Source organism: Molothrus ater, chromosome 9, assembly GCF_012460135.2.
Source record: "Molothrus ater isolate BHLD 08-10-18 breed brown headed cowbird chromosome 9, BPBGC_Mater_1.1, whole genome shotgun sequence".
NCBI lineage: Eukaryota > Metazoa > Chordata > Aves > Passeriformes > Icteridae > Molothrus > Molothrus ater.
The window spans coordinates 15428596-15556125 of NC_050486.2; the positions used below are offsets into that span (position 1 = coordinate 15428596).

At 42.4% G+C, this 127530-nt stretch overlaps 2 protein-coding genes across 3 annotated transcripts; both read right to left on the reverse strand.

The window, feature by feature from the left end:
* Nucleotides 1-7964: 7964 nt before the first annotated feature.
* ZNF326 (zinc finger protein 326) lies at nt 7965-31065 on the reverse strand. Its single transcript, XM_036387576.1, is given in 14 exon segments — nt 7965-8779; nt 10243-10338; nt 11230-11360; nt 12556-12655; nt 12976-13123; nt 14145-14259; nt 16508-16595; nt 17470-17504; nt 19207-19389; nt 19392-19404; nt 22028-22433; nt 24468-24594; nt 30388-30462; nt 30960-31065. Coding segments are annotated over 14 exon segments (1695 nt in total). The 5' UTR covers nt 30976-31065; the 3' UTR covers nt 7965-8617.
* A 16763-nt stretch (nt 31066-47828) lies between these two features.
* Nucleotides 47829-99175, reverse strand: LRRC8D (leucine rich repeat containing 8 VRAC subunit D). Of its 2 annotated transcripts, XM_036387888.2 has the most exons (3): nt 98959-99175; nt 87486-87625; nt 47829-53520 (listed from the first exon to the last, which is right to left on the reverse strand). In XM_036387888.2, the coding sequence occupies exon 3, from the start codon at nt 53516-53518 to the stop codon at nt 50957-50959; it is 2562 nt and encodes an 853-aa protein (XP_036243781.1). In that variant the 5' UTR covers nt 53519-53520; nt 87486-87625; nt 98959-99175; the 3' UTR covers nt 47829-50956. The 2 variants fall into 2 exon arrangements, with proteins under 2 accessions (XP_036243781.1, XP_036243782.1); XM_036387889.2 differs by lacking the exon at nt 87486-87625.
* Between the last annotated feature and the right edge of the window lie 28355 nt (nt 99176-127530).

Genomic DNA, 127530 nt, shown 5'->3' on the forward strand with positions numbered 1-127530 from the left:
TAAATCAGTCTTGATTTACACTAATGACATCAACCTAAGAAATGAGATTTGACAAAGCTAATATGTAGAAAGAACAATTAGCACAACAATTATGGCACCCTCCACAGGCTTGAGGCATGAAAGGTTCTGAATGGAGCAAAAAAAAAGAGAGCAAAAGAGTAAATGTAGATTATATCCTAACAAACATGTGGAATTTAGCTCCCTCTGATTTTGACATGTTCTCGCAGTTTACTTCTATGGAAATTAAATAAGTATTTATGATATGGATCACAAGAAGTAAAGGCTACAGCATCTAGAAAAACAGGCAAAATTCACATTCTGACCCACAACTTCTGTAAGGCAGGAAGCTGGGTGCTTTTTGCTTGAAGTAATGCCTTTTTGTAAAAATAAAACTTTCACTAAAAAGTCCCACTGCATTTAAAATGTCCCATGCTGTTATCTTTCATACCTTAAACATTCTGAAATACTTTATCAAAAAACAGTCATAATGAAAAAAGTTTCAAACACTGTTAAAGAAGTTTGATAAAGTCTGTGAGCATTTTTGGTAAGAAACAAAATGATAATGTGATTGTTTGAAAACTCTGTGAAATGGAAGCAAGCTAGTTCTCTTCAATGAAGGTCTTTCCTTATTTTGGCCATATTTAATGTCCAAAAAATCATAATGTCATGAATCTCCAGATAAAACAAACCTCCTGAAAGCAGCAAGGATAAAACAAATTAATGTTGATGTGATGTTCATTTTAGCTAACCAAGACTATGTTAATTACATCATACATTACACAAATACTGTAACCATAATATCCATCTCCACAACAAGCACAGTGCTTAGCTCTTATGCAAAAGGAATTAGGAAACCACCGTGCTCTGGCATGGAACTTTGAGTGCTCTGAACAGTGTTTTATGTAAATGTTCTTACATTCACAAGGACTTTGTCCCAACTAAATTTTGTTGCAATTAACTAAGACTAAAGATACTGATTATTTTACATTTACTTTCAGAGCTTGAGATATCCTTTGTTTAGATCATCTGAAAACAAACACCTCCCTAATTCAAAAAGGTTACTGCAGTTTAATAATCTTTAACTCAGTCCAAATCCAAGTTTATAAGGAATAAATATCAAACTGTATGAAGTCAACTTGGGAAACTGAATCCTTTGTTTGAAACAACACTTTAATAGGAATTTTTTTCTCAGTCTTCCTGAATTCCCACCTGACAAAGGACAGGATAAAGACCATAAATGTAAAGCTATCTTTACAAAGGGGACTTTTGTCAGATATGACTTGCATGGTTTGTCCTCTGTAAGTAAGCTATTCTTACACCTTCTAGCAGACCAGTAGTGCATTACCTTTCTGGAGGAATTCCAGAGAAGACTACTTAAAAATACGTGCAAGAAACTAATGCAAAGTTACAGATGAAAACAATAAAAGAGTCCATCTCTTCTTTAGAGATTAGCTTTCACAGAACATGTATGGAATTGTACTTCTGTGGTATCAACAGAACCATCAGTTTTGCAGGATTAGTGCTGATGAGCACTCAGCCTTACTAAAGCAGGCTGGGAGCTGCCCTGCCTGTGCTGCTGCCTTTGGCCTCGATGCAGGGGGGGCCTTGGCACAGAGCACACTACTTCTATCAAAATGTGACTGCTTTCCATATGCTGAATATATTTTTCTGGCAAATAGAAAATCACTAAACTGAAGCAGTTTTCTGTCCTTTAAAGATGTTGCAGAAAATAAAAATAGTATGACAATTTTGTCAGCATTAAAGATGCTTGGATAAACCAAGTGCAATCAAAGACTGATAGCATGTACATAACTCCTCACACTTAAAAATAGCCTTTTACACTTCATTAATCTCAATGTTTAAGCAGATGATGGGGGTTAAGGAGTAAATGAGTGCTAGCTTTCAAGTAGATTTGTTCTAAATAATTTATAGTTAAAATACATGTCAATGCTGCTACACAGACATGAAAGTTGCAAAAATCATACAGCTGAAGTGAATACAGCTAGAGATTACAAGGAGATGGCAACAGCTATAGGGCAGGGATCATCTCCTGTCTGTACTATGAAATGCCTGCCAGGCTTTTAGGTGGTGTGAAAACAGAGTATAAAGTAACATTTTCATGAGGCTTGTGTAGCATAAAGGTCAATCAATCACATTTTTCAAACTATGTCTCTTTGTTACAACATAAATGTTGCTATTTCACAAGAGTATTTAAAAACGGATGTTATTTTAAAAGGCCAGTGTTGTATTCTCATTAAAGCAATAAAAAGCCAGGAAATCCCTGGAATTAGAAAACCTATACAGCTGTCCTCCTTACCTCTTATCCGTGTGACATAGAAATGCAGATTGTGACTGCATTGTGCAGATCTTAGCAGTGAATGCAGCTTTACAAGGTGCTTAGATTGAGTCTATTTCTTCTCACTTAAAGTTACATTATGCTAGACTTAAGGCATGCTTTATTTACATGCATTCAATCTCTAGTGGGAGTTTATATACTGTGCACTGGATAATTCTCTAAGTGAACAACAGTCCAGCATCAAGAAGAGTTTCATGCAGAATACAAATAGAAAGCATTAGACAACTACCTCCCAGGGACAGTGAGTTCCCTGGGCTTACGTTGGGGATGAGGATTGGTCGATCTGTTCACCCTCCGGGGCTGTCTGGAATTATAGATCAGGGACCTTATTGTCATACCCCAGCTGCTGCACAAAGCCACTAGAAGAAAGGAGATTTACGAGTATTTCAGCAGCACTGAACAAGGGATACAGCAGCTATACAACTGGGAGTACAGTGGCTCTAAATCTGTAGGCATTATGCAAAAAGAAAATGCAGAGTTCAGCATCAAGGGAGCTCTCACAGAGCAATAGGACATCTTTGTAAATTCTCTAAAGAATAAATTTAACAGTTATTAAAGAACAACACCCTGTTATTGCAGTCACTGAACTTTACAACACAAGGAAAGATGCAAGGGATTTTCAGAAAGACATCTGTCATTTAACAGTGACAGTGACCTCAGCACAGACAAGAAATTCAAATCCCCAGTGATGGAAACAAATTAACCCCTTGGTACACAGTGGGTTGAGAACTCCAGCATTAGGACTGCTGTGCACTCTAACAGTAGTAACAGGCTACACTAAGTTTTACCTTCAGCCAAACAATAGATGGAAGGAGGGATATTCTTTAAATTATAATTGCTGTACACAAAATGTTATGACATTATTTAACATATGCTACTGACAGTCAAAGAAACATAAAATCATTTAGGTTGGCAAAGGCCTTTCAGATCATTGTGTTCAACCACTAGCCTAACAGTGCCAAATGCACCACTAAACCATGACCCTAAGTGCCACATCTACATGTCTTTTAAATAGCTCCAGGGATGGTGATGCAGCCACCTCCCTGGGCAGCCTGTTCCAAAGGTTGATAAACCTCTCAGTGACAAAATTTTCCCTAAAATCAAATCTAAACTTACCCTAATGCAATTGAGGCCCTTTCCTCTTGCTTGTCCTACTGCCTGTGACCTGGGAAAAGACTGACCCTCCCTCACTAGAACCCTCATTCAGGAGGTTGTTGATAGTGACACAGTTCCCCTCAAGCCTCCTTTACCCCAGACATCCCCAGCTCCCTCTGCAGCTCGTAGGACTTGTGCTCCAGACCCTTCCCCAGCTCTGCTGCCCTTCTCTGGACATGCTGCAGCATCTCAATGTCCTTTTCGTAGTGAGGGGCCCAGACCTGGACACAGTATTCAAGGTGCAGCTTCACCAGTGCTAAGTACAGGAAGGCACCAACTGCCCTGCTCCTGCTGGCCACAACATTGCTGACACAGGCCAGGGTGCCACTGGCCTTCTTGGGCACCTGGGCACAGGCTGGCTCATGTTCAGCCACTGTCAACCAGCACCCAGCTCCTTTTCCTGTGGGCACCTTCCCCAAACCTATGGTAGGGCATGAGGTCATTGTGACCTGAGGGCAGAATCTAGCACTTTGTGTTCTTGAACCTCATATCACTGGCCTCAGCACACCAGCCTGCTGAGATTCCTCTGCAGAGCCTTCCTACCCTCCAGGATAAAGACCCCTGCTCAATTTGGGCAGAAAGCCTGCAAAATGAGGGTATACTTAATCCCCCCATCCAGATTATTGAAAATGATATTAAACAGAACTGGTCCCAGTACACCCTGGCCTCCAAAACTGGGGAATACCACTTGTGACCAGATACCAACTGGATTTAACTCCATTCACCACTACTTTCTGGGCCCAGCCCTCCAGCCAGTTTTTACCCAGCAAGGAGTAAACCTGTCCAAGTCATGAGCAGCCACGGAAAATGGCTGTTTTCTCAAGGAAAATGTTGTGGGAGACAGCACCAAAGGCCTTACTGAAGCTTAGACAGGTAACATCCAGTCTTTCCCCCATTCACTAAGCAGGTCACTGTGTTGTAAGACACCAGGTTGGTCAAGCAGGACCTGCGTTTCCTAAACCCCTGCTGGCTGGTGCAGATCCTCTGGATCTGTGTGATTGCACTCAAGATCTGCCCCATGACCTTCCCCAGCACCAAGGTCAGGCTGCCAGGCCTGTAGGTCCTCAGATCCTCCTTTCACCCGTTCTTGTAGATGGCAAATGTGACACCTAAATTCCAACAATCTGGGCCTCCCTGTCAGCCAGGGCTGCTGGTCAGCAATGGAAAGTAGAGATGAGCACTTCTGCCACCTCCCTCAGTAGCCTTTGGTAGCTCTTGCTGATCCTTTACTCACCATTTACCCTTGGATTATGGGGGCTTCTTCCTGCTGCCTGTCCCTGCCTTCCAGCTCAGGAGGCTGGCTACCCAGACAATAACTGCTTTAACTATTAGACTGAGGTGAAGAAGGCATTAAGTACCTCAGCCTTTTCCCCATCACTTGTCATTGTTTCCTCCTACATTCAATAGAAGATGGAGAGTCTCCTTATCCCTCCTTTTGTTGCAAATGTATTGATAGAAGCCTTTATATAGAAATATACAGAAATCTTTATACTTCAAAAGGTGCAAATTTCAATTGCAGAAATAAACCCTTCACTGGAAGACATTTATAATGCAGTGTTCAGGGACTGGACACAAAAGTAGGAAGGCATCATCCTTTGCATATATCCATTTCACACAGCACTTATGTTTTACCAAGAGGGTGTTCAGCCAGATTCAGAACTGGAATACCATAGAGATTCTGCAAATTCTCTCTCTTAGAAATGCTACAACACTGGCCTGCAACCTGGCCTGACTCCAAATGCTACACATAGTTTGTTAGAAGGTCAGGGAGAAGTACAAAATCTGACCAGAAATACAAAATCCAGACACTCAGCAGATGCCTGCAGGGCAAGAGAGACAGGCCATAGACATCACTCCACCCCAATGACTCTAGTATGCCATGATACATATGGAGACCAGGCCCAGATAAGCTCTAGGACATTCAGCACTGCTTGACCCCAACTCCCATGGTAAGGCAACTGTTAACTGTCTACTCCCACATGTGTAGTAGCTAATTAGCTCAGCTATGTTCTGAGACATTCAAACAGGCTCCAAAGTGTTTCAGTGTGAAAAAAGATTGATTTACAGGTGCATTTGGAGGAACTTTAACAACTGATTGTTAATGATGAAGCAACCTTACTGATAACAAAAGAAATCAAAAGGATATGGACAACCATGTTATTAGTTGGTGATGAAGGACAGCTATCTTATGACCTATCTGAAGTGAGATTGAAAAGGACTATACAATAAAAGATTTTCTTTCTTAAATGGGCAATGTTAACACTTGTGGCCCTTCTCCTAAGCCCACACAGCTGTTCTGCTCTTCAAAATCTTTGACAAATATTCACTTATATACACAGTAGGTGGTGATTATTCACAGTACATGCATTGCTCCTGCCACCATGTTACCCATCCTTAGCTTTTCTGATGACCCATAAAAACTCTCAACGTTGCTGACTTACCTTAACAGCTTTGGGTATATAAAGAACTCTACAAACACAGCAACAGTTTGGAACACGTGTCCTAGAGTCCACAAGGAAGATGTCCAGGGTAGACAGGAATGAAGATGGTAAGTCTCCATAAAAAGAACAGGCACGTTTGTTGCAAATACCCAAATGTTTCACCTGCAGGGGACCAGAAAGGCAAGCAGGTTACTTATTCCTTGTTCTCCTGTAACACTTGGTAATCCTCAAATCATGGGGGGAAAAAAAACCCACCACAAAAACCCATCAACCAAACTTCTGCATACAGAAAGGACTTTATTTTAAATCAGAATCAGAGGACAGTAAGGGGTTGCAGGGTCTTAAGAAGGCTTCTCTTTTGTTTTTGTCTCAGCAGATTCTGATGCTCAAATTTACCCTCTGGATATTTACTCCGTTCCCTGTTGGCATCAGCTTGGAAGTAACAAAGAATGGGATGAGGAAAGCTTAGATTTGCAGAGTAAGATCAGAAGCTCTTTTGTATCAGATGTTGGACTTCAGTTTATACACCTTTTTATTTATACAGAAAGGCTTATTATTCATCAGCTAACTTTACTTTAAACCAGACAAATCTGTTTGAATTGAGGTGCAGGACTTAACTTTAAAGAGAAATACACTATTGTAAGCCTAAAAACGTGACACAATTTTAGAAATTACCTATAAGAAATTAAACAGATGGTATATTACTCATTTTTAAATTTAAGTCAGAACAGTCTTCACTGCTAAATTCAATGTAGCATTCTAATCCTCTCAAATGATTTGAGGGACTTCACTGCAGGCTTTTGACTCAAGAGAATGTGGGATTTAGCAAGGGTAGGAGAGATCCAACTCCCTGCTTGCTAGGGGCATTCCTTACAATAAAGTTTCTCCCTACAATCCTACATCTGAGTGGGTGAGGACTTCAGTTAGTAGGATAACCAACTGAAGAAAAGCTCTGGATCCTCTGTTTTAGGGCTACTTTGAAAGAGCAGAAGACATTCTAGAAGTTGAAAAATACATTTAAAGAAAAGCTTCTTTTTTTTTTTTTTTGGTAAAAGTCTGATAGACAACAAGAAGAAAATGTAAAGCTTCTATTTAGCAAGCTGAAAACCGATTTCACTGTACAGACACAGCAACAGTTTGAAACACATTCTGGAGTCCACAAGGAAGATGTCCAGGGTACAGGAATGAAGATGGTAAGTCTCCATATCTCCCACATTCTTAACTGTAACAAAACCAGGAAAAGCCAAAGCAAGAGAATCTACAGGCTTGTTTCAAGATTTCAATCCTTCACACAGCATGAAATCAAAGCAAGTATTACACAAGTGTGATACTAATCATCCTACAGTTACTGTGTGGCGAAAAATAATTGTAGGTAAAAACCCTAGCGCATTTTGGCTGCAATATACATAAGAGCTTGCATATATGGCAATTATTCCCTCTGAGCAAATTGCAAGGATTAGTGCCCATATTTCTTACTACTCTAGTGGCTACCTTGCAAGTTCAACCCTAAGAAAACAAAACCACAAAACTACACGTAGTATTTGTCAACATTTCTCAGAGCAAAAAGATTGAGGTAGATAGAATGTGAGACAAGTTGTATGTACTCTTCAGCACAACTATAAACCAAAAACACCATTCAGTCCTATGAAAGATTAAAAATGCATCAAGATGTTTCCAGCAGAAATAAAAATAGCAGTAGTATCATCATGCAAGTCAAAACTTTCCACTCCTGTGTAATGTAAATCACCACCTGAAACATTCCATACCATTTTGACTACTCAGATAAGAGGCACCAAATCTCCTCTATCAATTCCACTCAAGACCCTAAAACGTTACACAGCTCATGCTGTTAATTCCTAAGATAGAGAAGAGTACACCACATGTAAACACACAGAAAGCACACCTCCCCCAGGCACACTATGAGGGCCCAAGATCTCACCTGTCCTGGCAGGTGGAGTCTGAATATATAAAAACTCAGCAATAAATGAGTCACTTAGGATACAACTACAAACTTCAATGATAGTAATAATCAAGATTTAATTTGAAACCAGTTTAGTAGTCAGCATGGGGAAATTTTGGAAATACTTAAACTACAGACATTTAAAACAGTAATATCTCTTACATATTTTATTGCTACAAACTGGTACATCTTATCACAAAAAGCTACAAGGCATATTATAAACACATACTCTATTATACAGAGTGCAATGCAGTCCTCCAAACAGCCACACTCAAGAGCACAATTTTTGAGGTTACTCATCCTGTACTATGAGGTAAATATTTATAAGCTTACACCATAAAAGCTTTTAAAATATTTACCCCACAGACCCACCCTCCTTTTCAACTGATTAGACCAGAAGTTATCATATCCAACTTTCAGTACACACACCAAAAAAATAGGATGCTTAAAAAAATATACAACACAATGTTTTGATCAGCTTTAACAGTCAGTTTTCTATAAAAAGCTCAACTAAAATAGTCTTAATTTCATTCTAACAAAATCAGAAACACAGAGGAATTATATAAACAAGTTCTCCATGGAATGGAATGCATGCATATCGTGGGGAACCTTCAGATCCATGAGACTATTAAAAAGTCTGAGCCACTTTAGAGCAGAAATAAAATGCTGGCTTGCCCCCACTAATTTATTTTCATTTTCTTGCACTTAGTTATCTTCAGTGTGGTCTAAAGTGAAGTCAGTTTGTTCTTCAGTTTCTTCCTCCTCTTCTTCCTCCTCTTCCTCACCCTCAGCTGGCTCATCAGCTTTTTCTTCTTCTTCTGTTTGCTGCTCCTGAGCCTGATCATTAATTTCAAAAGGATTTTCACCCTGAAGGAGAAGATCGAAAAGCAACACTTTGATATTTATTTCAAATATAAAATCATACTCATCATTTCAAGTGAATGAAAGGGGCAGCCATTAAGCAATGCTACATTACTTTATGCAGTTTTTTAATAGTTGTGGGTTTTTTGCAAGAAAACCAAAACACCTTGGATTTAAAACTAGCAACACCACATCTTTATGCACACGGGAAACTGGGATCCCAAGAAACTCTTTCAATGAAAGTGGAAATGGCACTGTGAAAAAGCCAAGTATGCTAAATGAACTACTTCAGTCTCAGTTAATTCTAAATTTGAATAAGGATGAAAGATTTGCACAACCAGGAACCAGATACATCTCCTTGAGCAGGTCCTGGTGAAAGTGTATTAAGTTCAGTCCACAACAGAAATCACCAGTGCTAGGCATTGTGAAAATGTCAGTGGTCTCCTTGTGAAGACAATCTTGCAGATTTTTCTCTCCTCAATTTTCGAACTGGTGAGTAGCAAATTTCCATTCTCCCTTTTGCCAGTCTCTCGCTAGGGGGCTGTATTGGACAAGGCACACCAGGCATAAGGAACTGGGAAGAGGTGGCTGGAAACACCAGCAGATATTCCAGGCTCTGCTATCTGGCCATTTGCAACCTTTCCTTAACAGATACACAACAGTTATTGAAACTGATTCACACAGCCATCCATACATAATTTTTCAGAACACAACTAATTTGTCATTTTAAATCACAATTAACTTGGGCACTGGCTCATACCTTGCCGTATTTCCAAAAGACAGTATTGCTTTGTCTGAAAGAGTCTTATTGTTATGGCACAGGCAGAATCATAAACCAATTAAAGGTAATCCAGAAATAGCTAACAACAGTATTACAGAGTCCCTTAGCAAAGTAAGTGGCCCAGCAGAAAAAAAATCTCTCCATTTTGCTAAAACGAATTCACCTGTTTCTCAGGCCACATATCTACAACATAAGCTTCCATGCCTCTTAAATTCTCTCATCTCATCAACTACTGTTGCAAGCTTTTGTTTTTGTCATGAACCCTAAAAATTTTACAGAAAAGTAGCTGAGTAGTGTGCACACTATACTTCAGTACAAACCCACATGCTGGAGCTTTTGCTTCTAAATGTAAAGGTGGGAATAATTTGTGTTTTGTGCTCTGCAGTTAACATTAGATATAAAGACACTGCTGAAGTTTGCCTGAAGTTTGTTTGGGGATTTTTTCATTAGAGAATCCAACTAAAAATTGCCTAGATACAAGTTTTAAATGACAACCAAAAGCTGGTGAATCTGAAGGTGGTAATGTTGGCTGCAAAATAATTTATCTGAGACAATGATTTTGGACTGCCAAAATACATTACAATTATATTAAATCTGTGAGCTATCTGAAAGACAGAGGACTGAGGTTAAACACTAATCAACATGGAGAAAATGGCAAACAATTATTTTCTTTCCATTTGCATCTCACCTTCACATACAGCTCGTATCGTGCCTTGACGATAGGATTATTCAAGATGCTGGTGGCAGTAAGAACACTCTCCCTTTTTATTTGTTCTCTGTAGGCCTAGGAAACAAATTTGACAGTGAATAATTATCACATTCCTGTAACAACTGTCACATGAATTTGAATTCATGGCCAGTTTCTGTATATAAAATAATGAATATACTACAGCATGAACTGCTTGCTCTTAGTACGTAAGCTCAAAGCACATGAACCTAACCAATAAGGTTTAGTTGTGTTTACATTTTGTTACTTTAGCTTGATCAAAAGATGTATCTTGCTTATATAAGGGACTACAACCTGTTATCTGTTCTCATCTACAGAAAACATCCAGGCTTCTTCATCACAGTCTAACATATTGTTGAAGGTGATCCTGCTCATTTTCATGGTCCCTTCCAACTCAAAACATTCTACAACATCCCACAATCACAGAGCTCATATGAAAAAAACCTATAACTTAGGCATTCTTGCTTACTATCATGCTCATGCTACTCTTTCAACCCTACTACCAGCCCTATAAAGTTTATCACTATAAATTTTAACAGGGACAAATACAACACAACTGCTACTTCTAAACTGCTCTCAGTTGTCTTCAAATTAAAAAGATAATGGCCAAGAAAAGAGACACTATGTCTATCTTGCTAGAAACACATGTGTGAGTAACAAAATGTTTCCAAATACTTACACTCTGTAAAGCAAATCCTCATCAAATGAAGAAGTGATTTCCAGTAACTTTCTCATGATTTTCTACTGGCAGCTATTAAGCACACCAATATTTCATTAGCTGGGGTGCTTAAGTGCTGGCTACTTCCTGAGGTGTTAAACTTACAAAGTGCATTAAGGACATTACAGCTTTATAGAGAACAAGCCACATCAACAAGAACTTAGAAATTACTTGCACCAAGAACTGTAACACTTTTCACCTATTTTTCTTAATTATATGTCGTATCTTACTTGTTTTCCTTTTGTGTGATCAGGAGATTTTAAGTGTTGCTGAACAGAACTGTGCAATGCAGGAACATAGACACTGCAAGCACTGCAGTGAACAGTCTCAACTTTCATCATATGGTCATCAGCTGTAACCCCTGCCAAAGAAGATGCAACAAATCATTAACACAAAATGTGTTACTTTAGGCAACTGGAAAAGTAGCCTGTTTGTTTTTTACCCAAAAATTAAGAGCTCTTGGTTGTTAAACATGTCAAACTAAACCACTGAGGAATATTCACCTAAATTAGGCTCTCTGAGGGCAATACTGGAAGTTTTTCACTTCAACACTCCACCTCTTCACAGACTACACATGAGACCCAGGCAAAGTACAAAAATAGCATTGATTTTTCAATCAACAATAGCCAATATCCTTAAAAATACACATTTTTATACAGCAAACAAAGCTTGACTGAAGTAACTGCACTTACTTTACCCCTTATAAAAACTTATTTACTTCTTTGCCCTCCCTCACCATCAGGAAGAGGCACATGAATCCAACTCCTCTTGTAATTTTAAGTATTAGCTTGGTAATAGAACATTCTCATTGTAAAGGAAAAAAGGCACTCCAGTACTTAAGGAAAGTACAAAAGAATTTGTGTGATTGTTAAGATGTTGCCTATATCCATTTTTAAGTAGTTTTTAGTATTTAAGTTCAAATTAGGTGATACTGCAATAGTTATTGCTAAAACAAAGACGTCTCATTTGGTTGTAGCCCATATTCTGAAATCCCTCAAGCAAAGAAGGGGAGGATATGGCACAGTAAGGCAGGGACACATTAACTGCTCCAGAAAACTGCCTGTAGGGCAGCCAAGGGGAAAAAAATTCCAGGTATCTTGGGTAACCAAAAAATGCTCCAACTCCTCCTTTTGGCACTCCTTTCCCTCCAAACCACAGCAACTTTCCTACTTGCACTTTTCCAAGTTCTTGTATTTGACCACTGTCATCTTATTTCTCTATTACACTCTTTCTCTATCTACTGCATCCACCCGCTGTCACTCCGCATGCCTTATACTGAACAAGACTGTGGCAAAGCCCACAGAATTGTTTGTCAGGTACTCAGGTACTCAAGCAGGATAGTTCTCACCTTCTGACAAGGCTACCTGGATACCCAACAAACAAGGTTTGCCATCTCCTTCCTGCTGGGCTTAACATTCCACATGGGATCAGAAACGAAGCAAGGAATCTCAACCAGGTACAGAAAAGATGTGAAAAACTAACTGGTTTTATGCATTTTATCAAATCCAAAGAAGAATGAAAGGAGAAAAAGACCAGGAGAGCTCCAAATTACTCACCTTCCATTATATCTTTTTCAGCAGCTTGGGAATTCTCTGTTTGGTTACTTGTCTGTTGCTTACGCATTGCTGTCTTCTTGAATTTATTCACCATACACTCCTACAAAGGGGAAAAAATTGTAAATACCTGTGATGTACAATTGTTTACATTCCAGTATTAACCCAGATTTTGAAAATTCTTTATAACAAACAGTAAATAATTGCTATTTCTTCTTAAGGAACTACTTTCAATTCTAAAAGTAACAGTACTTAGAGACTTTGAAATTGTTTCATTTGCTTGAACTTGCAGTAGTATGTGCTGCACCAAAAGTCATCTACAAAATGATTAATGGTAAGTAAAGCATATTTTGAAAATAAATGGTAAATTGTAACTACATTCTCATGTAGAAGTATTATACATATCAAAACCAGCTATCTTACATGAAGAAATTCCATCACTACTTTGTCAAATTTTGTTTGCTTCTGGATATGATCCAATGTCTCCTGGTGAGCTGCACTCTCCAGATGTGACTCAATTTCTTTTTCTTCAAATGTTCGAAACTTGCAAAATGAGCAAGTAAATGCCATTCTATCAAGAGAAATACATTAAATATTACTATTAAAACTCCTCAAAACAATGACACTTGACAAACCCAATCAGTAAGGGAACAGGAAAAGCATTCTTTGAAGCAGCCTAAGTGAAAAAGAAATAAAAAAAACAACCTAGAGTTTTTCCATTACAAAGGGTAAGTGCTACATGAATCAAATATAAATTAGGCCAGTGTCAGAGTAACAAATTATCTGTTCAGGAGACAAATTGCTGAAATCAGAAGCCAGGCATTTAAAAGCCACATTATTCTGTGAGTTCATCTATTGCAGTTCTCTACTTCCTGTCACCTTTTGTAGAACATCTCATAGGCACAGAATCATAGTCCAGTCAGGCCATGAATTCCTAACTGTAATTAGAAGAATTAAGTGAAAGTTCATTTTCCATACAAAAGCTATATAATCTTTATAAGTAAATATAATCTCCTCTGTAACAGTCACTGATCACTAGCTAGGATCATATACTGCACTGACACTAAACAGTTTTGTACAGTGCAGCCACTGGGCAAGACTATGCAAGTTACAAAACCTATGTACTTTTTTTTGCTACAAAACAGTTGACCACAGATACATATGCACAAACACACACGTATATAAAACTGGAATAAAACCAATTTCTAACAGCTTTTTAAGTCAACATGAACATATACTTCAAAAGCAGTACCATTCTAATCTGCTTCTGAAGTGTTGCACTTGTGAGGGAAAAGGGGTTAGTAAACTGTGGATTTTCTGATGCAACAGTGGTCCAGTGAAACACCCAGGCTAAGCCACAGAATTTGGGTGCCAGGTTTTGGCTTGAGGTTTTTTCTTTATTTGAGTTAGCTTTTTGCTTTTGCTGGGGAGCAGGAGAAGTTGAGGGGTGTGGAAGGAGGTGGGTTTTTTCCATCATTTCTTTCTTGCATTTTCTTTTGCTAAAATCAGTCCAAAGGAAAAAAAAAAAGTGTTCTTAGAGAGGCATTAAGGGGAAGAAAAACAATGTAGACAACACAAGTTACAGCACAAACCTGTATCCATCACCATATTTTTCACTGTTTTTTTCTCTTCTACGCCTTTGCTTCTCTCTTCTGGCCTCAATCCGCCGCTTTTCTTCTTCCTCACTTTTAACTTCTCCTTTGCCATCTTAACATAGAATTGAAGGATTAAAAACCAAATTCAAAACAAACAACAACAGAAGTACCTGTCTTCCCTATCTCCTCCACAAACACTTCAAAATGCAGAGAAAGACCCTGTAACAACATAGTTCGATGGCTTTCTTAAATGTTCTGAAAGTTTTGCTTTGTTTTCCTCCTCTAGAAACAGCCAATTTAAACACTTGCTTTCAACGTTACAGCTAGGGTTTTACACTCCAGTTTACAGTCATAAAAGAAATTCTGAGTTAAAGCAACTCCTTCCCTGTTGTGCCTAGCTATTAAAGGCCTCTTCAAGTATGTGACCAGAAAAAGGTAACTGGAAACACATAGAGAAAAACACATTGTTTCAAACTCTCCCATGTTTTTAGAGCACCACTGCTACAGTCCCCTTACACAAAAGGAAACTATCTAAAGGCTGTCTCTTCTACTGAGAAGGCAGTTCCCAAAAGTGAAAGCAAAGATTCTCATAAATGAGACAAGAGAGTGTTGTTTCAAGGTACGGTACCCAACCTTCAACAAATTTATTATTCAACAACTTTATTATTTTTACCCACTAGACTTCACTTCTGTTCACAGAAAAATATTCCAAAGATTTTCAGCCAAAGAAATAAACCAGTTAATGGAGGTGGGGATGAGGGAGAGACAAGGACAGAAAGATTTACCACACAAAGTACCCAAGCAGACCTTCAGAGAAGAACTTGATTAAATTACTACCTAGCATGTAAGTAAAAGTGTCAATTAGTAAATGAACAAAATTTAGTTCTACAATATTTAAGACTTCCAAGGACATTAACTTTTTGCATAAGTGCACTTATGTCTGCCTTTCCTCTGTCTGCTTTAGTAGTCTATGGACAATGAGAAACAATTAGAATATTATCCAGTGGGTAGTTTTAGACCAAAAAGAAGAGCAACACTTCGTTTTCTTTTCCAGTTCAAACTTTGAAGAGAGGTCAGCCTCCAGGAAATCTACCTCCATCCAAACAGCAACAGAAAGGAACGTACAACAGCATCATGCACAAACACCAAGACTCCAAAACACTCTGTGGATCACGAAGTGTCACTGAATACTGAAAACATCTTCAGGACTAACAGCTCCTGATTATCCCAAGGTCTACCATTTTGTAGCAAAGAGTTTCAAAATTTACTGTGATCCAGAGAGGAGAAAAACTCCTGTCCATAAAACTATTTAAAAAAAAAATCAAATTGAAAACAGAAAAACACCTATCTACCTACCCACAGAAGAAATTCCCATACTGATCTCAGGATTTAAATTTCGTTCAGTGCATTACCACTAACCCTGGAAATATTCAAAGGACCACTTGTTTTACTGCTGTAATAACCATCTGGTATGATATTCTGTGGTGTGAAATGGCCTCTATTTTGACCCTCAAGCTCATAAACTGAAGTGCCTGTCCTGTGAGAAGCTGGGGAATAGAGACCTGAATTTATATATAAACTAAAAACTCCCTCTTTCCTTCAGTGCACTTATGCAAACTTTTAAAACAAAAAGAAACTCACACAATTTAAAAATAAACTCAAAATATTTACTATTACTTCACACTTATTTGGCTGCAAATTTCCAGCCCTCCTTGCTCTCAAATGAGACTATGCTATATGCAATAGGGCAACATACAAGGAAAGGGGGACTAAAAGTAATTTCAGCCTTATCACTGGATTTCTTTTTCTATGTGTCTGGAATCACTACAGTTAATACACACTTGAACTGACTTTTGTAAACTAATAATAAACCTGTTTCATTAAAACTACATGAAACAGACCCCGCATTCCTGAGAGCAGCTCTCCGAGATAACTGAATCCACTTTATTAAAAGTGACTCACCGAGGGTTTAAGGGTGAGGTTGATCAGCTAGTGGGATAAATAATAGGATATGGGTGAGGAACCAGTGGAATGAACAACATTCAATGCAATGGAATGGTAGCAGGTAAAGAAAACCACTTTTTTTCACAAAAATAAAGAAAAAGGCAAACAGCAACATATTGAAATGATCAGAGAGCAGAGACACAGTAATATGAAAAAACCAAACAAGTTATAGATGGGTATTACAAACAACCATATTTCCACAGTCTAAATTTTTAAACTCTTTAAACAAAAAACAGGCAGCCATGCTACCAAATAACTACTAAAGGTCATAAATACAGGCTTACAAAATGTAATCTCTCAAAGCCTCACAAACAGAATACCTACAACACCTTACCTGACAAAGCAAACTGACTTACCTCCAAAAGTCTGATATCCAAGATCGTAAGCATCTCTTGTGAAGTCTTCATATATAACAACTGCACCACTTGTATCAACTTCAATTTCCTAATAAAGTCAAAACCATAAATTAAAAAAGCCATTCTAAATCCAGAAAGGCAATGTAATTTACATTATTTCCAATGATCTGTTACTTGCTATTTTTAAATATGACAACAAAAGAAAGTGAATTATCTTGTGGAACTGCATGTACAAACATTTCTAGCTCTGCATTCCTCCATAATGCCTTACTAAATTATCTTCACAATCAAAATAGTTTTCTATATAAATATTTTGACTTCCAATCCAGACTTTTACTTAGTTGAGAAGGTGTTAATACCCTCACTCAAAAAGAAGGGAAATGCCATTCCAGTCTTGCAACATTAAACCGGGATATATATAGACACATGCTTAGCTTACTAGTAATATTCTCACATAGTGTTGCAACTGATCTGATCTGTCTGAAGGAAGGGACTGATCTTCCTACCCTATCAGAGAGTACCTTTTAACACTGACCCTTTTTTATTTACTCTCTCTCCTTGATGTGTCTTATGTCTTAGCCATTCCTCCTCACTTCTGTTTAGTGATCTCCCTTGTACCCACCCAAGCAGGTCACAGCTGCATGAGCTCAAGCTGTCTACCTGTGGCAATATGAGAAGTGTTCACATGAGAGCTCTCTTGTGCATTACATGAACAGGTAAGGTCTACAAATACAGCTTAAAATTCACTTTCCAGGCTATCTGCACAAGCTACATCTTTCACTCAAAATCAACTGCCACCAAAATAAGATAGTTTTAGATAAAAAACCCAAAAACATGTTCAGAAAAACTTATCTAGCTTAATGTTCAATTTGGTAACTCTAGTTTAAGAATTGTGTGTCTTCAGGTATGCTATGCAAACTTCTCAAAGAATCAAAACATTTTCCAGTTCTGGGAATCTTTACCTCTACAGTAGAATCCTGGTAAGATGTCTTCGTGTCTATTAACATAAAATGAGAAACAATGCAAAAGTGCTGTCACTGACAATTCATTTTAAGACAATAAGATGTTTAGGAAAAAAATCAGCTTGTTATGCAGGGAAGATTGTCTACATTTACAATTTATCATAGTTTGGAAATAATGTAAAATCGGTTACCTTTAGAAATACAAACTAAACACTTAGAAGCAATCACCTATATCTAATTCCAAAACAAGAATTTCAAGGTTGAAAGGACAATAGTATTTTGAGATATATTTTCATTCATACAATAGATACCAACTGCATCAAAGTTTCTGTTAGTTGTTACCCACTTTTTAGTTTTCAACTACATGATACTGCTTAGGTCTTTCAGTTCAAGTTTCAGAAACTGTGTTAAACTACTCAACATTTTCTTCCCCCTAATCTCAGAGCCACAGAACAGGCTGCATTCTTGCAGGCACTATATATCCCACTTCCTAAAGTGACTCAAATATTATGTATTGGTCTTTGGATTATGGAAATTGGTGGACGAAATAATAAATTAGATACATTATGCCTGAATGTAGCTTAGAAAGGAGAATGTACGAAAGTACTGAAAGAACTCGAATTTTAGAGACCCTTTTCGTAACAACAAAGCTGATGAGACCAACCAATAAAGTTCCCTATACAAAAGGCAGAGGAGTGTGTTCTATACAGCCAGTTCCTGGAATTGGTTCAGTACTCTTGACATTACAGTTAAGGGAACAGTTATGTAATACATAATAATGTAACCAGAATAACGAAATCAAAACCAGAATTTACGCCTCAAAGTCTCTGCCAAATCTGTGCATTTGCCTTGCAAGCTATAAGCTACAGCAACTTTAAACTATTTTCATGGGTCATTTAAAAGCAAACTACATAAAACACTGCACATCAAACTAGGAAATCACAAGCATAAAAACTAAAATTTGACTGCTGTACACACTTCACAAGATATAATACTCGAGTTTACATTCCCTCAAAGCAAGTACTTTATTTAACCTCACTAGTGGCTTTTTTCTCCAACTTTGACTGCAATATAAAATTAGAATATCTTTATGGAAGTTAAAGAAACCAAGCATCACTAATACAATTTGCAGTTTGTATTATGTTTATCTATCTCATTTACAATTCTTCTTTTCATTAGAGCATTTCATTTACAAGTGGGAGCAATCTCTTTCTGTCTCTCATAAATTATTATGTAACAGTTTTTGCCATTTTTGCAGTTTCCCTCCTTTTCCCTCTCCTCTTCACCCACGCCTTATATCTTTATTTTAACTGTACCGCAGCTGATGCGCTACTTTTTATATCCAAAGAATTTGGACAGCAGGGCCCAGGCTTATGCAAGAGCACATTTTAGTATTTGTCAGGCATTGTCTCTTCAGACAACCTGAGCTCTGACATTATTTTTAGTGGTGAAAATTTGCCTTCAGGAAGTATCATCATGAAGTCTCAAGGTGATAGTCTTCAACGGTACATATCTGAACACATCAAAACATTCAGTATCATTTAGCAAATTATCTTTCCAGTAGGAAAGTTAAACGTGTAAATTCCTAAAGTCCACTGTGGACTATTTGAAAGGTAGAAACCAAAGAATTACAAAACAGCACATACAGTCCTCTTTCTGAATATTAAAACTAAGTAATTTCTAATGAATAAAAAAATCACTCATTTTAACTTTAAAATTTTGACACTTGCTACTTACTAGGTGATTTTTTCTGGCTCAGCTTCAAAATAGGCTTTGTCATTTTGGGTTTCTTGATAAATGTCCCACCAGGTTTGTTATATGGCTGTGGTATCATTTTTCTTTTTATTCCTCTTGCAGCAACTGCTGCAGGACTGGGTTTGTTATGATAGTCAACGACAATTCCAGGTCTGTGCATTCCGCAAAGTCTCCCATATGCTGAAAATGTGTGAAATCAAGAGAAAGGTATTAGTATATGAAACCCATGTCAACAAAACAACTACTTGGTACAGTATGACTGTGACCTTAACTAAAATCTGTGTTCTAGAGCAAAATGTAGGAGGAAACTGAAGTTCCTGGTCTGATATTCGTTTGTGCAATGGCTTTGTGGGTGTTTGTCCAGTAGAACTAATACTTATGTATAAACTGTGTTTCTGCTTATTCAGAACCATTGTCCAGGCAATGAACATATCTGTCATATCTCAGCCTAACATCTTGGCTCCTCTCTTCAGATTCTCTAGATAATGAATTCCATCTGCCTCAAAATAAAAAAAAAAAAAATAAAAAAAATAGCTTTAACAAAAAAGTTTCCTTGCTTTGTATCTTACACAAAATGATACAGTAGTGATCTGAAAACTGCGTGAAGAAGGTTGCCCACTGTGGAATACTGATTAATTGAAGGAAGCCCATTCTTTCTTTTATCTATCTTTCCAGTATCTTCCAATTCAATAAAAAGCAGAATTTTTAAGTTGGGCCTGGAGAGAGTGATACAAAAACAATGCAGCGATAGGAATGAAAATTCCATTGAAAGACTAAACCTTTCCACTATTTCTAAAATTATGGACAGTCATTTGTGGATACTTGTATATGAAAGTTACCTCTCTGAAGTCACAGATAAGTGAGTAATCTGAAGAGGGGAATTTAAGTAGCTGTAATATTTTCAAAAGTGCAAACATACTTCTTAATATTAACTTAATTACTTGATTAATAAAGGGCAGAAGAGTGCCCACATACTGGATGAGTGACTTGGATAAGCAGAAATGTATCTCTTTCCATGAGAAGAGAATTAGTATTACACTGTCAAAAGAACATAAAAATAACTTCAAAACCTTTAAGAAAAGCATGGCTTTTTTAAAGCAGATTTTAAATGACAGACAGAATGTACCAAAACAGGCACTTTCCATAAGCAGAAGTCCATGCACAAGATCTCCATGTTAATTTATTTAGCTGAGATAGCTATAGACTGCCTAGCATGAACATTTACATCAGACACAAATTTGACATGAAGTACGCACTGGATAATTTCAAGTTTGGGTTTTTTTAAACAGACAAACTACCTATTAAAGGTGCAATGCATTTTACATCTGGTAAGTAGTCTAGCCTTTACATTCTCCTTTATTACAGAAAAGACTAAAAGGATAAATTTCAAAAGCAAATGAAAAAAGAACTCAGTTGTAACTCTGCACAAAGCTTTCAGATCTAAAGGAGTTCTGAAAGAATGGCATAAAGGCTTAAGAATGTAACATTTTCAGCTTCACAAGCAGAGAAATTAAGATTAGAATCTTTTTCTCATACCATGCTACATGCTAGCTAACAGCCATGTGCAAAAGTGAGCTAAAAGTTGAATATGGCAACTACAATACTCAAGAATGTTGCAAAGTAGACTTTCTGGAACAAAACCACCACGCATGTTAAGTATATAATAGACCCAGTAAAAAATAATTTTCCTCTACACTTCAAGCTGTATCGTTTAAACTTAAAGAATCACTTCCCAAAGAAATACAGCACGCTCAGGAATTTTAAAAGGTAAGTTACACCTAGAGGCACAGGCAGAAAGGTGTTCACTGAATATTTTGTGCTTAAAAAAAAGAAATTGAAATTGGGATTATAAAACCAAGACAAAGGGACACCATCAACCTAAAGTTAGTATTTCTGTCAGGTTCGGGTTTTTTTTATTCTTTCCCCTAGGTCACTTAACATTAAGCATTACTTCCTCAAACTGATCACTCTTTTGCATACAGTTAATCATGCTGTTTCTAGGACATACACTTTTTACATCCCATACTGGAAAGGAATCCACTGAGAAGCACTTAGAACTTAAGTCTTCAAAATGAATACAAGTAAGAGGACTAGGCACACTGTGTGGAAATTAATTTCAGTTCTGTGAAAGGACCTGATTTCAAGTTGATGATGCCCCTTTAACCATGTTTTAATTCTGAGAAAGAATCACTGTAACTGCTAACCACTCACCTTTGCCATTTCCTCCCCATCACCCTTCCAGTAAACAAGTCAGAGTAAGAATTAAGTCTAAAAGAAGACTTGATGTTTGATAAAACATGTACTCAACATATTAAGAATTAGCTCAACTTTTCCCTTTACATGAACCAAAAACTGCTCTAGCGTTCACAACCTGGGTTTTATTTTTTGCTTATACATTGCACCTTTAACCTACTCAAAACTTCAAAAGACTTTGAATTCAACTTTCACAATATTCAAAAATTTCCCCACCAGCAGCAGAGATGCTAGTGTTTACAAGGAAAAATGAAAGTCCTTTTAATCCCTTTTAGACCAAACCTACTACTTTTATCTTCACCTTTCAAACAAAAGGAGAGATTTAACAAACCTTATCAACTAGTCTATTACTCATTACTTTCAGCAGAAAGAGGGACTGGGTTCTACTTGAAGACAGCTTCAAAGGGATAAACAACATTGTCAACCATGATCGTTTGCTTGGACAAAACCCCCACACTGTACTGAACAGTGCATTCATTTTAAAGCAGTGGTCTTGAAAGGGTTTAAAAGAGTGTCTAGTGAAAAGAATCTGAAAAGATTCTGTACTTACTCCTCGGCCTCGGCCTCTGCCTGTTGATGGTCCTCCAAAAGCATCATAGTTTCTGCTTCCAAATCCACTTTCAGGATAAGCAGGCGTTCCTCTCCCCCGAGAGCCTACAGGTGCAGGCTTCATATGGGGTGAAGAAAAACTGCTGTAGGAAGAGTAACTCTCTCTTCCTCTGTCCTCCATAAACCCAGGCCTCAATTTTGAACGGGAGTAAGGTGCTTCCCAGCTAGACCCGCCCTGGTTTCTACCTCCGAAAGAGTCAAGGCTATTCCGGTAGGAGTTGTCAAATCGACCACCATAACTACCTCCGAAGCGGCTTTGTTCGGGTTCATTATAACCATAGCCAGATCTGTACAGATCTCGCCCACCCAGAGAAGACCCGGAGTCGTAAGACTCATAAGGTCCAAACCTGGAAAAGTTGCACAGTGAGGAGAAAAAAAAGTAAGCTTACTAATGTTATACATTTCAAAAGACAAGTTAGCAGTTGACATTTATCAACTAAAATCAATTTATTACTATACTGATCTGTACAGTTTTGTTATTGATTAATCTTGATTAGGGCTGGGCAATTCACACTATGACCAGACAGAAAGCTATCTGAGCCATTTTGCTACAAACAATTCTAAAGCTCAGTATACCTGAACTTTGTTTACTTAAATTTTCAGCAACATTTATTTACTAAAACATTATTGGAGCCCAGCCCTAGTCTCACAAAAATAATCACCTGCAGACATTCAAAGCCTAGTCAAACTCCCCTTTCTTCAAAATCATACCCTCACAGTCTAACAGTTAAACAGTAGTTAAGAGGCAGCTTAGTTCTGAACCAAGAAAAAAAAAAAGTTTTGGCTTTTTTAGTGGTACAGTTGTGAGTTCCAAGTATCCCACAGTTCTCATTTTAAAGGAAAAATACATATGCTCTTCTGTTCACATCTTTTCTTTCTGAAATTTTTTCCCTATAAAATTCAGTCTCACACTCAAAGAAGTTCATGGTCTTCAGTGTATCCAGCTTTCACTTGCAGACCATTAGGTCTAGCAACTCAAGATTCTGAAAGTCTCCCCAACGCATGCACAGCGGACACACAAAGAGTCCTTGGAAAGCAACAAGGAGCTACAATCTTCAGCTATTTATCAAGAGTTTGCTTTGCCTGGGACATGGGCAGTGTCAGGCTAGAAATCAGTATCTATAACTGCTTGGAAGGGAAACACATTAGTGTCCCTGCAGGGTTATAACAGGGTGATTGAGCAGCTGGGAAAGACAATCCCCTACTGATACAATACAACCTACAGGAGACTCAACTTACTAACTCTATCTACAGTAAACTGAATGCCTTCATTTTAAAATCTGTTCATCTCAGAAGACTCAGAGATACACAGAAAATGACACTAGAAAAAGTCCATGCATAACATCAGGTTACATAGCAAGCGACATTTTGGTGTCCAAGAAGTCATTCAACCTCCATCATATGCAGATTACTATATGGTAGGTACGGCTCATTCCTCAATCTCTGCTCAGACTTGTAAATCAATATTATCGTTCATTATTAAACAAGTCATACTTAACTGAAATGCTAAATAGAACCGAGCAGCAAGACACAACACTTCTCCAGCCTCCCTCTTTAGTAGTGTCCTTCCCCAGTGGCACCACAGTGACTACAGACAGGAACCACACAATAATCTGGCAACAGCCAGACAAAAATTCAAGGATGCACACAAGAAAACCATCAGATTATCTAAGTTTTCTTCGCATTTTATCTCCTCCAAGATAGAATCACTACTCTGAAAAGCATGCTTCTTTGAATGCAATTTTAAGACCTAAATCAAATCAGCTGCTCCCTATGGTTTTCATCTGAAAGAGCAAATGGTACCCTAGCATTAAAAACACAACTTTCAGACCACTGCATGAGAATTTTTAGTTTTAGACTACTCCATCTTACAAAGCAGCCCAGAACATGCACACAGTTTCAAGTGTAATCAGTACCTTCCAATGAAATAATCTGGACATGACTTTCAGATTCAATACCAAGACCACTTGAGCACTGCACGTTTAAACCAAAGAACACATACCCTAAATGTTCCTTGAAAACGGAATGTTGATAGATTCAGTCTAAGGCACTAAACCAATTAGGTCTAGTCTGCAATGTCAGAAATGGTGTGTCAGGCCAATCAGCTGCAAATTGCTAGACAATACTGAAAAACAAAACTTTTGCTATTTTCTTTCAGACGCACTGTTCCGCTGTCAAACTTTTCCACAAAAATGCTGATTATTACAAGGATCTAGCACTTACAGTTTAGTATTTGCCAGTATTTATCAAACATGAAGACTTGAATGAAAGTGTTCATACAAAATCATAACAACATGCCTCAGGAACACTTAAGTTAGAAGAATGATTTAAACTTAAATTGGATTTGATCGATTCTTGGGACAACTGAAGGATTATTTTACCTGTTACCACCACCACCACCTCCTCCGCCTCCACCTCCATGACTCTCCATCCCATAGGATTGGTTAAGGTAAGAGTCCATGGATCGTGGGCCACCATAGCCTCCATGCCCATAATCCCGGTCCATGTCTAAAAAAAGAGCAGAAAAATGTTTATAAAGAAAGCAAGTGAGAATTCTTATTAAGTAATCTAGTTTAAATTCTTAAGTAAGAGGTTTAATCATTGCCACAGTGCTTACAAACAAAATACAGAATTGACAGTTGCAAACCAATTTTGACACTGATTAGAGAAGCCACGTGTCTTTGTCATCATCTGAGCACCTCTTGACTGGAATAAAATTCCTCATTTTTTCCAATACTAAGTAAATCAGGATTATTGTTCCATCAGCTGGAATCGTCATAAATTAAGCGAATTAAATGAAGATACCTGATGTAGAATATGTCTGAAGTTGTCAAGAATTAAGACCACTTTCAACCCTTTCATAATACAAAGAGCTCAGAGGCTCTCACTATCCAATGCTCCAAGAAACCTTCATTCTCATTGAGAGACTCTGGGTCAAGGTTACAAGCTGTCATGCTGCAGTGCAGGCTCTGTATATAGGCTAGAGTCAAACAAAAGAACTTCCTGACATCTAGCCAAACAAAAATCCACCCAAATCAGCACTGAGCTGCAGCTCGCTGACTGTGCTAAGGTGCTGGCACTTCACAAACTGATGTCACTTCATGACATCTTCATCTCAGTATCCTGCAATGAAATCTGGCAAAAGAACCAACTTCCTCCTCAGCACTGGAACGTCTATGTAAAAATTCTGGACAAATAATCACTCAAATTCAAAGCACTAAAACAATGCTGCAGATCTGCGTAACAATTATGATCCACTGTCTTTCTGTAATGTACACAATCTTCACCTCACTGGCATTCTGGAGACCAAAACTGCTTCCCAACACCAACCAACACCAAGGTTTGGGTAATACCAAGAAAACCTGGCAAGTCAAGATCACAGAAGAAGTAACACAGAGAAGGAATACACAATGAACACAGGAAGGATAAAAATTAAGTAGCTGTTTACTCTGACAAGAGAGAGTATTTTATACATTTCAGTATCTCCACATGTAAACCACTGACTTTTCCAGGACAATTAGCTCCCCTGAAGTCATAAGAAGTTGTGCTATTTAAAGAAATACAGTAACTCTCTGTGCATATAATTTCATGAAAATAACTGTAGTGCTGAAAATATGTATATAAATTATATCCCATTTGTACCTAGTTCTTGTTAGCACCAAGTCACTGTCATTTACTTTCTTGTATCCATCAACAATGAAAATTCTGCAAATTATATTAAGATGACTATATCACTTTTACACAGATATTCTTAGCACGCCTGAACAGAGACTGCAACACACAAAGACCTACTACTGATTTTTATTCTAATGATCATAGGTACTTTCAAAAAAAATTAAAGATGATACTTCTTTAGAAGAAAAAAAGGAAAAGAAAAAAAAAAAACTTCTAACATAGAAGTCACACTGTATCTTTTCATATTCTGAACATACAATAAAGATTCAAAAACCAAAGCATAAAAAACCCTTTTCAAAATATTCATCATGTAGCACCACCCATCATCAACTTAAATTGCAAAGAGTTACTGCAAAAAGAAACTGATGAGGCTTCTAATAAAAACATCTAATGCTCCTCTCTGGTGCTTCTGAATGATCTGCCACCTAATCCAATACATTACCCTCGAGACTATACATAAAGATGCAGAACAGCAAAAAGAGAAGATAGTCAAGAAAATAAACTCAGTTGCACAGGAATTAAAATTGACCATGGGATAATTTAATCTCAGATCCAGGTTGTTAGGTTTTTTAATACAGGACAACTTCAAATCAATCAAAAGACACTGACATTCTGAAAACTGACATACCTGACCTGAAAGCACCCAATAATTTACCTTAGTTTCACTGGCTCCCCATTATCTACAGGCCCTAAGATGGCACAAAATCAGTGAGGTTAAGAGTTGAGAACTGAATCAAGTCATCCAACAAGGAAGAACACAACACTCTATCAAGATCCCTGCCACTGCAATGCAATTCTACTACAGCACAGGAAGTAGGGACCAATGTTATGCATATGCCAGCAGTTCAGCATTGGAAAAACACAAAAACTTTCATGTGCAAAGAACTCTTCCCAAAAATGGTTTAAAAAGCATCATTTTGAAATATATTTTTAGTCTAAAACTTTTAGCATGAAAGCAAACACTAAAATACAATTTACAATCACAGGATAACTTCTGACATCCACTCTTGCTTACTCAGTTCATGTTATATAACATCAGCAGTCTTGCTATAGACTATGCCAGTCCCTAAACCCCTGCCTTCAGGACACCACCACCATCTCCTCCCTGACAGTGAACAGTTTATTCATCCCTTTCCAGACTCACTGCGCTGCATTTACCTACATTATAATAGACTCACATTTGAAAATGGTTAACACTGGATACAAAAGGTACAAAGACATGAAGAGGGATGATGATTTCATCACTTGAATGATTTACTACAAGAAACTGGAGGGAGCAAATGAAATTTACAAGTAACAATTGAAAGAAGGATCCAAGTTTTCACAAAACACTTTTCACAAAACAGACATACAAGTCCCAAAACCGAGTTACAAGTAGTAAGTTACTAATGATTAACAGGGATTTAAGACAGAAATTGGATAAATCAACTGACAAGAAATTCACAGCATGTCAAACACAGACTATGACTGAGAAACTCCTCAAGCTGCAAACCAGCAAAGGCATATAAATATACCAAAGGAGTACTTGTACAATTTGTTCCCTGCCTCCAAACAGAGACAGACATACAGGACATTGGTGAGGTAGGACAGACACTTTTGACCTGATCTACCGAAGGTGACCTTATAATCTCCTTCCAACTATATCATTAACTCTTCCACACTGCTGATCAGTTAACCTATCATTCCAACCCCTGCCCTCCCGCTTCAGTCACCAGCTGCAAACTTCACCAAAGATTCCTACATTTTCTACTTCATGCCCAGAGCATGACAAAGAAACTGCATTCGACTTAAGAGGTACAGTATTTCTTCAGGTATTAAACTTCCCTCTCAAAGTATGTTCTTCAGACAGGCTTTATCCTAAAAAGGGGGAAACATATAAGACAACAGTAAATACTCATTCAGATAAATGAAAATAGAAAGGACCTTAGTGTAGTAACTGATGATAATCACTGTCACCACCAGTAGAGATATAGAGAAGTTGCCTGTCTGTGCAGGCTAAATGTGAAATTGTTTCACATGCTGAGAGAACATGTATTTAAGCACTAGAGAAAAAACACCAGGAATTGCATTCCAGTGTCTCAAACCAAAAATTCAAAAGAGTAGTAGTTCATTTAAGTTTAAATAGTAACTGCTTATCAAAGAAACCTTTGAAGAATATTTTATCTGTGTATCTATGAAAACCACAGAATTAAAAAGAAATTAAAAAACAGTGGTCCATATTTGCTCTTAAAGCTTAAAAACAGACAGTGAGCCTCTGAGATGAAGGCATTATCAAAGCATCTGAATCAAAGAATTTATTAACAGAATAAATCAGGTTTTGGCATCTGCAGCTTCTTGCATAAATACCCTGTTGATCAATGAGCCATTGAACTTAAGTAGGGAAATAGAAGAACTTGCAAAGAACTATGTGTTTTTTAACTTCTAGATTGCATTGAACTTGTATTGAAAAGAGGGGAGAAGAGCTATGTCAAAGGTGAAAATAATACATTAACTCTAAATTTATAAAAGAATGGTATACTAAAACACAAGTTTAAATTAAAAATTAAAATGTTACTGTATATGTATTTCTTCAGATTAATTAAGAAAAAAAAAAAGAAACCGTATTTGGTGGAGAGATCCTTAAAAAATAGCTGCAAAATAAATCTCAATAGCCAGTAAAGAAAAATCAAATTTTCCAAAGGAAAAGAACTACAAAGTAAACAAACAGTAGGTAAGACTCAGAACCTCTTGGTACAAAGAACTCAATTTAAAAGAAAAAGCTTATGAGCAAAGAACATTGAAATCATATTCACAGCATAAAGACAAGGAATCATTTTAAACAGTGTGCTCCATGTGAAGCAGATGAAAAGGCTAAGAAAATGAGAAAGATCTTGCAAAATAAATGATAAATTAAAAAAGCTAAATGTTGACTACCAGAAGTTTAAGGGTCTGTTGTGCAATAAGAAGCAGTAATTTTTCCAGGCACATTACATTTTCATAACACCATGTCTAGGTTGTTAGCATCACAACCTTGTCATTAGGCCATTCCCTCTTCCAGACTAAAAGGACAACAGCTGCAGTAACTAAAATATTAACATGAATATTTAATAATATTTCTGCTCACAATAAACTAACAATTTATTCCAAAGGGCGTGTAAACTCTGGGCTCAAACTGAGCTGTCAGGAAGGGACAATGGTGCAATTACAGGAGTCATCAGACATACAGCTGAAAGTGCTGCCCATTGGCTGAAAGTTTCCAACAGGAAGAACCTTGCCAAGAGCTCAAATGAAAACTAGGCAAAGATGAGAATTCCCAACATCTACCCTCTGCTGCCTGACTTCTGAGCCCCACAAAACAGCCTTCAGTCCCCTGTATAGAACCTGGGTAAAACAATTTTTATGCATGCCTTGCTCATGTACATACAGTGTATAAACAGTCATGGTAAAAGTTTCAAGCTGTATACATCGTAATTAAACTTTTGTAATAATTACAAATAACACAAAGCTTAATTAACACAATGAAAACTATTATTACAGAGGTACATGAAAGGAACACTCTAATTGTACAGTACACATTTGATTAGTTAGTTCCCCTACAATGAGCCTGGATTAATTTTAATATTTGTATAATCAGATCTCAGAAAAGCAAGCTCTGGTTAATAGTTACAGTGAATATTCCAATAAGATACTTAAACTGGTGCTTAAGAATAACTTTTCATTCTAAAAACCAAGTGGATATTTAATTACTACTCAATACAGAAGATGAAAACACGGGGCAATATATTTATTTATTCACTATTTATCAATTTTACTATGCAAAAAGATAAATGCAAAATAATATAATTGTAAAAAAAAGCTAAGACTCGAGAAATGTGTAACAAAAATTATTATATTGCAATCAAAGATGCATCTGTAATTCAACGTGTTATATGGAAATAACAGCCAGCAAGAGTGTCAAGAGAAGCAACAGCAAGCACTTACTTGACAGGATCTGTAAACGCAGCTTGGATACAGTATCAGTAAAGCTTTTATATTAAGATCCTTTTAACGCTTGCATGCTGGCAAGAGATGTCAAAACATTTCTTGAGTCTTTTCTAAACTCATAACTTTAATCATCTTACCAAAGTACGTGCACTCCGTTTTATCTACATAGTATTTTTAACAGTGCAAAAAAAAAGAGGTAGCTTTTAGTCTTGGCTTTACGTGTTTTTTCTATACTCCTTTCCAAACTGTTAGTTAAAGCAAACTTTAGGCGGGCAAAAAGTAATTAAAACCCAAGCAGTTACAGGTTCTGGTTCATATAAAATAGGAAAATATCCTTTATTTTCAACAAAAATAGTACTCTGTAAGAATATACTGCTTTATGTAAAAAAAAGCATCACCTTAAGAAAAGTCTGTATTTCTACCCCACCCCCCCCATCCCCACTCCTTTATCGCACAATTTTTTATTTGGAACGTGCAGTTCATGTTGACATGCCCAAGATGAAAATCAAGTCTCACTCCCAGTTACAACTCCTCCAGAAAACAACATGAGCACTTAAACCATGTCACGCACTTTAAAAAACCCGTTTCCTTTTTTGTTTTTTGTTAACACTGATTGTTCAGCCCCAACTCTTTTTACAGGTTAGACGTATTTATAGCTCATACCTGAGACTGACCCACTGGGCATGTTCACACCACAATGCATGGGGGTATCTGGGAATCTCCAATCTCTGTCTTCAGCTGGAGAGGATGGGTCAGTGAGAATGACTTAGTGCTTAGCGAGAGCTGGAGGGGAGAGACAGGGAGCCGCACCAAGAGGCGGCTCTCTCTCCTGTCGGATCTCCAGGCTCCTGACACGACCCCCTCAAAGAGCTCGCCCCGAGCTCCCCCCGGCTCTGCCCGCGCCCCCCACCCGCCGCCGCCCCCTCGCCCCCCGCTCGCCCCGCGCCCCCAGGGCGCCTCGGCCCGCGGAGCGCCGCCCCCGCCCGCGCTGCCCGCCCGCCCGCGCCGCCCCCGGGGAGGGCCCTCCTCCCGCGCAGCCCTCCCGCCGCCGGCCGCCGCCGCAGCTCCCCCAGCCCGGCAGTGGCGGCGGGGGAGGAGGACGAGGACGTGGGTGAGGGGGGCTCCGTCCTGCGCGTAACAAAGCAGCCGCTGCCATTTTGAGTCACGGTCGGGCCCCGCGGCGGCAGCGGCGGCGGCGGCCAGGCCCTGCCCGTGCAGCGGGGGAGCGCCCTCACCTTCCCCGTAGTCCATGGCGGCGGCGGCGGGCGCTGCTGGCGGGAAGGTGGCGGCGGCTCCGGCGGCTCCCAATGGCGCCCTCCACCACAACGAGGCGAGGCGGGACCCGCGCGCTGCACGCACTGCCACGGCGCGCGCCGATTGGCTCGGCCGGCGCGTCACGTGACTGGGCCGGCGGGCCCGCCGCGCACGACGCCGCGCACGGGGCCTGGCTCCGGGTCACGAGGGAGGCTGCGCGGCGGCCATTTTCAGCCCTGGCAGCCGCCATTTTGTGTTCTGGCGGCGGTCCCTGTCATGCTTGAGGTCGCTGCAGGACGAGGAGTGGCGAGACATCCACACCATCGCCCTCACACATACGCCCAGAGGGCCCTGATGAAGTGGTTCAGAGTGCGCTCCGCTGAAGTCAGGCAGAGCCTGGCGGGACTGAGCCCTCGATGGCACCCCTGCAGATGCAGTGCCCTGTCCATGGACCCAGCCAGTTCCCAGTGTGAGCCGCTGCTGTGTTACGCAAACCAAGCGGCTTTGTGAAATAAACCGTTTGTTTAAGAAATACCCTCTATGATGCCCACTTTGATGGACCTAACACCACCAGTTTACCTAACAAAGAAATTCTTTACTGCATGGGTTATGTGACACTGTCTAGTGTGAGGAGTTCTTGCCCTTGGTGGGGGGTGTAGGGCTGGGACTAGATGATCCTTTCCATCCCCTTAACATTCTATGATTCAGTGATTCTGTGATGCATCAGCCTCCAGCCAAAGTATTTTGTGTCTGTAACAGGCTGCACTGAAACACTCGAAATGGCTGATGTTAAACACAGACTTCATTTGAGGTTAGTTGTAAGGTAACACTGTGCTACTTTATGCAGCCAAAAGATTTGAAGAAACAGACTTCGCCCAGACACACGATCATGCAAAAAATCCTCAACGACCTGTGTGAAGATCACATGAAGAGTATGCCACTCCTTAGAGTTTCTTAATGTTTTATACAATCCTGAAAGAAACAAAAAGAAAGGGGGAAAAAACCAAAAAATAATAAAAAACATACGAGATACTAATGAGCAGATCTGGTACATAAAACCTAGGAAAATGTCTCTGAGGACAGGCTGTGGGTTAACTATCAGGCTGTATAAGTGAGCAAAGCCACTCTCTCATGGGGTTTGATTTGCCGGGGAATCAGGGCTTCCCTTCAGTCTTGGGTGGCCGTACCAGTTTCTCGCCATCCTCAAAGGGATAAAAGCCCCACTGCAGGCCGGCATTATTTGAGTCGCCGCGGCGAATGAAGAGTGAGATCCGGTTAATCCCGAGCCGGGGCCCGGCGGGCACAGTTCCGCCGGCCGGGCTCTGGAGGGCAGCAGAGGCGAGCGCATGGGCCCGCGCCGGGGAGCGCTGGCACCGCCGCCATCCCGCCAGGGAGCCCTGCCTTCGGCTTCAGCTCCGGCCTCTCTGCCAAAGATACCGTGTGCTCGGGCAGAGCCATGGCTCCAGTGATTGACTGTGCCCTCTGTTCTGTGTCCGTGCATCCGAGCTGGTAACGAGCTCCAAGCCAGTCAGCTTGGTGGGTCACATGAGCAGTGTGGGAGACAAGTGCTGGGAGAGCCTAGAAGGATTTTCCCCGATGCACACATCCTTCGGAGCAGGATCGGGCTATGCGTGCTGCCTCCATGCATGTTGGGAGTCTCTAAAGACCAAGACTGGGAATGGGCAGAAGCAGGTCCGCAGCACCTAACACTCCTCATTCATAGGAAATTATGCCCAAATACATATTTTTGTGAATCTCTCCACTATTCTCCTAAAGCACATCTACTCTGTGTGCTTTAATCATCAATCATACATCAATCATCAGCAAAATTACTCATTAGAGTATACTAGACTACCAAGGGTCACGGGGTTAAGCCTCTATAGTTTGTCATGTTAAAAACCTGAATTCAAAAGGTCAGAAGCAGCCCCTGAAGACATGAGTGATCATTGAAATCAGCAGTTTCATATGGATTTCAGGAGGTTCTGAATTGGGCCCATGCACATCATGTCAAGATTACTTGAAGTTTGTATGCAATTCTCCAGTGTTTCTGTGAAAACTACTGCTGTCCTGTGTGTCCCTTTCATGGTCTGAAGAACTTATTGACAACAGAGATGGTTGTTATGGGGACAGGCATCTGTCAAAGAAATGTGCCAAAGAGAACACCTGATTATGAAAAATTTTGTTTCATACAGAAGAGGAAATACAGCCCTGAAAACACAAAGCTTTATTTGGGCTTACTGTCCCACAACCAGAAGCTCAAGGAGAAGAAACTGGATCTGGGGGCAGATCCAAACTACAGCAGGTATAACATACAATTTTTTGGATTCAATACAAACAGGTCAGAAAAAGCGTATTATTTTAGACTTAATTATGATCAATGGGCCACTGTTGGTTTCAGACTTTTTAAAACAAAGACTCCTTCTTTCCTCCCTGCAGGACTCCAAAAAGGAAAAAAATCTAAGCTAAGCAAAGTAAAACAAAATGGAGACATAAGAAGAGAAGGGGAACAGACCAGCATTGTACTTCATTTGTTCTCAATGATCAAAACATGAATGTTTCAGTTCAGTGTAGAATCTCCCTGTACAATTACATTCTGCTCTTGTATTCATGTTCTAGTGTTTCCTTGGGTTTGTTTTCTCAGGTTTTTGGGGTTTTCTTTGTAGATTCTTCAGAGCAGTATAGGGATAAGAGAACAATGAGTGATTTTTTCCAAGAACAAACAGCAGCAGGGTTACTGTGAAATACAGTTCTTCTGCAGTTCAGTACCGTGACTACCCACACCCTCTCCTCCTCTTCCCAAGTACTGTGTTTTCCTCTGCCCTTCCTTTTAAAGCTTCATCTAAAACCTGAGGAAATTCTGTCAAATAACTACCAATTGCTGCTAACAGTGGTTAGCAACCAGGTACCAACAATTGTGGAGGCCTAACACTAACACAGTTTAATTGCAGTGGAGTTGATTTACATCACACTGAAAAGAAAAGAGATGGTTCTTCTGACCTTTGATGGAAGCTGTCTATTAACCCTATTCAGAGCAGGTGTGGCTGACCTAATGTTTAAACCTACAGGAGTACATCTCTCCAACAGCACCTCTCTCCTGTATCATTAAAGCAGTGTTCACAGCAGGGCTATATATATATGTATGTGTGTGTATGTGTGTATATATATATTTAACATGGATGTCCACTGACACTTGACATTTTCAGGAAGTAGCCTTCTTTACATTTTAGGATGATGGAGAGTACAGCAGGAACATGAAAATTACATTGATTCTTTCTAGAATGTGAAATCTAATCCCCTTTGTTTCTTTTTAGGTATTAACATAGAAGCAGATCCTTCCATCCCAGCTTCACAGAAGAACCATGGTAACCATCCAGAGCCACACTGATTTCAGGGCTCTTATGTCTGTCATCACAGCATAAATCAGAGCCATAATATGGATTTGCAAAGCTCAAATATGTTCTCTGAATGCATATATTGAGAACACAATCATAAAAGATACCCTAAAATGCAGCAGGAGGGAGTGGAAACATCCTAATGCAGAAACTAATCATGTTCTCTTTCCTCCAGGGAAAAAAACACACTTAGAATATAGATTAGAAATCAACCAAACTTAAACTTCTTTATGTAGCTCCTTTAGAGGAAAGACTAGAAGCCCTCAAATGTGCTGTAACACAGACCTGCTGGAGCTCACAAGCTGGGTGGCCCTGCTGGAGCCTCCTCAGCATCCCACCAGCAGCAGTGGGTACTTGCCAGAGACAGTCATTGCTGTAACTCTTGGGCCACAGTAGAACACTGAAGTTAGGGTGATAAAACCCATCTCAGGTTTTGAGTTGGTTTTTGGCATGCTTGCCAACAACTGGTTAGTTGGGAATAGAGACAAGAGATCAGCTTCATTATGACACAGCCCTAGAGGAGAAAGGATCTTTACAGAACAACTTTCTAGTAATTGTCAAATTATTAGTGAAGTGCTTTACTTTCCTTGAATGCAAATACAAAAAAAAATTAGCAATTATGCTTATTGCTCTTTATATTTACAACTTGCTTTTACTTTGCACTCCTTGACACCCAGCTCTAGTTGTTATCTAAGCACACAGAAAAGTGCTGCAAGAGGTGTTTGGGACTCTGGTCGGGCTCTTTGCCCTGTAGCCTCCACAATGGGAGGCAGAGCTGCATAGGTGCCCTGAGTAGGGACAGAACTGGAGCTGTCATTGCTCTTTCCCTCTCAGTCAGCCCACTTATGCCCTGGAGCATTTCTTTCAGTTGCTTATTATGTGCCCATTTCCTCCCATGTTAGAGATGCCTGTGCCATACCCCTTCCAATTTTCTCTTTCCTTAAAAATAGAAAAAGCCCAACAACACAATCAACTAAAACAAACATACATATTCATTGTCAGTATTTTTCAAATCTTCTGTATAGGTAATTCTGTATCAGAAAGAGCACAAACCCAGTTCCTTTTCTTTTATGCTGCAGTAGGCTTGGATGTGGGTTTCCTACAGGAACTGTTTACAGAGGTACAAGACTGCCCATGCGCCTGTGCTTCCTTCCTCAAAACTGCCATGGAATCACAGAGACTTTTAAAATACATTTTAAAAGGGTGGGGGGGACAAAAAAGGTTGAGTGTGTATACATATTTACACTTGCAGGCCACTTTCTGAGCCTTTGCTCTTGAGTTTTATTCTTGGACATTTCAGTGTGACTGAGCTGTATTTTTTCTCATTTTTAATTTATAGGTTTTTATTGTTTCTTAAAGCTCAAGTAAACAGCTACAGCTTCTTTCTCACACTGCATTCATGCTTACTTCCCATGCACTTCAAGGATGACAGAAGTTTCAGCAAACCCTTTACTGTTCAAGGCTCATAAAACTTACATATGTTTTTTACATATGCAGTTACATAAAACTGCACATGTTTCTGAATCAGATTTTTGTATGTAGTGCAACATGAAAATTTAATGCTGAAAATAATTTTCTGTGCTTCCCATTTGTTTTGCTTTGAATTAATGTACAGTGAGGAGCCTCACATACAAATATTGCAGTTTCTGTGAAATGTCTGATGATTACACACTCTGTTAGCTCAATAATTGTGCTGTAAACTCACTTTGGAGTCTTGGTCTGGAAACAGGATAGGCTTATTCAGTGCAAAAGGTGGCTGCTGTGCCACCCTCCACAAGTCAGCAGCCAGGGCAGCAGCCCTCAGGGTGTCAGGGATATGAGTGCCTTGGCACTGATGGAGGTTTCACATCCCCTTAGCTCTTCCCTGGGAAAGAAACTTCTCTTTATGGTCTGAAAATGACTTGTGCCCTGGTAACTCTGCCTGCTCTGCTCTGCAGTGAAGCTCTGCCTGCCAGGAGACAGCTACTTCTGCTGAGGCCAAAGCAGCTCATCCAGAAAATGATAAAAGCATCTGCTTATTAGCAGCTTTTCCTTCCTCCTCCTCCTCCTCTTGCACTTCATTTGTTATTCTGGATCTCAAGTTCTGGCATGAATGTAGAGATGCTCTACAGAGCCTGAACATATTCATCAGTATGAGTACTGCAGTATCTGTCAACATTTCCTCCACAATATTTGAGAGCACTTTGAAAACAGTGCTGGCTGTCTCTCAAAAATCCTTGTGAAACGTGGATTTCACTCAGCTCTGTGCTCCAGGGTCATATATTTGTTTGGCACGTGGTTCCAGCGAGATTCATCATCTGTGGTCCCAATCCAGAAACACTTTAAGAGCAGATAACCACAACTATAGATGTTAATGTGGATGCACAACATGGTTTTTCTGCACAGATGCACAACTTCCCCCTTTTTGAGGGCTTTTGAAAATCTCATTCTTTCATACAGTTTATGTGCAGTCACGCAAATAGCTGAATCAGCACTCCTGAAGGGAATTTCTGAGAGAAGGCAGGAGTGTGTATTGTGGTGATGGGGGATTCAAAGGCAGTTTTTCTCACCTAATTTTGCTACCAAGGGACATGTACTGCTAGGTTAATGGATTCACCCCCTTCACTGCTGAGATTCTCCTGCACAAATCCCAGAAGTATTTTAGGTAGCTCTGGGAGGGAACTGTGAAGATTTGTATTTTAACCTTCTAAGTGGTGTACATTAAGTATTCTGTGACAGAATGGTCAAATCAGGATTCAAACAAAAAAGAGATACATACACTCCCCCCTCCTGTCAATGATTCTCACCCAGCTCAGTTGTCCCCAGACAGGGGCACTGGCTGAACTGGTTTTGTTATGGGCTCTGAACCAGATCTAACCTGTGGCTGAGATACACCTCTCTTCCTTTTTCTTTCTCCCTTACAGTAATGACTCCAGCAACCACAGGCAAACTAACAGAGAGCTACAGTGTGGGTGACATCTGTTTATGTATTTTTCTGTGAGAGGCAATAATCAAATGCAAACATATACATCTAACATAAAGTTAGGCCCAGAGACCCAGGACACCGGGGTTAGTGCTCCACAAAGCAATGGGCTTGCCATGCCTCCTGCAGCATTCCTGCACACAAAATACCAGGTTTTGGAAATGCACATACCATGGGCAAGGGCTTACACTGGCCCCAAGCACTCTGGTTGCTCAGCCCACACCCACAAGCAGCAAAGGCCAGTTCAGGCTCCCTGTGGGGCAGAGTCCATGTGGGAGTTGGCTGCCCCAGGAACTGATGTGGGCTAGGCTGGCCATGGCTTTATCCTTGTATTACATTCAAGGAATTTTTCCTGCACTGCACTTGTTCGGTGGAATTCGTATGCAGAGCCAAAGACTGCTCCACAACCACCTCAGAAAAGTGTGATTCATCCGATTGCATTTGAAAGGGACCATCCCAGTGTCTGTCCCCTGGAAAACCCCTGGATGTACCAGCAGAATTCTCTGGTTGCAGTGCTTCTGGAGGTGGAATCCTGTTCTGGTGGGCATTTTTAGCAGACACCCATACACTTATATTGTCTTTTCAGTGTATTATTAACAAACACTTTTAATTTAGTCACCCGGAACAGGCTTTCAGTATTACAGAAAAGAAAAAAAAAGAAAAAAAAAGAAAAAAAAAAAAAGAAAGTTTTCTGTGTTATTTCTGGAGGCTTATATAATTTTTTCCACTTTCTCCTTTCCTCTGGACATCACCTCCCTTTGCATAATTGCATTAAGATGTATAAACTCTCCAAGATATATACTAGGGGAAGGAGAGCAAAATCAGCAATAACAGAAAAAAATACTGAAATATCACTTTCCATCCAAGTTACACAAAAAAATTTGCAAAATTCCTTGGCACCAGAAGCCTGGGAAATCAGAGCCACCTACTAGCCAGTGAAGGTGGGGTTCCTGTGTGCAGTCAGGGGTGTGCCAGCAACAGTAGGAGAGGTATTTTTACAGACCTTTGAAGTAGAATGTCTCAAGACCCTTTGCTGACATCCAAGTCACTGCTGGTCAAAGCAGCAAAAGGCAGCAGCACTCGAACTGTGCTGTGATCATACCCTGCCCTATCATGTAAGTTCAGCTCAAGCAAAAAGGTCAAAGATCTCCATGAATATTTTAAAACACAGAAACCAAATCAACCTGTTGTGAAATGTGGGACACCTAGGAGTTCAACTGTAGGATGTGGGGCTTTGAATTAAAACTTCATGTCTTCTTTGCCTGAGGATCTCAGTAAGAATAGGGAAAAAGAAAATTAATGTTGTTTATGAAGTCCTATAGCCCTGTCAGGTATGATTCCTTCAGCAAATTAAAGACATTTGTAAGCTGACCAAAACCAAGGCAGTTCCCAATGTGTTCAGGATTCCTCCAGCCTCATGAGGGCTGTGCCAGAGCAACTGTCTCTTCATGAACTTTCACCAGTTCCCTCCTGAAAGAAGACATACAAGCTATTAGTTTAAAGCTACTTTCCAGATGCTCTAAGTCACAAGAAAAGCAAAGCTATATATCAGCAACCGTGGACATGGCATTGTCAATTCTAGCTCTTGGATTAAATCGATGCACTCGCCATTCATGGGAATTGAATTGATGGGCTTGGATCTTTTCCCAGCAGGCCAGTGTCCACTGCTCCGTGCCCCAGAATGAATACACCATCTGGCTCTCCTCTTCAGCTAAACACACAGAGCAGAGCAAAGCAGAGACCTCCCTTCTCAGCTCCCTGTGTAGCTTTGGGTCCGGGTGCCAGGGCAGGGCTGACCAGCCAGGTGCTCACTGCTATTTCCCTGGCTGAGCCAGATCAGCAAAGACAGGGGGACAACATAAAGATTGGACTTTCTTTTCAGCCACAAGCACGTTTCTTTACCTGTAACTCATGTAAATATTTATCCCCAAATGGCATCTGAAGATCCACACTGTATATGGTGTTCGTATTTTCTCTTGGTATACCTGGAACAGTGAAAATCAATAAAACAAAGTTTCACTTGCAGAGTTTGAAGCCACGGGGTTTCCCCAATAAACACCCCATACACAGTGCTTTACTATGTAAGAGAACTGCACCAAAGTAAAACAGTGCAGATATGAATCCTGATCCTAGAGCTTGTAAAAAGATACTTACAGAAGCTGAAGGACTGAGTTGTACAACCCTTGCAGCACTGTGCACTTACCTGAGCACAACCAGCCCCTTGAGAAGGCCTGGCACAGAAATGCTCCCCACAATTCTGTGGTTCAGTAAAACAGCAAATTAGTTACTGAAGGATAGCAACATCTCCAGAACAGCCCTGAATTTTAGAGAGTGGGGTTTTTAATGATAAAGTTAGAATAAATGTACAGTAACATCCTTTCAGGAAGAAAATATTCCCCACATACTAACAGGATGATACAGTAGAATGGTTCCTTCAGATGAGAAGGTTTGCACTAAATTTTATTAGGGAGGAAGAATTTAGCCAGAATTTTTCCTGTTCCAAATCAGTAGCAAAAAAGAAGAAACCAAAACAAAACCCACAGGGAAGAGAAAAAAACCCCTGCACATATTGTTGTCAAACTTTTAGCAGGTTGAAATCAGAGCACAATGGCTCAAGTCTGCAGTTTTCAGAAGAGGCAGCTGCAAAAAAAACAAGTTTCAATTAATTTTGAATGTGGAGCTAAAGGAATTCAGAACAAGCATTTTGGTAACATAAAAAAGTTCTTTAAGAGGGGTTAGAGCAGGAACAGTTCACCTCTACCCCAGTTAGCGATGAAGCTCTGAGAAGCAACCCTGGTTTTTTAGGATTGTTTCACTGGAGTTCATTCAACCATATGCTTTATATGATAGAGCTTCAGGAGGTGAGCAGTGAAGAGGCAGAACAGCCTGGGAACAGTCAGCACATTGAACTGCAGGACTTCTTTGCTTTCTGTGATGTGTTAGGACCAGTTCCAAACTCCTCATAATCACTGCATTAATTCACAAGCTGCGCCTCACTTCAACCCTGCAATATTAGAAACAGGAAATTTCCATCCCCCTGGCCTTTGACAGCCACTTTGCCACTGCCTTTGTGCAAAATCTCATAGGAGGAAACAAGAGCTGCATCTCCAAATGTCGTGCCTGCTCCAGGAGACAGTAAGAGTCTCTGTCTGCTCAGTCTGAAAAAACCTTTGCATTTTTAAGTCAGCTCGAAACAGCTTCAAAACTGTTGGGTCATTCTGACCCAAAATCAGCACACCTCTCAGCACCCCCCAGCATGCAGGTGAGGTGGAGAAGCCCCATCTGGGCCTTTTTGTGGACAGGGCTCTGGAGAGACAAAGTCAGCAAAAGCCAGACACCAGCCATCTATCCCTTCCTCTCCATGTGTCAGGCCAGAGGGACATGCCTGTCTTTAGCACAAATCAGGGACAATGGGGGTATCTGGCAGTCCCTTCTCCCCCTCTGTGAACAGGAGTAGAACTCAAATATCCTCTGCCAGCAGTGACTGAAGTCCCATCCTTGTCTCCTGCACAGGAGCCCACACTGGAGCCTGTCCTGAAAGGCCATACAAGCTCAGAACACTCAGGAACCAGCAAATGATGGAGCATCCTACAAACAGCAGGGAGGAGAGGGGTCCTGCCAGATGTCCTGGGTTGACAAGGAAGTGACAAGTTTGTGCCATCGTCGAACCATGACACCAGGGAGGAGCCCCCAAACCGGGAGCACGTTTGGGTGTGTTTGTGTGACACAATCAAAGTAGTATCTATCAAAGAATGTGGCTTACACCAAGGAGTAAAGCTTCTCCCCTCTGAGCAGATGGTGCCTGTGTGCCCAGATGACACTGCTGGCTGGTCTGGAAAAAGCAAAATAAGTACATGCTCTGAAGGATGGACAAAAATGAGACAGAGAAGGACAGGGAATTTAGTTTTCCTGTCACAGAAAGTTATCCCAAGCTGCCTGTAAAAAAGGTGTCATGATGGAGGAGTTGAAGCCATGCCTCAGGCTGGTGGCCATCCTGTGTGCCCTGCAGTATGAGCACGTTGTAGTTGTGGTGCCTCCTGATGGGAAGATGCTCTCCACCAGGGCATTTTGTGGGAGAACCTCCCTTCCTGACAGGAGGTGCTGCAGATCATAGGGAAATCAGGGCAAATGCCAGGGCCTACCACAGCAGAGGTAGTTTCCATGTATTTGTTAATCTTCCCTTGAGTTCATCTCCCATGAATTTCCTTTGCATCCTCTTGAGACCAAGAAAACTCGTATCATCCCCAATATCCTGTAGCAAGGCATTTCACATTAAACCTCCTGAACAGCACCACAACAAAATACTTTTGTACTAAAATGAGTTGTTTTTCTTCCCCAAAATGTGTCATTCACAGTTACTGACAGGAAGAGACACCCCTGCAGGCAGTGGGGCTGCTGAGGGCCAATGATCTTGGGACTCAGGGCATTTTTAACCCAAGTTCTTGTAAATGGCCCAGCCTCACTACACATCACAGCATGAGAAATCCATCCCAGGCACCCCACCTGCTCCACTCTCATACACAGAGGAGCAGCAGCTCACACTGAGGCCCTTTTGCTGTTAAGCACTGGGAATGCTGTGGCCAGCAGGATAACAAGTGGAGAACCAGCATCTACACAGTTTTTTCCACATCACACAAGACCGACGTAGTTTTATAATATCCAATGCCTAGTCCAGTGTGCATCTGTCCATCCTTTAAGCTTCTTTGAACTCCAATCTTGCACAGAGCTAATCACACCATCACCCCCATTTTGCTAATAATAGCAGCAGCCCTTCAGGCTGTCAGGAGCACTGACTGCTGCCTCACAAAACTACAGTCATGTTATATTTCTGAGGTCTCCTCCATTGCCAGCCCCTTCTCACTCTGGCGAGGAGAGAGCAGCAGAATGTAAAGCTAAATTGTTGTTTTTTGGACCCTCAGAGCCCCAACAAGGCTGTTCAGTGTTTCACAACCCATGCTGTCTGCTGCTAGTTCCTCTGGGCCACTCAGCAGTTAGAAGCTCTGTTAAAGAATGCTAAATGCATTTAATTAAACAAATCTGTTCAGAGCTAAAGATGTTGCTAAGGATGATCAATGCAAGAAGAAACACAAGCAAAGCTCCACAGGCACAAGGACCTGTACATGGGGCAATAACCCTGCCTGCCTTCCTCTGAAATTACCTTTCACAGTGGGTGTAATTCTTCTGGGGGGCAACTCCTTCGGAGGCAGCCTGGCTGGCAGCATACCTGCTGTTCTGGGAGAGATGTGGCCAAGATTCACTTGAATTCCTGGCAGGGAGGAGAAAGGCAGGTTTCAAACTATGCTCTAGCTGCTGTCTACATGATTATTTTACAGTCTTTTAATTACTTCAGAAAAACGTTTTAATTAAGACCTCTTCTGCAGAGTTCTAGTTCAAAACTGCAGCCTGCCCGCTTTACAGGTCCTAAACTGAAAGAAGAGGTCCCTGAGAGGGGACATGCTAAAGCTCCTTTGTGCAATGCCTGTGTGGGCTCCTGGAGCTGACCTCTGCCTTGCAGACACGACACTGAATCACTGGGGTTTCAGATCAGCAGCACCTGGGGAAAACACCCCTGTGCTCTGGGTGAAGGCTGAAATCCGTGGTGAGAGGAACATGCACTCAGCCACAGATAGCTCTAAGGGTTTGAGGAACATTCCCAAGTACAATTATTCATCCACACGAGTGCTGACTCGCAGGGACAGCGCCACCGCACACGCACTCAACTCTAAAGCCAATTTACTTAACAAGATTTTAGTACAAAGACAGCTAGAAACCTATCTCATTCTCCTGGGTCAGATCATGCTGGCATTTTCTTAGGTCTCAAATACACAAACTGATACTGACAGCGGGCAATTTACAACCCAGCTGCCTTTGCTTTTCGTTAAGCACATTTCACAGTTTCAGTAGCTTGAAACCTGAGGCCCTGAAAGGCACCTGGTTTCCAGCTCTGTTGTTCATTACAGCCCTACAGACCTGGATACACACTCAAGAGTCCCCACTTGCCAGCATTTTACAGGATGTTCTTGCAGGTACAGTGTGGGAAGAGCTCCACAATAAAACTCTCATGATAGGTAATAGCCTGGAGGGCTTGGAGACAAACCACCGCCTTCAGATGTATCCCCTGGACCTCAGAGCAGCCAAACAACAAACGAGGGCAGCAGACCCTGTGCAACATCCTGCCACTGCCCTGACCAGCCCCCAGACCAAAGGCACCTTGCAAAATGGCCTCTGAACTCCCTTTCTGTGGAGGGAACCAGGAAGTTGTGGTCAGATGGAGGGTGGGCAAACCAGACATTGGGTGACACTGTCACTCCTGGGGAGACTCCTTCTGGCTGTGTGTCCATCCTTAGGGTCAGGGCTCTACACTGGGAGGCCTCAGCCCATGTCCCACATCCCAATATTGCTTTTATCAAACTTGGTAAACTGAGAGGATTGAGAGGAGAGAAACAGGAGTTACAAACTACTGAAGGAAGGGGTTTAACCCAGGGCAGAGAAAAATAAGGGTGGAGGAGAAGTGCTCACTGCAGAACAGGCTGTGACAATCATCAGGTGTTCTCTGCATCCTCCCTGAACAGGGTTAGAAACACACAGCCCAATTTCCAACAAAGACATGGGAGGCTCTTGAGACACACAACTGCAGGAGCCACGGGGATGCCCGTGGAAATGACACTGTAAGGATGGTATGGCAACCCCTTCCTTGGAGGCAGCAGAAGAAGGTGGCTCCCCCAGCTGTGCGAGCTGGAGGACCTGTGCCAAGCATGGACAGGACCGCCCTGCCCCAGCACTTCCATGGAGCAGCCCCGGGAGCTGGGGGAGCTTCCAGCCCGGCTGTGGCAGAGCTCTGCCCCACCCTGCCGGCCCGAGGAGGACAGTCCCTCTCGGGGCAAGCTGCAGCTCCCAGATTAGGCTCTGGCCCCGACAGTGCTGGGGGTTCCCTGCAGGGCAGGGCTGCAGCTCCGGGTAGGGCCCTGCTGGGAGAAGTGCCAAGATGGGCTTATCACGGGCACTGGCACGGAGCAGCAGGGGATGGAGAGCATGTCAGCAGCACAGGCACCCTGAGGCCCTGCTCTGAGAGCCAGAGGGGACAGATACCAGAAACAAAATAGAAAAAAAATGGCAAAGTCATACAGTGCCATGAGAATTTGAACTTGGCTCTAGGCAGGAGCACTTGTAACTTACATTCCAGATTTTACACTTATCTTTCTGAAACTTCTGAAATTTCAAGCCAGAGATGGGGGCTCTACCTCCTCTCAGGACCATTTATTCCCACTCATTCTGCATTTCCTCCTGTTATCACAATCCCCATCTTTCAGAAACATTGCATGTTTCATTCAACAGTATTCCCTTTATTTTGTGGTTAAGGGCACACTCTTTCTTGTATGGCATATCCCATAGATGCCTCAGGAGTGAGGTAAATCTGGCTTTCCCAGGAGAGTGAACCCTCCATAGGGTGCTGGGAGCAGCCACAACACCCAGACCTTCTTCCACCTCAGCTCTGCCAGAGCACCTCCAGCAACACCCTCTGGGGTAAGCCTGCCTTCCCCAGGCCAACAACAATTGGCTCCAGAGTTGCTGCAGCATGGTGTTAGGGAAAATGGTTTTAAAATCCATTTTTTACAAATCACGTGAAGCAGCAAAAATACCCGAGCTTGTTAGCAGAACAGCAACATGTCCATGCATTTATTCCTAATGGTCTACACAACCCAGTCCTAACTTGAAATTTTATTGTTTATGGGCACATGTTCATTTTATGGGAACAGACCTGCTCTGTGCTGGAAGACTTCCTGCAAGCAACTGTGGTGTTAATTTAGAAGATGGCTTTCTTCCCAAATAGTCATCATTAAACCAATAACCCTATGTTACCTCCAGCATCAAGGGGCAATGTGCTGTTGGAGGCAAGACAGAACAAAGGTCCCAGTGATAATAATTGCAAAAGGGCTTAGGGGCTGTTCTCTTCAGGGAAGGGAGGGAGATGCAGCCTGGCCAAACTCCACGGTGTGTTGTTTTAAAGATCCTCACTTGATTGTATTGTGTTGATGTGCAGCATTACAGAGCTGTCACTTCTGCACCCATGCCTGGCTGAGTTACAGAACTATTTTAAGCATCTCAGCCAGAAATGACATCTCTCATGACTTTTATCATGGAATGAGTGCGTGTTTGTAATCAGCTTGGAAAATCTGTTTCTGAGCTTAATTCTAAAGCCTCATCTTTGCTACAGAAACAACTGTACTCAGTGACACAGCCTACCCTCCCTTGAGCAGCATGGGGAATGATTTGCTGTCCTGGGAAATTGGTAACAGCATAAACCCACAGGGTTTTGCAACCTCAGTGTTTGATGCCTTTGGTTTAAGTGCTGAACACGCTGTATAAGCACAAGCAGCCAGCCTAACTGGGAACTCTGCTGTAGTGCTGAAATGCCAACCATTTGGGTAAATCATTAGTTTGTGCAGTAATTTCATCAATTCACAGAGGGAGGCAAGGGACTAATGCCAGGGTCAAAATCACTACAGAATTAGTCTCAAATCTTTCAAATTTGGTAATCTTAAGGATCAACTTGCATGTTCCTACAGCAAACTTGCTCAATAAACTTTATTTAAATGCCTTCATAAAATGTCTTTCTGAAGAAACAAAGTACCCAGGCTTTGCAAGGCAAGGATATCAGTCTCTAGGCTAAGACAAGGCAGACCAGTCATGGATGCACTGCACGGTGGTTGGCCCTGCTGTCACTGGAGGACAGAACTGTTTGTGCTGTATCTGTAACTGAACTGATGCAAGCTGTCCCTCAGGGCTTTTCTCAAAGAATCCTGAACTTCAGTCTGCCCAAACTGCTCGGGAAGCAACATATCCACCCAGCATATCCACACAGTCTGTTTGGCTGTACTTCTGCAAGCTAATAGGTCAATATATTTCTAACCATTTAGTTTGCCTTAAACAGAGCATCAGCAGTTCTCTTGCTCTCTCTTCGACAGAGAGATGATTAAGTAAACAGCTTGCCTGGAGAGGGTGGAATTTCCATTGCTGTCTAACCCATTCTAATATTGACCAACGTCTGGCAGTAATGAGTTAGGGAACCTTATTTCTGCACGAGGCAGGGCAGCAGGCTTAAAGCCATCCTGAGGTACCTTCTAGTCCTGCCCAGACTGATGATTTGCTGTCTAAATCAAAGTGTGCTGGGATCACACATTAGAAACACGTTGACATGGCTCTGCCATGCAGCTAATGATGAGACTGCCTCTGCCTCTTGAATCTTTCTACATGACGTAATTTTTGCATGATTTGTGTTTTTCACAATCGTTCAGGCATTTTACCTCTCTTAACGAATCCACAGCTTATAGACAGGAAATGCTTAGCCTCCCTCCTTGCTCTGGACTGAAAAGCAGTGCCACGGTCCATGATGGTTTGAGGCCAGCTGCTGCACAGAAAACAATCCCATCACACTGGTGACAGCTGCCCAGATGATCTTCCCTCAGCCCAGTGCCACTGTGCCCATGGCTCTGCTCCCCTCAGCCCACTGTGCCCTGTGGCCCTGCTATCAATACTGAGATCCCTCAGCAAATCTGAGACTTCTGTTTTCATGTTTAGCACCCTCCCAGGGTTCCAACCCAAAGGCTCAACAGAAGCCCCATTTGTCGTGTTCACAATAAGCTGCAGCAGTTACATGTGGGACTGTCAGGTTTCCTGCTCAACCCCCTGTCTTGAGAACTGAGAAGTCTGACAGCCAGATCCTGTAAGAAATGAGAATGACAGTCAACACCACAGCTATGGAAGCACCTGCTCTGTTCAACCTGACTTTAAGTAAAGGAATCACGATCTAATCCACTGCCTTCATGTAACCATACACCACTGATTTCTCTGCACATCCATGGAAATACAATATAAAGCTATTTCTCTAAGATTTTCATTAAAAATGCAGTCCACAAAGCAGAACCCCCATACTCAGACACAAGATGTACAGTGGCTGGGCATCCTGCTTTGCTACCAGAGAGGGCAGCTCAGGACTGCAAAGCCATTATGTAGCAGCAGAGAGCCTTTCACGAGTGTCAGCATCTTCCCTTACACCAAGAGGCTTGATGCCTGCCCAGAAATGCCATTGTTCAGTTTGCATCATTGGAAGCCGTTTCCAAAAGGTCGATTTATTGGAAAACTAAAGGATCTTCACCAAAATGAGTTACAGTGGCAGAAGCAAACAGAATAGGCAACTTCCTACTTCCTCTCATTTGAACAAACACAGGTTTTTCTTCCAGGGCCATACATGTGTTCTGCAGAATTTGGTTAGCCAAATAAAAACATTTAGGCAGGTCATTGAGATTGTGTACATGAAAAAAATCTGAAGTACTGCATTCTAGATAGAAACATACCTACAGGATTTACTGTGAGCAGCAACTTCTACCTCTTCATACTTCTTAGAGTACAGGCACCACAGAACAAGTTCAGCATGAGGTACTTGAAATCAGGGAGTTTACTATGCAAACACACTTTTCACCCATTAAAAAAATAGATTAGAGGAAGATATAAACATCTTATTTATTAAATCAAATAGAAATGCAAAATATATTTCACATGCCTTACATGGAAAAGAGATGAACTTCCAAGACTTTAAAGCAAAACTGTGTCAGTTGACACGCAGGAAACAGGAACATTATAAACAGTCACAAAGAGGAGGAAGGACTGGGGGGAGGTGACATGGGGGTGCTGGGAAGGTCCTCCCCACTCTGACAAAGATCTCTTAAAAACAAGAACGGAGCTTATGCTAAGCAAGCATTAGAAGTATGTTAATTTTAACATACATTTATTTTGGAGAAAATTGTCTAAAGACATACAGTTGGCTACTAACTAGTCAAAACAGTGGTCTAAGTTATGTATACCATACTCATTAAGTGGACATGGGTTTAATTTTTGAGTATAACATAGTCATATGAATTAGACATGGGTTTAGTTTTTGAACATCAGTAGGGCCAGCAGGAGAATCAGAAACACCAAAAACACCTTTTAAAAACTAGATAAATACACAGCCACCTTCTGTGCGACTCTGCTATTAAAAAAGGGGAAAAAGGATTAAAAATATAACTATTTTTCTAAGTATTTTAATCATTTTGTCATCCTCCAACTCTTCCTCCCTCCTACACACAATTTCATGGAAACTGAAATGACACTCAACAGCAAATACAAAGCATACACCAATAGTATAGTCCACAGTTTTTCTAGAGTCAATAGTCCAGCAATTTTAAAGTGATCTATGTGCAAAAAATAAACAAATGAAAGAGTTTCTTAAAAAAAGAAAAGTCCGCTGCAGCCTTACCTTCTAAAAAAAAGAATCTGAGGATTTGCACTAAGTTTCCCAGTGGAGAACAGATCAGTAACTCCAAGTACTCTGCCTAACCTGTGACTTGGTATTGCAAAACTGTCAACATCCCAAGTTTACTACCCGCTGGCAAGTGGAAAAGAGACTGTATCCCCATGAGAAATAGGAAAACCACTATTCATAAACTGGTCCTCTGAGATACATAAATATGTGGTGCAGGTATGTATTCAGAGACTGCTACCTACAGCTGAGAACAGTCCTCTCAGCATGACTAACAGTAAATTATTAACAATAAAATATGCAAAACTTCTAAGAGCAGTATTTGAAATGTTCCTGCCTGCTCAATGCCTCTAGGCCTAAACTATCTGCTCGTTAATAGTGGTGTAAGTCAGGGCAGCTCTGGTGAAGTTACAGTGGAAATCACTGTGCATGAGGATTTCTGTGTGAGAAGAACAGTCCCTTTAACTACAGACTAGTTCAGTCCTGACCACACTACAATAGGGAATTGTGTTTAAACCATGAGTAATCATGCAGTCATCTCTCAGCATAGTACTTCTTTTCTGCACACGTGGAATGTAAATGACTGAGATTTACGACTGATGATTTTGCAGATTTAATGGATTATATTTCTCTAATGGTTCTGGCAATGCAAACTCAGTTAAAAAGACACCACCAAAAAAGCCAAAAAAAAAAAAAACAAACCCAAAACAACCAAACAAAACCAACAAAAACCAAACCCAAGCTCACTGCTGTCTGCTTTTTTCTTTATTGGATGACTTATCTGGCACACAGTTAGGATTTCTAACAGTGAGTAAGTCTTCAAAGACATCAGATTAGTTGGGCTGGGTATGGTAAAGTCCAGGTGCAGAAGACACCACAATAGATGGTAAAGCTTAATCACGGTTCAGTGAAAAAGCCAATCTTATGTCTGTTATTAGTCTGGTAAATGGAGATGACGCCCCACATCCTAAGCCAGGGCGGTTAAACAGACCAATCACCAACTCATAAAACGCCTTGAGTTTTCCAGATAAAAAACCTCAGAAGAGCAAAACATGAGCAGTAAAGTCACTTGGTGTTTAATGGCTTTCAAAGTCATCTTCCAAAAGAGCACGAACGTCAAAACTATCTCCAACTTGAAAGCCATGTGGCAATATTCTGCCTTTTGCCACCCACTGCTGCATGGGACAGAGGAGCATTGTGGAGGCTGAGGGGCAGACCAGCTGCAGGAAGGTGACCAGCCTTTGCCAGGGTGAAGGACTAGCACACCAGACCACAGAAGGAATCTTACCCAAAAACATGAAGCCTTGAGAATGAAGGCAAACACATTTGGACTGATGCAAAACACTGAAGTACTGCAGAGTGTCCAGAGAAGGGCAGTGGAGCTGGTGAAGGGTCAGGAACACAAGTCCTGATAGGACTGGGTGAGGGAGCCGGGGGTCTTGAGCCCAGAGAAAATGACGCTCAGGAGGGACCCTTATCACTCCCTATGACTACCTGAAAGGATGGTGTAGTGAGGTGGAGGCCAGTCTTTTCTCCCAGGTAACAAACAGTAGCACAAAAAGACAAAAGTTGTGCTAAGATAGATCATTAGGAAAATTTTTTTCACTGAAAGAGTGGTCAAACATTGGAATAGGCTGCCCAGGGAAGTGATGGAATCATCATCCCCAGAAGCATTCAACAAAAGCGCACACATGGTGATTAGGGACATGGAGGACCTGACAGTGTTAGGTTAATGGTTGGACTCGATGATCTTACAGGTCTTTGCCAACCTAAATGATTCTATGAAACCAATGAAACCACATACCTTAATGCAGGAAAATGGTGGTTCTGGTGCAGTTCAAATCACAGCCAAACTGGTTTTATTTGCCAAGGGCAGGTAAACACTAACAACACAATTCAACCTGTGTTTCAAGTGCTGTTAGGCCCATACCACATACAACATTTAGCCTTGGTTTGTCTCCCCATAATGCACTAAAGTAAAACCAGACCTTAAGGAATAACTTGCATAGTAAGAAAAGGTCATCAATTTAATCATTTACTTTAAGCAGGCAAGCAAATTTGTAAACATTCAAAAGCGGCAGCATCCAAGTTACAAACAATTTAAGGAAAAAAGAATTGAGATTATTAAGGTTCTTTATCCTCTCAAAAATTTTGGAAATGAACTTTTAAAACACTGCAAACATTGAACACTCAGTTGCACTTCTAAACCTGCTAGTAATTCTGCCTTCCAAGGAATTCAGCTTTCTAAAACACATGATCTCACAGTTGCCATACTTTTTATCATTTGCCATTTGGAAGTCAGCTACCAGAGCATTTCACCTCAGTCTAAATCCCATTAGCAAAGGGAATGCCCGTGTCTTGATTCAACACCTCTTTAACTTCTGAGGGTAAAGTGTCAAAGAGGTGATCTTCCACTACAAGCCCACTTTTCCTGAGAAGCTGACACTGCCCCAGTGTAGCTGGCAGACGGTCCAAGCAGTTTCCCTTCAGTTCCAGGTAAGTCAGCTGCAACAGCTGACTTACTTTATCTGGGATTGAGGTAATGCAGTTTTGTCCCAGACTCAAAGTCCTCAATTTAACACATTTAAACAACTGTTTTGGCAAAATGTCGACTTTGTTTCCTGTGATGTGAAAATGCTGAAGATTTTGAAGCAAACCTATTTCCACTGGAATCACCGCAATTGAGTTGTAGCTTACATCCAAACACCGAAGTTTCTGTAAACTGAACACTGCGGCAGGTAAGGTTTCAAGTTTGTTATTGGAGAGATAAAGAGACTCCAAATTCTTTATGTGAGTAATGGATGAAGGAATGCTGACTATTTTATTGTGCCACAGCTTTAAACAAGTCAATCTTTTTAAATGCTGGAAACTGATAATTTCTTCAATTGTGCGTATGCTATTTGACTTTAAATCCAGTTCCTGTAAGTTAGAGAGACTGAAGATGGCATGGGGAATTCTCTCCAGTTCACAGTTCTGCAGTTCCAACTCTGCAACATTTGTCATTTTCTTAAGGCTATTGAGTACCACAAGCTTAGTGCCATCATTATGAATGACTAGTTTTGTCAGATGTGGTGCTACATCTGTGATATTGGGGGGAATTTTGGTCAAATTGCTCTTCACGTGGAGAATTTTAAGGTGTCTCAACTCTCTAAGAGATTCAAGCCCTATCATTTTATTATTTTCAGAGTTCAAGTTGCCTATCAAATACAATTCACGGAGGGTTTTGAGCAAATACACCCACGCAGGAATTTCCGCGACATCTGTGAATTTCACATGAAGGCATCTCAAGTGGTCCCGGAGGAAGCTGAAGGCAGTCTGCTCGACCTTCGCAGGGCAGTGGTACAGATGAAGCTCCTGAAGATTTGTCATCTGGGAAATTTTGGCTGTAATTTTCGCTTCAGGAATCAGCTCCAGTTTCAACACATCCAGATCTGTCAGATCAAACACTGCATCAGGGACCCCTGAGAGCATGAAGAGATGCAGCTCCTGCTTGTCCTGGGCGTTGCGGGAGACGTGCTGCCGAAGCTTTTCGTAAGTCCATTCGTGGTTCAAACTAATCCCGCGCAGTTTGTTCTCGCTTACCTCTGACAAAAAGACACCAAATCGCTTCGAATACAGCTGGTCATACTGATCCACCATGTGCAAGAGAAATGCAAAATCATTTTTGACATCTGGGATATCGCTGAAGCTGCTCTCTTCTCTGACCTTTTCAAAAGAGTATTCTTTTAAAGGTATCCGGAACAGCCAGAAAAGCGTGTAGAGGCAGATAAAACCATAGACACAGATGAGGGAAATGTAGCTGATAAGCAGCTTCTTCAACATATAAGCCATATTGTGTGTACATTCAAACTCTGTGTAGCCAATCAGGTGTTCCACTTTTGGGTAGCAGATGTGTTCAAAACTGATGGTGTTGACAAAGTTTGCAGTATAGCAGAGAATAAATATGAACTTGACAGTCTTGATTACAGTCTGGCCAACGTAGAGCTTGTAAATAAGATCACTGTCTTCCACGTGAGCCCGGAACTTCCGGACTTTCTCAAACAGCGCCTTGGCTTGTTCTCCATCTTTCTTATCTAAAATCGTGACACTGGGAATCTCAATCATCGGCTTGTCAGCTGAAAACTTGAAGCCAGATTTGGTTATCATGGGAGTGCTGGCACTTGGGCTTCCTTCATCACTGCTAGTGGAAACATACTTGGGCAGGGACTGGGCACCAGTTAACCTCTGTTTGTTCTCCTCAGAGTCCTCACATGCCGTTTCAGACAACGCTTTTGTAGTCCAAGGAGACTCAAAGCACTTCCCCAATATAGACACAAAATGCTCAATTTTTGAGCAAGTCTTGGGATACTTGAACCAAAAATTACTACTGACTATTAAAATGATAGTATGGATGAGAACAAGATAGGGAAAATACTTTGAGTACCAAGGAAGAGCCAAATGATAGCACATCTGGTTAATAAATACATACTGCTGAAAATCCAAATTTGTTTTACGGCCTGAGGAATCTTTCTGCTCCTTCTTCAGCTCCTGGTCTGATTCAGTGGGTTGATACTGAGAAGAGGTAGCTCTGCTCAGAAGAATGTTAGGTGTTACAGTAGGGGCAAAGGAAACAGTTCTCATTGACGCTTCTTCTTGATCAGTGGTTGTTTCAACAGTGGTGAAGTCAGCCTTCCCTGCTGTATCAGGCTGCACTCTTGAATTTACAGTAGACGGCAAAACTGGCAAGCAGACCACCTGGTCTTTTGTCAGCTGCATGGTTCCAGCAAAAATGGCAACCATTAACATAACAACAGCAAGATAATCCATAAATACATCCCACCATGGTTTCAAGATACGGTAAGTTGGCTGGATGTCACTGAGCGATGCAACCTCTGCAAGGGTAAACATTCCTACAAGAGAACAAAGACAAAATCACTGTTGTTGACTGGGGACATTAATTTTACCATTTAAAAACAATCCCAGTTTGACATACACAACCTCAGAAGGTTTCACTATGGGGAATCCAAACCTCTCTGCAGCTTTAAGCAACTTGCTTTGGTTTTTGTTTTGACAGAATATGGAGGAATCAACTTATCAGCTTTAAAAAAAAATAAGCTTCCTGCGCAAGCAGGATGTAGTAAAATCATCATTTTGACTGCTGAATGTGTGACTCAAATTTGCCATTTCTATAGAAAAATATCTAGCTTGTGTGCACACATGCAGCTGGGAAGGAGATAGTATGTACACTATCCCCCAGAGTCTGTCTCTCTTTGCTTGGGACACGAACAGCTTAGCAGAGCCCAAGGAGATCAAAGCAGGCAGTAACAAGATGCACTGGATTTATTATTTTTAACTTGTAGCATAACAATTCATACAGACCTGCATCTCACACATTGTAAAGGACAGCATCAGAGGCAACATATATACAGCATGATAATTTAATTATTTCTGGATAACAGACATTTCTACACACAGAACTCAAATACCAGCAATTGCCTATATGGTAAAAGCCATGCACTAGCACCCCTCCTTCCCCACACCAGTACAAGCAGCTCCCACATCTTGGTCTGTGGGAAAGGCCAGCACTTGTCTTTACTACCACAGAGTTCATGATCTAAGCGTCTCCTCCAACACAAGGAGATACCCAGCCCCTGCCCTCTCACACTCCTCCCTGAAGCTTTTACCAGTCTTGCATACCAAGCCTAGGATCTGGTGGAGGCAGCCACAGAGGAAGGACTTTATCTCACTGCAGCACTCACGCTAGTGCTCTTGGCACAGCTGCCAAAACTTAAAAGTTAGGACTGAGTTTCTCAGGGAACTGGCAGAAGGAGCTTCCAGTTCTCCCTTTCTTGGTCAAATACTCCTCCCTCATAAGAAGTTTTTGGTATCTTACAGTCCTCCCAGCTCCACAAGGAACTCCTTCCGGAGAGGCTCCTGAGCCTGCCCCCACACACCTGCCCAGGGCTGCAGCTGCTGTACAAAGTGCTGAAGGACACGAACCAGTAACACCCCCCAGATATCAAAGCCTCACAGTGCCTGACTTGGAAGTCAGCTACAAACTCCCATCTTTAATGTCTCCCACTGCTTCACCTACACCGAGACACAGCATGACTGCTTGCCCTGGAGTTGCCACCTTTGACATTTGAACAATAACAGTGTGCACTTGAACAGCATTAGCCATTTGTGCTAATGTGAACAGATTGATAAAAAGGACCCTCCTAACTCCTAGGGCCCAACTGCCTGTCACCTGCCCAGAACAGGAGAACCACAAAGCAACAGCAGAGGTGACTTTTTCCCCATAATAGATTTTTTTTCTTTCTAGGAAGCTCTCTGGAAGGCATACTCTCCATCTCCAGGCTGTTTTCACTGTGCTCTCACCTACCCTGGCTGCCACAGAAGTTCTCGCCCAGCAGGTGCGTTCAGCAGGAGAGCACCAAGCCAAGGCACACAAGGATGAGTCCTGTGGTGCAGGAGAGCAGGCTGGGAAGGAGGAACCAGCTCACTGCTGGAGCAAACGTGGGCAGCTGCTCCTGCCTGCTCTCTGGGGCTAGCCTTTCTCTCAACTCTGCACCAGCTAATTACGTGGGAAGTTACTTCACTGCGGTTTGGGGCACGGCCTCCAGAATTCCTTTCACAGAAAAAAGGTGATTTTTTTGCTTCTGCCATGAGAACACGTGGATAAAGGATGGAAACCCAGGCACTGCAGACATGACTGCTCCAAACAACCAAAATAATGGAAAAGAAATGACTGAGCATAAAGTGGTTCCAGCTGAAGACTTAGAAAGAACAGCAATAAAAGGAAAAGTTAACAATCATCTCTACCAGACCTCTGTCTTGCACACACAAAATCATTCCCAAAAAGGTTAGGAGGCACAACAGAGCCTGAGTAAAACTCTTTGTGAGGCTGTAGGCAGCATGGTGTAACAGGAGCTTTACACCAAGAAGCACCACATTCAATGTTCTGAACACATCTTTTCTTTCAAGTTACTGATACTCAGAAAAGAGCTCCTGTTTTGGCAGAGATTAGTAGTTATAAAACACAAAAAACTCCTCTGTGGCATTACTAATGCTGTCTCAGAAAGAGACAGACCTTTTTCTAGCTAGCAAAAATCAGTTCCAAGAGCTGAAAACAGATTTGCCTCCTTACATGTCCAAAATGTTTAATGTTCTGAGTCTTAAAAACCAAAATGAAAACTATAAACCTACACACAGTATAAGACACATTCTGACAGGCTGCAAATAAATTTGGTATTTCCTCTCTTAAATCCATCATAACATGTATTGGTGTTTGATTTTACTAAACTAATAACCATAGAAGTTAACTTGTATTGTATTTCTGCACCCACTTAGAAATCAAACAATTAAGAGGCACTTAGAACAACTGGTCTGTACAGTATCGTAATGGGTTTGGATTTTCTTTATTCCTTTTTAATTTAAACTATTCAAAGCTCTTGAAACCTACTGTCTGGAATATTCTTTAGAGTGGGTGGAGAGTATTTTCACTACTAATTTTCAACTCCTTTTAAGAGTGACAAACTGGGCTTTGAGTTTCATTGTACGTTACAGTGATAACACTGTTTGGAAGTAAGGAAAAAAGAAAGAAAAAAGAAACATGCAAATGCCAGTCTGTGTCTGGCAGAACCTGCAACCATAGATGGTCCCCCCTCAAAACCAGTCATGGCAGGCTCTACTCACAACCCCATTGCAGAAAACATCTGTGAGCAGATGGTCAAACTGAAGAACAAAGTCCTGTGCAGCTGAACTGTTAAAATACCTGATTTCTCATGTGAAAACATGCCCTTCTTTCAGCCCTTTTCAGGGCTTACAAGGCACCAAATGGACCTTGAGGGTCAGCAGAACAAGGGGCTTTGACATACCCAAATTCAAAGGAGATCCACACTAGAAAAGTGAGGTTCTTGAATTCCCAATATAGAATGTCAGGACAGACTCCTTTTTGAAATAGCACATTTTTGTTTAGTTTTAATAAGCATAGATTTAAATTCAAAGATATTGCAGTATGATCCTTGAGGCTGCACAGCTACATAAAGACTATAATTTTAACAAATAACCTTTTTTTTCTCCCAAACCCTGTCTCCAGTTCCAGGATAGTACCCTAGGATAGTATCAACTTCTTTCAGCTCCATCTATCACTTCTAGCTATCTACTGGGTGTATTCTTTCTCCTGAAACAAAAATTTTTAGCCTAAATAAATCCAACTGTTTTAAGCAGAGCTGTTTCTTGCTACCTTCTAATACTTTAAGGTAGAAAAACTTGAAGTTCTGAAAGTAGTGCAGTAGTGTGATTTGGAGCTCTAGAATTAAACCTACTTAGTTTATTTTGCAGTTATACAAGTTACAGTGAAACAGGAATATAAAGAGAAAAAAATTAACAATGACAATGGAATTGTCATAGGTCCACAGTAAATCAGCAAGGGTAGCAACTAATTTAATAAATCATTATTCTTAACACATCATTACTCTTAATTATAATAATTTCATTAGTCTTAAATAAAAGCTGTAATAGAAAGAGATCAGAATGTGATTAGCCTAGTGAATTTCTGACACATTTCAGACTATAAATGCTGAAATACAAAATGGACATATTTGGGATATTTCCTAAGAAACTGCTCTAGCTTAAATACAGAAGTTAGCAGAAAAGGAAGCAGCAGATTGGTATGTCACTAATGTTTATTTACATCCTACTTCTTCCTGTACTTACAGATAAAAACTGTCTGTCCTGTAACTCCCTGGTCCTCCTGTCTTAAAAGCATATTTAAAGTTAAAGCAAATTCAAAGTCAGAACAAACAAATAAAAGAGAATTGTAGCACATGATACACTCATTCACTCTCAGGTTCCCAAGACTACGAACAAGTCCACTTTGTTTCAGGAAACAAAAAGATTCTTGAATCCGCCTTGTTACTGCATCTGGTAAAGAATTTCCTAAAAAAACCCTCAACATTTCTAGCTAAAAAGTGCTACCACTAACAAAATTGTTTTCTCCCTTCCCACAGGAAATTAAGGAGAAGAAAAGTTTTCCCATAACTAAAAGGCTTTGCTAGCTTGTTTTTGATCAAGTGACCATAAGTTTAAATTTAAATTTCCACTGTATACTTTGTTGTCTCTTTCCATCAACCATTTCTACTTCTGCAATATCCTATTAAAGCAGACTATTTGACCATAATGTGATAAGGATAGAATACGAGATTCCTGTTAGCCAGGACCCTGCCAGTATCAATTGTTCCATGGACAATCTGCCATCAAAATGATGGCACTATCCTTTTTTTCCTCCCTCCTTTTCCACAGAACCAAGTATAAGGAGCCCCAAGACCCTTGTGAAATAATGCACAAAGACATACAGGAAGGTCTAAAAATCAGGTTAGGCATTCTGAGCACATCCACATCCATACCTGCATTGGTTATTCAGTTTCTGAGATGAGAAGTCTAAAACAAACTGAAGGTTTAACCACCAGTAGGCTTTGGGATCGAGTAATGGAGGGAAAGTGCCCTGCTGAACTAGGTGGGAATATTACAACTATCCATGGCCTGGTTTGCAGCTCCTAATGGGTTGGCTAAGAGGACATTTTATTTCACAAGGGATTATTGTGCTTTACTCTACCTGAGCCTACTCAAGCTACAAAAGCACCTGAAGGTACAACTGTGACTACAGCTCCTCCTCTCAACCATCCTGCAAACAAACCCCCAAAATTCAGCTAAGCACAGATTTGTGCACTGAGTGTCTCTATTGCCTGAAAAGTCCAGGAAACATTTCACAGGAAAACACAACATGGGTGCTTTTATAGTATTTCTCTACTATAGGAAACGTTTTGGTGCTACTTTAGTGATGGAAGGCATTGCAGAACACTAACACCAGGATGGGGCTTATGTTATCACATACTTCCTGATCAGCGCCATTATCTCTAGAAAATCAAAACCCGATGTAATGTAAAAAACTGCATAGAAAAAGACTTCCATTATTTCTTTCTACCAATAAGCATGACAAGAATTTCCACTTACTGTTTCTTCCCTAAACACCTGAGAGCAACCAAATCTACCCATTTGAAATTAATCTGCAAGATCTAGTTTGGATTATTTTTGTATGGCTGCCCTGTAATGGATGATGACTGGATAAGGAAAAGCATTGAACACAATGCTGAAAGGATATTTCCTATAGAGAAAAATATTTCAACTAAGGAAAGAGTTCTACAATAGCTTTTAATTAAATAATAACTCATACACTCACTGTTTGAGAAACAAAAGCAATGAAACAAAATCCCCCACATCTAGCCCATCTCCCCCATCCCACTGCCCAAACTGCATAGCTATAATTTTGGACTTTCTCTTAAAGCAGATATATAATACCTCTCTATATAAGTCTATATATTTATATACATAATATATACATAATCTCTGATATAGTCTGCAAATACATTCTCCAGTTAAGGAAGCATCACCTTTATGAACAACATGAACCTCATTGACAGTCACTTGCAAAACAAAAAATTATCAAAATCTTATTTCTCTTGGATTGCATAAAGAAATATTAGGCTTCAGTAAGTTGGAGACAAAAATAAGATTCTTTACATAATCAATGTCAAATTAGTACCACTTGCAAAAATTAAATCTATAAAAAACACTTTTTTCTTTTTTTAAAATCCTCAAAAATGCTGCCCTTCAAAGCTGGGCTTTTTCAGGTTGTGTAACGCTCTAACCTACTTTTGGATGCTGCTATTTAAGTGTTTACACTGAATCTTCCTTGTTTACCAGTTCTTTGAAGGTCTAGTGCCATACACCACTCCTACACAAATGGTTTTGTAATCATTGTGATATTTAAAAAGCAGTATTAGCAGCCATTATTTCCCTAACAATAAACTGTCAAATCTTACCTCATTCTTGCCTTGCTGCAAATGACTGGAAAAGTCTGTTTAAAGATGACTTTCAAAACAGGAGCCCATTTTTACATTTAGAGTAGTTCCACAAAGCATCCAAAGATTATTAACACAATTAAAGCTCCCAAAATAAACCCAAAACTATTCACCCCAAAATTATTTAAAAACCCCTAAATTAATTATTATTATTGATTATTAATTACCTCTGTATTTGCTGCATGCAAATTCTGTGTCTACAGAGCACAGAAAATGAGTAACTTCTCGCTTTGCCTAGTGCAGTAATCCTGAGCATGCTCTTATAAAAGAGCTGCTTGCACAAAAAGTGCTAGCTTCAGGTTCTATTGACATTTATCCCCAAGCTACAGGGTGCAGATCAGGTGCCCAGTACACTTCTGAAAGCTCAGGGAGACCCAAGCAGCAACACCACTCCATCCTTACTTCTCACAGGTTAGCAGGGTCAGAGACCATGAAGGGCAGCAGAGATGGGAGAAGCAAACAAGACTGGAGAGAGTGGTCCTCTCTGGTAAAGAGATCAGGAGTAGATGTGCTCCAGTTGAAGTCAGTTAACCATGTGTGATTTTACAGTTGCAAAACAAACCACCTAGCAAGGCAACGTGCAAGAAACCAGAAGAGGTGGCTAATGAGACACCAGCAGGGTAAATTCTCAATTTAAGATGCTCTTCATACCTGTAAGCAGCAGTCCATGAATGCACAGGCATTTCAGGGCCACAGCTGCCAGAACAGAAATCATGCAGCAGAGTGGCAAGGACCTGGCACAGAAAGGCAGAGAATACACCTTGGATGTACCCTGCACATGCACTCCCACCCTTACACTGCTGCTGCAGCCCCTCTTATTTATGCAATGCCAATTCATCCTCCTTTTATCTGAGGCAGCACATTCCCTGCGATCAAAGTCACAGAGCCACGGCCTAGTAATCAAATCTGCAACAGCATTTTCTGTTTCACCTAGCCAGGGAGAAACGACAGTGAGCAGACACTTTGTATTTCATTTCACAGAATTCCCAAAACAGCCAGACCAGCAATCTTGAAAAGACACCCAACTTGTGTGTGCAGGAGTCCCAGTTTAACACCAAGCACTTTTACTCAAGTGCAGACACAACTGAAGCACGTTTAACCTGCACTGGCATGGATGTACAATGCAATCGTAAGTTACACCACACAAACTAACAGCTGCTTGCTCTCAACTGTAAATATTTAATCCTTTAGTCATTTCTAAATCTGCTGTTCCCCTATCTTTTAGGCTGTGAGGTTCCTGCAGTGTTTTCATGACCACTATCAGAAGCAGAAGAACACAGAGCAAACATCTGGCACTTCTACTAACCAGAGCACTTTGGGAATTTATCAAGTTGCAAAAGCAAGCTGCACCAAAATAAAAGCACATCTGGTAACTCTAGTCCCTAGAGGCTGCTTTTTATCACTAAAACCAACCTAGCAATACAATTAAAAATAAATTTAAAGGATTGGGACAGAAAAAAAGTAAAAAATGTAACAAACTTTTATTTCCTTTTTAGTTTAGAAATCTGAAAAATAGAACAGTTAAAAATGGTTTACATCCAAGTTATTCAAATTTCCTTTTACATAAATAAGTCCACATGGCTACAAAGCTTGTAACATGAAATTGCTTTATCTCAGATAGAGACAGCACTCAAACTCATGCAATTCCTCTGAAAAATACTCTTCTCTGATGCACAGCCACACACACTGCCAGTCTGTCCGTCTCCTCCTTCCAAACTCACTTGGAACTAGGGCAGCTTCAAAGTGGTAAGAAATTGAACCTGGCATACATGGAGTTGATAGTTTGGTATGTAAAGAATGTAAAGATACAAATCTTATTACAGAATATATTAGTAGCTCTAACTACACACCCTAAATGTACCATAGGAATAAGGAGGAATGCCTACCAAAGAGAAGGAAATGTGTTGCTGAAGTTCACTCTGCTGCAGATTTTAATAGACCCTCTTCAGGGCAAAATGAACTCTCCTTAGTACCTTAGCTCATGGTACTAAAGTCTTATTTTACTTAATTTCTAAACTGCATTCCCATCCATATGGAAGCAGGTTTACTGAGTAACTGAAGTAAATGATTTTCAATGAATACTTTCTCCTTCCTTTTATTTCAATGGACATGTGAGCAACCTTGAACTGGAACATTTACAGCATCCTCATGGAGATCCAGAGCCAAGAACAGACAAAAAGTTCCTTTAACTAAAGAACAGGCTCCATTGTTCCCTATCTTAGCTGGTTCATCTCTTCAGCCTGCACACACAGTGACTCTCACTGGGTTACATGTTGAACAGAAGTTTCATAAAGATTTGTACACATACAAGCTACTGTATTTCAAATATCTGCAGTGGCACTTTCATTATACCCATTAGCTAAAAGCAAACCAGGAAAGGTCACACTTAAATTAAAAACTTAAAATAACAAAAGCAAATGACACATATGCATACACACAAAAAAGTGCCCAGTGACACAAGAAGCTACATGTAAACACAAGCCTCCTACTCACACATCAGAATTCCTCTGTTTCTGCTAAGAGCTTTTCTGTAGCAAGAGCAGTAGGAAGGTGCATTAAATCCAGCTGAGAATCAGGATATGGAAAAACACACTCAAAGTCCACCTTTCCTTTTACTCACTCTGCTGCTTTGATGAAAAAATTAAAATGCTAGTTTACAGCTCAATAAATAGGCTGCACCCTCAATTCTCAAATACAGTCTCTCCAGTCTTTATAGGACAACAGTCCAACTTTGTTCCTACTTAAATGTCACACAGCTTCTTTTATCCCCAGGGAGAAGGGGATAGTTCCTTGCTCAAGCCAAGGTCCAGCTGTAAAGCCCTGTCACAGAAACCACTGGAGGTAGCAGCCAAGCAGCCCCGACACCCTGAGCACGATGCCCGCCCCGAGCCAGGGCAGGCTGCACACAGCTGACAGCCTGCTGCCAACCCTACCTGCTCTTTATCAAGCACAGAGATCTCCTACACCTCAGACATCCTGCCAGATGGATAACAATGATGACTTCTCACATAAAACTCTGATCAGCAGATGAAGGATGAGTTATTAATGTTACCACATTCCTGCCAAGCTTCCAATAGTTGAACCTCCAGTGGTTGCATGCCAGGAAAAATGCCTGCAGCTGAAGCAGCATTTATCCTCAAAGGGATTTATTTAAGTTTACTATAATTCTTTTTCCTCTTCTAAACTTAAGCTGCTTTCTGTAAGAGATAAGCTATTTGCTTAGTCCATCTAGTCCCATAATTGTTTGGTTCAGGGTGTGTACTTCAGTACTTTGACATAAAAAGAAATTGTGCTGCAACACATTTTTGGGAGCTCTTCTGAAATTTTGCTGATGAGTTCAGATCACCTCCTTCCTTTTTATGCTTTATTTTCTCAAAACACCATTCAAAACGTTGCTTTAAGAACAAAAAGAATGTTCCAAGACTTGTTGTCCTACCAGTGATTACAGCATTCCTGCTCTAACAAGCAAGTTTTCAGCTCTGCAAAAATGTTCAGTAAGGTTCCATTGAATTGCTTGATGCCATTCACCAGCACTAACAGATCCATACAACCTCCAATTTAAATATTTACTATTGCTAAATTTGTATTATGATTTGACTCAAATGCTCCAGCTGGAATTGTAACCTCTGCACTGAGGGCCCTCCAGCAGGGAGTGGGCAGACAACCCTTGCCCCTGAAGGCTCACAATCTAAAAGTGATTATTTGTTAGGCAATGATAAGCATTTGTGGCTGTAACATTCAAAGCAAAAAACCAAACTCCCTCAGGCTTCCAGAAAAAGATAAAAAAAGTGGGATAACAGCCTGATTAAAGTATAATCAAATTTAACATTTTAATGCACTGCAATCTTTGAGAAGGCTTAACATTATGTGCCAATAAATCCCTTTACAATTACAGCATTCCTATATACTTAGCCATACTCCTTCCCACTGGTTTGAGGATGATGCTGTCTAAAAAGTAAGGCACTAAATGTAATAACTCTTGAGACCTACTTTTCCATTGAAATGGACAATGAAACTTTCCTTTACAGTCAAATTTGTCTTAAAATAGATAATGAAGCTGAGTGTACACTTCAAGTAAAATAAAAATACAGAAAGGAGACACTTTACTCGATCCCATTTATAGACGATACCACTCCTGCTCCAGCACTTAGGACTTTTCCATGATTACTCTAGGCTTCCACACACACTTGCAATAAAGTTTTTGGCAGCCACCTTCACCCATGTACCATGTCACTGTCTGACTTTTACAGCCAACATCTGCTTGGATGGTGAGATCAGAGAATCAGTGCAGAGGCAGCTTTTTTATTTGGTGGGCAGCTTCCCCTTAGCCCAGGTGCTCTCCATTTGAACTCGCTTTAGCAAGTTTCACATCACTTAACGGTAGCACAATAGCTGCTCCCCAGCTGCTACAGAAATAAAAGCAGCGTGCCTTCTAACTGGAGGAAAACACAACAATCAGGTTTTGTTGTTGCCGCTGTAAGCAATTTTCACATCCTTCAGCAGGACCCAGCCAGGTCCCCAGGAGATTTCTGTGCAAGCATGAATAAGAGCAAGGCAAGTTCAGGACAGAGCACTACATCATTCTGACCGGGCAGAAGAAGGGTCCTTACCTTCTAAACCACCTTCTAGCCCTTCCACTAACATGCCAAGATCTCACAGAAAGTGGAAATGGAAAGTCTGAGCTTGTGCAAGTACACCAGTCATTTCAGCATCCTGGCTCTCATTGTGACTTGCATCAAGCATAATGCAAGGCTTTCAGAAAGAGGTGCAGTCCAGCCCCCTGACTGCCCCGAGCAGAACAAGAACTTGTCCCAAGCAAACTCTCAACATCACATGCAGCAGTATTTCTACAGGCATGTGATGGACTAGGCATCACCTACACACAAAGCAGGACCAACGGAGCAAATGAGTTTCTATCTAGTAACAACACCAGAAAACACCAGTTTGGTGCAGTGGTGATGGTGAGAGAGTGAACAACTACAGGGCTCTCCTCCCAGGCATGCAGAGATCTCCAGGCACTCTCAGTGATCAGGTGGCAAACACCCCTCCCAGAACAGGGTAGCCTGGAGACATCCTGCAACTACCAGGGACAGCAGGGATTATTTGAGCTCTTGGTTTGCATTTCAGGTTGTTGACTCAACACAAAATAAAACACAAAATGGCCACAATTTCCCACACAGTGACCTGTATCACGTCATAGCTGAACACAAGTCATCTTCCATACAGACCTATTTGTAAGTCTGACTGGCATTATTTTCACAAGGATCTGCTCAAGAACATTAGGACAACTAGCCAGCCACTTTATTTACATTTTCCTGTTATCTCATCACACACTTGGATAACTGCCCATGCATGTGGGTGTACAATAATATACATATGACTACATACCCATCAGGCATCAGTCAAGAGTTTAGGATTTGTCATGGCCAGACTAAAACCATCCATTTAAGATAAAGTTTTGCAACAGCCTGTCTTTGACCAAGAGTTCTGCCTGCCAAATCATGCCTGAAGTACTTTTTTTTTTAAATAACAAAAATGTTATCAAGGGCCAGAACTCAGCTATAGTTTTTGTTCCCTTTTAGACTAAACAGCAATTCTAATCTCAGTTTCAAGTTCCTCAAAGGCTAACAGAAAAACCCTCTCTCTTAGATATAAAACCACCAAGCAACTTTGGATTAATGAAAATTTAAGTAAATTATTCCTTTAAGCCTGCACTGGTTTTAATTTCCCAAGAACAGATTTACTTTAGGAAGCCAGATGAAGTACTTCTCTCTCATCACTAAGCTTGGGACACCCACACATAGCACCAACTGACCTAGAAGGTAAGACCCAAAATGGTGACTCTAAAAAGGCAGGTGATGTGCTAATGCTGTGAGCTCTAAATTCTTGCATATGGACACAGCCATGTCCATGTTCACTGTGACAAAGCCCTGGATCACAATACCAAAGCTGGATCCTTGCTCACCACACATAAGTAGGCACTGTTGTTGCAGCCTATTCTTGAAACATGGCTAATAGCTTACTGTGCTGCCTGTTGGGTTAAAGCATCCTGTATGAGAGAGCACTCTGACAATCCTGCTCCTGACTCAGCAGGGACACTCTGTCTGTCTCACAGATGCCACTCACTACCTTCCACAACACTTGAATTGGATGTTCCGTGCGCCTTGTGTCTCCAGCTCCTGTGTCTTGGTCAGTTTCTTCAAATTGACACAAGCAAACAAAAAAAAAGGTGATTTTTTTGACTTACACTCTGCTAGGACTTGATATTTATAGTGCATAAAAAGTTCAATTCCCTAATCTATCGCAAAGCCCTACTGCATTATACAGTGTGTCATCCTGTTTCAAAAGGATTATGGCCCAAAAATTCAGTTGAATTGCATCAGATTTCACAGAGCAGAGTGTTTGAGGAAAGCAGAGTTTCAAGACTGACCAGTTATGAAGAGGAAGAATCTTTAAGTTTCTGCCATGGGCTAGAAATTGAAATAAATCTTTTATTCTCTACATTAGTAACACTTTGACCTCAGGATAATCACAAAGTAAAGTCATCCTAAAAAAAGTTTTCAAGTATCGGCAGTGTGTTGGAATTTTTCGTTACCATGCAACTCTACTATGAAAAGTGATTGAAAAAATGTATTATTGAAAGATACAAAGTAGCAGGGAATTTTGGTATTTCCATGCAGGTGTACAATTCACAAATAAAACCATTTCTCTCCAGTTACTGAAACTCTTCCTTTGGGAGTTTAGCCAAGTTTTCCACACATAGTTGGTCTGGGTACAGTTCTCCTTAGTGCTCTGCATAGAATCACTTACTGAACACAGCCATATTCACTGATCCTTGCTTTGTCAAATTACGAGAAGCAAGATGTAAATAAAGCTTTACTTCTACCCCTAAAGGGGAGAGAAACAACTGACTGTATGAAATGAGTAATCATGAAGTGGCTTAAAACAGAAACAAAATTCCCATCAGAAGTTAAAACAGTCGTGGAGGTAAAGGCCAACAGGATTGGACTACAAGATCTCAAGTTATATAAATAAGAGCAATAATGCTATTATGACTCATTTATTAGAGAATCTTTATTGCCTTCAGTTAACAAAAATAATGTGAGGATAGCACTTCTTGAAATTAACTTACATAAAATGATTTCTTGCCTCTAAGTTGCTACTTGTGAATAGCTGCAATTTGAACAGAGCTCTCAATAAATCTTCACTGTAACACAGACTCAAAATTGGAAGTTTTTTAGCAATGAGCAAAAGCATAATCATATTAACATAAAATATTCAACTTTTCCCAGTGAGACTTGCACTTGAGCTTTTTAATTACAAGGTGTACACCTCTATCATCCAAGGCAAGGATCGGCAAGGAACAATCAACCACATCGCAACACCACGGCCAGCTCCTATAGTTTCCTCCAGTCCTCCTCTGTGACATCTGTCACTGTCAAAGCCACAACACACTACAGGGTCTGAGCCTCCAAGTCCTAGAGGAGGTCTCCCTGCCAACTGTAACACCATCTCACCAACCACTTCCGGGCAAACTACTTCTTCTTAGTAATTCTAAGTCACTGAAAACCCACAGGACATAAAATTATAAATTACCATAACCCTGCCAAAACACAACACGGCCAAAACACAGCAGCAAAGTATAGCTATTTCTCTGTGGATGAAAGCCAAGGGATTTCTAGTGTTTTATTTCCTCTAATGCACAAAACCTAAATGCCAGCCGCATGCTCCTTGGTAGAAGCCCAAAGACCACTTAAAAGTCTCCATTTTCAAGATGTCTTAGAGGACATAACTTATTTCATTACCTTCCCCCCCTTAAAGTACAAAAGCAGCTTCAGTTTCCTCTATGATCCCCTCTGACTCTTGGAAATCTTGTGGTAGACAAGAACAGCAAGAGTTATGAATACAGCTCGTATTTGGCATTAACTGAACATCTTTAATTTATGATTACTATTACATTACAAAATGCACATATACACAAATGTGTCTTACAGATCAAGCCATCTTTCCACAGTCAGCAAATGATGCAATTTATTCAGTCATCACAGTCCAGATCAGACCAGTGACACTGTAAGGCATCACACAAACAATACAATAGCATGTACTGAGGAACTACTGAAAACTCATTTAACAAATAAAAGCCATCTCGTAAAAACATCCCATGAGAGTCTTTTGCTGCAGTATATCATCTGTGTTTCAGACTCAGCATTCAAAAATATTTAGCTTTCCTACAACAAAGAATTTTACTTGTGTTGGAATGACTGCATGCAGGGAAAAATATGGCAGTCATACAAAAGCCACAAAAGATCACAATTCACTGTGTTTCTTGATGCAGCTCTTAAGAGCCAATTCATAGCGTCTATGATTTCAACATCATGTTCTCCTCTGTTCACAGTCCAGTATCCTTACTTGATTCTTTGCCAGATTAGTGCTACATTAAGCTATAAAGGCGGCCTGCAGAGGTAGGGCTGATGTGTTCCTTTTATCCTTGCAAAGAACTTCAGAGAAAGTCTGCTCACTGGTCCCCATCTTTGGGCCACAAATGGCATGACAACAAAATAACATTCCCATCTACAAGGACAGCAAAGCTAAAATGCTTCATCTTTTGAACCTGCTCAAGTTTTAAAACTTTAACTACATCACCATTTTTCTCATGTTCTTGTTCTATAATCCTGCAGATTGCTTTCCACCAAAACCTGGGTGGTGGACAGACGTGGGTTGCAAAACACGTGCAGAGCTGACCTTCTTTCTTTGATCACGTCCATGTGTTTCTGTGTGGACACAGTGACAAACACAGAGGAGCTCTCTGCTCTTCAAGGGACATCTCAAGAGCACACAGAGGCATACACTGCTAACAGTGCTGAGCAGCTACCCCCAGGCCTGGAAACCATGAAAGGGAAGGAACAGTGGCACAGCCCTCACAGTCATTATGCCTGTACCTGCACATTCCCATCAATACTTTCTGTCCAGTTCTATTTACCAGATGCAACTGTCACACCAAATAAAGTTCTGGGTGTGTCTGTCTCACCTACATGTAACCTTGGGAAGGGAAAAAGAAAAAAGTAATGAAAATTACAGCATCTGTAACTCTTCATTTAAGAACAGAGAGGTTTTCTCCAAAACAAGTGTCGAGACGTAATTACAAAGGAAATGGAAGACTTTTGCCTGACAAAAACACAGCTAAATCTTCTTTCCATAACTTAAATCTCCTTGCTCTATTTCTCTCTCCACTTCTGATGGTATCAATCGTCAAAGATGCTTCATTTTCCCTGCAGATCATACAACAGAGAAATACTGTAAAGTATTGTCACTGAAAAGCTGAGTGGTCAAAAAGCAGTTTGCTGCTCTGATGCATGCATATTCTGTTTGTGTATCAGCATGTATGCCCTGCAATCAGAGGCACAATGACACATTTTAGCACACAGGGTGCATTCTCCCTTTATCACCACCTCCCCTTCATACACACACCCTCAGTGTTCCTTCTGCCTGAATTATGCTCCTTCTCATATTAAATCTAGAAACAGAACTCTGAATCACCAGTTCCTGTTGTGAAAGTAGCTAGAAACAGATACAGCAAAAGAAGTTTACTAGGAAACAGCTATACAATAATCAGTCCACTACATCAGACCCCACTGTTACCGATTGTTTTATAAGCCCAGAACAGACTGATATTTATGTGAAACTAAAGAAATAATTTCCTCTGTGTCTAATCCTTCCCAGAATCCTATCAATTCTTATCCGTAATGGTATCGTGTAGCAATGAGTTTCAGAAATTAACTGTCCACTTTAAAAAAGAAAAGAAAAAAACAAACCACACCCAACCCCCCCACCCAAACATTACTCATAAACTCATTGCTTGTGAGCCTGCTGCCGCACTTACTCCATTCTGTTCTACTTTTCCTCAACACTCCTTTAGATGCACCTTGAAGAAGAGGAGTAGAAAGATCTAAGCTGCTGCTTTACAAGAGAAGAGCAGCAAAGAGTCCAAAACTGGCCATATGCAAGAAAGGTCAGTTCCAGAGAGAGAAGCGTTCAGACAGCATTACACACAAGTTAGTCTGCCCTGCAGACAGCAATTATTTCCTAGCATAAGCAGAGTGGAAATGCACTCATGTTTCCCAGTTTGAGTCCATGAAGAACCATATGCGTGGTTAGGAAACTCTTGGTCACCACTTGTGGATTTCAATTCCTTCAGTTGCTCTTGAAATATTTAACAAAGGAGCTACGTATCTCACGCCAAGAGGCACCACCCATGTATGTGCCTCTCCTGAACTACACACACACACACATATGCTCTATATATATATGTATATATATACACACTTTCGAGCAGAGAGGCCAGCTCAACTATGAAGCACATGTGAAAAACAGTTTGGTTTGCAGGTTTGTATAGTCCCATCCATGACTTACTGAAGTTAGTTTGACATAGCATACCACTGCTCTCAATAATTCCTGTATTTAGCACAGAGGACACTTCCAGAAAATCTTTCAGCCCTGGGAACATTTTGGGTGGAGTTCACCACTTTCCTCTGTTATTTATTTGTTCTAGCACTTATGCTCTCTCACCATTACAAATGCACTTATTTCCAATTGCCTGATTGCAGCTCCCAGCCATCAGTTCTGTGTCATGCCTGCTTCTGTTTGCATTTCAGCCTCCAGCATGCTCTCCCTCAGAAGGTGTTTCCCACCAATTATTAAGTTCCTCCACTTATCTATCAAGAAACAACAAACCCAGCAACAGAATGAGCCTTTCAGGCTCGCCTTGTGGAACACCAGTCAGCCTTCAAATACCTTCTCTGACTTATGTGAACTCACTTCCATTTTCAACAGGCTCCTCTTGATCTCAGAACTGTACACAGTTCACCTTCCTCCTCCCATTGCCCCTCCTACCCCCAGTTATGCCCCTTTGCTGCCCTGCAAGACAGCAGTCATGTCCAGCTGTTGACTCACACTGTACCCCAAGCAGTGGTCACTATTCTGTCACTATACTGAAGTGCAAGACCTGCAGGCCCCATGATATTACAGATTATATCAAATTGCACCTTTGATTGTTACAGTTCACCAGGCCGTGTGAATTCTGGTGTCCAAGCTGCTTTGTCCTTGTTTACCACACTGTCTGGTGTGGTATGGCCTGCCAATTCTATCAGTACAGATCCTGCCCTTGTCTCTAGCTACTTGATGAAAAGGTTCAATGGAATATGCCCTCACCTCAATCCTTAAAACAAGATTTCTAGAAGCATTTCTGTTTGACAATGATTCACCAGAAGTGACTAACCTTCAAACATCAGTTAGTCAGTTCTTAATTCGTTTACTTTTGCAATATCACAGAGCAGTAACATGTCAGGACAGGAGTCCCCAAGGGGCACAGCAGTCCTCACTGACTACTCTGCAGCTGCTGAGAGAAGGAATGGGAGACAGCACTTAGAAGGAGCTAGCGAGTAGCAGAGGACCATAATGGGTTGAACTGTCTCCATCCCCCTTGCAGCAGCTGCCTTTGAAGACATAGCTTTACTACATCTCAGAGTCCTGCTTGCTTTAATTTTTTTCAGTATTTTGGTGACTGATAATTTCAAACTATCCAGATTATGATTAAATCAGTCTCCCACCCTTTCCTTGTCTATTCCAGCACAGTTGGTTTTAAGACCCCCAATACCAACAGTTATTGAAAACTGTCTGCATGCCTACAGACTTTTAAATTAGACTTAATTCTCTGTTGGAATTACACTGATGGTATCACATTCTACACCTTCCCAAATATGGAAGAGTATTAACAAATATTTCTGTTTTTTTGCATGAGCTACTTTAGTATCTCTGTCTAGTAATTTGAATTATTTATAACATAGTTGAGCTGTAGAAAATATTCAGTTAATTCTTTAACTTACTCTTAACTTCTAATTTCATATATCCACTTTCCCCTTAATTACTGGCTTTTCTTTTACATTTCGAGATGTGTCCTGAAACCAGAGGGCTGTTAGTGTAGATGTCTTCTTTCTTTAAACCAAAATTTCAGATTTTGGACTATTTAGCAGCTTCTTACAAAGATCTGTTTTCCATTCACTTTTTTTTTCTACAATGACATTGAGTTCTCAGTGATGACAAATATGCTCTTTTGCAGCATTAAGTGCAATTTCTTTGGGGCTGTTTGCTGTTTGCCTATCCTTTACATAAATGGGTCACACTCGATGGTCCCATGGCAACCAACCAACTTCTAACTGTGTGATAACAAAGTCCACAGTAGCTTCGTCAGCTGAAGACCTGAAACAAGAATTGACCTGCAGAGGGCTAAATTTCCATGAGCAGCTTTCCATGATGCCAACAGGATGTTCAGCACTCTGGAAGCAACAAAACTAACCAGAGTGTACAAAGGGAAACAAACCTAACATTTACTGATCAGCCATTTCAGACATCTCTAAAAAGCACCTCAAAATCTAGTCCTTGACTGTAAAGATGAGGAATTTACCAAGTACCCAATTTGATAAGTCAACCAGACTGGACAGTGTACAAATTCAGACTCCCACCATCAGCCTGACCCTCACTCAGGTTAACAGCTTCTGCACAGCCCAGCCACCTGCTGCTTGTTTGATGAACAAGGCACAATGAGCTCACCTCAAGTCTGGTCCCAGTGGGACACTGCACAGAAACTGCACTGCTCCTCAGCCAAGAAAGGCACTGCAAAGCACGTGCACTCAGAGTGTAGATGCAACATCCCTCATCTGCCCAACGTGAAGGCATCTGTGCTCTGCCTGGATTTGACCATCCTGTCAATTAAACCTTCAGGCAGAATCAGTCCTTAGTCCTAGAACCAAGTCTTTCACAGGGCAATAAAAGTATTCAGCAAGAAAATAGCAACATTTGACTTTTTAATTGCCTCAACAGTAAGAAAAACATTCAGAACTTTCAATTTTCACAACCTTATTTAAATAATATGCTAACTATCCAGACACAGTGATCTATTATGTGTTCTAAAAGCATGGCAGTAGCACTCTACAGATGGAATTCTGCAGTTCAACATACACGATGGACCTTTCTACTTAATCTCACATGGCTGCTGAAACACATACTTGCATGAATTTAGTTAAATTAGAAATTCCTTCCTGTGTTTCACAAGTCTACATTCAGTAACTGAAAAGGCAATAATCTGTGTTCTCGCTGTACATCAGCCACTGCAACTTATTTTGTACAACTGAAAATGACTAAGGAAAAATAGCTACAGTAATTCAGACATTCCTCTTCTTATTAAAAAAAGGAAGAGAAGTAAAGAAGGAAGAAAAAAAGACTGTAGCAGGACATTAAAATGCAAAACAGAGAGCTCTGTCCATGACTTCTCCAACAAATTCTTCCTGAATTAGGCAGCAAATATTCCAACCTGCCAGTCTGCACAGACAGTTCAGTCCGAAGTGCACAACCCCTGTGCCAGATTCCTCTGCCCCTTCCTCTCAGGCTTGAGGTAAACATAACTATGTAGATTGCCAAAAGCCTCAGATAACAGAACACTCAGCCTTTTTCTACTACCCACATTTTGCTAAAGGTCCCTGTTTTTTTCCCTGAAAAAAAAACTTTGTATGGGATGGGAAGAATTTCAGTTTGGGGTGGAACTCTAAGATTTCCTCAGAGAGCTTGTACTCCTCTAATTTCCTTCACTCTCCTCCCATCAGCTTAGAAAATCTCAGAAGAAATCAGCAGTTTTATCCACTAAAGTGCAATCCATTCACTATAAAAGATTAAATACATGAACTAGAAGTTTCTACTGAAATTTTCAGTCGTTACATGGCTAGTGACAGCTTTAAAATGCTGCTGATGGCACCCTTAAAGGTCTATTGCAAAGCCTAAAGTCAGTTCACATCCTCTCATAATTTCTGCTTAAGGTTAGCAGAGTCAGAAGGTTGAAAAATGAATTCAGATGAAAGTACAAGGTGACTTTAAAATACAAGTGCTATTCTTGACTAGTAAAACATCTACATCCACATAAACCCTCCCAAATCCTTAGGAAGAGCCTTCCCATATAATATAATCCACTTTGAGGCTTTGTCTGCATAAGGCACTTTGGATTAATTCTTAAGACAAAAACCATGTAAATTAAAAAACTGATTTGATTAAACTCTTTGAGACTTTCTTCTGATGCTCTTCTTCAGAATCAGAGTGACTCTCAATTATTCTGCCTCAAAGGTGTAGAACAGTTGAAGCAATTCACTTTAAATTCACACCTTCAGCTGACTTGAAGGATTTCCTAATGGCATGTGAAGACAAGCCCTTAACTCCAGAATGACACACAGAATTTACTTGGGAGTAACTGTCCAAAATACCTCCCTTGGGAGACAGGCTCAGACAACACAACATATCAGGACACTGGTTCAACACCAAACCATTCTAAGAATGCAAGAAGCAACACAATCAGAAAAGCTTGATTTCTGGCAAATGAAATTCCTGACTGGGTATTTGCAAGGTTTTAGAATAGCATTTCTAGCAGGCACATAGCCTAGGTTTGAAAAGCCTTTTATTCTGACACAATTATTCATGATTCCTCTCCAGCCCTTGCCTCCCCATCCCTACCCCTTCTGCCCAAGCTGCATTCCCCAGCTGCTCTTCCAGACCCCAGCCTGCTGCCCTAACAGCTTGGCACATGGAGCATAATCTAAGACAAAACGTGATAGCCCCTTCTTGACAAATTTTAAGCATCACCTGCCTACAATGCAAAGCAGCTTGGAACAGAAACTGCAGGTGCAGAACCAGCAGAGAAGTGCTTTGACTTCAGATGCTCCCACCCCCGCAGCTTAAGCTCTCATTGTTTTTTCCTGGGGATACATCTTCAGATCAGAGCCACAGCCTGCTGCAGATATAGATCAGCTCTGCTCATCCCACCATTCTCTGTCACTGGCAAAAAATAGCTCCGGAGGGAGAGGAGGAGGTTTACAGCTGTCTTCTCCACTCTCTCTCTCCTCCCTTGCAATGAGGGAGAAGCCATTTTCTCATGTTCATGGCTTGATGTCAGAGTAACTGTTTTCTTACCCTATAGAGCAGTAAATCCCCAGATGTGCCTGTAGAAGAAATTTAATAGTAACCAAAATGTTCTAGCAGCATCCTCAGCAACACGATCACCAGGCTTTCCATGCAAGAGCTGAAAGAAGCTGGCTGGCATATTACTTGTTTCCTTACCAAAGGCAGCCCAGAGGAGTGGCTGGAGCCAAAAGGAGAGGTCTGCACACATCCTTCTCCTAGGCATCACTGATACTCTTACAGGGTTCAAGAGAACCACAGGAGAGGGACATTTTCCTAGACAGGGTCAAAAATAGATGGAGGAAAAGCATGTAGTATACTATTCTTTAATTTTCTCATAAACAGTAACTTTATTCTTCTCAAAACACTGATTGACATTTGATCCTGTTATGAACAATTCTGAGGCCTCCCCCACAGAGCATCTAAGCTGCATCACATTAAAGCTGTTCCTTTCTCCTTGCCTCTAGCATATTCCTAACATGTAAACAACTCTGCTGTGCACACAAGCAAAGGCACAGCTAGCTAGTGAAAGCTGCAGCACTAAGGGCACTGTAGGAACCCATCCAACCCTAATAACCCATTAATTTCACAGGGCACTGTATTTATTAACTAGAAGCCAGCTGCTATTAATGCAAACGTACATGTGAAAAATTATCCCAGTGGAAAAGCTGAAGGAACATTACAGACTATTTTTCACAGACTGTCATGTTTCACAAGCTTTGTTATGGGGGTAACCCATAACCCAAACGTACAAGAAATGCCAGTCTGAATGGTGGAAGAATTGTGACAGACTAGGAGAAAGGCAAGTGTCAGGAAACCCAGCAGCCTTACTGTCTGAGGATTTCAGCTGATGTGACACCACATGATAAGTAATGTTCTTGTGTCCAAGCCTCAAAACCCATAGGGACTATTTCTAGTTCAGCTTAATAGAAAGAAAAAAAAACTCCCAATCTTACTTTTCACATATTCAACAGCAAGGTAATTAACAGGAGATACCTTACAAAAGCTACCAAAGTTAATGCACAAGGATTGCCCGGCCACATACTTTGTGTATGTTAACTCCACAGGCTCTGGACAAAGACACTCAGGCACGCTGCCCTGGTGAGTCTGGCTCCTTAGGGCAAGTTCCAGTAGCCAGATTCACCCGCTCTGCCTTGGAATCCTCTTACAGCACCATTGCTCAACTCACAAATCTCTCTCCACAGGCAAATCTGATAAGGCCTGGAGGAAACACCAATCCATCTCTGACCCCTGTCTCACTCATCCAGGGGTCCCGCAGTGATCCCAGAGAAAAAGCCAATGGAACTGCAACTGCTTCTCTTCAGGGACTTCTCTGCCTTAGGATGTTCCCAATGGCAGTAATTCAGAGCAAAGTGGCTCTCAAGTTGTGAGCTGAAAACAGCTGCACTGCCAGGCTCCAACATCAGGACCTAGAGCAGCTCAGGGTGCCTTGGGTGACCATTCCATTGGCAGTTTTTTGCCCCTTCAGTTAAAACAAATCCGGGTGATTTCTTGCTGTCCTTCTGATTTCTGCTGTCCACACCTACTTTGTAAACTGGAACAAATCAGTCATGTCCCAACACCCACTAGCTTCCTTTGGCTTCTTTCCCACATTCAAAAATGTCAAACTATGAATTCCAGACCCTGCTTCTTCCTTCCAGAACACCAAGTATCACCCTAGTCACACACACTTCTCCCCTCCCACTTCTTGTCAAATTCCACTGCCCATACTGACACCAGAGCAAGTTTTATATACTTCAGGCTGTGAAATCATCCACTTCTTCCCAGCACCCCTCAAGAGCAAACTGCTTTCCTGTCCTCCTCTCTCGACAAACCAGCAGGTGAACACCTACTCAATCCTGCACATGACGTTTACCAAAGGAGGCTTTGCTGGAGTAAAACAAGCATTCAAGAAGGTCTAGTTTTATAAATCAGACTACATATTCTTCCCTGCAGCCAAAATCTCATCTCCACATTTCCTACTTTCAGTGCTTTTAACACAAATTAAAGAGGTAGTGGGAGGGAGAGCTTTCTCCTTCCATATTCTGTGCACAGGCAAATGGTGGTTTTATCACAAAGGTCAAGAAACAACCTCTTTTTACAAAACTTCCTGAAGTCTAACCCCAATGCTATCCTTGCAAAGGCCAAAATCCCTACTCATAGTAACTCTGCAATATGCAGTAACAATTATATAGCATTTGTAAAGCAGTGCAACTAAATCTTAACTTTTGACTACAGTAAAATAACATTCACAGTTAAAGGAGGCCAAAGTATTTCATTATCTGCAGGCTGGAAAATTTAGACAGATCTTCAAAGACTGAGGCTTTGTAAAGTGCAAGGTGTCAGCTGCTGTACCTTACATACCTGACAACATGCAAGGTCACAAACACCAACACCAGAAGGTTGTAGCTACATCTTGGTACCAAATATCTGGCAGCCTTTTTCTTTTTACAGAAGCCTGCCATAGTTCAGAATTTAATGATTAAGAGAATCATTACACTGAAAATGGGAAGCATTTCAGGTTTAAATTATGAATGATAGCAACAGCTCAAGGTAAGATTATGACACATTTCCATTCACCTTTCACTCTTATAAATAAGTAAAAATGAAAGTTTCAACAGTGGCTTTTTGTACACTGTCAGCACAGAGATGTCTTGATGTGCATGCGCCATGCACTAAATATTCACGATTCATTACCTAAATTGACAAGGATTGCACATAGCATGATTTTAATTAACCAAAAAGACAAAACACAGGTTATTACCTCTTCTAAGATCAGAGTCACAAGACCTATCTTGTATCAAAGATCTGCCCCCAGACAGGAGCACTCAAGAGGGTATCAATTCACCTTAAAGGATTCCAAAAGGTTGCTGAAGCTTCTGTACCTTTCATGGATTGGTTTTGATTGACCCCGTATCTCCGACCTACTGCTGTTGAACTCCTCTCAAATAGACATTATTATGCTAGTTTAACTGAATTCAAAGGGCTCGTTTTGAGGGTTACATCCTTTCAGGGTTACACTGCAGTCAGCAGCATCTTTACTTTTATCACTATCCCAGCATAAAGGCTAGAAAGCACCCTGGACCCATTTTCCTATTAGAAACCACAGGTTTCCCATTAGACACCCAGCACAAATGCAAACCTGTAGAAATACAAATCCTTGACTGACAAATGTCTACTGAAGAATAGCAAAGAACCTGTGAGAATTCCTGAAAATCAGGAATGCCATTACCCATGAAGCACCTGGTAGACCACTGTATCTCAAAAAGGTCATGAGGCAAGTATAACCTTAGCACACCAAATGGGAACATTTGGCTCCTTCTAAGTGCAGTAACCTCATCAGAACACTTGAATCAAATTTGACATTTATATCTCTATAAATAATGTGTGAGCAAAAGCAAAGACAAAGCAACATTTTCAGTTCAGGGAAAGACATCAAAGTAAACACATCCCTAGTACTCAAATGTTAAACTACATGTGGGAATCTGATGATCTTTTGAATGGCTGAAAGCAAGGACACAGAGGAAAGGGCATCTTGTTTTTAAATTAATTATTAATCAATCTTTTCAGCCATCAAATCCGTGCAATGACTCATCCACTTGCTTTACCAAAGTCTAAACTGTTATGGGGAGACTGCAATTCCACTGGAACATTACCCTCCTGACTAATACTTAACCCTGTACATATGAGAAAGACTTTTAGTAGTTTCATTCCTCTCTCACAAGATCATCAAGCCCTCATTATACCTGGAAAGAAAAATTCCTCCCCTACCAAAAAGAAAAACCACAAAAAAAACCCAAGCCAAAAAGAAAAAAAGAGAAAAGGTAAAACAGAATTTTATTTAGAATTTTACATTGAGAGAAACAAGAGAAGATAAAGTCCACTAAAGTCCACCTCAGTTATTCACTGCAAGGCCAGTATTCTTGCAGCGACAGTATACACTGTAAATAATAAGAGGATTCAGATAATGAGAAATCCTCAATTATCATGTCATTGAGTTATACAATTCTTCTGTATTCATCCAGACAGTTTCTGCTGTCTGTGAAGGAATTTAGAGAACTGTGGACTGATAGAAGCTACTTTTTAAGTTTACAAAATTACGAACTTGATCCTACACCCCACATCCATGCAAATCTCTTTTCAAAGTTTGACAGCTCTACTAAACAAACTGAGCTGCAAGACTGCAGCTCAGTTAGTGATACCTATGTACAGAGCTTGCTCTTTCCCTGTGCTAAAATTACATCAGAACACTACAAGACATTTGCATATCTCCCACACATTAACTTTTTGCCAGCAGTGAGAAGATGACATCAAGGCTTAGAAAACGTACCAGAGATAGAAGGAGAGGGTGGAGTTTCCTGCAGGAACACCCAGGCTGAAGTCCAGCAGCTCCCAGGGAAGGTGCTGCGTTCTACCCGCCCAGTGCCTTCGGATCAGGCTCCCACTGACCAGCGTCAAATGTGAAACCCCACCCAGGAAACAAAGAGCTTCCTATTGCTTCTCTCCTCTCTGCAGCCTTCTGGCTACTACCAGGAAAACCAGCATCACTTCACCCTTTTGCCCTAAGAATGATTTACATCTTCCCCTTTTACTATACTCAGCCTTGGAGCTACCACAGAATATGAGGAAAAGGAAAAAAAAAGTCTCTGCTAGGTTATCTCCCCTAGTCTCTCCTGTAGGGCTTTTCTGAAATATTTCTAGTAGCAGCCCAGAGTGCTGCTGTTGATTTTAATCATGCAGAAGTAATACAAATTCACATGACTACTGTCAGTTTTCCAGCCACACATGTTTTGCAAAAACATCAATTAAAACAATCTGATCTTCCAACTTTTACCTAGGAAAGCTTTTAAAAAATTACAAAGGTAGCAGTACTTTGTGAAAACACTTTGATTTACACATTGGTGCACAGTTATTTTCAGAAAAGCTTTTCATTAAAAAATAAAAATCATGACAGCACTGAAGATTGCTGGTACTTTACTTCCTCCAAAGATGCCAACATGGAAAAAAATAATCTGAGTCAAGTAAAAGCAAACAATAAAAAGTCACAAGAAAATACCTGACTTGCCATGAATAAAGTGTTACTAAGGTGTGAGAGTGAGTTTAAGTGATTCTGGAAGTCAATAATGGAAACCAGTGTTATTCAAGGTATGCTACACACTAGAAATTCTAACTTGAATGCTCAAATTATAGGGAGCCTCCAAGGCCTTCCTTCTGTATCTTTCCAGTGGCCCATTTTTACCAGTCCCACCCTACCACGACATCCCAATAGCAAAACTCAGTGAAAATGCAAGTAGAACAAGACAATTAATCTAAAACTCAAGTCAAGTATTGTGCAGGAAAATTTGAAAACAAGCCCCTGCAAGTGTGACAGTGTAACAATAACTAACAGACTAAATAAAATTCCCCCCAAATCATTAATACGTGTTTGTTAATGATCATGTACATTAGCTGCAGGGGAAGTGCCTTTGTAATATAACACGATTAAGACACAACTAGAAAAAAGTGAAATAATCAAAAATTACTTTTGTTAGTATCAAATTAGGCCAAGTACACATCACATACATAGAGGTAAGATCTACTCCAGGAAGCAGGCTTTTTAGCACCAGCACACTTAAGATCTAAATTGCCATGGACTGTGGAATGGAAAAATGCAGAACCGCATAAAAGGCGGGCAGGCAAACCCTGCTTACAAAATAGCAGTGAGTCAGCTCCTGAGGACTGCTCTACGACTGCTGTGAAAACAAGATGCACATTCCTTATGAGCACTCTGATTGTACAGAACCAAAACAAGTCCATCCCCTAAATATGCTGTTAATGGGGTAGATGACATTGCAGAAAAGGTGTCAAGAAACATCAGTAACGCTGTTTAACCCATGCAAACTTCAGAAACATTTTCAGCCAGTGCTGATCCACAAAGCCTTTTATTCATACACACATCTACTCACATTTGGGTCATTTAATAAGCAAGAAACATTCATATCTGTGGCCTCAGATCAGTAACAGCTTATCTTGGGGACACCTCTAACTCTAAAAGGTCCTTGAGATATTCATTTAGAGAATCACTTCCTAAAATGCCATGACCCTTTAGCTTGTCTAGTTCCATCACCTGTAATCAGACTATCTAGAAAACCAAGAATAAACACCAAGGCCTTTTGTGACAAGCTGTGAAACTATTAATATTAACAAGCCATTTAATACCATAAGGAACAAAACATAACTACTGCGCTCATTTATTTAGAGAACACAATTACATTTTTCCTCATTCAAAAATCCAAGATAAAAGGTGAGCTTTCATAATCTGTCTCCTCTCAGCAAGTGCCCTTGGCTACAAGCAGCTCTCCCATTGACCACATTATAGCTCATTTTTTTGTTGCTGTTTAGGGATACCTGGGGGCTTTCTGGTCTCCTGCTCTTTTTACTGTTTTCAGATGCTATTGGTGAATGGGGCTTTTCCTGGTATATTGATTACTTATGAGGAAAAAAATAGATTCAAAGAATTAACATGGCACACATGCAGAGAAAAAAATCCAGTAAGTCAGCTCTATCAATATTACTTTGTTGACAACTATTAAAACAAGGTGCTGACCACTGAATATCATGCCAGCACACACTGAATAGAAGCACCCTGTCCAACTCCTCTGAAAAAACAGAAACCTGGAAACCAGCTCATTTCAGGGAAAGGATTAAAGGTTGTTTTTTCAGGTGTCCTTGCACACCAAATCCCTCTGCCAGACACTGCAGTTTATCATTGCTAAACACTTACACTGCCAAAGTACCTAGAGACCTCAAGTAGGTCAGGACCTCAGCATGTAAAGTACAAAATTGATGCATAATACTTGACAGCCCTTGCCTCATCATATTTTTCAATTTTAAGTGTTTGTATTCCCAGTAGCACAGCTATTTAAACAACCCACACAAGGAAAAGAAACTCAATAGCACTGCAAAAAACCCACCCAAGTTCCACCACCAATGTACGAAAGTGCTATCCAACACACAAGGAAAACAGAAGTAGCTCTGGCCCTCATTAGGACATGACACATAAAGACCTAGGTGAAAGTTAAATCAAAGCAGGTTTGGGGCTTTTTAGGTTGGCATACCTCCAACTATTCTAACAAAGACAGAAGAGGCTGTTGAAATAAGCTTTGTTTAAATGTTTATGGATGAGAGCTCCAATTCTCATTTTCCCATCTCCTACAACCTAGACTTACCCTCTCAGTGAAGGAAATACTTTTTCACTTGCTGCCTTCAGACTGAACACTGGTTGAGACAGAGCAGGGGGGCAAAAGCAAATGAAAAGAAAATTTAAATGAACTGCAGGGAGTGGAACTAGTGTGCTAAACCTCACGTTTGCATCCCCTGAATTAGTCCCATTAAAGGTGAAAAAAAATAAATCTGAAATGAAGCTTAACAAAATGATAGAGTTCTTGGCAACCTGATTATTTTAACAAGTTGACAGCCAGTAATTTCAGATTGTCTCAGTTTAAATACACATACCAGGACAGCACAATCCAGACGTGTGGACCAAAATTTGCTGTGCTTTATGTTCCATGTTCTCCCTTCTGATACCTCCCAGCTCCGTCACCACCCACATCTGCCTTCACAAATACTCACCCAGATCCTGCAGAAGTTACCTGCAGCTCTCCATCTCATTCCCCAAGCTGGAAGGAAAATCTAGTACTGCTGTGAACTTGACTGCAAGTTACCACAAATCAGTGACTGCCCAAGGACTAGAGAGCACAGAGACTTAGAAAAAAACAGCCATCAGCCCTCAGCCAAAAGGTGGTGACTTGAGAGGTGGCTGTCTGGTTCTATCACAGCTTCTTGCGCCTCAAGAAAAACCCCATGCAGCATCCTTATTTCCAATCCTTCCCATCTCACTCGTGGCACAGGAATGTCTGCTGCTCCCAGCCTCCAGCAGCACTACCAGCATCTCAGCCTGGTGTCATGGCAGGCAGCAAGTCACCAAAACACACGACCTGCCAAAAAGGCAAAGCATGTGGGACTGCCAGATCCAGTTGCAAACAGGACAGCTGGACACCAGAGTGCAGCTCTGGTACAAGCAACAATCTGGTGGGGTTTTGGGGGGAAATAGTGGAGTGGCATTTGAGCTCTGCCTCTAAAGCCTTAAACTATGATGCTTCTGCCATAGTAAAGATTGGAAAAAACAAACCAAACCCAAACCTGGGCAGTGCTCCCCTTAACTAACACGGAACTTAAAACAGCACATGGCAGGGCCAGGGGGAAGAGGCTGTATGGTGTTTTCCTTTCTCAAAAATGTCTTTTCATGGAATTGTTTTTCCCCCAATGTTTCAAATATCAGTAATGTTAACAATTACTATATTCCTTAAATAATTACTTGAACTCCCCAAGAAAATTGTTTTGCAGTCTGCCTGGAAAAAAGTAGTAGATTCAATTTATAAGCAGGAAAAAAATCACTTTTTTTGCCCAGCTCCTGCAGAATGTAAGAGTTAATAGAATGGAAAAGAGACTGATGCTTTATTGATCAAAACAATTCTAATTATGCATAGAAGACTTTTCTATGTTTCCAGTAATACACTGAGCAAAACCCACTTCATGAAATGCAATCAGATAAGCAGAAAGTTTGGGAGCTCATTGCTCAGCAACAAAGACCAGATTTTATATATCCAATCACCAAAGGCATTGGAATGTTATAATTGCAAGCATATTCTAACACTTGAAATAATAAATAGAACTAGAAAAATGTATTATTTATGTAAATTTTAAATTTTTCCAAAAGAGACCCATAAAAAGCTGTGGACAGAGTAACACAATATAACAGCTAAACCACAGAAGCACTAAAATAATTGAGCAACAAAGAGCTGTTTGTTCATTTTTTCCTTGCAAATCTCTCTCTCTTCCCCCATCTTTACTATCTGAGATGCAAGGCAATAATGTCACCAACATCTAATGGTATGTCCTCTTTACCATCATGTGCAAATACAGCACCACGAGTCTTGTTGGGCCCATCTAGACAAGGAAAACCTGGTGTTGAAAAGGTCAGCTTTTCCCCAGTCCAGTCTCTTCTGTGATTTCTCAATTGCTGGGAGTGTTTCATCTCTCCTGAAACCAAATCAGGTATGGACAAGGACAGGCAGACCTCACTCTTTGATGCTGCACCTCACTACACTGATTTAGTGCTCCAGTGTTCACTCAACCTCTGAGAGAACAAGAACTGTGATGGTGCTGCCTTCTTAAAAACAGCATCACCAACCAAAGACAACAGATGATGCTTAGGGGAGCAACATATTGAGAATCACTTCCCATCCATCCAAAATGCACCTCCTGAGGTTCCAGTTGAGAACTGAGAGCAGGTAGGTATTTCAAAACAACATCATAATATGTCAAAACATACAGCTAAGAATACTGCAGCCCACTGAATTTGATACACATCCAGTACAAAACAGGTCTGTGAACACAAAACCATGCAACAAGACATTACTCCAGGGAAGGCTGAAAGAGAGCAGTGCTGCATTTTGACCCTGCTCAGATTTTTCCCTGCTATAGCAAGCTGGCCACAAGCCCTGCCAGGCCATCCCCTTCCTCCCCCGTGCTGTGTCGGTGCCACCGCCCGCAGCCAGGCTGGGTCAGGCTCCAGAAGGACAAGCTGGAAGCAGCTCAGCTCACTGACCCATCACTGTGAGGACTGCCCTTTGCTATCAGTAATGGACAAGTCTCCTGTCTAGGCAAAGAAATACAAGAGCAAAAACAGTGAAAAAAACACCAAAGTGGGGCTATTCTCCAGATATTTTCCAGTTATTTTTCAGTTTCTGTCTCTAATGATAACATTAAAAATTCTGCTGGAAGGACAAGAAGAAAGAAAAGATAAACCAACATGAAAATTGTAACACACTGGAGCAAGATACACAGAAGTTTTTTTCATTGCAAAGAATTACTCAAAATTACATCTATATCTCTACTAAGGAAAACACTGCTTCTGCCTTGAGGTCGCCTTGGCAATAACACTAATGCAAGCAAAAACCAGTTCACCATTTTGGAGGGAATTCCAATCAATTTAATTTATTTGTAAGTTTATAAGCTTCTAATTACTGCTTCTGGTATTGAAACACACGCACAGGAAACAGCCCTTGCTCTCCAATCCCCTCTCCATACCTGCTCCTGGCAGTGGGGCAGCAGGACCAGCAGTCATTCTGGTTTCCACTCGAAGGTCAGCATTGCAGCTTATTATGTGCGTATAGTAAACAAATAGCTTATACAGACAAGTTGTTCTTAAAACAAATCAAAAGCACATCAAGTGAAATGTGAGCTAAAATAAGCCAGCAATGTTTCAGAATATCACTATTTCCCCTGGCACTTCAGGATGCTGCAGTTGCAGAAATTCCTCTAAAACAATTCAAGACTTAAAGCTTATGCTGCCACAAAAAGGTTTCCAGACAGAAATGTTTTATAAATACACACACACTCCATCACAGTAACCAGACCAGAACACTTGCACAGCAAAGCCCCTAGCCACACTTTAACATTTTGTTCATTGAACTGTATCAGCCAATATTTTTTTTTCTTGCTTCCCAACTATGCCAGTAAAAATCTTACCGCAAAAGTCCTTCTAGTGATTGCAAAATTTTTCTGCCTGCATAAACAGTTCCTTTCACAGAACATGGTATAAGCAGTACTAGCAAAAAAAAATTCCTCCCATACCAGTAGAGGAACCTGAGAAGGAAGCAGTGAGACCAGGTAACCAAAGTGAGCAAGCAGGAAGGGTGAAAGCCAAGAAGAGCATTGCATCAGTCTAGCTTATGTGTACAGAAAAAGGCAGGAAGCAGTAACTGCCCTCACACCTCATTTGTGCCAGCAGAAACTAAACTGCAAAGTCACAACACTACTACAAGAAGTAACAGCACAAAAACACTGCACGCAGGTCAGACTGACCAACTTGACTGTGCCAGACCTGGCATTTTGTTTTCTATTTGGATTGTTTTGTCATGTTTCATGTAATGTATAATCTTGAGAAAGAAACATCGCCTAGAAACCCAAGCATAAGCCATTCCATTTATGTCAAGTGGATACTAATCCTATTTTCCTGAAGAGTTCAAGTGTCAGTTGTGTTAACTGTTTCACTGCTGATAAGATACTTAGCACAGTTTCTTTACTAAAACCTATCTCAGAACTCCAAGCCTCTTATGAGCAAATCCATCCACATATTCCTCATCCAGGAGTAAACAACATCTCCACTTTTCCTAATGAGCATCCTTATAATACAGACCCATCCTGACTATGTGAAAAATACTCAATACTAAGAATAGAGAAGTGTGGGTTAGAAAACAACAAAAAAAAATTTAAGACCAAGTCACTAGTCTTTTAAAGGCATGCCTGTCTGTGTTTCCACTCAAACACAAATCTTCTCTGTATTCCCTCTGCTTTTTTTTTTCCAAACCCCAGATCTGCTGCAGGTTATCCAGCCTGCCACATCACATCAACACAGAAACCAGTAAGGCCTGGCTGCAGAATTTAGGTCAGCTCGTCTGTGGAGTACATAAGGTCTTCCACACAGCCATGAATTTCCTAGTAATGCTTCAATAATCCCTCTTCATCCTGCTATGCAGCTATTTCACTAGGAACTGCTAGCTTTCCTCTAACTCCCCAACAAAGACTCTCCACAGGAGGGATGTTTGCAAGCAAATGAGCCACTATCTCTTCCTTGGGAAGCAGGAAGCTGGTTGTTCAATCAAATAAATGCTGATTCTTATTTCCCAAGACAAAAAAAAAAAAACAAAAAAAAAAAAAAACAACCAAACCAAAAAAAAGAGTGTAGTATTCACAATGGATGCTAGAAAAAGAGTCTCTATCTTTTCACCACAGCTCTCTATCTTTAACCATCAGCTCTCTATCTTTTAACCACACCAGGAAAGATATAAACAGAGCTGAAAACTACCTCTAGAACATTAGGAATAATTGTCTTAACAGATTTTAAACTACTCTCACTGCTTCTATCTGTGTCAATAAATAAAAAAATAAAAACGTGACTAATAAATTCAGACAGTCTAAGCTACAGAGGCTGGTATTTCTGCAGAGAAAGCATCACTTGAGGTGAAAAAATATTGTGCCTCTTCATAGAATGCTCCCTCTAACAGTGAATTGCATGCCACTGCCATCCCAAGCATTGTACAAGCCCACATAAGTACTAGCCCTGTTCATAAAGGATCTCTAATGGTACACAAAAATATGCAAAGTCTTTTCAAAACATGGTCCTCAGAGCAGGAGTTCCACATAAACTGGAAGGAGGTACAGTTATGTAAGACAAAAACCCCAAATCGAATACAATAAATCAAAATCTTGAACTTCTCTGTCTTCACACTAGATGAACCTAACTAAATCTTCTCAAGTATGACATTCTGAAAGATGTGAAAGCAAGAATAAATACCAGTTTCCAGGAATGGTTACGGACAGCTCAGCAAATTAAAACATAACAAGAAAAGAGAGTTTGTTGTGTCTTAAAAGCCATCAGTCTGCTACCTCTGTGCTCTACGGTTCCCACATAACATACCACTCATCTAAAGCTAGCACTGAAGTCTCCCTACTAGAACAAAGAATAAAGCTGAGGGAAAAACCTTCCCTCAAGACAACAAACTGCTCTTCAACATTCAAACATTTGTTAAGAGTACTCCTAGCTCATTCTTCACAACTTACATGAAGCCTGAAAATGGTATTTGCAAACACGTACTGAGCAGTACTGCACGTTAGATGTGCAAATCAAATACCCCCGAAAATGCGTTGCATTTATGTTCGCCTCAGCTCTGTTACAGAACTCAGACACGTAACACCCACCCCTGCCAGGCCCACGGAGGTGGCTGCCCTTACTGGGCCTCCACTGAACCACACCATGTTAACAAGACCTTCCAAAGAATGTAACTTTTTATAACTAATGATCATCCATAACTTAACTCTGCACCAAAGAACCCTTCCCATTCCTGGCTCAGTACCTGATCAGGCTGTGCTCCTCCGCCCTCCTCCTCTGGCTTCAGCAGGGCTGAGTGCTGGCTCCTGAAGGCTCCAGCAGCAGGAATACCAAGCCACACTCTGATGATCACTTTCTCATTTTGACAAGCGCCACAGACTCCTCCTATATAAAAACAAACTCCTGTGAATCAGGCTGGCCAAATAAAGTGGTCATGGTAGTGAGGGTCAGAGGAATGCCACTCTGCAACACAGAAGACAAAGGTTACTCATCCTTTTGCTGACTGTGCTTCATCTCTAGGGAAGACTGTTTTGTTTTAATAACTTTGGAACTACTCTAAATGAGTGGTCCTATTCTTGAAGAGCATAGATCCCAAATGAGCACTTTGTCATTTCCCACATATTTTCTTAAACATATTGGCTCATCCTAACTTAACCAAGAGCACTGTTATTTCTACATCATCACCTCCCTACAGCACCACAAAAGCCAGACCAGATCCCAATGATGTGGTAGCTGCACAGTGCACATGTTTTACACAAACACTTTGGTGACACTTCAACTACTGCATTACAGCCCTATGCCAGGCAAGCAGACCACTTTGAGTCAAATGAGCTGCTTGCAAAAATCTCAGGAAAACACCTCTATCCTCTGGGATTAATAAAATAGAGAAAAAGTGGGATTGTCCCCCTCCTTCTTCAGCCCAAAACTTCCACCAGCTAAGACCCAGCACAGCTGCCTTCACTTCCAGAGACCCAGAGGTTCCAGGGCTGTGCAGAGCACATAGATGGAAAGACTCAGCAAAAAGAACATACTCCAGCAGGTAATTCATGAATATTTATTTTACTTTGCTGCTTATTAAGTATGCCCTGTTATAAATCAAGTATTTTACAGTAATTGCCTCCAATCAACAAACACAGGGAAAGCTGCTATATAAACCAGTGTTGCTGCATATGCAAAAGGAGTCCCTTAGCAACAGGCAGGATTCTACAGGACTCTCAGTGCACAGCCAGCTGCCCGCCACTGCTTGCTGCCCTGCTGTGTGCCCAGGGCATTCCTAGCACTGCCAACCACAGCACCCTGTGCCAGGATGCCAATACCAGTGCAGCAGGTGCTCACTGCAAGGGTGGCAAGCCCCAGGTACAGGGGCAGCCCTCCAGAGCAGAGGATGCTCCACAGGCAGGGACAAGCAGCTGCATCCCCTGCTTCAGCCCCCAGCCCACTGCCCCCAGCCCAGCAGTGCCTGCAGCAGAGCTGTTCTGCTGTAAGGGTCTGCACCCAGCAACGAGAACAGTGCACTCACCCACTTGAGCTGCTCCCAAACCACTGCAGAAAAAAATGCAAACACATCCTCCCCCCAAATCTCCCTTTAATTTTCTTCTGAGGCTTTTTCAGGGGTGGCACCCACTGGCACTCAGAAGCACACAGGAACAAGCCCTGTGTCAGGCTTTCCACTGAGATAATTTTAAAGGTCAGCAGGAACCTGCTGTTCCAGGTTTCTTCTTAGCAGTAGAGACCCAGGATAAGGAGATGGGGAAAACACTGTCAAATCCTCAAATAAAATACGCCTCATAGACTTTTCTTCTTGAAAGAGCTTCGAGTAGTCAACTGGTCTCAGGAGAAGCAAATCTTTTTATGCAGAACTGGAGTTTTCAGAGACTCCAGGTTTTTAAATAAATGGAGGAAAAAAACCTGTGACTAGATACATTCCAAGGGTCTAGAGCAAGCAGGCTTCAGAAAAGACCTTTGGATCATACTTGAGGTCTAACAGAAAATGCTCACAGCCACGGCGCCGTTCACCTTGGCTGTTTCTGTAACCCTTGTTTTTCAGGAGGTCAGGGAGCCATGTAAGAAGGGCCTGAACAGAGCTCACCATGCCCTCCAATCCCTCCTCAGCAGCACTCCCAAAGGCAACCAACCACTTCTGAAAACAGCAGGCAAAGGCAGCTCCCACCTTCAAAGCAGGACTGTGTTTTTTGAGAGTGTATCAGCATTTAAGGGGCCAGGAGAGGCTGAACAGCACCACCACCACACTTGGCAAGGCATGGGAAGAACAGGACAGCTTGTCTTCAAGAGCTGAATCACAATCTGAAATACTGCTGAGGTCCATCACCACCACCCTCCCCTTCACAGAACAGGCTGAGCACATGGACTGGATCATACCTGAGGACATGTAAAGGATGACAAATGACAAAACACTTACAAATTTTTGGTTTAAAACAAACAAAAGGAAACAAAAAAACCCCAAAAACCAATCTAAAAGGAGAAAAAGCAGAACTTACGTAAATCATAGCAGTGCTTAAGTAGATGTTTGGGCAATGCCAAGACCAGCAGATTCTTCCCTGCAGTTCTTACCAACAAAAGTCCTCATGGATTTTGTTCCAAATCCCATTTGTCAAATTCTCACTTTATGCTACTTCCTTCACCTCCCTCTCCCACTTTTCAAGTGACAACATCAATTTATTAAAACAAAGCAACATCTTTCTTACAGAAACATCTGCTTTGATACAAGAACACACACCCACTGGTATGGTCAGTATGTGGGACTGTGGCTACAAAGGAGATTAAATAAGGAGCACAGGCACCACTTCTCTTTTCACCTCGTCCCCTCTGGCACTCATTCACTTCAATACTTTTCTTTCAGGGCCCTACAGCATAGGGAAAGACACCACATTTACATTGGTGTTGGCATCAGCCAGTGCCAATTTCATCTGAATCACAGCCAAGCACTTGGCACTTCAGGCATAACACATGCAACCTCCAAATGCCATGTCCTATATACAGTGGCTGCCTCCATTTGTACAGTCACTTGATCAAACATCTTTTCCATTAAGGAAAACAATACTTCTGATGCTTTTAACAGGGAAATAATCATTGTTAACAGGCTGAAAAAAAGCCCTGAACAATTAACTTAGAACAAATCATTATGAATTCTGTAAAGAAATGAAAAGGAGGGAAGTCACAGTATTTTGGGGAAGAAGTAGATATTTTGGAATAAAAAACCCAAAACCCCAGCTAATTAAATAAGTAAGCAGTTCCAGTCATTAGAGGTTTAATTTCAGCACAGCTGAATAATTCTCAGTTCTACATATATCTCAAAGTACCCAGACAACAGCAGACATTTGACAATCTCTTCAGTTAAAATGCAATCTTCCTCCCTTGCTGCTGCCTAAGAAAAACAGCAAACCAGCACATAGGAAAAGTGCCATCAAGAGGGAAGAAAAATCCCCAGCAGAGATACCTCCTGTAGAAATACTGCCAAAAGTAGCATGTAACCTAACCAGATAAATACCAGATTTTGTTGCTATCTCTGAGTAAGTTTTGCAATTAGCTGAAGCTCATTAGTGGCCACCCTGCTACTTAACATTCCTGCTCTCTCCATGGTATGTGCCTGGGAAAGGCATCTAGCCCACAGCAGAGGGTGGGCTGGAAAGCAGGACTTCCCCTTTCAACAGCAGTGCAAGCTCAAATTTGCTCCAGCTGGTCTTGAAACCACACTCCCCTTGGAAAGCACCTTAGGCACTGCTCCTGCTACATGGGAGCCTACAGGATCCCACTGCCACTCCCTGCAGAGCTCATTGTCCATTCTAGGCCCTGCTTTTCACATGACACCCAACACCCAGCTTAATTTGGGAGCTCCTTGTAATTCCTCCCTTCTCTTGGTGGCCACCCCCTCTTCCCCCATCCATGAGCCAGGGGCTGTGTGCAAACTCCTCCCCACTTCCTCTCTTCTGCTGCAGACAGCAGGAATAGAGCAAAGACATCAACAAATCAAACCTTGCTGGTGAAGCAGGCAAACCCCCTCACTGCTGCAGCTCACTCACTGTTTGACACAGGCAGCAGAGAGGGGGCTGCTGCTGCTGCTGCAAGCTCTGGTATCACACTCTTCAGCAGAGAGCAAACCAGAGCTAAGATTTTACAAGTTCAAACAGCAAAGGGGTAAATAATCAGACACTGAAGAAGTCTTATCATGAAATCAGCAGCTCTGAGAGTGTGGAGGGCCACCATCCTCTCTTCCTGCACAGAAGGAATAGCAGAGCAGGGGCACTCTGCTCCTCACACTGACCAGCTGCATACTGCCTGTTTCCAGGCTGCCCCGGGCCACTGTGCACATGGACACACTGCAGTCTTGAAATACAAATGAGGCACGTGCAAACCATTAGGCAAAACCAGGCTTGTACTAATTCAACGCGTGAGCTTCAGGCACCCATTACATTTCATGCAATGAATTTTTTTCCAATACTTTGCTTCAAGCTAGCTCCAAACAGGGAAAACTTGGCCATTCCACTGTGAGCACAAAAGCCTTGTTTCTGGAATGAGGCACCCTCAAACAAACAGAATTCATACACTTTCCACTTGCAGAACAGCATATATAACCTCACGCTTTATAATTTTGTGTTACATTTACTCACACTTCTCTCCACAGTTTTGTTTTCTCATTTTCTTTGCCTCAATATTACTATTTTCTTTTGTATTTTTGCATGTTTCTCATGTTTTTATTTTCAGGCTTTACTATCTTTTTTCTCCTGTAACTCAGGCCTCAGTGGTTTCTTTCTTTAAAATCTGTTTGGGTTAAACTGATCAATGCTAATAAAAACACTCTTAAATTCACCTTTCAATCTAAGTACATACTAAATTAACTTTCACTAAAAACAAACATAGCATAAATACAAGTTTTAAACACCAGAAAAATATTCTTGTCCAAACCTGTGCATCTTTCACTTTTCTGAATGATCATTAGCACAATTTTGTTTCTCTCAGTCCACTCCTTTTTTTTTCCTACCTACTTTTCATTGGGACACCAACACTGGTTAAACTCACAATTTCTGCAGCACCAACAAGCCTTTATGTCTCTGCATTCCTCCACTTCCTTGTTTCCAGAGCCAATACATTTGTTGTCAGAAGGATAGAAAAGGAGAGTAGCAAAACCATCAAACCAGTTTTTCCTTCCTCTCTACTATCAAGGCCAACAAGGCAAAACTGTGAAGAAATTTAGTATGGCTTATAAACCATCAAATATCGCTTAAAAAAACTCGCGTGAAAAATTTCATTTCCCTTTTGTCAGTTCCTCTGCTAAACTAGGTAAGTTAGGCTTTGTTTCTTCATTTAATTAGTCAGAAAGTAAGTACATAAAAGTTTCTGTATGGCAGCCACTGAGAGGAGCCCTGTACATGGACTTCTCAGTTTGTATTTTGAAGCACAGTCAGATTAACTGTGCACTCTGGTGCTCCGTGCATCCTTGATGAAGGCAATTGCTAATGCATGTGGAAAGCCTGTGTAACCACAGTGGTGCCTGGAAACAAAGCAAGCCAGGGCACTACCTCTAACACTGCTCCCTCAAGTTTAAATGCAGAGACTATCAGGCCAAAGCAATTCCTATCCTCCCTTTCCATGATCTGTACACAAACCACCATTTACAAATATGCAATATGGACCTTTTTTTTCCCCCTTATTCATTGATATTTGCATTGATTTAGTGGACAAATTTATACAGAACAATCCAAACTACATCAGCTTAACAACATGTTCCTCTGTGCAGGACTGCAAAGGCAACAAAATGTCTATTACATAACACTTCTGTATAAAATATTAATTCTCACAGAGGAAGCTCTTGAACCGAAAGGTTATTTTCAATGATTAACAAATCAGTGTTGTATAAGCTTGGTTATTTAATCAGTGTATTTGAGACAGACAACAAACCATACCTTTTACTGACAGAACACGAAAAAAATCAACTTTTTATGTGCACACATCAAAATATATCCATCCCTAGCACACACAGATTCAGCAAGCCTGCACTGGGGTAATTGCAGGCATCCGCATTTTTTATACAAGTTCTCACAGCAGCTGAAAGCACGTAAGCTTCCTTTCCTTCCTATCCTGCAACAGATGAAAAACAGGTAAATATTCAGACATCATATTCATATACACATCCTGTGCACTGGTTCTGGCCTTAAAGCTATAATCTCAGGTTGGGAAATCACTGCAGCAAGAGTAAAGTGCTCCAAAATTTTTTCCATACAACAAAATCCCAGCTTTTAACAGGCATGTTGGTATCTGTGCAATTGGCCAGACTTGAAAACATTATAGGTGTGGCAGCCCTGGCTTCTGTAGGACCCAAGGGCAATCAGGAATACCTTTTATAAAGAAACTATCTCAATGCTGACTTGCAAAGAACGAAGTTCAAGAGAGGAAAAAAAGACAAACCTGTATCTTGGCTGTGACTTCGTAGCCATTAGGTTATATGAGGACAGGCAGGAGCCTGTCTCACTGCTTCATCAGGACAATAAAGAACCTTCATGTAAGGGGTTTTTCCTTTCTCTGTGTATCTTTACACAATGAATGCAGGGAGAGGGCTCATCCTGAGCATCACTGTATCCAGCAGATGGTCTCATCATATTTACCAGCTCCATGTGAGTGTCACAGGTAAGACATCTAAAAGAGCAACAGACACTTTAGTCTGCCTTATCCGTGGTCTAACCATGCAGGGGAAATCATCAGGAGATACGACTCAGAAAAATCCTGATCAAATGAATAGAGAGCTGTGAGTTTGAGAACTGTGCATTTTTTTTCCAAAATTTATAAGCACAGCAAACAGTTTGAAGAGATATCTGATAGGAAAAGGTAACAACAGCCTTTAATTATGTGTAGTGGCCATTCCTCAGGTCTGAGAAATCTTCCACTGCAACTTTCTGGTCTTCAAAGCAGACCATCATAAGATAGAACACCTGAGATGCCTAACTTTTGACAAGAAGACCATATACAGAGGTTTTTTTTTTTTTTAAACACTAACAGAGTAAGGCAAATCACAAGAATCAGACTATTTCTTCTTTTACTGATCACACAATACAAAAAGCAAGACTATGATGAATAAACACAAATGCTATCCTCACTCACTGCTGGATGCCACACGCCTTCAGCCTTGTTATTTCTTTCTACTTCTTAATCAGAGTTACCTTTAACAAAAAAGGGCCTCCAAAAAGAAAAAATATCTGAGCAACAACCATCCTTCCTCCTCCCTAAGGGTGGCTGTATTTTACTCCATGATTGTTTCTAAACTCTTGAATGTTGCAATTACTTCAGTCTCAGAACAAATCACTTCTGAGGAAAGAGCTCAAGTGGAAAGAAGGAAAATTAGTTCTGAGGCTACATGAACAATATGGTTTTGTACCCTGATTTACACTTGAAGAGGGAGAAGAAGAAAACTAAGGTATTTCTTTTAAAACAGTTATAACAAATGAGTCCTTGGTACAGCCATACTCACTTCCCATACTACAGCCTGCCTCCAAGTGTTGGGCAAAAGTGGGGTTTTGCTGGCTTGATTTCTAGAAAACAAGCTTTCTCCTTCCAAGGATATCTCCTTCAATATTCTGGCAGCTGCTACAATAATGTCTTTTAACTTCTCTTCCTATCCATTTCCTGAAGGGGCACAAGAACCTGTTCTCGCTACCGCTGAAGAGAATAGAGAAATAAATGAAAAGAGTTTCAATTTTTTTAATTAAATAAATTTGTGGTAAGAGAAAGATTGAAGCAGTGTCAGTTAAAATTAATGATGTGGAAATTAGTATTACTGACGGCATTAGGTGCCAACTTGACTTGTGACGCACTTTTCTTTTTCACATGCCAAAACCAAGATGATTCTCAAGAAGTTAAACACTAGAAATCCTGGCTTTGTTCTTTCCTAAATTTGTTTGTAATCTCTGAGGGGAGAAACTGTTTGGCAAGCAATTGGTACCTATTCTTTGTTATATGGTTAAAAGAAAATTGTACTCAATTTGCTCAAACCAAAAGATCTTGAGCCAAACCCATCCCCAACGCAAGCAAGTCAAAAAATGTAGCTCAAAGTGTTCTCAAGGTTAGGAGCACAGGACAGCCTTGAAACACTAATTACAACTGCTTTCACAAAACATAATGCTGGTAACTGCTAGAGAACTGCATTTCACAAACACCTTTCTTCATATCTCAGTCTTTTGTGAACCCACAGCAGCTCATCATCACAGCCAAGAATAAAAGCAGGTAGATCCAAGATCAAGCAGCACTAGCGTGACCCCAGAGAGCCTCATGCATGCATGTGGACTCATGAAACTATACATAGGTGGAAAATTAGTCATGGACACAAGTCTTTGCATGGTGAAGTCCACAGACTTTTCATTGCTTGTTAAAAAAACATGCTTAAAATGTCAGTTATGCAAAAGCACAGGCAACTCTTTACCTAAATGTAAAGTTTCTGGGGAAAAATATTTCCATTTTTCTTAACACAGCAATAGCTTTTTCTTTTCAGGTTGGTTAGGATATAATCTCCCCAGCACAAAGAGACAATAAACAAATAGAACAGAAAGAAAGGAAAAAAAAACCACAAAAGGAGAACTGTGCAGCCCTATTTCAATGCTAGCAAGAAATTGAAGAATTTAAGTAGCAGAAACTGAAATAACAGGTTTTGTTCTTTCCACTTAATGTTACTGTGCTATTATATGTAACATCTAAGTATAAAAATTGTTAATTGTGTTTTATATTTAGGAATCTACAGCAACTTCGTGAATTGGAAGATAAAAAACTGCTTTTTTGAAAGGAAATGAAAACCTTCAGAGTTCATTATTATTTTGTGAAATACTTACACTGGAACTCCCTTCTTTTTTTCTTTTTTTTTTAATCCAGTTGAGAAACTTGTTTACTGAGTTCCCTTATGTTCCCCCGCTTGTGACTCAGGGTACTTCTCAGCAAAGCAGCCTTCAGCAGCCCCACAGAGATGAAGTGCTTTAAGCCTCAGGACACTAACTCAGCTATCACAGTGCCCCTGTACCTGTAGCCAAGCTCCCCTCTGGCTCTGAGGGGTGCAGGAGAAGGCAAAGGGAGAGGCTGGGCTGAGGTGCTGAGTCAGCACTCTGCCAACCCTCGAGAACGCAGCACAAGCAGGACCTGACACAGCCACTGGTGCCATCAGAGAACACAGAGAAGGTAAGAAACTCAGCTTGCCTACAGGGCCTGATTCAAAACCCACTTACTGCCACTGGCTTTAACACACTCTGAATGGGACCTCAATACACAGAAGAAATGGGAAGACCTAGAGAATTTAAAAGAACCAATTTCAACGCAGGAAACTTCCCTTATAAAATTGCACCAAGCCACAACACGCATAGCTGCAAGTGCTTTTGACCACAGGGATGGACGTACCCTTTCCTCCACTAGCCTTTATTCTCTTATCCTTTTGTCACTGGCAGGACTTATTGCAAGTCCAGCACAAACAGCATTAGCTTTTTTCCTCCCTATCCAGGCATGTAGTCAAGAAAAGAGTCCATAAACAGGAGGCAGAGCTGTGATATCTCTGTACCGCCACTTATGTATTGCCACACAAAAGACGAAGGCAACAGGCACAAAGGGCTAAGAAAGAACTGGAATACAAGAGCTACATTTCAGGTGTACAGCTATGTATTAGTACAATGTTCACTAGTTAATCTTTCCAGGGCAAGCACCCAAGTGCTTTCACTCTCTCTGCATTGTTATTATAGAGGTTGGCTCCTATTAATAATTACCTTCCTCTGACAGCAGCACAAAGTCTTTCTTCATTGCTGGTACTGCTGGTTAGAATTCCTTTTCCAGATCTCAACACACTGGACAGATTACCATCCCCTCAAGGATGTCAAGACTGGTAGATATATCTGCTGTGCATACCTGGATCTTACAAAACAAATGACAGCTTAATGCTGCTTCCTTCCCTGCATAACCTCACACAGCTGTTGTAAAGTTTTAATAATTTGTGTTGAAGTCATCACAATTACAAAGAACAGAATCTATTTAATATCCCCTGCTATTATGTGCAAGAAAATGGAGCAAACAGACAAGCGTTTCTGACACTAAGCAAGGTACAGGCAAAGCACCAAGTGAGTTTACTATAAAGGCAATGCCTGCCTAGAGACACAGGATAAAATTGTGCAAAAAAAATATAGCCACAGAAGCATATTCCTAGGTCAGGACCTCATAAATCAGTTTCAACTAACAATAAAAGGTTTATAGGGCATTTGTAAGGCACAAAGAATGAATAGGATCCTGGCCCCAAGTAAAGCTTGGTGAATTAATTTAAAGATGGCAATCAATAGCAAATAACACAACACTAACCTTACCCTAAGTTTGAAGAAAGATGATTTCCTTTGTTTCCAGGAAGAGGTGAGGGGAAAAAACAAAACAAAACACCACCACAAAAAACAAGAAACAAGACAGAAATAAAAGAAAAAAAACAACACAGAGAAAGGGACTTAGCTACCCCATCTGGCATGAGAGTGCTTTTTTGATAGCTCAGAGCTGTGGGTTTAAAATCTCAGCCCTGTTCATGCAAATTTCTCCCATCCTAAAAGCCCTCTCTCCCAAACAAGCAGGCATTGTCACTCCCCACCTTCAGTTTTACAGGCAGAAAACACTATCCTTTCCTATCACGGTGACAGACATAATGCTGAAAAAAACACCAGATACTTCCCTGTAGTTTTAGAGGATTGTTTTAAAGCTGTAACTGGCAAAGCTTCCGAGCAGCAGGTACCCCGAAGTGCTCTCTGCATCAGCAGCTAAGTCAAGTAAAACATCACTTTCAGCACCACCATTACAGGAAGTACTGCTAAGACTTATCCACCAAACAACACCACCACCACTACCGTCCTCCATTTTCAAGTCTGAGTAACCTATCTCATGGCTCTTACACACTGGGAACATGCAGAGGAGAAAGTGCAACGGGCTGCAAGCGTGCTGGAAACGCAGAGCCTGAATCCCCCCAGTGACCGCAGACCAGCTCCTCTAAAGGATGCTGGGCAAGTCACAAGCCTTCTGCGCCTGAATTCGTATTTGTTTGAGAGCAGGAGCAGCACTTGTGACGGGGAGGGAAATGCAGGTTTGCAATACAGGAGCTGCTGTGCCAAGCTCAGGGATCCTAAAGGAGCAGGAGTCGGTATTGCCACGTACTGGGGAGCAGGGGGAAGGGAGGAGACGCGCCTCGAAAAAACAGAGATGGTTATCTGACAAGGGCTGGTTCTGCCCTGAAGATGTGCTTTACTGACTGGCTTGGGCCCCTTTAATCTGCGTGCGCTGCAACACGACGCACAGCTGACCCCATACAAAACCCGCATAGCTGGCGTCCCCCAGAGGGGCCGGATCCAACCCCACTGGCCTCGAAAGGGGTTCGCAGTTCCAGCCGCATTCCCCAGCACCACGCCGCACTCCCAGTCCCGCTCTCGCCGCCGGCCCCCCGCTCATGCGGGCACGTCCTGCGTGGATGCGCATCCCGCGGGAGAGCAGCGCGACGAGCGCAGCCGCCCCCGGGGTCCCGCCGAGGCACACCGGGCTGGCAGCAGCACCGGCGAACCGGCCCAGGCCGGTCTGCGCGCAGAAAAAGATAAAGAGGAGCGCGAGGGAAGGCGCGGGGAGGGAGCGGCGGGGGTGCCGGTGAGGATGCCGCCCCCTCCCCGCGGCCCTTCCGCCGCCTGCCTGACCGCCTCCCGCCGGCCCCGCGCACGCCTCACCTCAGGGACGGCTCTGCGGGCTGCGGACCCCGAGAGCCGCCCGGCCGAGCCGAGCCGAACCGTGCGTGCGGCGGGGGCGCAGAGCTTCTCGGCGGCGGTCAGTCCCGCGGAGCTGCCATGCGGGCGGGCAGAGGCGAGGCGGGCGGGCTCGGCTCCTAGCAGCGCCCTGCAGCGCGCACCCGCATGGCTCGGCGTGCGGACAGCACCGGCTGCCGGCGGCGGCGGGGCCGGCGGGGCGGCGGCCAATGGCTCCTGCGGCGCCGCGCATGTGAGGGCCGGGCCGGGCCGGGCCGGCCCCGCCCGCTCGCCCCCCGCGCAGCCGCCGCGCTCAGGTGCCGCGGGCCGGGGCCGGGGGCGGGACCGCCGGGGCTGAGCGGGGGCGCTGGAAGCGTCCGCGGGGCGCGGCGGGAGCGAAGCGCCGGGCGGCAAAGCCCGAGGGGTGTTCGCGGTGCGCAGGTAAATGGAACGTAGTGCGTGAGCCAAATAAAGCAGCGACAAGTTCACATTGCGTGGCTTCATTATTAAAATCTTATCATGGGGAAGGAGGGAAGTTACTTCATTTGTCTATTTTGAGCCGTTGAGGGAACCAAAAAGTCGAAGGCAGCTTTAGCTTGGGCGGGGGCGGCACCGCTGGGATCGCAGGGACGGATTCCTCCACGGCGGCTCTGGAGGCTGAGCACAGGACACTGAGGAAGAAGCCGAACTTACCCCGATCCTCACCCCGAAATCCGCTAGAACATTTTTTTCCTCCTTTAACTGAAAAGCCACCGATATCCTTAAATATTTCTTAAACACTGAACTGACACGTGACCAGGCATGCGGGTCTTTTTAACTAGATGTAATCTATTACCTTTGAAAGTATATTGGTCTTGATGAAGAATGAAATTTAAAATAAAACAAAAACGAGCTTATCTTTTCCATATTTTATTTTCTCCGCATGTTTTCAAGAACTGGAGGAGATGGGAAGTGATTTTTGGTGCTTGTTCAGAATAGCTTTATGGCCCCTTAAAGATTGAGAATTTCCCCGTTACGTTTTTAGATGCATTTTTAATCAGACCTTCTGGTCTAAATGACTGTATGACGTATCTAAGGTTACAAATGAAAGCACTTCTTAGCAACAATTCACTCTGAGACCAGGAAAAATCAGGCCAGCTTGTCCTGCTCTCAGCTGTTCAGCACTATTTTCATACCAGAGTTTTCTTCTGGTGGGGAATTTTAGCAGAACTCAGATTTCGTCTAATGAGCTAATGAGTCAATTATTTCAACCTTTGATTTTTAATACCTTCATTTGGCCTTTTAGCTATTTTCTTCCCTGAGATCATCACCACTTGTGTTATTTTTGGCCAATATTTTAGACCTCACTGTTTTCTCAACAAGGTGATTTTATTATCTATTTACTTATTTCTGCTCTGACCCAGTGGCCAAGGCACATAGGGTATGTAATACTGGGGCTCCACAGTGAGGGAGGGTTAATAGAGATAAAAGCAGTCCAATCTGGTAAACATCAAGGCAAGTGAAAACAGATAATAACAAGAGCTGCTGGCTGGGAAATCCTGACTCGAAGGCAGCTGGCAGAGAAATCCAAGCGGAAGAAAAAAGGATTTTTTCAGATGCCAGAGCTGGTCAGAGCTGGCTGAATCCACATTCACTTAGCAATCAAGATACTTTGCCAAGCTGAGGCACACCAGCAAAACAAACAAATGGCTCTGGGGACCTGTGAGAGGAGACACCTGGAACTGGGCAGATCCGGATCCAATTAAGATTCCCTTTCCGACAGGGCAAACACAAGTGTGAAGGACTCGCCTCCTACAGAACATATGCTGGGTTGTTTGGTTTTTGTTTTGGTTTGGATTTTTTTTTTCACTTGTTTTGGTATGTATTTAAAGGTAACGCAAATGGGTTTTAATTTAAACCTCTCTACACCATCTCTTTCAAGCTTTTCTAGTAGAGACCTCTCCCACTGTTTCAGGTTTGGTCTTCCCCAAGCTCAAGTTTGAGTACTTTTGGGCAGCTCTTTCTGCCTTGCTGTTTCTAGCTCTGACCACCTAGGACATGCTGAGGTGGAATAGAAAAGAGAGGAGGGAAATTATAAATTTAAAAGAGCTCAGTTTGGGGCAAATAAAAATCCTAGCCATTCTGTTATCCTGCTATAGTCTACGTGCAAAAGTACAAGGCAGCCAACTCCAAGTTACTCCATATGATAAAGAAGATGCAAGAAAACAGAGGCTGTGGGGGGAAAATGGCTCTTTTCCACTTGCACAGTTTTGACATTGGCCCTTTACAATTAAATAAACTAATATTGTTATTTTGATTTGTGGCTCAGAGAACTGAGATAACAAGCAATAGCAATGCAGCCATATGCCTCACAGGATAAACCAATCCTGTTTGGATTTACAACTGCATTTTACTTTCAATTTTTCAAATTCCCTAACTTTGAGTAACCAAATATGTCATATTTTTCAACCTTATTGTTACCCTCATTCTTATTTCATTAAAAATTTTTAGAAAATTTCAGCCCTCCAACAGAGTTACAGTTTTGGCCAGGTTGAAAGCTGACTATTTATTCTGAGATGATTTCCAGTACTTTCCTTCTTTCACTCAAACAGCCCTACTGTGCATCTCATATATACCTGTATGACATTGTCCAGCAGGTGTCCAAGTTCAGTCCAAGGGAGCCAACTGCAAAAGAAACACCAGCAGAAGGTGAACATGAGGAAGAGATGGTGTCAAAAATAGAGTGCACCAGTGGCTCCTCAGAAAACAGTGAGAAAATTCCATACTGGGAAATATTTCAGTCCTGGTTTTGAGTGGGCTGACAAATTTTTCTTCCAAGCAACTTTAGGATGAAAGGGAATTTTGATGTTGTGGATTAGACAAGATAACCTTTAAAGATGCCTTCCAACCCAAAGTATTCTATGATTCTATGATAAAGAAGTAGATGAGGTAGCAGTTACTCAGGAAGAAGTGTAGATGGCTACATAGAAGAGGCACAGGCAGGGAATTGGCTTTCCCCTCTCCAGAAACACCAATTTGGCTCCATGGAATGGGCAAAGCATGAAGGGGAAGACTCCAGTTTAAATAAGGAGGAGGATGCATATGAGTCACTTCTCTTGGCTACTGGCCACCTGTTTTCAAGAAAGAGTGTTTCTAAGTGCTGAACAGCTCAGCCTGTGGTGTTCGACCAGGACACATGGGCAGGACGATGGGGCTGGGACTGCACTCAGACTTGTCAGCCCCCATCTGCCACTGCCACCCCCCAGGGCCATTAGTGCCACCCCTGTGCCACACACCCACCATAGTGAAGCAAGGATGACTTCCCAGGCAAAACTGGGCGATGTGCTGGCAGCTGGTTTGTTGTCCTGCAAGCAGATGTTGGCAAGGGCCTGCTCTGCATATGCCCACAGCTGGCTGTGGAAAGCCTGTTGCATGGAGAGCCAGCTGTGAGGTGTGGGGCTCTGCTCTTCCAGAGAGGAGAGGGAAGGAGAAGCCCCAGGCTGTGATCCTGTGCTGCCAGACTGCTGCAGCTCAGTCTGCCCATCACCAGGACAAACTGCCAAAGCTTTCAGGAAGTCTAATCAAATTATCAGACAATCTTCCTTTTGATACACTTTTACTGACAATCCCAAAGATATTGAAGAAAAGAAAAAAAAGCATGTTTTTCCAATATAAAAAGCATTGCAAAACCGTGTCCCTACTAGGTTCATTTGTAATTCCATAGATTTCTTTTTTAAATTCCTGCTAACCAACTTTCTTTGCCATTATATGACTCCATTATAAACAATTATCCAGACCTGTGTTACCACTTTTTCTGAAGATACTTTGCTATTATGCTTTTCTTCAATCACCTGGCACAGCAGCCTCTGTATTAAAAAACACAATGACTCTTAAAGGGCTTGCAAGCCAGCCTAGCTTCTGAACTTCCTGGATGGAAAAAAATCACTGCTTACCTTGTCTTTGTGCTGAAAAAAGGAATGAATTACTGTTTTAGATAAACAGCAGTTTCTACTTACATCTAGAACTCCACAATGTGCTCACCAGTTCTTTTGTTTCATTTGTGATGTCAGCCACCCAATGTGCAGTTCCCATTTCTAAAAATTTGGGGAATGGCCTCATTCTTAGCAAGTACCTTTGTATTTTGAAACAAGAGCAGCAGCCATGATGGTGTGCATTGCAATTAGCCTGTGTTATCTCACTGCAGCTCAGCAAAGTTTTTCAAGTGATGGCAGGAACACATGCTGGCTGCTTCTGATTACACAGAAGACCTAGTTTTCATGAGTTCTCAAATTTCATCCAGTGGATAGACAAACAGATGGCCAATCTGTTTCATTCTGTACTTATCAATAAAGGACTATAAAGTCACAAAACACAGAGCATCATATGAGATGGGAGGCATGGCAGGAAGGCCATAAACTGAGCTGCAGGCAAACCTTGCCAGGGCAGAACTTACTTTAGCAGAAGCAAGAATGTGGTTGTGCATTGCTTGGCCAGCCCAAGATAGAGCCTGTGTCAGTCAAATGTACTGGCTGGTAACATGGGTGTGGATACTCAGTGCCCAGGCAGGAATCACTGCTGAGATGTTGAGTACCTTCAGATCTTCAGAGCTAGCGGGCTGGGAGGAGGGGTTCGTCTGTGCCAGTCTACTTAATCTACTTAGCTCTTCTTATTTTCTTGATTTTGCACTTTACTGCTTCTATGATCTCTGCCTCTTCTGCTCAACACCATTTTCACAATTACTAAATGCTAAACATGGAGACTGAAGAGGAAATAAAAATTTAAAAGCTGTCATAATAAGAATTAGCAGGGTAAGACCAAAAGAAGCTTTCAGGCGTCATACTTTGTCTAGCCCTGCTCTCTGGAACAGTTCCCTGCTTTCCCAGGGACATTTCAGTCTATTATTTCTTTCTTCAAATCAGGCCTGAAAGCCCTTCTTTCCCCTTCAGATCTCAATTGGCTTTCTCAGTGAAATGGCTGTGGCTCCATGTGCAAACGGAGTGACACAAAACCTAAGTGCCCCACCTGGATCTAGGTGACCTTTAAAGAAATGGCAAGCCAGTTATCTTCAGAGTGCTGAGCTGTACCTGTGCTAGCACTTAACCTTTACTTCACCAATCACACTGGTACAATAGTTAGACCTTGCTGATGTTGTTATTCCTTTGGAATAAGTTTCCTTAAAATAGCCTAGCCACAAGGGCATAATGAGGTGCACAGCTGGGCAAAGCTTTCTGAGCAGCAGGAGGAAAAAGAAAGAACATATGTGGGACCAAAATGCTCTGAGCCTGCAAATGACTGATCTCCAGTCATTCAAATGGCTAAAGATTAAGGACTCACGCAACTAGATCAGGAGAAAATCCAGACAAACAACCCCTCTCCCCAAAAAAAACCAACCCAAACCCAAATCGTAAAAAAACAACAACAAAAACAACAACAAAAAAACCCCAACCACCAAAAACTACCAAATTTGAGGAATATGAGGCAAAAACAGCAGGCGGGGAAAAAGGGATAAGGGAGTAATATTTATATCTTACATGCTGCATTTTCTCTCTGCCTTCCTATTTTACTATGGAGCAAAGAAACCACTAGTCATTCTGTAGAAGGAGACTGTAGAACTCTTGTTTTAAAATGGAGCTCCTTGATCAGGGACCCAGAGGTACTTAGAGCTCTTTCCCCACCTCAAGAACTGCAAAATGGCTGCTTTTTTTTTTTTTTTTTTTTGTGCCTGGGAGCCTACAGAACCCAGACTTGCCAACACAGCACTAAAAGAAGTTTTGCTTGAAATGGGCTATATTAATCTTCTTACCTTAAATGCAGCACATTCTGCTGGTTATGTGTATATATTATAGATCAAACAAAATCAATTGCTCCATTCTATCAATTCTACCCAAGGGAAAACATAGCAACAACATGATATAAATTCACCTCTGAAATCCTCTTCCCAACGCTTTTTCAAATACAGTATTTGAAAAAGTAAACCAAAGTATTCCAGTCACTAAAGCTTCTACAAAATTAAATATCCACTGTCATTCTAGCATCACACTATCCACTCTAACATTACACACCTTAAAGATTCCAAGTACTCCTGTGATTCCTATGCACAGCCACCATGGCATTCAGCATGCTAATTTCAAATCTCCTGTTCCAAACACTGATACAAAGGAGGAGTGTTGTACACACATGCAATGACAGGGAAGAAGGTTACTCTGATGTCCAAATAATTTGTTTCTCTGCATTTAACTTGAATATAAATTAATTGGAGAAAGCACTGGTAATATTTTTATTATTAGAGGGCATAAGAGCAGCAATTCACTGCCAACACTGTATAGCCACCACAAAACATATACCTCCCCCAGCCTCAAACACCTTCAACTTATTACCATTTAGAAATAGGTAGAGGGAGAAGGAAGGTCTGATCACGCCTTAACCTAAAATAGCGTTTTGCTTTGTCAGGTTAATTATATGTTCTGACATCAGAAACTGAAATTAGCAGGCGATTTTCCCTTGGGTTGCCCGGACACCGTGGAATGAATCATGCCTGCTCTTGTGCTGCACCCGGGACCACGGAGAACAAGGGATGGAAAGACCAACATATTTATTTCCTTGCTCTGATCTCTGTGGCTAGAGTCATAGCCACGATCTGGCTTTGTAGGGGCTGTGATGTGGCTGGCTGGTATTGCTGTCATCCCAAGTGTGGCAGAAATGGCCATCAACTACCAGTGGGTGCATTTCCACTGCCACAAAGGCATATTCACTGCTTTCCTTTGATCCTGGTGTGAACCCATGGCACCAGAGTTTCTCAAAATGTCACTGAAACTTTCTGAAATTAATTTGATGTGACAATAGTGTTCAACACAGGGCACTCTCCTCAGAAAAAATACAACCAGACCTTTTAGCACCTAAATCTACAAAAAACACTCTCCAAGTAACTAAGATACCCTCCTCCTCCTCCTTACAGCTATTTAGCACAAGATGCCCTGAAGTTAGCCTAAATCTTAAATCTTAGAAAGAGCACCCAGACACATCTTTTGCTTGTCTCATTCTTGTTTCTTTATACCTAAAGTTCTCCTGGCATTTTGTTTCCATGGTGGCTGCTTTTCAACTGCTCCCGCTCTCAAGCCCCTTTTCCCCTCATCCATTCACGCTGTTAAAAGCTCCCTACCTGGTGCAGCAGAGCAGCCTGAAGTTACCTCCGTCCACCCCTGCCCATCTCCCTCCTTCCTGGGGCTGCTCCTGCCAAGCTTCGCCTGCTCCTCTTCCTCTCCCGGAGCTCCCTCTGCTGTTGGACGCAGCTGCGAGCCCGCGGAGAGCCCGAGCGCTGCTGCGGGACAGGATGGATCTCCGGCAGGGCAGGATGGATCTCCGGCAGGGCAGGATAAATGGGAGCGGCATCCTTGCTGCTCAGCCCGCAGGGTTATTCTTTCTGTCCGAGCGTCAGAGCTATAGGAAAATTTGCCCTTATGTTCTGTCTCCAGCTGTTTAGTGTAGGACATGAGCACAACGGTGGAGTAGCTACAGACCCAAACTGCTGATTAATTACAAGAGATGATACACGAAAGGAAGGGAAAACTCTGCCAAAATTTATGAGTGAAAAATAAGGTCCCATCCTGTGAAAGCCATGTGCTTTTTCTGCCTGCTGTAGGCAGACTGGCCTCACACTATGACAGCGGGCATCTACACACTGCAGGCACCTGGAGGTATGTGCCAGCTGCAGCAGGCCATGCTGAGCCAGGGCATGGGAGATTTAAGCCCCCAGCCCCATGGCACATGGGCATGAGGAGGGCAGATGCTCACTCTTCCATCGCTCCCGGCAGAGCTATCCCCTCGCCATGGGGCACACAGGCCCCTCAGCAGCTCTCACTCTGCTGCGCTTTGGGATTCCTAAGATTGGAGAAAGAGAGCACAAGACCCCCATTTCACAGCAGTAAAAACCTGCCAGTAATTTGTGCTGGTTTCTGCAGGGGCAGAGCCATGCTGTCCTGGTGGCCAGGGATGGTGCTTGGCTCCACTCCCACCCTGAGCAGTGTGACACAGAAAGGCACGGAGCTGTCCCCTGCTAACGCTGCCACGTTGGCACACTTGTTGCATTTGCCTTCCTATGTTGCCATAGGAACTACAGCCCCAGCATCTGCTCCCTGCCACGCTGCCTCTGCACCCCACTGGGCCCAGCCCACTTCTGCTTCTCTACCAGCCTGATCATGCCTCCCCCTCACTCACGAACTCCCTGCCTCATCCTCTTTTTTGGGTAACAATCAGATTACTGCTGTAGCAGTTAATTATTGCATTAGTTACAATTTGCCTATTCATTTGTCTTTCTTCTTCCCTCCCACCTTGGAATAATTCCATCTCTCCATCCTTTCCACCTTCACACTACCTCTGCTGTTTGACTCCCATCCCCTTTTCTCTTGCACTCCTCAGCCTCACAAAGCTTTGCTGCACTGCTCTACCCTTTCCTTCCTCTATATCTCCCTACTACTCACATCTTCTGTGCTCTCTCCTAACACCTCTTGCTCCATCCTCTCTCCCAGTCCTCCAACAGTTTCCTTCACTTTAGACCCCTTGCCTACCACCTCAGGTTACTGCTTCACACAGGTCTTCTCTTTCTTCCACCTCTGTGCAGGGGTACTGCCAGCTTCTCCCACGTCTGAGCCAGGCTTGTTCCTCTCCTGTACTCTTCCTGGCTCTTATACAGTCAACAGCATTACTCTGCTCCTACTTATCCAAATACCCCAGAAACTGTATCTTCTGCCACCTCCTTTAGCCTTACTCAATCCTTCACAGCTCCAAATCCTCACTTTCCTCCAGGCTCCTTTATCAAGACTTCCAAGGTAAGCAGCTTATAATTTCCCCTTGTCCCTAAATCCCACCCTTTCTTCTTCCTTGTTCTCTGAATGGGAGAATCCAGCACCACAGCTAACTCTACCCTCAGCCTAACAACCCTGATCTCTACCTTTATTCCAGTGCTTGCACCATTAAGTTTCACAGCCTCTCACTCCTCCATCTCTATCCCCATCCTTCTGGTTGTGCTGCTGCTTCTGGTGCCATTAATTGCAAATTCCCTTTGAAGCTGTATTCCTTCCTGTCTTATGGAATTGCTTTTCTTGTCTGCTGCCTTCTTTCTTTCCACAAAGACCCTTGGACCAGGATGCCAGCATCCTCCTTCTGTTCCCACCCTGGGCACATTATTCATCCTTCCTTGCCCTCATCTGTTCCCTGCCCTTTCCACATGGGAGTCTACATCAAGCCCATCTACTCCTTCCTCCCCTCACAAATGTCTCCTGGGTGACCTTCTGGAGACCACCTCATTCATCTGGAGGGCTTCAGCTAACATCTACAGCTCTGCTGGTTCCCACTCCTGATGGGGTCTCTCCACCTTGCATCTCAGCCAACCCCTATCCTTTCCTAGATAAACTGAGTGCTGCTAACATCACCTCCTCTGATTCTTTTACTTTCCCTTGCAAGTCTCTTGCATTTGCACATTTTGTTTTCCTACTAGAAACATCACTCTTTCTTGCTTTGTTTCTTTTGCTTCCACTTCTCCAGCTTCGTTTCACCACCACAAAACCACCAGTGGTCATGAAATTGTAACATTTAAACTATTGCTGCAGGACATGCAGGAGGTGCATATGAGAGAGCATGTAAGGATGCTCTAAAGGCATGGAATTTTCCATTTGAATTATATTTTCATACATACTTCAGACCATCTGTGGAAAGCTGTAAAATGACTAGTTGGAAACATATTATAAAATTGTGATATTTTACTTAAAACATTAATTTAGCAGACTCAGATCTGAAAACTCAGCAAAACGTGAACAGTTTTCTTGCATTTCCCAATTTTGCTCATCTTTTAACAACAACAAGGTCTCAGAGTTTAATGAGTGACCCAGAGCCTTCCCCTACTGTCTGTGACTCTTGAACCCACATTTGGCTGCTAGCTTGGCATGTGTTACATTTCTCTGTAGTCTCAGGTACACATGTGCTTGTTAATGCAGCCTGCATTAATTTGCATGTGTGTTCTCAAGTAAGGAGAAGTGAGGCCACACTTCATGATTTTGTAATGACACCTCTGGACCCTGAGATCAGTACATCACCAAGTCTTTTTTTGGCTTGTTTGCAGTGTTCCTTTAGGTACTTTTTCCACACTGTGTTGTCATGCTATTTATATATTTGGACTCAAATTTCCAGCTTTGAACACTCTCTGTCCATTGGAACAGCATCCTGGGTACACTTGAAGTTAGCATTGTGACCATCTCTTTCCTGCTTCCCAGTATTTGAGAAAGCTTCTTTTATCTATCTAGTTTCAAAATGCCATTTTGTGGCAATTCTGGCCTGGAGGAGACTGGCAGCTTTATGTTCCTGGTTTTCCCTATATTTCTATACTACTCCCTATATGAAATTTCTACACTTTAGTTCCAAACTTCTGGAAAAAGAGACTGTCTGTGCTGTTAGCTCTCAACCACCTTTTTTTTTTCCTTATATAGAACAGCTTGTCTTACCTGTGCTTATTGCAGAATTTCTTCTTCATGTCTGAATACCAGTTGTTGAATGTGTCTTTAAACGCTTTTGGCACACCCTCTATGTGCCTTTTCCCTTGTGCTATCGGTAAGTTCTTTTGTCTTTCCACTTCAAAACCAGCTGAGTTCCACTGCAAAACAAATTCAGGTTAGTGCAATACGGATGCGTACCCAAATTTTCAAATTACACAACCCTATGCTTGATGCTGCTGTGGCATGAGCTCTCCTGGTACTCACATACATTGTCCCCCGATCTGTAGTTGCTTCCATTGCAAACCCCTTTGCTTGGATGGCTAATCAGTAAATCTGAATATTTATAAAATGACAATGAAAGGTTACTAAATGAAAGGTTAGTAAATTCACTGAAAACAGCCTAATTTTTCCAATTATGCCCACTTACTATGCCACTTTTTCTAGGTTTCCTGCAGTGACAGTGGTCCATCACAATACCTCCAGAGACACAACCTCCACATATGTTGAGTTCCTACACATTAATTGTGGTGGGAGTAGTTGACTCCAGCAGGCAAAGTTTTTCATTCAGAGCTTGTTTGCAGAAGCAGAAATTAATCTCCAGGGGTTTAAGAGAGTCCCACAGCCTCATGCCCAGCCCCAGGGAATTCACATTTTTTCCCTTCTTTTATAACTAGGTTTTGTTTCACACAGAAACCTCTTGATAACAAGCAGCAGCTGCACAGAGCAGTGGCCGCTTGTGAGTGAACAAGGATGTTTCTTGTGCAAGAGGGAAGAGCCAAAATGCACCTAAGGAAGAACTCCAGGAAGGATTGGACAGCCAGTGTCTTGTGATTAAATTGTACTCCACATCAGGACTACTCAGATGGGAAGCACTCTAAATTTGGAAGTCTGGAAATTGGGATTGGGAATGGAAAACAGGGAATGAGTAGGGGAGATGCTGTGACCAGTACCCTCCTCCAGAGGGAGGAGTGTGCTGGAAAACGACAGACAATTGGAGTGTATGTCAGGGAACAGATAAGCCCTTCGAAGCACAGGTTCTATTCCTGCAATATTCACCATTAAATTTTCCATCGTAAGTCAAATATTTCTATGTGCACTGGCCAGATCTTTGTGGTAACACCAGATACCAGGCAAATGTTTCCTTCTATTGTCTTTGCATCTCCCAAAGGACCTTTGGTTTGAGTTTCTTTGCCAGCAAATAAGCAGCAAAAGGAGTTGACAGATCAAGGAATGAGCTGACAGATGGTAGGAATGAGCTGACCATGTTAGTGGTTGCTGTTTATTCTTCTCTGAACAAAGTACAACCAGTTTTCCCAGATCTGCATGAACAGGAAGGAAGAGTTGATCTCTACTTTAAGCATGTAATGACAGGAATAAACTCCCAGCTGGAGAAACTGGGGCTGGGGGTAGCTGAAGATCCTTTAAATTAAGACCCATTTCACTCTTTTTGTGTTACTTACTCCTGTGTGGATTTCCTAAATCTAGGTGAGCAGAATGTGTCTCAGAAATAGTAGCTGGTTGCTTGGTTTGCCACAAAGTGAGCTCCACACTGCTGTTGTCCAAGCTGTTGGAGACACAAGCAAAGGAGGGTGCTCTCCTCCCCTTTTGCTTGCCTGCACACAGCAGGCAGGCTGTGTCCTTACCTCCTCCTTTTGGGCTTGGAAAGAACAGGAGGAGCAGAGGGGGAGATGGTCTTTCCACTCAAGTCAATTAGCAGAGCCACTACCTACAGCAAATTCCCTGATCACTGAGCTCACATTAATGTAAGACCCTTGAATTTTCCTTTCCTAGAGATGGATCACTTGGAAAAGAGGCAAGTCACTATACCCATGGACAAGCTTTTTGTGTTCTCTATAGCAAGTCCACGGCTGGACTGGAGTTTGCAGTTTGTCTCAAAGCCAATACAAAATCAGCCTTTGAAGTGCAGTAGGCATTACAGGGGAGTGGTACATGCACCTCTGGGATCCAACCTGCCAGATCTCACCTGGTTTGGACACCACAATGGTGTCTTTGCTCAACGTGGTACAAGAATTATTAGAACATAGAAAAGCAAGAATGGATCAGACACACACAGTTTCTGGATCTCCACTTCACTTTTTCAAGATTTTTCCGCAGTCCATTCTCAAAACTTGAGTTTTGTGGATGTTTTCTTACTGTTCCAATTCAAGTGTGTACAGGCTTGAAAAATGCTGATAGAGGTCTTTGAAAACCCTGAATGCAGCCAATGGAGAGGACTGAACTCTCCCACCTGTCAGACACAATTGTGTGTTGACACCTGCAGACCAAAGCTTATGAATTCATTTTCTGTCTCTAGGAATTTGAAGGTAGGATGCATCATTTTACTGCATCTCTGGTAAATCAGTGCCTGGCACAGCTTCATGAAGGACATGGGTCAGCAGCCAGAAGTGCTTGCAGACATGACACAGGAGCATGAGAGACCTCTCTTCTGATGAAATAAGAACTTGAGGTAAAGCAGGATCTTGTCAATAGCAAGACTTTCATGATCTCTGTGGAAATTGAACAAACCTTGAGTTGCTCTGAAAACATCCCATGACACCGTTTATGGACTGCACTTGCAGAAGCTGTACCTTTATGAAACATAATGATAGTTTTATTACAAACCAGGAAAACCCCATGCTTTGAAAGAATAGCTCCTTTTAGGTCAAGAAAGCTTCTTTTACTTCACTTGGGGCATGCAAAAGAACCACAGAAAACTGCATGGGTACATGATCCAGAGAGATCACATGGAGAGCACTGAAGGGAAATACAGGCCTCCCTTTCTTCCCATCATTGTGTTTGGAATATGTTTCCAATTGCACTAGTCACAAAGCAATCAAAGAAACTTGTCTACAGTGGCAAACTGAAGATGCCCTATCAGACCACATTACAGGGTGCTACACAGTATTGAATCCTTAGTCACAACAGAAAAAACAACATCCACATGACTGTAAGCAACAATGCACTCAATTTCCATATGTCTTAACAGAAAAGAGAGCAAAGCTCTTCAAAGAAAATGAAATTTGTCTTAGGAGGATGCCCACGAACATGTTTCTTCCCCCTATTAGATCCTTACCCAGCTTCCCACCTTCCCTTGCATGAAATGGGGAAGAAAGGAGGGGCCCCCCCTGCAGCACCCAAGAGGCAAAGAGCTCATCAGCCAGACACCCTTGGCCCTTCCCAGATTCCCAGCAAGCTCCAGTTCCTGCAGCCCATCCTTCATCATCTATCACCGGTGTTAGTAGGCTGTTCCCTAGGTTTGAGGGCAAGCAAATGCTTTGCTCATATGGTTTTGAGTGTGCAACATTTAGCATTCCCAGTCTTGGTCTGCTTGCCTGAATGTCTGCTGGTTTTAACAGTTCTGCAAAGGAAAACAAAAGCAAAATTATTAAACAATGCAGCGACGGCCTCGTGCTAGCACAACATCTGGGGCTGGCGGCCACCACCACAAGGGGCAGCCTGGCCTCAGTGGGCTCAGGACCTGCCGTGGGAGCCCTGGCTATGAATAACTTATCTAGAACAAAGAGAACCAGTAACAGACTTTCTGTCATGCTCCAAAATCCATCAGAGATGACTGCTATCTTCCAGTACTTGTTATAAAAGTATATCTATATCTAGCACTAAGAAACACTTTTTTTTTTTACGCTAGGTCACTCTTGCAGCATGAGTAGAGTAAGTAAAAACTGCAAAGGAAAAATGTTTTCTTTTTATTACTGCAAAGACACTTTGAAGATGGCAGGCTAGGGAAGTAAACTCTGCTCAAGCTACAGCTGTTCTCTGACCGGAATGAGGGCTCTGCGCAGACCACCCCAGTGAGCGCTGCACAGCGGCTGCTGAGCCTCTGGGAAGGTGTCTGCACAAATGTGCCCCTTCGCCGAGCGGGCCGGGTGCTCAGGCAGCCAGAACTGCCGCTGGAGGGGCTCGCAATCCGGCCGAAATCCCATCAGAGGGCGGCGGGCAGAGTGTGCTAAACAGCCCCGAAACGCCGGCAAATGGCCTTTAGACCCTGGCGCTACCCGGCCCCCACAGCAGGTGCCACTGCGGGGCCGCCGCTCCGGCCCCGCGCCTCAGGCCCGCACAGCCCCGGGTCCCGCTCAGCCCGGGCCCCGCACAGCCCCGGCCCCACTGCGGGACCTGACCCGCCTTAGCAGCAGCTCTATCGTGGGGCTGCCGCCCGCGGTCGGGGCCTGGAGCCGCCGCCGGCAGGAGGCACCCGGGAGCCGTGCGAGGGCAGCGGAACGGGGACAGGGCCGTGCTGGCGCTCCGGCGCCCCGCGCCCAGCCCCGGCCAGCCCGCCCCGCTCCCGGGCCGGGCCCAGCCCTGCTGCCCCGGGGCTGCCCCGGCGCTGGGCCCGCACCGCCCGCGGGCAGCAGCCCGGGCACCGCCTCAGTGCCGGCCATGGCCGCAGGGCAGAGTGCGGCCCCTCTCTCGGCGGGCACGCAAGGCTTTACCCTTAGAGATCACTTTGGTACTGCACTCCGGGCCCGTCATTGCTACTCACAATGATTCATGATGACGCTCTGGAAAAAGCCAATATTCATTCTCCTGTTTCCATGACCAGTAAGAGAGGCAGCCACGGGAGAATGTGTGCCATGTTGTTAAAGCTGAGTCTGTTTACACCCACACTATGAATGAATGAACTTCAGAATGGTGGCAGGTTTTTAAGTTCTCTTTCCTTTCTTATTGGCTTTTTTGGCCAGGAAAGCATTACACACTGGAATATTTAAAAAGAATAGCAGAAAGAAAAGGAAAAGCGAAGGCATGGAGGGGAAACCCCACCAAAACCAACAAAAAAACCCCAAACAACAAAATTAGTGATGAAAAGAAGTTGCAAGGATTTCTCAGTTCATGGATGTGCTGTGACTGACCAGAGCAGCGTTACCCCTGGGGCAGCCCGGGGCAGCAGGGCCGTGCCGGGCCGGGAGCGGGGTGGGCTGCCCGGGGCTGGGCGTGGGGTGCCGGAGCTCCAGCACTCTGCCGGTGTCATGACACCCTCAGCCCTGCTTGCCCTTCTGCCTGGGGCTCCACAGCCGCTTGCAAGGCCCCTGTGTTTCATTCCATAGATCTCCCCAGTTCCACGGCTGTGACAGCCCACCCTGGCACATCCTTTCTCCAGGTATCCTGGGCACATGGCATGGAGGAAGCACTGGAAGGGCTACAGCCAAACCCAGAGCTTCTGCTTTGTCAGCCCCTGATGTACTATTCTCAGGGTCATGCCCTCCACCCCATGACAGCTTTGGGTATTCCCAGTAGTCCTCACACTGGTGGTGCCCATGGAGAGCTGTGCAAGCTCCTGCCTCTGTCAGCACAAAAGCAGTGTCCCATTGCAGCATCTCTGACACTGCAAGAGCCGTGTCCCATTGCAGCATCTCTGCTGCACTGGTGCAGCTGCTGGCTGCTACAGGTGAACCTTCGCATTTTTAACCTCCCCACTTTTCCAAGGGAATGAAGCACTTCACCTCTTGCAGTTAATCTATTGACTTTTGTGTGATAAAAGCCAATTCCTAGAGAAGTCTGTTCCTCGTATCTCTCCTCTCTTAATTTCCCATTAAAAATTACTCAGTCTGTCAATCAGGTTTGTAGGTTTTATTTTTTTGTTTGTTTGTTTTGTTGTTTTTTTGGGGTTTTTTTATTTTACCTACAAGATGATTCTGTGTCTTTCTTGCTTCTCTCTGGTTTTAATGTGATAGCACACAGAGACTGCACTGTGAACAAGTGAAACTGCATGTTCAAACTTCTATGGAAACCACTGACAGGCTCTATATTTTATGATTTGAAGGTATTCATAATTCAACAGGAATCTTTCAAAGTGCATACATATGTACATACATTCTCCTTTTTCTTTGATTTAATATTTTGCCTGCTTTTCAGAGAAAGCAGCTGCTCATCACATACCTGAACCATTATAATTTTTAAAGAACTGGAAACCTGAAATTATTTGCAATTGTTTTCTCTTTTTTCCTACTCACCTGTTTTTCGTTACATTCCAATGAGTCTGTTTTAAATTCCTTTTCCTATTGCTGAAAGACTCATGGACATCTGTTCTGCTACTGCTGTGCTATCTGTATCCCTGTATTGATGACTGGAATCAAAACATCCCTCTCTCTGAATAGTCCAAAGTCACTGTAAGATGGGCCTGACATCTGTTCTGTAATCACATTCAAAGCATTTGACCTAATTTTACAGCTGTAGATAACTGCACAGTGCAGGCAATGCCAGCAGCCCCTTTGCTGTACCATCAGCAAACCCAGTACAAGGGGTGAATGGAAAGGAGAGGATGGTAGTAGAGATCTAAAAACCACTGTACCTTCCTGTATTCTAGTTCCCAGTGTGAGACAGGGACACCTGGGTCAATTAAACAGCCTCTGGCTGAGCCCCTGTTGCCTCTGTACCTACCATTGTCCCCAGACACTTGTCCCAAACCTGCAGGGAGAGGAGGGAATGGCGGGGCTGTCCTGGACCATGCTGACACCATGGAAACACCCTGTGGGCCATGGGGATGGTGGCTCTACACGCCAGCTCTGGGGACCAGCTGGTTGCCACGAGCTGTAATCCTCATGCCACCGTGGCTTCCATGCCAGGACTCCTGTTTCAGTACCTCAGTCAGGAAGACTTGCTCAGGAAAGAAGTTTCCCCATGCCTAGCCCCCAGTGCCTCACCTCCTGGCAAGTCTGTCACATAGAATTGGAGTTCATCATGCTGGACTTGACCAGCTGAGCTGGGCAAGTGCCCCAGGAAAAGGGACTAGAAAAAAAGCCAGAAGAGATTTCATTTAGTGGACAAGGACACACGCTTATTTCCACAGTGCCTCCATCTTTTTTTTTTTATTATTTCCTAAGAAAGCAAAACAAATACAACACACCAAGAAAAACTTTGCTGTTGCTATTATGATTAGCAAGATAAAAAGAACAATTCATAGTGGCCTTACATCACAGGGCTACTGTAAGAATTGCTGATCTAGGACTAATTTCAGCCATGTTCTTTAAGGAGTCTCTTTACCTCATGCTGACAGCATTTTGTATGGTGGTTCTGGGTACTAGAACCACATCCCAATAGCCTGTGGGTACCTGTTTTTCCACTTTGTCCAAATGCAAACTCTGGTTGAAGAGAGCAGCATTTCTCATAGCTGAAACACTCCCCCCATTATGGGCAGAGCTGCAGCACAGAACCTGTAACCTTAAACTGGCTTTCTGTGTGCTGGCTGTTGTCACTTGTGCTGTGCCCAGCATCCCTCTGTGGCATTTTCCCAGTCCATCTCCTGGCCTGAGGGCAGGCTGGGAGACCCAGCTGATGGAAGCAGCTACCAGCAAGGGGCAGGAAGTCTGTGTGAGCACAGTTCTCTTAGGAAACTGCCCTGAACACTGAGGTGAGACAAGTTCAGTCTTATAAAAATAAATGTGGCTCCCCAGTGCTAGGGAATATTTATGTCACTTGACTCAAAACCAAAATAAACCCTTGCCCCCGCAAAAAAAAAAAAAAAAAAAAAAAAAAAAAAAAAAAGAAAGAAAGGCTAACATAACAGGTGCAATGTCCCCAGTCCCACAGTGCCCCAGGGCTGGGGTGGACTCTTAGAAGCTGGGGGGCATCACAGGCCTTCTAAGGCCTTCTAAGGGAAGTGTCTCAGTTTTATTCCTGCCATCAGCCACTGAAATCTGTAATTAGCAGAGTGCATTTCTGGAGCTGTCTCTATATCTGTAGTAAGGCTGCTCAAAGTGTGTAATTACTCAGACCCAACCATCTCACAGGTGCCAAGTGAAGGACAGCCATGGCAAACTCCTCACAGCCATATTCCTGCTCCATAGGACAGACAGGTGGGGAATGCAAGCACCCAGAATGCAGCCTCAGGTGCTCCCAGGGATTTGGGACATTGCTGCCACCATGTCCTGAGTCCTGGTGGCAGCTCCCATGGCACTGTGAGCAAGTGTGATGTACTTTGCCACTGCACTACTGAGGATTTTGCCCACTGTATTGTCCTGCCTGCGCCTGCTCTGCAAAGTGCCTTACTGTGTTCTGAGTACATCTACAGCCTTGAGAGGAGCAAGAAAAATGCCACTTCACAGATATTTTTCCTCTGACTCCTTTCCATTTTCTTGGATCCTCTCTTTGTTTTCAGACTCACATGTGCTGAAGCAATTTGCAGTCATGTCTAGGTATTACATTGCCACTAAGTCCATTAGTTCATAGATTTCTTCTCCCATGGAGTTCTTACAGCTGCTGCTGTCTTGCCAGTTAATTTCTTATGTATTTCCTTTCAAATCTGAATTGAATTATTGAGCATACATAATGAGGCACAGTAGGAAGAAAAAAGGCAGATAAAGGCTGACACAGACCAGATGCCTCTTTCAGCCGCTGCTGCACCAATAGAGAGTGTGGGCAAATGTCAGGTGAATGAGAAAAATGAGGATATAGACAAATAACTTGCAAGGATTTTATAATCAGCTACTTATATAGGGGTTTTGAAAATTCCCTGTCCTCAGAGCATCACTGTTTCTCTGAACTTCCCAAGTATTGTGCAGTTCAAGGGAGACTTTAAGAAGGAGCTAATTTACATTAGAAAAATGTTGAATACTGTGGGAACCGATGGTTGAAAGAGTTCAGCCAAAAGACCATCCTAAGGGAACACAGCACATGAACAACAGAAACAATAATCAAAAACCCAGACACACAGTCAGCCTCCCTTCACCTCCCCAGCAGGCTCACCTGTCCATCCTTGAGACTTCTCAGTCTCAGTTACATGCACCTTTTCACTGCCTTAGTGTTGCCCCTGTGCTGCCTGGAGAGGATCCCAGGGCTGCCAAAGCCAGGCAAGGAATGCATCCATCCCACTGCCCACCTGCTGCCTCCAAAGCAAACCCCTGGCTGCACTGCCTGGCCACCAGCCTTCCTGGACCTCTCAGAGAGCCTCAACTGCACTTCTAAAAAATCTTATTAGGGAAGGACTTGGAAAATAGCTGTAAAGAGGAGCATACCACCCACACATTCTCTGCATCCTCTTCTTCCCAGCCTTGTTCAAAACACTGTGAAATGGTTTGTAGGCTTCTGTGAGTGTAGATATTCATCAAAAATGTCACCTTCACCAAGTAGTTTCAGCTTGTTTCAGGGCTTCCTCATAGAAATTCCCACAGTGAATGGCTCCATTGGCAGCAGCTTAGCTGACTGCAGTGGAAGAGGATTTACACTTTTAAAGACATCTCCCTTTTTTATTTCTTTGAATGTTTGTTAAAGTGATATGAAGTTATCTTGGAAGAACTGGAGGTATTGGCTTTAATGCCAAGAAATGAGTAATGAAATATTTGTTCACAGAGTTTTAGCTTATGTGTTTATATTTCAATTCTCCAAATTTCCAGTCTCCCTTGATGGTGAGCAGAGTCTACAGGCAAAGGCTTCTTGAAGAAGTGAAACCACGCGTTTTTTAACATAAGTGGTTTATCACTACTGTTTGCCAGCTATTTTATTAAGTGTTAGGAAAATAAGCAAATTAAGTTTTCCACTGGTTTTATTATAAATAGATCAAGCACTCAAAGCCCTCCAGTTGTTTGCAATTTGTTTCACAAAAAGCAATCTGCCTTTCAATTCTGATGTTCTTCTGCATAGTAGCAGAGGAAGGTACAGATCTTTAGTCCTGATTTGTAGTTTGGTTTTTAGATCCACCTTCTTCCTTCTACGAGTCACTTGTGGCAGCTGAGAGAGATTTCTCCCTCTGTGCACAAAGGAGGAGTTGCATGATACTTTGGAGGAGAAGCCATCCCTCTGGCTAACCCCTTCTCCAGCAGCCACCTGTGTCCCTGGGCCCCCTATGTATAATTTCATCCCTGTGCTATTCCTGGCCTCATCTGAGCTGAGATTCCTATGAACACTGTGTCCCATAGGCATTGCAGAAGGCTTTTCTTTTCAGCTCAGTAGCAGAGGAAAGATGATGTTTTCAATCCCCTTTGACTGCAGGCTCTCTCACAGTCCCCCAGGGAGGTAAACAGTAGAGGCTGTTTATTAACAGAGGATCCAAGTGCAAAAAAGCTGCAGAAAGCACACTGGAGTGAGGCATTCACTGAATGAGCCATGATAATCCTGCCTAAAAAACTGGTTTTGCAGAAAATAGGATCCAAATCAGGAAAAAGAGCCATGTAGGTAAGCACTTAGAGAAATACAGTATTTCCTTATTTTACATGTTAGTTGCTCATTTTTATGTTATCAGCCTGGGAATACAGCACTCTCATTAAGGTGATGTGATATCAGGCTGCTTTTATGGCACAGTTTTTTGGATAATCTGATTTGGTGAGAATTTGAGCAACTGCTTGTGTACCCTGCATGTATGAACATTTCCTGGCTAGCCAAAGTAATTCCTTTGCTTTTCAAAACCAGCATTAACGCCCCCTTTCCCCACTCCCTCAGGGAAGAACTTTGACCACTCCATGAGGCAGCAAGGTTAGGGTGCCCCAGGAGGGTCCCTGCAGGCTCCCACTCTGCACCACTCCAGCTTTGCCTGTGGATGTGCCCAAGCCCAGAGGTGGGTGGCAGGAGACACCGGGCATTGAAGGAGTCAGAAAAAATGTTCGGCAGAGGAAGTTCAAAAATAGACAAGCTTTTCCTGTAAGTCTGAGTTATTTATTTAATTTGTTGCTGTTGGTTTGCATTTAGGAACTTTTTTCCCCCTCAGTGATAGGGAAACAAAGAAAGGGAAAAGCTTTGGGAAACAGGCAAGGGAACAAAAAATCTTTTAGGGCAAAGGCGGGGAAAAGAGAAGGCTTTAAGAGGACCAATATCAAGGATAAAACCTTCTCCTAGATACCCATCAGATTTTAATCCTGAAGAAAGAACAGAAACCAAGACAGCTGGAAAACTTCCTCTTCTATCCAGGCCTTCAGCCCTGCCATTTGCAGCTGGGTGCCTGTAGCCTTTTCTGGTGCCCACGCCAGGGCTGGGCATACCTGTGATACCCACAGCCAGGCAGGGACACCCTAAGGGGCAGAACCTGGGCTCCATGCCCCCAGAAAACCACATAACCCTGTTGCCTTGGAACCCATTCAGTGCTGTGCCCTGCCTTCCCTGACCCCAGCAGCTGCTGCCCTCCTACCCCATGGGATCCAGCCACAGCCCCTCACTCCATGTCTGGACACAGACAGGATTTCAGCAGCAGAGGCTGATGGAGAGGAAGCAAGTGCAAAGGCAAGCCAACCAAGCTCATGTATTGCTGACAAAGGGTGCACCTACACTGCCAAGGTCTCCTGCAGTGCAGTGCCACCTCCTGGCTTTACTTTCTTTAGTGACCAGGACTTCATCCAGCTATAAACCCCCGGGAGGAACACAGCATAATTACTGTCTGCTGTATGTGTAACTGTCACCAGGATCAAATCAGCATCTGTTTCACCTGGAAAGTGGAAAACCCCTTTACCAACACTGCTGGCTGCATACACCCCTGCATTACTCACATGAAACTGCCAGGATGATTTTCAGGGACATCTGATGAGATGCACAGTGATAACAGGTTATTTCATCAGTGGATTTCACCTGAGGATCTCGGAGTATTTTACATCACCTCTTGTCAGCTTCACAAACCCCTTTAAATGCTCCCCCCATGCCATAGGTGGGGATGGAGGTGCCAGAGAGTCACCATGGGTGCCCCCACTTGGGAGCAGACACAGCCCCTGTCCTGGGGCAATAGCTGGCATCATGCTCAGTGTGTGCTTAGCAAGTTAATTAGCAAAGAAAAGAGAGAAACTTCCCCAAGCCTGTCCCCAGCAGCATCTCCAGTGAATTTTACTTTTTTCACCACAAAAAGGGGCATAATCCAGAGAGGGAACACAGCCCAGCCCCTGCTGCACAAGCCAGCACTATGGGAGGGCTGAGGCCTCTCAGCTCCTGCTACCTGCCCCAGCAGCACTGCTCAGTGAGCTCCTCACCGCAGACCCTGCCCTGCACCCTTATAAAATCTTGTTTGGTGTATTCTCAGTTTCCCCTGGCCTCTGGTATCTGCTGCCTGTCAGTGACACTGTGGAAAAGGCTCACATTCTGAGGTCTCACCTCTCTTTTTCACAGCCATAAAAGGGAAAGCAAAATGTTTAAATTTGAATGTTTTGAAGTTTCACAGAATAAATAAACTTCTTCATGAAGATTGCAGTGGGAAAAATCCACAGTGTCTCTGTAAGACGCAATAAATCGGGCATCCATTGCATTATCTGTGCATCCATGGCAAATAATACATTAAAGGCCTGAAAACAAAGTGCTTGGGGACACCATGCAACTAAAAAAAACAGGGAACCAGTTTTGCTATGATGGAAGGCAACTGGAGCATCCAAGGCACATGTAAAGTTGGGATCAAAACCTACTGAGAGGACTGCAGGACTCATAGAAACATGGCATGAATGGAATTCACTGTAAAGGCTCCTAAACTGGAAACATTTCTTGGCAATGAGAGCTGTTTTCATAGGGGATGCCCTTGGAGGCCTGAAGTGACTGTAAATGTGTACTTATGGAGTGTTATGGGCCTCTATGCTGTAGAGAAAAAGGGTGTGAAAAATGGAACTACGTTTGGCATGGCAGCAGCTTTTGGGCCATTTGTTTGTACTCTGTCTGAATTCCTTGCTGGCCTTGTTTCTAAATCATCATTATCACAGATCCCCAGCAGCTGAGTGATCTCCAATGGAAAAATGTCCAGGCAGGCAATGTGTAAGGAAAACACCCTCATACATTAGGCAGATCTCTCAGGCATAACTTCTAAACAAGTACTGGATGAAGCTCAAATGGATGGATTTAGATGCAGTTTCCAGCTACTTTTTAAACCTTGCTTGGATAGCTGGTTAAACGAGATTTAGATAAGGCTAAGGCTCAAATGTATTGCTGTCAAGGGAAAACATCCACACAGACTTTATAAATTACTGACTTGGGGAGACATTGCTCACTTTTGTTTGGATAGTGTCTCAGCACATATCAAAATCCTGGCAAAAATTTTTCAGCTGGCCTGTGCTGTACAGAGGGTTATACTCAGATACTGGGACCAAGCCCCCTTGAACACCCAGGGATGGTGGTATCTGCTCTAAGTCATTTGGGTAGGGAACTTCTCATCTCCTTTTAGCTGCTTGGGATTGAGCATCACACAGTTGGTGCTGTTCACCTTCCAACTCCAGCCAAAGGATGCAGAAAGGAGCTGAAGGAGGAGGAAACAGCCTGTGGCACATGAGGGATCTGAGGCAGAGAGACCTAATTGTACCTCAGAACAGGCTACCCCTGGAGCCTACTGATTAGTTCAGCCAGTGATTATTCCTTTTCCTCTAATCCCTGCTTAAAATATCCTGGGCCAAATACAGGACCTCTTCCTGCCAGGGCTGAGCACATCTGCAGCATGAAGAGGAGAGCTATCAGTGACACTGGAGCACCTGAACTGGCTCCAATTCCCTTCTCACCCAGCCACCCCACTCTGTTATAGCACTCTTCTTCTCATAAGTTACAGCTGTGGCCTGTTAAAGTCAGGCCTGTTCCTAATCTTTGATAATTGGCCCAGCTGCACTCCTTAGGGGTAAGATTCCTTTCTACACTATCTTTATTTTCCTATATTCTATCCCCCTACAGTAGGACACAGAAACAATAAGGCCTGGAACCTGCAAGTTTTGAGCAGACACATTTTTCATATTGAGGTGTAACTTCCCCCAAAGTGTCTGACTTACCTCTTGCCCCCTTATGAATGAGGACTCTTGAAGCCTACCTAAGGGGAACTGGAGTGATGAAGCTGAGGGGAAAAAAAAAGACATTTAAGTAAACCAAGGTTTTTTTTATTTTTAATGAAAGCCCTAAGTGTCCTACTGGCAACTCCAGTGCTGTGGGCAGCAGGGGAGCCTGGCTGGTGGTGTGGGTGCTGCAGTCACCCCGTCCCACCCTGCTGCCCGGGGTCAGTGGGGTCAGAGGGTGGCTGTGGGCCTGCAGGGCTGACTGTCCCTGATGTGGGTTCTCAGCGTGGGCTGGAACATGGCAGAAAAGGAGGCTTGTGCCCATGGCAGCTGCTCCCTGCATTGCCATGGCAACACATCTGTTTCCTCCATTTCCCCATTCCTGCCAAGGGAGAGCCCCAGCCCTTCTGGCATCAACACAAGCCCAGGAAAAATCCAAGTCTCAACAAAACACCTTTTCACTGGTCCCTCTCTCTGCAAGCTGCAGCCCTCTCTTCAATGACTGTAAAAGCCTTTCTATCATGGACAGAACATTCTCTTACAAAGAGTTTGCCTGCTGCTGCAGCCCTGTTTTTGAAAAAGCACCTTAACCCTTGAGGCCTTGGAGCATAAGGGCCAGCAGAACCCCAGCACCCCTCCCTACCCCACAAGATGCAGCAGCCCCCTGCTTCACCACCTCACTTTTTTCAGGCATGCAAGGTTTTATTTGCCCCCTTCAGACTCTTGATAAAAATTAATTTTTTTTTTCAGGTCCTTTTCACTGTTTCCAACCAAAAAATCTTTTGCTTTGCAAGATTTACGGCAAAGCTTCTGTTGATGCACAAGTTGGACTCACCAAGTCCCAGGCTCATTTCTCTGAAGAAAACAACTACAAGTATTTGGGTGCTCACAGGAGAGTGTGGGTTATGCTGCTAAGGAGAGAGTCCCAGAGCTCTGGAGGAGCTGTGAACAGCACAGGTACTGTGGCACTGCTGGATCATTGATGCTCAAGGTGCCTGGATGCTGGTGCTGGCAGGGATGAGCCCCTTGTGCAGCTGGTTTCTGCTAATGGATGCTCTCAGCAGTTTGGAAGCAGTGCCTCTCCATTTTCACAACCTCTGCAGAAACACCTGCCAGCAAAGGCAAAGCATGTGCTTGGCAGCTCCTCCAGCAGCACATTGGGGTGGCCACGCCAAGCTCCTGGGGCAGGAGCAACCAGCCCTACCTGCTTGGCCAATCCAGCCCTCAACTGGCAGGGCCATGTGGTTGCTCCTCATCTGTTCCAGTGCCAGGCTTTGCAAAGCCATTTCCATCAGCTCAGAAAGTTTATTTTCTTGTCTATTCTACTGATTCGTGCCCCTGATAAGCTCTTTGGTTTGAAAAAAATATGTCCAGGCCCATGGCTTTGTAGAAATTTTCAGCTCATTGAAGGCACAGGGGTAGAACCCCCCAAAGGTTAGGCTGTGTTTCCAAGGAGCACTGTAGCCACCATGTAGGAGCACATCTGTGCTGGGATTCATTTACCATGTCCTGCCCCATGCAGAGTACAGTGTGGGCTCTGATGTGCTGCTGGTGACGGTGAGAAGGGTCAGTGTTTCCAGAATGACACAGGTGGCACACTGAGCTCTTGCAGTGAGGATGTAGCAATAGGTTTCTTGTATTTAAAGGAAATACATTCTGTCCCTTTGAGGCTGTCAGTTCTTCTCAGTGCATCCAGCACAGAGATGCTGCAGTCATGTGGGTAAATCAACTGCCTCATGGGTAGCATCACCTTCAAAACACAGGTGAGAAGTGCTCTGCTCCTTCCAGCTGTCTTGCATCCAGCCACAGTAAGGATGCCCCTCTCATTCTCCACCTCTGCATTGCAGAGGATCATGTGCCCTGGGAGAGGGACAAATGGGTGAATGAGGTCACAAGTCTCCCAAGCACCAATCCTGCACTTGCTCCTCCACTTCAGTTTCCCAAAGCTGCTCTTCGCTTAGGGTATTATTTTGCTCTGTGGTTTTGTTTGCAACTTGTTCTGAACTCATCTATCTCCTAGATATAGCCAAAAACTTGATCCTAAGGATAACCTTGTGACTGTACTGGAGTTCTGTGCTACTTTAACTACTTTCTTCTCTCTGCTCACAGCAAGGATACAGGATGCCAGAGCTTTGCCAAAATATTTCACTAAATCAATAGAACTGCAGGCCGTCTCCACAAGCCAGTCCAACAGTGCCACATGACCCCAGCTGGCAAGAGACAAGGGTTACATTTAAATTCAATTTTAATTCCGAAAAACATCAACACTTATTTACCACAGTTCATGAAATTCATGTGACAAAATTCCTCTAACAGACAGTTTAGTAGCTCTCTTACTCCAGCAATGTAAAAGCACAACAAATCAAGTTAGCCTGTGCTCCAGCATATCATACCAGGCCAGCAGCAATACATGCACTACAAAGGGACTGCTTGCTGAAATCTCTGGGTGCTCTGTGGCTCTTGGTGCATCTGGAAGTCCTGAATTCCCTTGCCACCTCTGTCAGGTTCCTGAGGGACCTTACAGTTGTCTGAAGTAGCTCAGGTCTGCCTTTTGTGTAATTGCAGCACTGTAAAGAGACATGGTCACTCATGTCTCATTTGGCCCTTTGGGAGAGGTTTGGAAGGAAACCCAGTCTTTCCATGACCATTCTCAGTGTCCATGCCACTGCCACCTGTCACAGGATGTGGTCCCCATACCCACTGCTTTAGGTGCATCTTCATGAGCTTGGCAGAAGGGGAGAGGATGGACTGATAAAATCATTCTTGTCAGTAGAATGGTTCAAGAGTGCCTGTAATGCAGGTGTTTTACTCCACACCCCTGGGATCACACACCTTGCCAGTGCTCCCCATGGTGGTACCTGGGAACCTGGCCCTCACCAAAAGCCATCAAACCCCACTGCTCATTATTATTTCACTCTTCAACAGTATTGCATTTTTAAAAACAACTTCCCTGCCAGCACAAGCTCCTTTAAATGTGTGCCTGGGGCCAGAGGACCAGAGGTCCTCATGCTGGTTTGGGCTTCCTTATGTGGAAGCTCTGGGGCCATTGACATTCACTGCACGTCTACCAATCTCATGTTCCCCCATGACACACCAAAGTTCTCAATCCCAGTGGGAACAGGGCAGGTCCAGCCCAGATTAGTCCCTCAGGTGCTCTGCATCCAGTGTAACAGAGAAGGGCATGATGATGGGCAGCCCGTGTGATGGGAAATCAGGAGCTGAGCCTGGTGTGCCAGGCATCCATGGGTGGAGGTGGACCTGCAGAGAGCTGCTGTGCTGAGCTGCCCTGCTGGTGGGACACCCAGGGCCCTGCCCTACCACTGCCCCAGCTGGGAAGACACTGAGGGGCCCATCCTCACCCTCTTGTCAGACCCCCTCCTGTATCCATGCTCCTGCAGCGTTCCCAGCCTCTGCCTGTGTGCCACTGCTCCCAGGCACCTGCTCCTCATGGGGATGGAGGCAGCAGTGGGGGAGACCTGCACCTTGGTAGGAGGGGTATTTCTGAGGCAATCACAGAGGAAAAATAAGAAGACCAGAAACTGTTTTTCATCTGAATCTTCAGGGCTTCATGTACCACCCAAAGGAGAAAAAAAAGGACAGACATGCAATTTTTTACCAAAGCACATAGTGCATTTCTCAAATGTAATATATGAAGATGTAACAGACTCATGGCTACAGGGAATTTCCAGTAGCTATTTGGCATGAAGTGAAAGACACACTGGCCTAGCACTGCTGCTTGCTGGCAAGGAGAGGACATAGCTGCTGGTAGGGTTGTGCCCTGGCAGTGCCCTGGGCACAGTACCTGCTCCAGCTAAAGTCCACTCCCAAGGACACATATTCAGGGAACTGCAAGAAGAGGTTTTCAGGGCTCAGCTATCTCAGGCCATGAACATCTCCTACTATCAGCACACTCCATAAACAGGGTGACATCTTCACCAGCAGCTGACATTGCCACAGGATCCTCTTGGCAGTTCCACCTGTGCCATGGTTCCCATCCTGCTGGATGTGGCCCTGAGGTGGTATCTCTGGGTTGGTGGGAAGGAGCAATGCTCTGAGGAGTGGACCAGCTTTTCCAGCCCTCCATATTTTCAAAAGGAACAGCATGGAGGTAAAAGCACTGTCAGGAAGTCTCCTTGGACTCCTCTGTGAGGCCCACCATGCCCCAGGGGCAGCATGTCCCATGCCAGCTCCCTGCCAGGGCTTACCCAAGGGCAAAGCCAACTCAGGCTGCTGTGTTTACCACTCTCCTCCCTCCACTGCGACTGCAAGCACCAGAGAGAAGTAATTCCTGCTTCATCTTGGCAGGACAGTGCTGTCTTGGTATGAAACACCAAAACTGAAACACATTATTCCTTATAACTTAAAAAAACAGACATGAGGAAAACGTCCTATACCAAATGCAGGCAGCCCAACTGCCTTTGGAGCAATGTCGAAATCTC

Bases quoted from the DNA above. Each gene is read 5' to 3' on its own strand.
- LRRC8D (XM_036387889.2), bottom strand. From the start codon at position 53,518: ATGTTTACCCTTGCAGAGGTTGCATCGCTCAGTGACATCCAGCCAACT.